This window comes from Pristis pectinata, chromosome 1, assembly GCF_009764475.1.
Source record: "Pristis pectinata isolate sPriPec2 chromosome 1, sPriPec2.1.pri, whole genome shotgun sequence".
Lineage (NCBI taxonomy): Eukaryota > Metazoa > Chordata > Chondrichthyes > Rhinopristiformes > Pristidae > Pristis > Pristis pectinata.
This window is the reverse complement of record NC_067405.1, coordinates 7503763-7647941: the sequence shown is the minus strand read 5'-3', so window position 1 is coordinate 7647941 and position 144179 is coordinate 7503763. Positions and strand designations below refer to the sequence as shown.

Here is a 144179-nt window from a genome sequence, read left to right as displayed (position 1 = left end):
ACCGACAGAACCCAAGGTCAGCACTGAACCCAGACCACTGGCGCTTGGCAGCAGTAATAACAACTGCCGAAAAACACGATGATGCTGGAGGAACTCAGCAGGCCAGGCGGCATCCGTGGAGAAAAGCAGGAGGTCAATCTTTCGGGTCAGGACCTTAACAACTAAGATGAGATAAGATAAGATCTTTATTAGTCACATGTACATCGCAACGCACAGTGAAATACATCTTTCTCGTAGTGACTTTGGGGGGCAGCCCGCAAGTGTCGCCACGCTTCTGGCGCCAACATAGCATGCCCATAACTTCCTAACCTGTACGTCTTTGGAATGTGAGAGGAAACCGGAGCATCCAGAGGAAACCCACACAGACACGGGGAGAACGTACAAACTCCTTACAGACAGTGGCCGGATTTGAACCCGGGTCTCTGGCGCTGTAAAGCATTGTGCTAACCACTATGCTACCGATCACTGTGCTGTCCAAGTGACAGCTGTGGCCCAGTGGATCCCACCTCTGCACTGGTGGTTGTGGGAAGTCTTTTTATTTAAATTAAGGATCCATTAGCTCTGTGGTTAATGTCTGTCACTAACAGAGATACAGGAAGGCAAATAGTAAACCAGTAAAAAGGCTCCTGGATCCATCAGTCGATCACGGAAACCAGTCTGGACCCACTTAACAAATTCTGCCCCATCTAATCCTTTGGCACTATGGCAGTCCCAATCAATATTAGGGAAGTTAAAATCACCTACTATTACAACCCTATTATTCCTACACCTATCTGCGATCTCCCAACATATTCGCTCCTTCAGTTCCTGCTGACTGTTGTGGGCCTATGGTACAATCCCATCAAAGTAATCACCGCTTTCTTATTTCTAAGTTCCACGCATATAGACTCACTGGACATTGCCCCAGGAATATCCCCTCTTAGTACTGACATTTTCCCCATCAGAGAGTCAGATAATTAGGAGGCTAAGATGAATTTTCATTTGCAAATGGAACGAACCAGCCTCCCCTCCATGGACTCTGTCCACACTTCCCGCTGCCTCGGGAAAGCAGCCAGCATAATCAAAGACCCCCACCCACCCCGGACATTCTCTCTTCTCTCCCCTCCCATCAAGCAGAAGATACAAAAGCTTGAAAGCACGTACCACCAGGCTCAAGCACAGCTTCTATCCCGCTGTTATAAGACTATGGAACGGACTTCTTGTACGCTAAAGGTGAATTCTTGACCTCCCAATCTACATTGTCATGGCCTTTGCACCTTATTTTTTACCTGCAGTGTGCTTTCTCTGTAACTGTAACACTATATTCTGCATTCTGTTATTGCTTTTCCCTTGTACTACCTCAAAGTACTTATGCTTTGAAATGATATGTATGGACGGTTTGCAAAACTTAAGTTTTTCACTTTATCTCAGTACATGTAACAATAATAAAGTAGTACCAATATTAGGACCAATACTTTGCCTGCAAGGGAGCTCTGACCAAGGAGCAGTTAATTAATCCCAGCATCAAAGAGTTTGAATAGATTGTCTGCTCTGGTAAACTCACACTATGGGGAATCAACAATCAAGAATGAACATCATGTCCTTTTTAAAGCTTACCTATTAATATTAGCTGCCCAATTCTTGCATAAACTTTGCGACTGAGACCCAATAGGAACTCCACCTTGAGATGACTGACTTTGCACTGGGAGTAGCTCAAAGCAGAGAAAATACATTTTGCAAATGCAATGATGGAAGCTCCCAGTGATCAGAAAGAAATATTTGGCACAGACAAGGCCTGGTATTGGAAAGGTATAAATTTGACATTGATAATTATATATGTCTCCATTTCAGTCAGTTGCAACAGAAAATGACTGAGTTTCACTCTCAGCAAAGTTGTGTTTGAGACCCAAGGTGTCATGAGCTACTGAACAGAAAAGTCAGAGCACATAAGAACATAAGAAATAGGAGAAGGAGGAGGCCATCTGGCCCGTCGAGCCTGCTCGGCCATTTAATCAGATCATGGCTGATCTGGCCGTGGACTCAGCTCCACCTACCTGCTTTTTCCTCACAACCCTTGATTTCCCCACTATGCAAAAATCTATCTAACTGTGTCTTAAAGATATTTAATGAGGTAGCCTCTGCTGCTTCCTTGGGCTGGAAATTCCACAGATTCATGATTCTCTGAGAAAAGCAGTTCCTCCTCATCTCCTCCTAAATCTAATCTCCCGAACCTTGAGGAATGTCCTCTAGTTCTAGTCTCACCTACCAGTGGAAATAACTTTCCTGTCTCTATCTTAACTATCCCTTTCATAATTGTATATGTTTCTATAAAATCCCCTCTCATTCTTCTGAATTCCAACAAATATAGTCCCAGGTGACTCAATCTCTCCTCATAGGTTAACCCCCTCTGGAATCAACTTGGTGAACCTCCTCTGCACCGCCTCCAAGCCAGTATATCTTTCCTCAAGTAAGGAGACCAGAACTGCACGCAGTACTCCAGGTGCAGCCTCACCAGTACCCTGTACAGTTGCAGCATAACCTCCCTGCTCTTAAATTCAATCCCTCCAGCGATGAAGGCCAACAGTCCATTTGCCTTCTCGATAACCTGTTGCACCTGCAAACCAACCTTTTGTGATTCATGCACAAGCACTCCCAAGTCCCTCTGCACAACAGCATGCTGCAACCTTTCATTATTTAATTAATAATTTGATCTCTATTTTTCCTTCCAAAGTGGATGACCTTGCATTTACCAACATTGTACTCCATCTGCCAGACCCTTGCCCACTCGCCTAACCTATCTATATCTCTCTGCAGACTCTCCGCATCCTCTGCACAATTTGCTTTTCCACTCAGTTAAGTGTCAACAGCAAACTTAGATACACCAGACTCTGTCCAATCTTCCAAATTGTTAATGAGGGAAATTGGTCCCTGAAAGTAACGTCACAGGTAGACAGGGTAGTGAAGAAGGCATTTGGCACACTGGCCTTCGTCAGTCAGGGCATTGAGTACAAAAGTTGGGACGTTATGTTGCAGTTGTACAAGAAGTTGGTGAGGCCACATTTGGAATATTTTATTCAGTTTAGGAAAGACGGAAAGAGTGCAGAAAATATTTAGGAGGATGTTGCCAGGACTTGAGGGACTGAGTTACAGGGAGAGGTTGACCAGGCGAGTTCTTTATTCATTGGAGTGTAGGGGAATGAAGGGTGATCTTATAGAGGTGCATAAAGTCATGAGGGGCATAGATAAGGTGAATGCATATAGCCTTTTTCCAAGGGTTGGGAAATCAAGAACTAGAGGGCATAGGTTGAAGGTGAGATTTAATTCAAATCTGATGGGCAACTTTTTCACCCAGAGCGTGGTCAGTATATGGAATAAGCATGCCAGAGGAAGCAGTTGAGGCAGGTACATTAACAACATTTAAAAGACATTTGGACAGGTACATGGATAGGAAAGGTTTAGAGGGATATGGGCCAAACATAGGCAAGTGGGACCAGCTTGGATGAGAATCTAGGTTGGCATGGATGAGTTGGGTTGAAGTTTCCATGTTATATTATTCTATGACTCTATGACAGAGCTGGGGGAAGGAGACTCAGGGGGAAAGATCCAAGAATGTGCTCAAAGCCTCCTTGAAAAAATGCAACATCCTCACCAGCTCCTGGGAATCCCTGGCCCATGACCACTCAAAGTACAGAAGAAGCATTCGAGATGATGCTGAGTACATCAAGTCCCTGTATTGGGAGCACACAAGTCCTGTGTAGGCAGCTGCTATGTCCCACCAGGTACCTCCTGCCCCATCTGTGGAAGAGTCTGGGGTTCCTAAATTGGCTTCCTCATGTTCCTCAGAACCCACAGAACTGGAGTGGAAGCAAATCACCTTGGAGTGCAAGGGACTACCAAAGATATATGGTTACTGGGAGCTCCATGGTGGAGCTTGAGTGATAGTCAGTCGGGGTTTGAACTAAGAATTCAGGGAAGGAGATTGACTGGGGTGGTGTCCATGAATTTGGTGGTGGGTGCTGTGTTCTAAGGTTGTAGGAAAACTCAATGAGAGGCGTTTCGTTGTTGCATTTCAGTGCGGCAGTTGATCTGGGAAGTTAATTGGTTGGTGTATTATTGTCAAATGTACTTTGAAAAACTTTGCATGCCATCCATACAGGTCATTTCATCACATCAGTGCATCAAGGTAGTACAAGCGAAAACAATAACAGAATGCTGAATAAAGTGTTACAGTTACAGAGAAAGTGCAGTGCAGGCAGAGAATAATGCAAAAGGCCATGACAAGGTTGATTTTGAGGTCAAGAATCCATCTTATTGTACTTGGGGACCATTTAATAGTCTTATAACAGCGGGATAGAAGCTGTCCTTGAGCCTGGTAGTACGTGCTTTCAGGATTTTGTATCTTCTGCCCAATGGAAGGGGGGAGAAGAGACATTGTCTGGGATTGGTGAGGTCTTTGATTATGTTGGCTTTAGGAGATAGCAGTTAGGGGCAGGAGGTCAATAGGGCATTCACACATTGAAGTCAGTAGAGGCAAGGGGGTTCAAGTTTGGTCTGGGAGTTTGGTGAATGTGTTGTCTCAACAGTTAAGATAAGATAAGATCTCTTTATTAGTCACGTGCACATCGAAACACACAGTGAAATGCTTCCTTTTGCATTACTGAGAATGTGCTGGGGGCAGCCCGCAAGTGTCGCCACTCTTCCGGCGCCAACATAGCATGCCCACAACTTCCTAACCCATATGTCCTTGGAATGTGGGAGGAAACCGGAGCACCCAGAGGAAACCCACGCAGACACAGGGAGAACACACAAACTCCTTACAGACAGTGGCCAGAATTGAACCTGGGTCACTGGTGCTGTAATAGCGTTACGCTAACCACTGATCAGAGTAGCCATGGTGTTGCTAAACTGAAGTGATGATTAGGGTTTGCTGTCCTTGAGCCTGGTGGTGCATTTTTTCAAGACGTATCTTCAGCCCAATAGAAGGGGGGAGGAGAGAGAATGACTAGGGTGGGTGGGGTCTTTGATTATGTCAGCTGCTTTACTGAGGCAGCAGGAAGTGTAGACAGAGTCCATGGAGGGGAGGCTAGTTTTGGTGATAGACTGAGCTGTGTTCACTACTCTCTGCAATTTCTTGTGGTCTTGGGCAGAGCAGTTGCCATACCAAACCGTGATGCATCAGGATAGGAAGCTTTTGATGGTACAGCTATAAAAGTCCACACAGACACAGGGAGAATGTACAAACTCCTTACAGACAGCAGCCGGAATTGAACCCAGGTCGCTGGCGCTGTAATAGCGTTTTGCTAACCGCTGCACTACTGTGCCTGCCAACTGTTGAAGATGAACAGGGGAGGTCAAGGCAAAGGAGGGAGAGGAGGTGGAGATAGTGCGTGGTTTGGGCAACAGAGTGACCCTTGGTATGTTGGGTGGGTTGTCGATTGGTGGGGCAGTGGGGATGAGCTGGGAGTAAGGAGGACTTTGGTGCAGTGATGGGGAGGTGGGGTGGCGGAAGTATTGGAAGCCAAAGCGGAATGTGATGTATATTACTGAAAGGGGATCCATCTGAGGTAGGGAAAGTGTTGGGTGGGGGAGGGCTTCATGGACTGAGATCTGGTGGTCTTCACTTTACATGTCTACAACCCGCCATGCTTTGATGCATCAAATGCACTGGGGACTCGTTAGGGAACTCACCATAAAACTCAGAGTAAGCCCATCATTTTCCCTTCTGCATAATTTTACCATAAAATGGAATCAGGAAGTGCATGAAGGTTATGTTATCACACAGCCCAGTTTCTAGGCAGGTGAGTTTTGGATGAGATGTTAAACGTTAAACCTTTCCGGTAAACGATTGTAAGGAACTGATTTGAAAAAAAAGTTGCTGTCCTGGTTAATATATTTTTCTCAGTCAACACGTAAAATTAGATTATTTGTGCACCAATAATTGCAAATCCTTGTTCCTTTTCATAATTTAAACTATTTTGAAATGAGTCCTCTTGCACCTGGCAGAGGTGGATGGTTCAGTTTGATTACTTGATTACATGCAGGAGGAACGAGTGCCTGTGTTTATACTGATCCCTTTGTATGACAGGCACTCTCAGAATCATCTACTGTCAGTTCAAGCCTAACCTTCGTTTTGGGGAAATGTCAATTTTCTCACAACTCTTTCTACAGCATCTGTAGAAAAGAAACAGAAATAACATTTCAGGTCATTGGCCTTCCATCAGAATTGGAAAAGGTTAGAGATAAAACTGGTTTTAGATTCATAGAGATGTACAGGGCGCCTAGTCCTCATCTTCCCCCCACCAGCCTCCGCATTCAACTGATCATCCTTCATAATGTTCGAGGCCTTCAAAGTGATGCTCTTTCAGTATTCCAAAGGGATTCTTCTCTCTGTGCTGTCCTGGTCCATTCATCCATCTCCACCCTCCCTCTCCTGGCACCTCTCCTTGCAACTACAGGAGATTCAAGGTCCCATTCACCTGATCCCTTCCCACCATCCAGGGACTCCAAGCCTCATTCTTGGTGGAGAACATAGAACTCTTCATGTGGTGATTGGAATGCGGTCTCTGTACTAGGGAGACCAAGCAAAGACTAGGGTGACTACATTGCAGAACACCCCATTCAGACATTAAGGGTGACTTGAGCTTCCAGTTGTCTGGCACTTTAATTCTTCTTTCCATTCTCTTTCCCTCTCCTAACTTTAGCCTCCCCACACCTTTCCACATTTTCTTGGCACGTTACAGCCTTCAAGATCCAACATTGAATTCAACATTTTCAGATAATCAGCCCCTCCTGTCTCATTTTGCACTTTTTCAGCATTCGGGATGTCTCAGGAAGGCCTCATCCATCATCAGAGACCCCCACCATCTGGTCCATGCCCTCTTCCCGATGCTGCCACCAGGCAGGAGGTACAGGAACCCGAAGACCCACACCTCAAGGTTCAACAACAGCTTCTTCCTCACTGCCATCAGCGGTTAGCTTAACGCTATTCAGCTCGAGCGAATCAGGTTCAATTCCGGCCGCTGTCTGTAAGGAGTTTGTACATTCTCCCCGTGTCTATGTGGGTTTCCTCCGGGTGCTCCGGTTTCCTCCCACATTCTGAAAGACGTACGGGTTAGGAAGTTGTGGGCATGCTATGTTGGCGTCGGAAGCGTGGCGACACTTGCGGGCTGCCCCCAGAACACTCTACGCAAAAGATGCATTTCACTGTGTGTTTCGATGTACATGTGACCAATAAAGATATCTTATCTTATCTTGAACTGACCTGAAAAACCCTAATTCTTCCTTGGACTATATTTCCCTCAACTTGCACTCACGTCATTATATTTATTTTTATTTACTTTGTCACCTAAGTTATGTATAATTTATGTTAATTGAAGTTTATGTTAATTCATGTTTGTCACGTTTGTAATGTACTGAGCTGTTGCTGCAAAGAGCTAATTTTCATGGCATTTGCATCCTGGATACTTATACCCATGACAATAAACTTGAATTTGTTTTCTCTCCCCTCTTCTGATAATTCTTACTTTGTCTCCTCATATTTACCCCTCTCGATGCACCCCTCCTCTGGAGGCAGCACCGCCATGTGTCACCCACTTTCTCTACATCTCCACATATTGTGAGCAGTTTTGGGCCCCATATTGATGGAAGGATGTGGTGGCATTGGAGAGGGTCCAGAGGAGGTTTACGAGATTGAGCCCAGAGATGAAAGGGTTAATGTAAGAGGAGCCTTTGATGGCTCTGGGCCTGTACTCGCTGGAGTTTAGAAAGATGAGGGGGGATCTCATTGAAACCTACCGAATATTGAAAGGCCTGGATAGAGTGGACGTAGACAGAATGTTTCCAGTAGTGGGAGAGTCTAGGACCAGAGGGTACAGATTCAGAATAGAAGGACGTCCATTTAGAACAGAGATGAGAAGGAATTTCTTCAGCCAGAGGGTGGTGAATCTGTGGAATTCATTGCCACAGAGGGCTGTGGAGGCCAAGTCACTGGGTGTATTTAAAACGGAGGTTGATAGTTTCTTGATTAGTGAGGGTGTCAAAGGTTACAGGGAGAAGGCAGGAGAATGGGGTTGAGAGGGAAAAGTAAATCAGCTATGACCGAATGGTGGAGCAGACTCGAAGGGCTGAATGGCCTAAGTTTGCTGCTATGTCTTATGGTCTTATCTCCATTCAATCTCTCCAAACTCTTGCCCACGTTGCTACAGTTTAAAACCTTCAGTTTCAACTTTTCCAAGTTCTGCTGAAAGGTCATCGTTCTGAAGCATTAGCTCTCTTCTTCTCTCCATAGTTGCTATCTGACTTGCTAATAATGGACTCAGTGTAATACATCACGGGCGCATCCCTCCCCACCATCAGTGGTATCCACAGGAGGTGCTGCCTCAGGAAGGCAATATCCGTCATCAAAGATCCCCACCATCTTGGTCATGCCATCTTCTCGCAGCTACCATCAGGCAGGACGTACAGAAGCCTGAAGTCCCACACCACCAGGTTCAGGAACAGCTACTTCTCTTCAACCATTCGGTTCTTGAACCAGCTGGCAAAACCCCACTCACTACGGTTTAGCAACACTACGACCACTTTGATCACTCTGCAATAGAATGGACTTTGTGTTCTTTTTGTTCTTTTGTGTTCTTTCTTGTAAAAATTGTGCGTAATTTATATTTAATTTCTGTTTTTCTTGTGAATGTTGTGTATCTGATGCTCTGTGCCTGTGATGCTGCTGCAGGTAAACTTTTCATTGCACCTGTGCACACATGTACTTGTGCATATGACAATAAACTCAACTTTGTCTTTGACTAAGTATGCTAACATTTTCAGTTTTTATTTAAACTTGTGGTTAACAGTGGTTAAACGTGTTTGGGATGGCCATCGCCCGGCACAAGTATTGCCTGGATGTTGTCCAGCTCTTGCTGCAGGTAGGCATGGGCTGCTTCATTCCCTGCTGAGTTGCAAATGAAATTTATCATCATGCCACCATCAGCAACCATCCCTGCTACTAATGGAAGGAAGGACATTGATGAACTAATTGGTTTATTATTGTCACATGTACCGAGGAACAGGGAAAAGCTTTGCTGTGCATGCCTTCCATACAGATCATTTCATCACATCGGTGCATTGAAGTAGGACAAGGGAAAAGCAATAACAGAATGCAGAATAAAGTATTACAGTTACAGAGAAAGTGCAGTGCAGGCAGACAATAAGGTGCAAGGACATGATGAAGTAGAATGTACAGTTAAGTGTCCATTTATTCGTACAAAGGAACTGTTCAATAGCCTTATAACAGCGGGATAGAAGCTTTCCTTGAGCCTGGTGGTATGTGCTTTCAGGCTTTTGTATCTTTGGCCCGATTGGAGAGGCAAGAAAAGAGAATGTCTGGGGTGGGTGGGGTCTTTGATTATGTTGGCTGCTTTACCGAGGCAGCGAGAAGTGTAGACAGAGTCCATGGAGGGGAGGCTGGTTTCCGTGATGTGCTGAGCTGTGTCCACAACGCTCTGCAGTTGTGCTCTCGGGCAGAGCAGTTGCTGTACCAAGCCGTGATGAATCCGGATAGGATGCTTTCTATGGTGCATCTGTAAAAATTGGTGAAGGTCAAAGGGGACATTTCTTTAGCCTCCTGAGGAAGTAGAGGCGCTGGTGAGCTTTATTGGTCATGGTGTCTATGTAGTTGGACCAGGATAGGCTATTGGTGATGTTCAAATTGGTCATTGGTAATTGAAATCACTGAGAAGTGCCTTGAGGAGCTCTTGCAGTGATGTTTGGGGGACTGGGATAATTGACCTTCAACAACCACAACCATCTTCTTTTGTTCAAGGCGTGACTTCAGCACTGAACTGTTCTCCCTTTGATGCCCATTGAGTTGATTTTTCTCAGAGTGCCATGGTGCCACACTTGGTCAAATGCTGTCTTCATATCAAGGACAGTCACTCTCACCCCCTCTGTGGACTATCTTTATTTTTTCTTTTCTCTGTAACCTTGCATTAATGTTATGTTTATTTTATTTATTTTGTAGTGTTAGCATAATGCTATTACAGCACCAGTGACTTGGGTTCAATTCCGGCCTCTCTCTGTACGGAGTTTGTACATTCTGCCCGTGTCTGCGTGGGCTTCCTCCGGGTGCTCCAGTTTCCTCCCACATTCCAAAGACGTATGGGTTAGGAAGTTGTGGGCATGTTATGTTGGTGCCGGAAGCGTGGCGACACTTGCGGGCTGCCCCCAGAACACTCTATGCAAAAGATGCATTTCACTGTGTGTTTCAATGTATATGTGACTAATAAAGATATCTTATCTTATCTTATCTTATCTTATCTTATCTTATCTTATCTTATCTTAATTTAAATTTATGTTAACTTATGTCTGCCATGTTTGTAATGTGCTGTGCTGCTGCTGCAAAATCTAATCTTCATGGCATTTATAAAAGTCAAAGTTGAAGTTGAGTTCATTGTCATATACACAAGTACATATGTGAACAGGTGCAGTGAAAAGCTTACTTGCAGCAGCATCACAGGCACACAGCATCAGATAAGCAACATTCACAACAAAAAGCATAAATGAAACATAAATGAAACATGTCTATTACAAGAAAGAACACATATGGAACAAAAAAACACAATGTCCATTGTGCAAAGTGGGTTAAAGTGGTCACAGTGTTGCTGTACCAAGGCAGTCATTAGGGTTGTGCAGGTTGGTTCAAGAAGTGAATGGTTGAAGAGAAGGAGCCCAATGACAATAAATTTGAAATTGAACTTGAACTTGGAATTCAGCTGGAGGTACAAGAGACTGAAAGTACTGAAATCTGGAGCACGTTTCGGGTCCTGTTGCGACGTTTTGGCCCGATATGTTGACAATTCCTTTCCTCCCACAGATGCTGCTCCACTCGCTGAGTTCCTCCAGCAGATCGTTTGTTGCTTGGAATTCAGCTCTCTGGCCCATATTTGGGCCAAGGCTGTAATAAGGGCTGGAGCTGAGATGTCCTGGTGAAACCCAAACTGGGCATCAGTGAGTAAGTTATTGGCGATTAAGTGCCACAATAGCACCCTGCTGAGTTTGTTCGGCATTTTCCATTTCATTACAAGAGTGCTTGAATAATGAAAAGTGATAACATGTTCTCTTGGGTTGAGTTAGGGAAGTCCAGGACCAATTATATCTCATGGTTCATCCCTGTCAATTGTGCAGTAAAATTCCACTGGACTGATGGAGCATTTACTTCAAGAGCATCTCCACGACAATCTGCCTCTCAAACTTACTAGAGGCTTTTCCTGCAAGCTGTCAAGGAATCCCAAGGTTTTCATTTCCTATGGAGTCACTGCAGGAGAAACCATGAAGGAATTTGACCCAATGTGTTCCTTCAAAAACAAACAGACCTCAACTTAAATGCTGGTGTTATTTTAACGCGTTGTTATCCCACATTGAGTAAATAAGGCCTAATGGAATTGGAATCAAGTCAATGCCTTGTAATTGAGTAGAATGGGTCTTAAAGAAAATGACATAAATGTTCACTAGATTTCATGAATCAGACCGACATTAGGGCAGGAATTGGCTGCTTGACTCCTTGAACCTGTTCCGTCACCTAATAAGATTGCAACCTCATCTCTGCATTCCTATATATCCATGGCAACCCTTCATCCACTTGCTTATCAAGAATTTCTCTCTGTCTGGTTGCCTGGATTGGAGAGCATGTCTTATGAGGATAGGTTGAGCGAGCTGGGGCTTTTCTCTTTGGAGAGAAGGAGGATGAGAGGAGACATGATAGAGGTGTACAAGATGATTGAGTGGACAGTCAGAGACTTTTTCCCAGAGCGACAATGGCTAACACGAGGGGACGTCATTTTAGGGTGATTGGAGGAAGGTATAAGGGGGATGTCAGGGGTAAGTTTTTACAGAGAGAGTGGTGGGTGTGTGGAATGCACTGCCGGCAGAGGTTGTGGGGGCAGATATACTAGGGACATTTAAGAGGCTCCTAGATAGCCACATGAATGATAGAAAAATAGGGGGCTATATGGGAGGGAAGGGTTAGATAGATCTTAGAGCAGGATAAAATGTTGGCACAACATTGTGGGCTGAAGGGCCTGTACTGTGCTGTAGTGTTCTATGTTTCTATGTAAAACTGCTCAAAACACTGTTCCCACCATCTATTGAGGAAGAGAGTTCCAAACCAGTTCATTCTGAGAGAAAAAAAATTCACCTTTGTGGGTGACCTTTTATTTTTAAGTTATGACCCTTAATTCTAGATTTTCCTACAAGGGTAAACATCCTCTCCACATCTACCAGTCAGGACCTTTAATTAAGTCCCCTCTCATTCTTCTAAGCTCCAGTGGGTACAAGCCTGGCATCTCCAACATTTCCTCATAAGAAACACAAGAGGCTGAAATCTGGAGCAACAAATGATCTGCAGGAGGGGCTCAGTGGGTCAGGCAGCATCTGTGGAGGAAAAGAATTGTCGACACGTCTTCAGAAGTCATTCTTTTCTGCCAATTTTTGCCAGTCACCTGATTGGGTGTTAACACCATGCATTTCACAGCGAGAGTCAAGCACATTGTAATGGATCTGGGTCATACTGAGGCCAGAAGGGGTGAGTTCAGTAGATTTCCTTCATGAAACGCCATTAGTGAGCCAGATGTTCTTATACCACAAGCTGGCCTGACTGCCAATATTGATGTTAGACTTTTAATTAACTGAACTTAAAATCCCCAGTTTCCATGGTAGGACTTGAATAGGTATCTCTGGTTCAATTCCGGCCACTGTCTGTATGGAGTTTGTACCTTCTCCCCACATCACCACGCTTCCGGCGCCAACACAGCACGCCCACAACATCCTAACCCATATGTCTTTGGAATGTGGGAGGAAACCGGAGCACCCGGAGGAAACCCACGCAGTCATGGGGAGAACATACAAACTCCTTACAGACAGCGGCCGGAATTGAACCTGGGTCGCTGGTGCTGTAATAGCGTTATGCTAACCGCTACACTTCTGTGCCTGCCCATGAAGGGATATGAGGGTAAGGTGGGGCATGGACCAGCTACAATCGCTTTGAAAGTTGGAAAAGGCTTGAGTGGATAAATGGCTTTATTCTGATCCTGTATCCTTACATTCAGTGCAACACCACAGATAAACCATACTCACATGAGCTGGAAACAATGGAAACAAAAACGTTGGGCAAATACTTCCCAAACAGAACACAAGCAATTCCATTGGTCTATCAATGTCCAAAATCCTTAAATAGAATGGAATTTAAACATAGAACATAGAACAGCGTAGCACCGAAACAGGCCCTTCGGCCCGCAATGTCTGTGCTGACCATGATGCCAATTTACGTTGCACATCTGGAGACAAAAGTGATGCCGGAAATCAGGAACAACACACACAGAAAATGCTGGAGGAACTCAAAGGGTTAGGCAGCATCTATGGAGGGAAATGGACAGTCGGTGTTTCAGACCGAGACCCTTCATCAGGACTGTCCATTTCCCTCCGTAGGTGCTGCCTGACCCGCTGAGTTCCTCCAGCATTTTGTCTGTAAACTGCACATCTGCCTGCACGTGGTCCTCATCGCTCCATCCCCTGCCTGTTCATGCGCCCATCCAAATTCCTCTTAATCGTTGCTATCCTATCTACTTCCACCCCTTCCCCCGGCAGTGTGTTCCAGGCACTCACCACTCTCTGTGTAAAAAACTTTGTGTAAATCTCCTTTGAACTTCCCCCTCTCACCTTAAACCTTTGTGCATTTGACGTTTCCACCCCAGGGAAAAGACTCTGACCATCTACCCTATTGTTTCATCTCATAATCTTATACTTCTCTGACCAATATTTCCTGAGTGACAGGCAAAATGTGAAATTGGTCCCCTCTCAAAGTTTCCCGTTGAGAAGATGGAGGGTTAGTGCCCTATTCATGTCCTGGTCAGTTTTTTTATCATTCCATCAGCATCAGTGACAAAGTATGACCTCATCGGTACCATTCACAGGAGCTTGGTACTGGTATTGGTATTGGTTTATTATTGTCACTTTTACCGAGGTACAGTGAAAAGCTTGTCTTGCGTACCAATCGTACAGGTCAATTCATTACACAGTGTAGTTACATTGAGTTAGTACAGAGTGCATTGATGTAGTACAGGTAAAAACAATAACAGTACAAAGTGTCACAGCTACAGAGAAAGTGCAGTGCAATAAGGTGCAAGGTCACAACAAGGTAGATCGTGAGGTCAGAGTCCATCTCATCGTATAAGGGAACCGTTCAATAGTCTTATCACAGTGGGGTAGAAGCTGTCCTTAAGTCTGGTGGTACGTGCCCTCAGGCTCCTGTATCTTCTACCTGATGGAAGAGAAGAGAAGAGAGAATGACCCAGGTGGGTGGGGTCTTTGATTACGCTGGCTGCTTCGCCAAGGCAGCGAGAGGTATAGACAGAGTCCATGGAGGGGAGGCTGGTGTCTGTAACGTGCTGGGCTGTGTCCACAACTCTCTGCAGTTTCTTGCGATTGATGCTCAAGAGACTAGAAATGGAGGAGCAGTAATCTCTGAGTCTTGAAGATCCAGATGAGATGAGAGTGATACAGAGCCCCATGCATTGATTTGAACATGGGCTCATGGATTCAACGAATTATACAGCATGGAAAAAGGCCCTTTGGCCCAACACGTCCATGCCAACCAAGATGCCTGTCTATGCTAATCCCACTTCCTTGCGTTTGGCCCATACCTCACTAAGCGATGTACCTGTCTAAATGTATTTTAAATATTAAATGTTGCAGATAATACTACCATAGTGGGTGGAATCTTAATTAATGATGAGTCGGAGTACAGGAAGAAGATTGTGCAGGAGATTGTGACATTGTGAAATGACAACAAACTTTCCCTCAATGTCAGCAAAACAAAAGAGCTGGTCGTTGAATTCAGGAAGGGGAGGTCAGTGAACACGCTTCTGTTTATATCAGCAGTGCTGAGGTCGAGAGGGTTGAGAGCTTCAAGTTTCAATAGCTTCTCTTGGTCCAACCATGTAGATGCCATGGCCAAGAAAGCTCACCGGCGCTTCTACTTCCTCAGGAGGCTAAAGAAATTTAACATGTCCCCTTTGACCCTCACCAATTTTTATCGATGCGCCATAGAAAGCATCCTATCTGGATGCATCACGGCTTGGTACGGCAACTGCTCTGCCCAGGACTGCAAAAAAACCCCAGAGAGTTGTGGACACAGCTCAGCACATCGCGGAAACCAGGATTCTATCTACACTCCTCGCTGCTTCAGTAAAGCAGCCAGCATAATCAAAGACCCCACCCACCCCGGCCATTCTCTCTTCTCCCCCCTCCCATTGGGCAGAAGATACAAAAGCCTGAAAGCATGTACCACCAGGCTTAAGGACAGCTTCTATCCCTCTGTTATAAGACTATTGAATGGTCTCCAAGTACGATAAAACCTCACAATCTGCCTCGTTGTAGCCTTGCTCCTTATTGTCTGCCTGCACTGCACTTTCTCTGTGACCGTGACACTTTATTCTACATTATTGTTTTCCCTTGTACTACCTCAATGCACTGTGGTAATGAATTGATCTGTATGGATGGTATGCAAGACAAGTTTTTCACTGTACCTCAGTACATGTGACAATAATAAACCAATTTACCAATGTATAATAGTACCTGCCTCTACCACCTCCTCTGGCAGCTCATTCTAACCTCCTCTGGCAGCTCGTCCTATATTCTCTCTACCCTTTGTGTGAAAAACTTGCCCAGAGATATGATTTAAAAAGTTGATGATTTACCAGCCCCTAAATGACCGTAGATGGATGAAAGGGACTTGGGGTGAGCGAGGACATGGAGTGGCCAAGATCTGGATGACCTCCAGCTCAGCGATGGTGAAAGATGCCCAGCCAGAGTAAGGTAGTGAAAACTGATTCAATTTCCTGTCTGAGATGAGTTAAAGCCAATCCAAAAAACCTCTGTCATGGTTTTCTCAAAAGCATGTGCAGTTTAGCAGAAACCCATGCACTCCCATTTCACGGCATCTTAGCAACGGGTAATGATTATGTCTCGGTTGCCATGGGAATCTCCTCTATGGAGGCGAGGATTGGCTCCAGGTAGTGCAATACAGCTAATGATGTTTGATAAATATTTATCCGGAACTGTGACATATTAACTCCCGGTGAACAGGGAAAGGTCAATACCTTGGAAAAAAAAGGGACATCTGTTACTTTTACCACAGTTGCTTCAGAGACATAATTGAGTAAACATGCCAGATAACTCATTTAACCAGTTAAGTGGAACAGAGGACAAATTGACATCACAAATATTGGAGGTGGTCCGGTTGCAGAGGGGGTGCTGATGGCGATGGAAATGAGGGGTTATTAGCGGTGGCGGAGGGGGAGATATTTACCCTGCATATGATGGTGAAAGGCCAATGATTTCAGAAGGTGTGGTTGCCATTGGAAATCTTCCTCCTGTGCATAGAATCACCATGTCATATTTTCTTCACACATAAATGGCACTTGCTGTTAATTAAAAGAACAAGGTTGAAATGGGCAGTCTTGCCATGGGATGAAATTGGAACAGGAGGGGAGACATCTCATCACTGTTTTTGGCTGCAGAGACTGAAGTCTGCTGTCATTTTAATTCCCTGCCACAGTGATAAACAGGCAGTGGCATTAGGGGAGACAACAACTACAATTTGCATTTACATGGCAGCTTAACACGATGTACAAAGTGATGAGAGGGCTGGAAAAGGGTGAACAAGAAGGAGGGATTTACATTAACTGCTTAAAAGGACTTGAAATGATTTTACTCAATGAGTGCTGGGTTTTTGGAACTCACTGTATGAAAGGGCGGTGCAGGTGTATCTTTCGCATGGCTGGGCAATTGAGCAGGAACCTCCAGGACCATGGACCGAGAGCTGGGAAGTGGGATTTACCTTAAACCCATTTTTAACCAGCATAGACTCAATGGGCCGAATGGCCTTCTTTTGTCCTGTGTATTTTCTATGACGCTATGACTTACTGGAGCCCAAGGCATCGCTGGAGCATTGTAAAATACTTGGCATCAAGCCACATCAAGAAAAATTAGTGCTCACAAACAAAACTCTGGTCGCTGTGTTACAGGAAGGATGTGGAGGCTTTGGAGAGGGTGCAGAAGAGGTTCACCAGGATGCTGCCTGGATTAGAGAGTATTAACTTTAAGGAGAGGTTGGACACACTTGGATTGTTTTCTCTGGAGCATCAGAGGCTGAGGGGTGACCAGTACCCCATCTAGCTGCCAGCGGAGGCTGCTTATGTTTTAGGTCTCCATGGACAAGACAGGAAGGGTAATATGACAAAACTGTTGCACACCTCAGGGATCTTGGGATCCAAGTCCATACCTCCCTGAAAGCGGCAAAGCAAGTAGATAGAATGGTATGGAAGGTGTACGGCATGCTTGCCTTCATCACTATGGGCATAGAGTATCAGAGCCAGGAAGACATGATGCAGTTTGGTGAGGCTGCACTTGGAGTACTGTGTGCAGTTCTGGTCGCCCCATTACAGGAAGGATGTGGAAGGTTTGGAAAGGGTACAGAAGAGAGCTATCAGGATGTTGCCTGGATTAAAGAGCACTAGCTATAAGGAGAGGTTGGACAAACTTGGATTGTTTTCCCTAGTGTGTCAGAGGTTGAGGCTGAGGTTATGGAGGTTTATAAAATTATGAGAGGCATAGGTAGAGTAGATAGTCAGAGTCTATTTCCCAAGGTGGAACTGTCAAATACTAGAAGGCATAGCTTTAAAGTGAGAGGGGGAAAGTTTAAGGGAGATTTACAAGGCAGGTTTTTTACACAGAGCAGTGGGTGCCTGGAACGCGCTGCCAGGGGAGGTGGTGGAGGCAGATCCGACAGCAACAGTCAAGAGACATTTGGACAGACACATGGGCAGGAAGGGATAAGATAAGATAAGATAAGATAAGATATCTTTATTAGTCACGTGTACATCGAAACACACAGTGAAATGCATCCTTTGCCTAGAGTGTTCTGGGGGCAGCCCACAAGTGTCGCCACGCTTCCGGCGCCAACATAGCATGCCCACAACTTCCTAACCCGTACATCTTTGGAATGTGGGAGGAAACCGGAGCACCCAGAGGAAACCCACGGGGAGAACGTACAAACTCCTTACAGACAGCAGCCGGAACTGAACTCAGGTCGCTGGCGCTGTAATAGCGTCATGCTAACCACTACACGACCGTGCCTTCCAGATGTAGACCATATGCAGGCAGATAGGTTTAGTTTAATTTGGCATTATGGTTGGCACAGACACTGAAAGGCCTGTTAGTATGCTGTACTGTTCTACATTCTATATTAAAGCTGAGTTAAAGAGGCAAAGAGACAAGAAGGGATTGGGGAGAGAGTTCCTTAGTTTCAAGGGTCACGTTACAGTCAGTACTTCGCTTCTCTTTTTCCAATGTTATCTATCTTAGTTCTATTGCACTTGGGACCTCAACTTCAACTTCACGGGGTGTGACACTCTATCGGTAATACTGCAAGTACCAAGACCCTTTACCTATTGAAACTGTCTCACTGGGTAGTTCTCTCACCTTTGAGTCTGAAGATTTTGGAAGACAAAAAGTCCAGGTTGACACTCCAGTGCAGTGCTGAGGGAGTGCTTGGTTGAAGGTCTCAACTTTCAGGTGAGACCTTCAACCAAGACTCTGTCTGCTCTATTGGGTTGGCATAAATAACGTCATAGAAGTATCTGGAAGAATATCGGGGAGTTTCCTCATTGTCCTGCCCATGATTTATCCCTCAACAATATTACTAAATCTGTTTGCATTGACCATTCTAATTTATCACAGATGCATCGCGGCTTGGTATGACAACTGTTCTGCCCAGAACTTCAAGAAACTGCGGAGAGTTGTAGACACAACTCAGCACATCATGGAAACCAGCCCCCCCTCCATGGACTCTGTCTTTACCTCTCACTGCCTCGGTAAAGCAGCCAACATAATCAAAGACTCCACCCACCCCAGATATAGAGAATATCACCCATCCCATCAGACAGAAGATACAAAAGCTTGAAAGCACGTAACAACAGGCTCAAGGACAGCTTCTATCCCGCTGTTTTAAGACTATTGAACGGTTCCCTAGTATGATAAGATGGACTCTTTTAACTTCACAATCTACCTCGTTATGACCTTGCACCCTATTGTCTCCCTGCACTGCACTTTCTCTGTGGCTGTGACACTTTATTCTGCTGAATTGATTTACCTTGTACTATCTCAATGCACTGTGTAATGAATTGATCTGTATGAACAGTATGCAAGACAAGTTTTTCACTGTACCTTGATACAAGTGACAATAATAAACCAATACCAATTCCAATAGGAGCTTGTTTCTACACAATTACAGTAATGACATCAAGTTCAAGAGTCAGGAAGTTATGTTGCAGCTTTATAAAACTTGGTAGGCCACATCTGGAGTATTGCATTTAATTCTGGTTGTCCCATTATAGGAAGGATGTGGAGACTTTGGAGAGGGTGCAGAAGAGGTTTACCAGGATGCTGCCTAGATTAGAGGGCATGTCCTATGAGAAAGTTTGGACAAACTTGTGTTGTTCTCTCTGGAGTGGTGGAGGCTGAGGGGAGACCTGATAGAAGTTTATAAGATTATGAGAGGCATAGATAGAGTAAGCAGCCGGTATCTTTTTCTCAGGGTCTAAATGCCCAATACTAGTGGGCATGCATTTAAGATGAGATGGGGTAAGTTCAAGGGAGATGTGTGAGGCAAGTTTTTTTACACAGGGAATGGTGGGTGCCTGGAATGTGCTGCCAGAGGTGGTGGTGGAGGCAGATATGATAGAGATGTTCAAGAGGGTCTTAAATAGGTACGTGTATTTGCAGAGAATGGAGGGATAGGGGCATTATGTAGGCAGAAGGGACTAGTTTAGTTAGGCATTTAATTACTAGTTTAATTAGATTGGCACAACATCATGGGTCTGTTCCATGTTTAGTTTGAGAAGTATTTTATTAATATTCAAATTCAGAATCAGATTCAGATTCGGATTAGTTTATTGTCACATACACCAGGGTGCAATGAAGTTCCTTGCTCGTGTGAAGCTCACAGAGTAAACAGTGTACACAGTAATAGTAAATACAACAATGAATGCAACGACAAGTGCAAAACAGCAGAATGGTGCAAAGTTTGTAGTGCAAACTGAGGTAATGCAAAAAGAAATGTTAAGGTGATGATAATGGAAGAATGGAGAAAAGTAGAATTAAGAGTCTGAGAACTAATTGACAGCATCATAGGAATGATGGGAATCTTGGTTGGCATGGTTCAGTCGGGACGAAGGGCCTGTTTCTATGCTGTATGACTCTATGACTCTGACCACCAGAGAGGGTGTGTGAAAGAGATGATTAGTTAGTCGTAAAACATCTCAAGAACATTGAATGGATATGAATGGTGCAATGTAAATTCAAGACCAATTTTTCCTTCCTTCTGCTCTTCCCATGCTTTTAAGATAGATATCTTTATTAGTCACATGTACATCAAAACACACAGAGAAATGCATCTTTTGCGTAGAGTGTTCTGGGGGCAGCCCGCAAGTGTCGCCACGCTTCCGGCGCCAACATAGCATGCCCACAACTCCCTAACCCGTACATTAGGGAGCACCCGGAGGAAACCCATGCAGACACGGGGAGAACGTACAAACTCCTTCCCTCCAAGGGTTTCCAACTGAGTTGGCAGCTTGTGCTGCATGAGCGTTGCTCCAGTTCAGCTCATTCTTTTCCATTCTTGTGCTCCTACACATCATTGGCACAGCATTTGTTTTGGAGAGAAGGAGGATGAGAGGTGACTTGATAGAGGTGTACAAGATGATAAGAGGCATAGATTGAGTGGACAGTCAGAGACATGTTCCCTGGGTGACAATGGCTAACACAAGGGGACATAATTTTAAGTTGATTGGAAGAAGGTATAAGGGGGATATCAAGGGTAAGAACACACTGCCGGCAGAGGTTGTGAGGCAGATACATTAGGGATGTTTAAGGGACTCTTAGGTAGACACATGAATGATAGAGAAATGGGGAGCTATGTGGGAGGGAAGGGTTAGATAGATCTTAGAGCAGGATAAAATGTTGGCACAACATTGTGGGCCGAAGGGCCTGTACTGTGCTGTAGTGCTCTATGTTCTATGTTCTATGTAACATTACTCTTTGGATGGTCTAAGCTGAAGGGCAATAGAGCAGAGGTAGTCAAGGACCCAATTTGTACCCATCTATGTTTCAACCTGAATGCCAGTAGGTGACAATGGAGAGAGGTCCCTCATGCTCTTAAGTAGCAGCAGAAGAAGAAGGAGGAGCTTCCCATTTGACCCCTTGTGTCTGCTCATTAAGATCAAGGCTGATCTTTCAACCCAGTGTCACCCCCTATCTCTTGATTCCCAAAAATCGATCAGTTTCTGTCTTGAACAGACTCTGAGTCTCCATAGAGAATTCCAAATAATCACAATTTTTGTATGAAATGCCTCCTTATCTCTGTGTTAAGTGGCTCACCCCTTATTTTGAGACTATGATCCCTGGTGATAGAAACTTCAACCAGGAAACACTTAGCCGACACGTATCGTCCCATCAAACCCTGTAAGAATTTGATGTTTCACTCAAGACAGTTTAGTTTGCCTAATTTCTTCTCCGATATATAGCCTCGCTTAGGTGAGACCAGATATTGCAGATGGACTTTTACTGCAGCTTTAAGACATCTTTACTTCTGTACTCAAATCCTCTTGCAATAAAAACCAACATGCAGTTTGCTTTCTAAGTTGCTTGCTGAACCTGTATATTGGTGACTCAGGGACAGGCAAGTCCCTCTGAACACCAACACCTTCCAATCCCTGACCATTTAAAAATATTCTGCCTTTCTTTTTTTTCGAACAAAGTGGATGATTTCATCTTTTTTCACATTATGTTCCAAATGTCCTTGTCCATGTCTGTGTGTACAGCCCAATGCCTGTTTGTGACCCAAAACACAGTGTATATTTCTATATATGATGAGGGGTCCCTGTCATTTAACACCTCAGAAGTGAACAACTTGACCTGGCCACTTCAAAGCGCTGTTAAGAGTGAACCATATTGCTATGGGTCAGGGGACATAGACAAATTGGTAAATTGGTTTATTATTGCCACATGTACCGAGGTACAGTGAAAAACTTTGTTTTGCATGCCATCCATACCAATCATTTCCAAAGTCTCGACATCCTTCCTATAATGGGGAGAATAGAACGGAATGCAATACTCCAGATGTGGCCTACCAAGTTTTATAAAGCTGCAACATAACCTCCTGACTCTTGAATTTGATGTCATTATTGTAGCTGTGTAGAAACAAGCTCCTATTGGTATTGGTATTGGTTTATTATTGTCACTTGTACCAAGGTACCATGAAAAACTTGTCTTGCAAACAGTTCATACAGATCAATTCATTACACAGTGCATTGAGGTAGTCGATACAGCAGAATAAAGTGTCACAGCTGCAGAGAAAGTGCAATGCTGGTAGACAATAAGGTGCAAGGTAGATTGTGAAGTCAAGAGTCCGTCTTATTGTGCTGGCGGACCGTTCAATAGTCTTATAACGGCAGGATAGAAGCTGTCCTTGAGCCTGGTGGTATGTGCTTTCAAGCTTTTGTATCTCCTGTCCGATGGGAGGGGGGAGAAGACAGAATGTCCTGGGTAGAGTCAGACCAGTTTGGGCATTAATGAACTGATGGGCCTGTATAACAGGAGCCCATCATCACTGATGCTAACTGTTGAAATCCAGATTGATTTAATGAAGTGAATACCAATTCCTCACCAAGGTGTACTCATGGCCACAACTGTTAAGTTACTCAGAGACATGGGCTAACAGACTTGATTTCAAATCCCGCCATGGCAGCTGTGGAATTTAATACGGTCAATAAAAAGGAAATCGGGGGTAAAAAAAAGACCCACTGTTGTGGCACTATGGAGAGAGTACCCTTGGAAGTCTTCAGCTTTGAATCCAGAGCCATGAAGTGGTGTCAAGTTACAACTGTACAGGTCGTTGGTGAGATCACACTTGGAGTACTGTGCGCAGTTCTGGTCACTCAGCTCTAGGAAAGATGTCATTAAGATGGAAAGGATGCGGAAGAGATTTACGAGAATGTTACCAGGATTGGAGGGCTTCAGTTATAAGGAGAGGCCGGATGGGGTGCAATTTTTTTCTCTTGAGCAAAGGAGGAAGAGGGGTGACATGATAGAGGTGTATAAAATCATGAGGGGCATAGATACAGCGGAAGGTCACTGCCTTTTCCCCAGGGTAGGGGAGTCTAAAACTAGAGGGCATCTGTTTAAGGTGAGAGGGGAAAGATTTAAAAGGGAACTGAGGCGCAACTTTTTCACTCAGAGGGCGGTGGGTATATGGAATGAGCTGCCAGAGGAAGTGGTTGAGGCAGGTATATTTGGACAGGTATTGGTATTGATTTATTATTGTCACTCGTACCGAGGTACAGTGAAAAACTTGTCTTGCGTACCGATCGTACAGGTCAATTCATTACACAGTGTAGTTACATTGAGTTAGTTCAGAGTGCATTGATGTAGTACAGGTAAAAACAATAACAGTACAGAGAAAAGTGTCACAGCTACAGAAAAAGTGCAGTGCAATAAGGTGCAAGGTCTCAACAAGGTAGATCGTGAGATCATAGTCCATCTCATCGTACAAGGGAACCGTTCAATAGTCTTATCACAGTGGGGTAGAAGCTGTCCTTAAGTCTGGTGGTACGTGCCCTCAGGCTCAGGTACATGGATAGGAAAGGTATAGAGGGTTATGGGCCAAAGGCAGGCAAATGGGACTAGCTCAGGTGGACAACCTGGTCGGCATGGATGAGTTGGGTCGAAGGGCCTGTTTCTGTCCTGTACAACTCTTTATGATTCTGTCTCATGGTTTCATGCCAAACATGAGCAAGATAACCCCCTTCTGATTCTCGTCTATTACCCTCCTCAGCTGATTAACCAGTGTACCTCGATGTTGAACAACAGTTGGAAGAAGCACTTAAATACTTTGCGTTGGGTACCATTGCTCATCACCAAGAGCAATTGGTAGCACTAGCACAAGCCAAGTGATGAAGGATTTAACTGCAAGATTGGGTCTGTGGCAGGTGGCAACTAAAGCACACAGGGAATAACCCTGAAGACAAAAGAGACCGCAAATGCTGGAATCTAGAACAAAAACAGAACTCTGGAATTGGAATTGGTTTATTATTGTCACATGTACTGAGGTTCAGTGAAAAACTTGCCTTGCATACCGTTCATACAGATCAATTCATTACACAGTACATTCAGGTAGTACAGGCTAAAACAATGATAGAATGCAGAAGAAAGTGTAACAGTGCAGTGCAGGTAGACAATAAGGTGCAAGGTCATAATGAGGTAGATTGTGAGGTCAAGAGTTCATCTTATTGTACAAGAGGACTGTTCAATAGTCTTATAACAGTGGGTTAGAAGCTGTCCTTGAGCGTGGTGGTACGTGCTTTCAGGCTTGTATCTTCTGCCTGATTTGAGGGAGAAGAGAGAATGTCCGGGGTGGGTGGGGTCTTTGATTATGTTGGCTGCTTTACCGAGGCAGCGAGAAATGTAGACAAGAGTCCATGGAGGGGAGGCTGGTTTCCATGATGTGCTGGGCTGTGTCCACGACTCTCTGCAGTTTCTTGCGGTCATGGGCAGAGCAGTTGCTGTACCAAGCCGTGATGCATCCAGATAGGATGCTTTCTATGGTGCATCGAGAACTCAATGGGTCAAGCAGCATCTGTGGAGGTAAAAGGTGTAAGTCAGCATTTCAGGTTGAGACCCTGAATCAGGAGTAAGAGGGAAGAGGAACGATTGCTGCTGTATAGCAGTATATCAGGAAGTGGGACAGATGGTGGTCGGTGATAGGTGGAGCCAGATGGGGAGAGGATGGGAGGGATAAACAAGAGAGAAGAAAGCTCGGTGGACAGAAGAGTGTGTGGGAGAACACCAGGGGTGTGTGTTACCTGAAACTGAAAAATTCGAGATTCATACCATTGGGCTGTTAGCTAACCAAGTGGAATATGAGATGTTGTTCTTCCAATTTGTGTTGGCCTCACTGTGGCAATGGAGAAAGCTGAGGACAGGTGTGGGAAATGAAGGAAAATTAAAATGGCATGTAACCCGAAACTCAAGGTGGGTGCTGTGGACAGAGTACAGGTGCTCCGTAAAACAGGCGCCTCGTCTCTTGTCTTGATTGTAGTCAACAACTGAGCTCTCTTGGGCAGAGAATTCTGAAGGTCCTTCTGAAGTTTCTTCTCATCTCAGTCCTGAATGGTCACCCTTTAACCCTGGGGCTGTGGCCGTTGGCTTTTGGTGCTCTAGCCAAGGGAAACATCTCACTTGCATCTATCTTGTTTTTGGGAATCTTGAATGTTTCAAAAAGATCAGGCTTCTGAGTGACTGCAGTCCTAAACAATATCGTTGCCTCTTATCTGGCCTTGAAGAATATTACATTATAACACAACAAAAAAAAATCATATGCACTGCACAGATTCAAGACTGCAGCCCCATAAGAATTTTTGTACATTTCCAATAAGATTGCCCCTCAGCCTCCGAAACTCAGTGTGCATGGGCTTTCTGCTTATTCTGTTTTCATCGGACAAACCTGCCACCTTAGCCATCAGTCTGGTCGTTTGCCACTGCATTTTGTCCATTGCGAGTATATCCTTCCTCAGTTAAGGAGTCCAGACCTGCAGGTAATATTCCTAGTCCAGTCTCAACAGGGACCTATATTGTTGCAGTAAAGTGTCTTGTACTCAAACCCCCTTACAATGTAGTCCAACGTACCATTTGCATTCCAAATTACTTGCTGTATCTGGAGGTTAAACTTCCCTGATTTGTGTTGAAGTCTCTCGGAACATTTTTCAGTCTACAACCAATTTACAAATATTCTGCTTTTCTGTTCTTTCTACCAAAGTGGATTACTTCACATTTTTCAGCATTATATTCCATCTTCCATGTCTTGAAATGCTCTACATCCTGTTAAACTTTCCATATTATTCTCACAATTCACACCACCATTAACAAACTTGGACATATTACACTCAGTCCCCTCATCCAAATCATTGGTATGGATTGTAAGTAGCTGAGAACCCAGCACTGACCCTCACTAGCCGCAGCTTTCCAACCGATAAATGACACACTTATTCCTGCTCTCTGTTTTCTGTAGAAGCTTTTCATAAATTAGCAGTAGAACATAGAAGAGTACAGCACAGGAACAGGCCCTTTGGCCCATGATGTCTGTGCTGACCATGATGCCAAATTAAGCTAATCCCATCTGTCTGGTATGATCCATATCCCTCCATTCCCTGCATGTTCACATGCCTGTCTAAATGCCTCTTAAATGCCACTATTGTGTCTGCTTCCAGCACTACCCCTGGCAGCCCGTTCCAGTCACCTAGCACTCTCTGTGTAAAAGACTTGCCCTGCACATCTCCTTTAAACTTTCCCCCTCTCACCTTAAAGCTATGTCCTCTGGTATTTGACATTTCTACCATGGGAAAATGACTAACCTATCTATGCCTCTCATAATTTTATAAACCTTTATAAGGTCACCTCTCAGCCTCCAGCGCTCCAAAGAAACAATCCAAGTTTGTCCAACCTCTCCTGAAAGCTAATATTCTCTAATCCAGGCAGCATCCTGATAAACCTTTTCTGTACCCTCTCCAAAGACTCCACATCCTTCCAATGATGGGGTGACCAGAAGTGAACACAATACTCTAACGGTGGCCTAATCAAAGATTTATACAGCTGCAACATGACTTACTGACTCTTATACCCAAAGTTAGGAAACATGTCTACAAACAGATGGTGGTGGGAATTTGGAACTCTCTTTTGCAAACAGTGATTACTGCTGAGTTGATTGCTAATTTTAAGTGTGTGGTCAATTTTTGTTAACCATAGGAATGAAGGGATATGGGGCAAAAATTATTCAGTGAATGTGAGAGATGATCTAAAGTGGTGAATGTCTGAATCTGGCTTCTCTACCTTATTTTCCTCCCATTAGCTTGTAGCAAAATCTGGACTAGGTTCAATCTCTGGCTGATAAGTGGTAGCTAATATCTGTGTCATATCAGTGACAGACACTTGGGAAGTCAAGGCTTTGATGTATATAGGACCTTGGATTGAAGAACTGGCAGTGTGACATGTCTCTGTTATGCCTGAGAATTTTCACTGTTTATTCAACTTGACCATATTATTTAACCCTTTAAGACCTACAGGCAGTCCCCAGGTTATGACAGGATCTGTTCCTGAGAACTGCTCATAACCTGAACTCTTTGGAAGTTGGAACAGTGTGGGAGAGGGAGAGCGAGCAGGTAAGATAAGATAAGACAAGATGAGATTTCTTTATTAGTCACATGTACATCAAAACACACAGTGAAATGCACCTTTTGCGTAGAGTGTTCTGGGGGCAGCCCGCAAGTGTTGCCACGCTTCCGGTGCCAACATAGCATGCCCACAACTTCCTAACCCGTACGTCTTTGGAATGTGGGAGGAAACCGGAGCACCCGGAGGAAACCCACGCAGACACGGGGAGAACATACAAACTCCTTACAGACAGCAGCTGGAATTGAACCCGGGTCTCTGGTGCTGTAAAGCATTACGCTAACCGCTACACTACCATGCAGGAACAGCAGCTGCCAGCCAGCCTCACTGACTCAGTGAGTGAACGAGCAAGTCTGCTCAGCGCTCCCTGCACTGCTCGGCTCCACCCAGCCCTCAATTGTTGTGACTCTGGGAGGGAGGTGGGTAGGGGGAGAGAAGGCACATGGAAATGCACTGCCCCACCCAGCAGAAGATGCCTGCAGCCCTGCAGAACCATCAGACCCATCCCAATCCCCATCCATCCCACCAGTCTCCCAAACACACGATTGTACGTACAGGGTGTCCATAAGTTGGGTGGTTGTAACTGGGGAGGTCCTCTGGTGATTTTAAGCAGTGTCCCTTCTAGGTTTCTGGGATTTCATAACCAAAGCCCTTTCTGTTACAATTTGTACCAGCAAAATAACTTGTAGTGAGTTGTCCACATGGACACCGCAGTTGATTTGTTACTCTTTAACTTCTGGTCCATCACTATGAAGAAAATATTCAAGTTTATCTCTCTCGCATCCAGAATCAAAGAACTCACATTGACCTGCCCAGTGGCCCAGTGGCACAGTTGTTAAAGCTGCTGCCTTTGCAGCTCCAGAAACCCAGGTTCAATCCTGAAGTCCAGGGTTGTCTGTGGAGTTTGCACCTTCTCCCTGTAACTGCGTGGGACTGTTCTGGGTGCTTCAGTTTCCTTCCACGTGCCAAAAGTATGTGGGGTGGCAGGTTAATTCACCACTGTAAATCACCCCTGATGTAGAAGTTGAAGGGAGGTTGATGCAGGAAGAATAAAAATGAGATCAGTGTAGGATTAGTCTGGGCCAAGGCATAAAAGTCTACCAATCAAGTGCTGGTAAATGAGATTAGTGTAGATTATCACAGATGGATACTTGATGGTCGACATTGACATGGTAGACCAAAGGGTCTGTTTCTGTGCTGTATCACTCCATGTCTCCATTTCCCATTATCTTGTTCAGTCATTTAATGTCTGCATGATTTCCTTTTCATGGAATCTGTATATGAAAATCTCCACTCGGATGGCTTGTATCTAATATACGACATGCAAAATATCCAAACTGATTAGATTTCAGCCTGCAAATCACTCACAGTTGACCATTATTGTCGTTATAAATATCGATAGTGTTGTTAAGAAGGCGTATGGTATGTTGGCCTTCATTAGTCAGGGTATTGAGTTCAAGAGCTGTGAGGTAATGTTGCAGCTTTATAAAACTGGTTAGACCACACTTGCAGTATTGTGTTCAGTTCTGGTTGCCTCATTATATGAAGGAAGTGGAAGTTTTAGAGAGGGTGCAGAGGAGATTTACCAGGATGTTGCCTGGATTGGAGAGAATGTCTTATGAGGATAGGTTGAGTGAGCTAGGGCTTTTCTCTTTGGAGAGAAGGAGGATGATAAGTGACTTGATAGAGGTGTACAAGATGATAAGAGGCATAGATCAAGTGGACAATTAGAGACTATTTCCCAGGGCAAAAATGGCTAACATGAAAGGGCATAATTTTGTGATTGGAAGAAGGTATAAGGGGGACGTCAGAGGTAAGTTTTTTACACAGAGTGTGGTGGGTGCGAGGAACGCACTGCCGGCAGAGGTGGTGGAGGCAGATACATTAGGAACATTTAAGAGACTCTTAGATAGACACATGAATGATAGAGAAATGGAGGGCTATGTGGGAGGAAAGGGTTAGATAGATCTTAGAGCAGGATAAAATGTTGGCACAACATTGTGGGCTGCAGGGCCTGTACTGTGCTGTAATCTTCTATGTTCTATGTTCTATGTGAACCCTTGATTAGATTCCAGTCCTGGGTGTCAATTATTTCTTTACTAAATTATGTAAGCGAATAGTAAGATTTACTATTCTTGTTACCCTTCTATAGGAAGGATATCATTAAACTGCAAAGGGTGCAAACTGGAAGATGTTACTGGGACTGGAAGGTTTGAGTTATCAGGAGAGGCTTGATAGGCTGAGACTTTTTTTCCCTGGAGTGTAGGAGGCTGAGGGGTGACCATATAGAGGTTTATAAAATACTGAGGGGCATAGACAAAGTGAATAGCCACTGTCTTTTTCCCAGGGTAGGGGAGTCCAAAACTAGAGGGCACGGGTTTAAAGTGAGAGGGGAAAAATTTAAAAGGGACCTGAGGGGCAACTTTTTCACTCAGGGGGTGGTGGGTATATGCAACGAGCTGCAGAGGAATTGGTAGAGGCGGGTACAACATCACCATTAGCTTGCCCTGGTCCAACCACATAGATGCCACGGCCAAGAAAGCTCACCAGCGCCTCTACTTCCTCAGGAGGCTAAAGAAATTTGGCATGTCCTTTTTGACACTCACCAACTTTTATCGATGCACCATAGAAATCATCCTATCCGGATGTAAGACAGCTTGGTATGGCAACTGCTCTGCCCATGACCGCAAGAAACTGCAGAAAGTTGTAGTCACAGCGCACCGCATCAAGGAAACCAGCCTCCCCTCCATGGACTCTGCCTATACTTCTCACTCCCTCGGTGAAGCAGCCAGCATAATCAAAGACCCCACCCACCTGGGTCATCCTCTCTTCTCTCCCATCAGGCAGAAGATACAAGAGCCTGAGGGCACATGCCACCAGGCTCAAGGACAGCTTCTATCCCACTGTGATAAGATTATTGAATGCTTCCCTTACACAATGAGATGGACTCTGATCTCACAATCTACCTTGTTTGACCTTGCACCAAATTGTCTACCTGCAATGCACTTCCTTGTAGCTGTGACACTTTACTCTGTATTCTGTTATTGTTTTTACCCTGTACTATCTCAGTGCACTCTGTACTACTTCAATGCACTGTGTAATGAATTGGTCTGTACAAACGGTATGCAAGACATGTTTTTTACTGTACCTCGGTACAAGTCACAATAATAAACCAGTACCAATACCAATACCAATTACGACACTTAAAAGACATTTGGACACATCCATGGATAGGAAAGGTTTAGAGGGATATGGGCCAAACACGGGCAAATGGGACAAGCTCGGCTGGGCAACTTGGTCGGCATGGATCAGTTGGGCCAAAGGGCCTGTTTCCCTGCTGTATAACTTTATGACTCTGTGATTTGTGATGAGGTTAGGTGCTGGCTGAGAGCAGGTTACCAAGAAGCATAAATACCAACAGTTAGGCACTGGGCTGAATGGCCTGTTTCTGTGCTGTGTATCTTGTGATAATGTGTAAACCACTGGAATTTCCGTGTTACCAGAGACCATCAGTTTCTTGAACCGACCTGCACAACGCTAACCCTACCTCAGCAACGGAACACTACGGACTACCTCTTGCGCTACCGTGGACTTGTCTCTGATTTTGTGGGCAATTTTTTGCACTAAGGTCTTCGCGGTTAGCGTAATGCTATCACAGCTCCAGTGACCCGGGTTCAATTCCCACCACTGTCTGTAGGGAGTTTGTATGTTCTCCCCGCATCTGCGTGGGCTTCCTCCGGGTGCTCCGGTTTCCTCCCACATTCCAAAGACGTACGGGTTAGGAAGTTGTGGGCATGCTATGTTGGCGCCGGAAGTGTGGTGACACTTGCAGGCTGCTCCTAGCACATGCTCAGTAATGCAAAAGACGCATTTCACTGTGTGTTTTGATGTACATGTGACTAATAGGTAAGTATCATATATCATTTATGTAGTCTTTTTTTCTCTCTACGGTATAATTTTATGTATAATTTATGTGTAATTTATATTCTGTGTGTTATCTGTACCTACATGCCTGTGACGCTGCTGCAGGCAGGGTTTTCACTGTGCCTGCACCTCACCGTACTTGGGCACGTAACACAACTTGACTTGAGCTTCCTGACTTTGACTGCTGACACTGACAGGGGAACAATGGGTTCCCATGAGGAGCAGAAAGGAGGCGTTGCCTTCTGTGGAATCCAACCAATGGCGGTGTCGAAATACCTGGGAAGGGAAAGAAAACTGAAGCAAAAGAAAAGAAACCAAAACTCCGTTTTTAATGAGGGCGGCTTAACTTGTGGAAAAGTCTGTGCCAAGTCGAGGGAGTGTCTACAAAGAACATTTTATCTTGTGATGTGACAGTGGAACAGACTCAAGTATTACTCCAATTCCATCGTTTCCCAATGGGCGAGGTCCAGGGAATGTGTGGTGACGCTCTTTTTGGAAAGGCGGTGCTCCCTGATGCCTGGTTTGTTATTTTGACCAGCAACACTCATAGAATGTTGAACATAGAACAGTACAGCGCAGGAACAGGCCATTCAGCCCATAATGTCTGTGCCATCCATGATACCAAATGAACCTAATCCCATCTGCCTGTACGTAATCTATATCCCTCCAGTCTCTGTGAGGAAGTGAAGGGTTAAGAATTGCAACCATACCTATAACTGGCAAACAAAATATATATATGCATTTATATTTCTTTAGCAAGGACTAGCAAGCTGCTGACCCACTAGTTAGGTTGGAATGTTAAGTATGTTAACTGCCTTTGTTTCGGGTAACAAACCATTCTGATATGTCAGACGGTGGCGTACATCGAGGTGAAGACTTGGTCTGAACAATGAAGGGTGATATCTGCCTTTGAAAGCCTTGATTATAACTCAATTATACTAAGACAAAAGGTGTGGTAGCTGTCTTGGGATCTCTATAGCTTGACCGAAACTCGCAGCGCCGTTTGCATGGGATGTGCGTGACAATTCCTATATAAATGTCTGTCTGCCCTTTGTTCGGGGAGAACTCGGGAAGCGACTCTTAGCGAGTGCTGAAGAGAATTCTCCTAGTGGTGCACTGCTAATAAAGGTATTTGTTCGAATCGACCTCATGGCTCTGTGTTATTTACAGCGGACGGAAAGGGAAATTGATTTCGGGACGACAATTTGGCAAGCCAGCCAGGAGCCCAAGACGAGGTTTCGGAAGCGGCATGAGCGACCGACGGGGATAACGGCCACCTGAGATGGATGGGCCCACAAGGTACGATTCACCTTGATCCCTTTCAGGCAGTCGGACACCTGATCAATCCCTTCGCTTACCGACAATCCTCTGACGGACTCCTCGCGAACCTGTCTGAGTGCCACAGGTAAGGAGGGGTTCGAGTCCCCAGTTAAGTTAATTTCTGTTCGGGGTTCGAGTCCCCAGTTAAGTTAAGTTCTGTTCGGGGTTTGAGTCCCCAGTTTTGGGTTTGGGATTTTAAGTTGTGAATTTCAAGGTTTTGAGCTCTAAGTTCTGAGATCGGTTCTCCGGTACTACCACCCTGCCTTAGACCGGTTCTTAAGAGGGGAAATCCCCCACGGGAAGGTCAGGAACCTGAAGTGGGTGAAGGAAAGAGACCGATCTTATAGGTAATCATGGCGATTCGTACAGTCCGATCGGGTAGAATACAAAAATGGGACAAACTCTCGATAAGTCTGGGTCCAATGCCCCACTATCTAAGTTACGTAAAGACGATCCGAAGAACGAGAGTAACTTCCGTAAATTATCAGCATGCCTCAATAAGAAATTGGGAAACGAAATATGGCCATTGGGGGGAACTTGGGACGTAGATAAATGCCTAAAGGCAGAAAAGGCAATTTGGGAGCGGAATACAGGGGAAAAATGGAAATTATTAATGTCCACTTGGAGAAAAACGGCCGAAGACCTAACAAATAAATCTAAGCAGGCTAGCTGGGAACATAATGCGCACAGAAGGGGAATTAGTTTGTGTGATGAACAGGGAAATCCTAAGAGTTGGGAAGTCCTGAAGTCTCAGTGCGGAGACCACGACGCTGAAAAGAGCAGAAGGGAGAGAGGAGAGGTAAATGAGGTGTATAAGGAGAAGAGCAGAAATAAAAATAAAAGTAGTAAGGATAAAGTGAAGGTACCTCCTGACATGTCTGGCGTGCCCCTGTTGTTCCAAAGTAATGATACGGACAAAGAGGAGGAGGATTGGATGGTCCAACCCACAGCCCCTACCTACCCCCCGGTTTCATTGCCGCCCCTCATATAATGAGGCTAGCCCGCCAGCCGTCCCGCCCCTACCACCAGCGACTGCTAGCCAAGTCCCGCCCACAGGACAAGTCCATGGCCCTATTGTGTCCCGAACCAGGATGCGGCTTAGTCGAAGGGAAAGCCCACAGACAGGTGGCTCTAAGGCCACAGACAAACGACGAAGCTTTTTGGCAAGGGACGGTCTTTCAATAGATTCTCAGACGGACACCGACTCTGATTCTACCACTGATTATGGCGACCCTACAGTTCCCAGCCTACCAACCATGTTGAACGGGGTTAAGGGAGCCAAGGTTAAGAAACAATTCCCCAACAGGAGTGTTCCCAATCCTGATCCAGCCCAAACCAGCGCTAATCCTACAATCCAAATTTACACCCCTTGGAAGCCTCAGGAGATGTGCTTAATCATGAGTCAGGCGCCCAACCGTAAAACCAACCTGAAGGATTTCATAGATTATGTGATTGGAACAATTCAGATGTATCAGGCCGCCCCCCAAGACCTTTTCAGTCTTTGTTGCATGACCCTTATAACTAATGAAGTGGCACAGTGGAAAGAACACCTGGGGAACTATGCTGACTGGACAGCCTTTCAGGCGGCCGTCCGGCCTCAGGACCAGGTGGCCACTATTAGAACTGCCCTTCGTAAAACCCTCCAACAGCCTATTGACATAACTAAAGTTTTAGAATGCCGACCGAAACAAGGTGAGGACGGCCCAGACTTTTGGGACCGTTTCTGTTCACTTTACGGTACCTATGCGGGGGACGATGCCAACAACAGAGGCAATGCCTCCCCCCAGTTTAACACCCTCCTATTACAATGCATCCCTGCGGGAGTGGCTTCAGCTATCCGCACTAATAACATGAACTGGCCTGACCACACACGACAAGCCATGAGGAGGGCGCTAGTCCACTTCTGGAGTAACAGGCGTGAGTCGAAAGCCACAAAGGCAAAACAGGAAATGGTGCAGAGACCCCCTGGGCCCCAACCTTCCTACTCCGACAATACGGGCTATCAAATGGAGTGGCAATATTGCGTTCCAGAAGGGGTTGACTGGTCCGGTAAAGGATACCCACTGCACCCCAATGACTTAAGAGCCCCAGTGTATGGGCCCCCTTGTGGGCCACCACCACCACCCTCTCATAATTACCTAGGACCCAGGGGACCCCAACAACTCACACCGGCGAGCGCCAGGCCGACGGGATGCTACCTTTGTGGGGCACCTGACCATTGGCGGAGGGACTGCCCCCACTACTGTCATCGGCAGACCAGACCACTTGGTAGACGACAACCTTTTTCAACCAACAACCAGTTTTCTGCCTGACTAGACGTGGAGAGTAGCCTCTCCATGTACCCTTCCCTCACTGATAACCCGGACGATGAACCCACCGACAATTTCTTAGTTGAAGGAAAGCCGATTCCCTTTGTGATAGACACGGGAGCAAATACTTCGACCCTTGAAGCCCCTTGTATTACTCAGCATGATTTTAAACTGTCCACTGCTTCAGTTCCATTGAGCGGACTGGAGGGACAGGAAAGATCCTACCCCTTAACTGAACCCTTACAAGTTAAATTTGAAGATCGGGAATGCCTGATCCAGTTTGCAGTAACCACAAGCCTGGGGGTTAACCTAGCCGGGAGGGACCTGCTCTGCTCCTTCCAACTCAAAATACAATGCCTGGATGATGGTATTACCATTACTGGTCCTAAAGACCATAGGATCCTCTGGATTCACCAGCCTCCTCAGTGGTGGACGGTGAACCTCACGAGCAGCGATTTTGACCCACCCTTGGAAACCACTGACCCGCATATGACACTAGCTTACGACCCCACTGGGGCCTCAAGGGAACTAGGAGGGTTGTATGCTCCTCTCCTGGGTAGCATGGTGACCGTCACTATTTTAGGGGAAGTAGTGGGAAAGGAGGGGGCAGCACTTCTAGTCCAAGTGCCTAATGAATTGTGGAGTCAGTCAGGCTTGATGTCCCCTCACATTACCCTGTCAGTTAACGAGGGACATAGACTAAAGGAACTGGGATTCCTAGCCCACCGGCTTGAGGTACAGGCAGACAAAGGCCTTTTCGGGGTTCCTCAGGCTCTGCCAGGGGGGACCCTGACATTACCTCGTCCCTTTCTCGGTGACGGGCTGTTTACACCATCACCGGCCCCATCGACTCCCTTCGGATGAACCCACCCCCGATTTATGGGCCGCATCGAAGTCCGAGGTAGGATACACCCCAGTGACCCCAGTCCAGATCCGTGTAAGACCGGGAGCACAACTGCCTTCCGTCCCACAGTATCCCCTTCGGAGAGAGGCAGTCGATGGAATAACTCAGTTAATAGATTCGTTCTGCAAACAGGGCATCCTGGTTCGTTGCCAATCACCTTGTAACACCCCCATTTTACCCGTCCCCAAACCCGGACGAACAGAGTGGCACCTTGTACAAGACCTACGTAAGGTCAACGAGGTGGTGGAGCCACTACATCCTGTGGTCCCGAATCCAGCTACCATTCTCAGCAGTATCCCTGCCGACTCTTGCATTTTTACCATTGTGGATTTGCAGCATGCATTTTTCGCAATTCCTCTCTCTCCCGACTCGCAGTACCTGTTTGCTTTCACCTTCCAAGGTCAGCAATACACTTGGACGTGCCTCCCGCAAGGTTTTATACACTCCCCGACTATTTTTTACCAAGTTTTACATAATCAACTCCAAGGGTTGCACCTTTCTGATAAATCCACCATTGTCCAGTATGTAGATAACCTTTTACTAGCAAGCCCCTCGGAGCCCGCCAATATCGCGGACACGAATAGACTACTTAACGCGCTCCACTCTTGGGGATATGTAATACCTCCACAGAAAGTAAAACGAACCCAGCACCAGGTAAGATTTCTGGGCACCCTCTTAAGTGCTACCGAGCGGCGGCTCACTCCCGAACGTATTACGCCCATCGTTGCCACCTCACCGCCCACTACCCCAAAGGGTATGCGTGCCTTCTTAGGGTTAGTAAATTTCTGCAGACAGTGGCTACCTAACGTGGCGCTCCTTACTAAGCACCTCACACCCTTGGCCTCAAGCCAGTCCGTGGGACCCTTTGAACTTACCAAGGAACAAAGGGAGGCCTTTGATAGCCTCAAACAGGCCCTTGCCAGCGCCCCAGCCCTGGGACGCCCTTTGTACGATCGCCCATTTCAGCTCTTTGTGAATGTCCTGGAGGACTGCGCGACAGCCGTCCTTACTCAAACCCATGGGGATAGGAAAAGACCGGTGGCATACTACTCCACTCGGCTGGACCCAGTTGCAAGGGGACTTCCACCATGCTCACAAATGCTTCCAGCCATTTATTCCCTAGTAACAGCAGCCTCCAATATAACCCTGCAACAGGCAGTGATGGTTTATTCCTCCTATACCGTAACGGCACTCTTAACTTCTCACCAGATGCAACACCTTACCCAGGTCCGCTTAAACAGATACGAGGTAGCACTCCTGAATACCCCACTCCTCACTTTTGCCTACTGTACGACCATTAATTCTGCCACCTTCCTAGAGGCCCCACCTGAGGATCTTGTGGACCCACCTCATGACTGTCTAATGCGTAACCACTTTTTAACTACACCCCGCCCGGACCTTTCAGATAAAGCCATCCAGTCAGCCGACTTAAACCTGTACGTCGACTGTAGTTCCTACATTTCTGAACAGGGCATCCGCCTTAGCGGCTATGCCGTGGTTAACGACTCCCAGAGTGTGGAATCTGCATCTCTGCAGTCCCCAGTCTCTGCCCAAAAAGCAGAACTCTTTGCCCTGACCCGAGCTTGCATTTTAGCCAAGGACAAAGTAGCTAATGTCTTCACTGACTCCCGCTATGCTTTTGGAGTTGCCCATGATTTTGGCCAACTCTGGGCACACAGGGGATTTCTGACCTCTACAGGTAGCCCCATACAGAATGCGGTTTATGTAAAGAACCTCCTCCAAGCCATCCTCCTCCCAAACAAATTGGCCATCATTAAATGCTCCGCTCATCTTTCAGATGCCTCCCTAATAACCCAGGGCAATAACAGGGCAGATACAGAAGCGAAATTGGCAGCACGCCAGGGGTCTAAAACCGTTTCCACTATGGAAAAACAAGCAGTTGTTTGCAAGCCAAAGATAGCAACGCCGGGCACCCCAGACATGGTCACTGTGCAGCAATTACGGGGAGACTCCCCTGACTCAGAAAAACAAATGTGGAAGGCGCACGGGTATACGCACTCTGCGCTACACAGCCTCTGGGTTACTCCAGTCGGTCAAGTATGTATACCTGATTCTTTGTTACCAATGCTTATTGACTGCCTACATTCTGACACCCACCTTGGCAAGGAGGGAATGAGTAACATTTTACTACGTACCTGGTGGCACCCCAGATTGGAGGAAGCAGCACAAGGCAAAATACGGTCGTGCTTAATATGCCAACAAACCAATGCTGGGAAAGGAGTGAAGTGCACCCCAGGCAAAACCCCCTTGCCAGGTGGTCCTTTTGAATGCATACAACTCGACTTTATTGAATTACCGCGTGTACATTGTTACAAGTACTGTCTTATTATTGTTGATGTATTTAGTAGATGGATTGAAGCTTTTCCAACCACCAACAATAAGGCCTCAACAGTGGTAAAGTTATTGCTCACAGAGGTTATACCAAGGTTTGGGGTACCCCGACGGATAAGTTCTGACAATGGCCCCCACTTCATAGGGAAAATAAATAAGGAATTATGCGAGGCACTGCATATCGAACAGCAGTTCCACTGCACCTACCACCCTCAGTCAGCAGGTGTAGTAGAGAGAGCTAACAGCACCCTTAAGAACAAACTAACCAAATTAGTGTCAGAACAGGTCTAAACTGGTTGAAGGTTCTCCCCTTAGCATTACACCATATGAGAATCACCCCCACTCTGCCAGCCTGGTTTGCAATAGGAATGATTGGGCCGGTCACAGTCCCCTGCCCCCAGAAGGCTCATGTCCGACGAAGACTTGTGGTGCGGTCAGTTAGTGAGGAGTTCTGTGAGGATTGGAAGGATCCTATGTCATTGGGATCTCCCTTAGCATCGTTAGGCTATGGATTCCTGAGTACTCTCTCTCTGGGGGGTTCGGCAGGAACTATAGCTGCAAAAAACCGGAACTACCTTATTTGTGGACTGGCTGCACTGGGAAACAGTACTATGGAGGGCCTGAAGGCAGTGAACCGGGAACTGGCCGAGCTTCGACTTTATGCCCAGCAGACCCGGTATGCTGTGGACTACCAGTTGGCTCAGCAAGGAGGAGTATGTGCTATAGTTGGGGACAAATGTATCACCAACATGAGAGACGAGTCCTACAACATCTCCCATGCCATTCAGGACATTCAGACGCAAGTAGATAGCTTTAGACAGGGATTCACAGGAGGGACAAGTTGGTTGGGGTGGCTGCTAGAAAGGTCGTGGGCATCATACCTGCTGCATGGAGCTGTGGGACTAATCGTGATTATAATAGTATGCTGTGTGGTGCTGGCCTGTCTAAATACCTGTTGCAAGGTCCTTATTAATAAGCTCTCAGCCCCGTTCTCAGCGCCGCTCTAGTTTATCATGAAATGATAAAAAGGAGGGAATGAGGAAGTGAAGGGGTTAAGAATTGCAACCATACCTATAACTGGCAAACAAAATATATATATATGCATTTGTATTTCTTTAGCAAGGACTAGCAAGCTGCTGACCCACTAGTTAGGTTGGAATGTTAAGTATGTTAACTGCCTTTGTTTCGGGTAACAAACCATTCCGATACGTCAGACGGTGGCGATACTGAGTGTAATTAACATCGAGGTGAAGACTTGGTCTGAACAATGAAGGGTGATACCTGCCTTTGAAAGCCTTGATTATAACTCAATTATACGAAGACGAAAGGTGTGATAGCTATCTCGGGATCTCTATAGCTGGACCGAAACTCGCGGCGCAGTTTGCATGGGATGTGCGTGACAATTCCTGTATAAATGTCTGTCTGCCCTTTGTTCGGGGAGAACTCGGGAAGCGACTCTTAGCGAGTGCTGAAGAGAATTCTCCTAGCGGTGCACTGCTAATAAAGGTATTTGTTTGAAATGACCTCATGGCACTGTGTTATTTACAGCGGACAGAAAAGGAAGTTGATTTCGGGACGACACCTGCATGTTGATGTGCCTGTCTAAATGCCTCAAACACCATTACTCTTAAACACCACTATTGTGGGCAGCACTGTAGTGTAGCGGTTTCCTCCCGCATTCCAAAGACGTACGGGTTAGGAAGTTGTGGGCATGCTATGTTGGCGCTGGAAGAGTGGTGACACTTGTGGGCTGCCCCAGAACACTCTAAACAAAAGGTGCATTTCACTGTGTTTCGATGTACATGTGACTAATAAATAAATATCTTAAATGTCTATTGTATCTGCCTCCACCACCACCCCTGGCAGCCTGTTCCAGGCACCCACCACTCTCTACGTAAAAATCTTACCTCGCACATCTTCCTTAAACTTTCCTTCTCTCACCTCAAAGCTATGCCCTCTAGTATTTGGCATTTCTACCCTGGGATAGAGAATCTGACTGTCTACCCTATCTATCATAATCAAAGACCCCACCCACCTGGGTCATTCTCTCTTCTCTCCTCTTCCATCGGGTAGAAGATACAGGTGCCTGAGGGCACGTACCACCAGACTTATCACTACCCCACTGTGATAAGACTATTGAACGGGTCCCTTATACGATGAGATGGACTCTGACCTCACAATCTACCTTGTTGTGACCTTGCACCTTATTGCACTGCACTTTCTCTGTAGTTGTGACACTTTGTACTGTTATTGTTTTTACCTGTACTACATCAATGCACTCTGTACTAACTCAATGTAACTGCACTGTGTAATGAATTGAGCTGTACGATCGGTATGCAAGACAAGTTTTTCACTGTACCTTGGTACAAGTGACAATAATAAACCAATTCCAATACCATGCCTCTCACAATTTTATAAACTTCTGTCTGGTCACCCCTCAGCCTCTTATGCTCCAGAGAAAACAATCCAAGTGTGTCCAACCTCTCCTTAAAGCTAATACTCTCTAATCCAGGCAGCATTCTGCTAAGCCTCTTCTGCACCCTCTCCAAAGCCTCCACATCCTTCCTGTAATGGGGCGACCAGATTCAATGTGGAACTGGTGTGCTACTTTTCCAAGGCTCTTGGAAAGTTCGTCTCAGGTAAAGGAACATATCTGGGATGCCAGAAAGTGGAAGTATCAAGCAACTTCATCAAAGGCTCTACCCTAATCATGGAAAATAACCATGGTCTTCCCTCTAGGTCAAAGAAGTAGACTGATGCTTTGACACTGTGTCCCTCTCCCTCTAGCCTGATGAATCATTCACAAGGGCAGCACAGTGGCACAACTGGCAGAGCTGCTGCCTCACAGTGCCAGAGGCACAGGTTCTACCTGACCCCTGGTGCTGTCTGTGTGGAGTTTGCAAGTTCTCCCTGTGACCATCTCAGGTTCCCTCCAGGTGCTGCTGTTGCCTCCCACATGCCAAAGACGTACGGGTCGGTAGGTAATTAGCCACTGTAAATTGCCCCTTGTGTAAATGAGTGGTAGAATCTGGGAGTTGATGGGAATGTGGGAAGAATAAAGTAAGATATAAGATAAGATATTTATTTATTAGTCACATGTACATTGAAACACACAGTGAAATACATCTTTTTGCATTACTGAGAATGTGCTAGGGGCAGACCGCAAGTGTTGCCACGCTTCCGGCGCCAACATAGCATGCCCGCAGCTCCTAACCTGTTCGTCTTTGGAATGTGGGAGGAAACCGAAGCACCCGGAGGAAACCCACGCAGACACGGGGAGAACATACAAACTCCTTACAGACAGCAGCGGGAATTGAACCCAGGTTGCTGGCACTGTAATAGCGTTATGCTAACCGCTATGCTACTATGCCACCCTATTAGATTGGATTAGTGTAGGTGAGAGCTTGATCAACAATATAGACTCGATGGGCTGAAGGTCCTGTTTCTGTGCTGCACCTCTCTGACTCTATGACTCACCCTCCAGTACCATGCCCAAGTACCTCTTCTTTGCATAATATGTAAAACTGAGGCCCTGTTTGCTCTGTTAAGTGGGTGTAAAAGATCCAACAATGGGAGTCTGAAGGAGTTCTCTATTGTCCTGAGGACATTATTTTTAGCCATCAATTGATGATATTAGAAACAAATTAAATGGTCTTCATTCATTTGTGTAGTTAATTGCACACAGTTGTGTTTGCTTAAGAGTCTTCAGTAGTACTTCAACAACTTTGTAAAGTTTTGAAAAGCCCGTAGAAATACAGGTCTATAGAATGGGTTGGGTTGGACTAAGTTTGTTTAAGAAGTTTCGTCTAGCTGATGTGTGTCATATAACTTATTGGGATGTCTGTTGGTGGTTCTCAGAAGGTTATGGATTCCACTCTGTAGATATAAAAAATTCCAGTTGGATTCTCCATTTTAGGAATTGTCTTTTACCTGTCTTATCACACTGATCCTGATGAAGGGTCTCGACCTGAAACGTCGACTGTTCATTTTCCTCCATAGATGCTGCCTGACCTGCAGAGTTCCTCCAGCATTTTGTGTGTGTTGCTCCAGATTCCAACATCTGCAGAATCTCTTGTGTCTCTGTGAGGGCCCATCTGTGCTTTCAGGTGCATGTATAAAAGCAGGGGCTATTATTTCAAGGAAAACAGAAATTAAGATAAGGTAAGATATCTTTATTAGACACATGCACATTGAAACACACAGTGAAAGGCATCTTTTGTGTAGAGTGTTCTGGGGCAGCCCACAAGTGTCGCCACGCCAACATAGCATGCCCACAACTTCCTAACCCATACATCTTTGGAATGTGGGAGGAAACCGGAGCACCCGGAGGAAACTCACGCAGATGAAGTTCAATCCGGAGAAGTGTGAGGTGGTACACTTTGGAAGGACAAACTCCAAGGCAGAGTACAAAGTTAATAGCAGGATTCCGGATAGTGTGAAAGAGCAGAGGGATCTGGGGGTTCATGTCCACAGATTCCTGAAAGTTGCCTCACAGGTGGATAGGGTAGTTAAGAAAGCGTATGGGATGTTAGCTTTCATAAATCGTGGGATTGAGTTTAGGAGCCGCGAGGTAATGATGCAGCTCTACAAAACTCTGGTTAGACCACACTTGGAGTACTGTGTCCAGTTCTGGTCACTTCATTATAAGAAACATGTGGAAGCATTGGAAAGGGTGCAGAGGAGATTTACCAGGATGCTGCCTGGTTTGGAGAGTATGGATTATGAGGAGAGACTAAGGGAGCTAGGGCTTTACTCTTTGGAGAGAAGGAGGATGAGGGGAGACATGATAGAGTTGTACGAAATATTAAGAGAAATAGATAGAGTGGACAGCCAACGCCTCTTTCCTAGAGCACCAATGCTCAATACATGAGGGCATGGCTTTAAAGTAATGGGTGGGAAGTTCAAGGGAGATATCAGAGGAAGGCTTTTTACCCAGAGAGTGGTTGGGGCATGGAATGCTAGATAAGCATATGGAGGAATTTAAAATAGAGGGATATGGGGGAGGTAGAGGTCAGATAGTATTTGGCGAGGTTTGAAGGTCGACACAACATTGTGGGCCAAAGGGCCTGTATTGTGCTGTACTGTTCCATGGTCTATGATACGGGGAGAATGTACAAACTCCTTACAGACAGCGGCCGGAATTGAACCCGGGTCGCCGGCGCTGTAAAGCGTTACGCTAACCACTACTCTACCGTGCCTGCCCAGTCCTAAACAATGTTGAACCCTCATTAAATATGGCTAAAACAAGTTATTTGGTCATTTTTGTTCATATGAACTTATTCTGCAAATAAATGTCAGTCATTTATCCCTGATGACTATGTTTCAAAATAGCTGTAAAGTATATTGGGATATCATGAGCAAAAGCTGAAAGGTGCTATAGAAGAGCAAAACACCTTTCAGGTAACACCGTCCTTACCTATCAGATTCTGGACTCTGGAGTCCTCTGTTGTCTCCATCAATCTCCTTCCAGCTTCTGACTATCTCCACCCTCCCCTTCTCCTTCCTGGCTCATCATTCCCTCCTCACGTGATTCCACCTATCCCCTGCCTCACCCCTTCCTCTCACCTCTTTAGGCCGGCTTTCTCCCCTCTACTCTCTCAGTCCTGATGCAGTGTCTCAATCCAAAATATAGACTATCCTTCTGAATCCACAGATGCTGCCTGACACACTGAGTACCCCCAGCAGTTTGTTTTTTGCTCTGACTTCCTCTCAGTCTGCTGATGGCTCCTTTGATTGGGGATATCTATGCACAGCTCTGGGACAAGGCACCATCTTAATGCACACAGCATATGACATAAAACAAAGCGACTGAGGACACAAATAGAGTCATATAGCTCCCCTGGCAGAGTGCTCCAGGCATCTACCACCTCCTGTGTAAAAGAAAACCTCACCTCGTAAACCTTCTTTAATCTTTACCCCTCACGTCTTAGAACTGTGCCCTCTAAGCATTTGACATTTCCACCCCGGGAAAAAGATTCTGACTACCTACTCCTTGCCACTCATGATTTTCTATCCTTCTATTAGGTCACCCCTCAGATGGCTTTATGTCTTAATACCTTTGCACTGTACTGCTGCCGCAAAATAACAAACTTCACGTCATATAAAACAGTGACAATAAACCTGATTCTGATTCTCTCAGCCTCCAATAATCCGAGTTTGTCTAACCTCTCTTTATAGCTTATACTCGCTAATCCAAACAGGATTCTGGCTTCTGCCCTCTTCCTTTCCAGTCCTAGTGAAGCATCTCAACCCGAAACATCGACTGCTTATTTCCTTCCACAGATGCTGCCTGACCTGCTGAGTTCCTCCAGCATTTTGTGTGCATTGCATGGTGAAGCTCTTCTGCACCCTCTCCAAAGCCTCCACATCCTTCCTGTAACGGGGTGACCAGAACTACACACCATACTCCAAATATGGCTTAACCAAAGTTTTAGGCAGCTGTGACGTGACTTTCCAACTTTTATACTCAACACCCCGACAGATGCAGGCAAACAATCTGTACGCCACCTTTACCACCCCATCTACCTGTGTTGTTGCTGCTTTGGACCTGCACCCCAAGATCCCTCTGTACATCAATGCTCCTGAGTCCTTCCTTTTACTGTATACTTTCCTCTTACATTTGACCTCCCGAAATGCAACACCTCGACTTGTCCCGGTTAAATTCCATCTGCCATTTCTCCACCCATATTTCCAGCTACATCCCACTGTCTATATCTATATCTGATCCTTTGACAACCTTCTCACTTTCCACAACTCCAGTACTTACTGTGTCGTCTGCAAACTTACTAATAAGTCCACCTACATTTCCATCCTCTGCTTTCTGGTTTTATCGGGAAAAGTTTCTCACTGACCACCCTATCTATGCCCCTATTAATTTTGTATACCTCAGTGAGATGCCACTTCAGTCTCCTCTGTGACCAAGGCAAACAAACTGAGCTGATCCAGTCTTAACCGAAATGGACCATCTCAGGCAACACTTGGTGAATCTTTTCTGCACCCTCTCCGGTGCAATCACATCCTTCCTATGGTGCACCCACCAGAAATGGAGGAGTAGGCCGAGTGGTCTTCTGAACGTGCTCTGCCATTCTTCAAGGTCATGGCTGACCTTCTACCTCAGTGACTTTTGCCATCCCTCCTCCCACATCCCCTGATTCCCCAATACCCAGATATCTATTAATATTTTGCTTTGAGTGAATTCAATGACTGAGGATCCACAGCTTTCTCGGGTAGAGAGTTCCAATGGTTCACCACACTTTGTGAAGGAATTTCTCCTTAACTCAGTCATCAATGGCCTGCTCCTCATTTACTGATTAGAGTCATAAGAGTCATACAGCATGGAAACAGGCCCTTCGGCCCAGCTCGTCCATGCTGACCATGGTGTCCACCAAGTTAGTCCCATTTGCCCGTGTTTGGCCCATATCCCTCCAAACCTCTCCTAACCAGTAATCCAAATGTCTTTTAAATGTTGTTATTGTACCTGCCTCAACCACTTCGTCTGGCAGCTTGTTCCATATACTGAGCCCCTCTTTGTGAAGAAGTTGCCCCTCAGGTCCGTTCTCACCTTAAACCTCTGCCCTCTAGTTTTTAGTTCCCCTCCCTGGGAAAAAAGACTTTGCCATTCAATGTGATCATAGCTGATCATCCAAATTCATGCCATGTTCCTGCTTTCCCCCCTTCTCCTGTGATGCCATTGGCTAGCAGAACAAAATAAAACTTAGAACATAGAACATAGAACAGGACAACACAGTATGGGTCCTTTGGCCCACAATGTTGTGCCAACCTATATAAACCTTATTCCCATTCAATCTATCCCCCTCTCTACTTCACCTCCTAAGAGGGTTATAGGAGGTGAAGTAGAGAGGGGGATAGATTTTTCTTCTTGATGTATTTAATGATCTGGTCTCAGCTGCTTTCTAGTAAATTGGTACATTGGTAAATTGGTTTATTATTGTCACATGTACCGAGGTAGAGTGAAAAACGTTGCTTTGCATGCCATCCATACAGATCATTTCATCACATCAGTGCATTGAGGTAGTACAAGGGAAAACAATAACAGAATGCAGAATAAAGTGTTCCAGAGAAAGTGCAGTGCAGGCAGACATAAGGTGCAAGTCCATAACGAGGTAGATTGTGAGGTCAAGAGTCCATCTTATTTTACAAGAGGTCATTCAATAGTCACAACAGTGGGATAGAAGCTGTCCTTGAGCCTGATGCGATGTGCTTTCAGGCTTTTGTATCTTCTGTACCACTCTTTGGGTAATGTAAGTCTCTTCATGTAAGTCCTAAATGGCCTACCCCAAATCCTTAGGTTGTGACCTCTGGCTCTGGACTTCCTCATCATAGGGAACATCCTGCCAGGATTCCTGTCAGGAATTCATTAGCTTCAATGAGGACCCCTTTCATTTTACTGTACTTTAGTGAATATAAGCTCAAACATCCCAATCATGTATAACCTTGACCTCAACGTCAGCAAAACCAAGGAACTGATTGTCAACTTTAGAAAGAAGTCAGGTGAACACACACCAGTTCTCATTGAAGGGACTTTGGAGGAAAGGGCATGCAGCTTCTAGTTCCTGGGTGTCAACATCTCAGAGAATCTATCCTGGGCCCAGCACACAGATGCAACCATGAAGAAGGCGTGCCAGGGTCTCTACCTTCTTAGAAGTTTAAGGAGATTTTGCCTGTCATCGAAGACTCTGACGAACTTCTACAGATGTACAGTGGAAAGCATTCTGACTACTTGCATCATGGCCTGGTATGGAGGCTCCAATGTGCAGGATTGAGAGTGGCTGCAGAGGGTTGTAGACTCAGCCAGCTCCATCACGGGCACAACCCTCCCCACCATCGAGGACATCTACAAGAGGCGATGTCTCAGGAAGGCAACATCCATTATTAGGGACCCCCACCATTCGGGCCATGCCCTCTTCTCGATGCTGCCATCAGGCAGAAGGTACAGGAGCTGGAAGACCCACACCTCAAGGCTCAACGGCAGCTTCTTCCCCACTGCCGTCAGGTTCTTGAACCAAACTGAAGAATCCAATTCTACCTCGGACTATCTTTCCCTCAACATGCACTGATGTTGTTATGTTTATGTTGTATTTTGTCGTGTAAGTTATATATAATTTATGTTAATTTATGTTAAATTTGTAATGTACTCCTGCAAAAAGCTAATTTTCATGGCATTTGATAAGATAAGATTTCGTTATTAGCCACATGTACATCGAAACACACAGTGAAATGCATCTTTTGTGTAGAGTGTTCTGGGGGCAGCCCCCAAGTGTCACCACGCTTCCGGCTCCAACATAGTATGCCCACAACTTCCTAACCCGTACGTCTTTGGAATGTGGGAGGAAACCGGAGCACCCGGAGGAAACCCACGCAGACACGGGGAGAAGGTACAAACTCCTTACAGAGAGTGGCCGGAATTGAACCTGGGTCGCTGGCGCTGTAATAGCGTTACGCTACCTGCTTGTGGACTGCCCATGACAATAAACTTGAACTTACTTTTACACTTCCTGGTTGTATCACAGGGGAATCAAGAGTTGTTGGGAACTGGTAAAAAAATGGATTTGAGGCTGAAGATCAGAGCAGCCACGATCTTATTGAAAGGGGAAGCAGAGTCATGTGAGGCAGGCTTCTACTTGTTTTGTGGGGCAAAGGGGAAAGAGTGGAGATGTCACACTGTTTGGATTTCTCTCAGAGCTGGCACAGGTAAGATGTGATGAAGCAGAATCAGAATCAGGTTTCAGGTTTGTGGTTACTGAAAGATGACGTGAAATTTGTTTTGCGGCAGCAGTGCAGTGCAAGACAAAATTACTATAAGTTACAAAAAGAAATAAATAGTGCAAGAGAGGAATAATGAGGTAGTGTTCATGGGTTCATTGACCGTTCAGAAATCTGATGGCAGAGGTGAAGAAGCTGTTCCTGAATCATTGAGTGTGGGTCTTCAGGCTCCTGTACCTCCTCCCTGATGGTAGTAATGAGAAGGGGGCATGTCCCAGATGGTGAGGGTCCTTAATGATGGATACCACCTTCTTGAGGCACCGCCTCTTGAAGATGTCCTCAATGGTGGGGAGGGTTGTGCCCGTGATGGAGCTGACTGAGTCTACAACCCTCTGCAGCCTCTTTCGATCCTGTGCATTGGTGCCTCTATTGGTATTGGTATTAGTTTATTATTGTCACTTGTACCGAGGTACAGTGAAAAGCTTGTCTTGCAAACCGATCGTACAGGTCAATTCATTACACAGTGCAGTTACGTTGAGTTAGTACAGAGTGCATTGAGGTAGTACAGGTAAAAACAATAACAGTACAGAGTAAAGTGTCACAGCTACAGAGAAAGTGAAGTGCAATAAGGTGCAAGGTCACAACAAGGTAGATCATGAGGACAGACTCCATCTCATTGTATAAGGCAACCGTTCAATAGTCTTATCACAGTGGGGTAGAAGCTGTCCTTAAGTCTGGTGGTACATCTGTAGAAATCTGCAAGATTCTTTGTTGACATACTGAATCTCCTTAAACTCCTAATGAAGCAGAGCTGTTGTCATGCCTTCCTTGTGATGCATTACTGTGTGGGCCCAGCATAAATCCTCTGAGATGTTGACACTCAGGAACTTGAAGCTGCTCACCCTTTCCACCGCTGACCCCTCAATGAGGTCTCCTTTAGAGCTTTGGGCTTCTATTTAAGCACAAACATCGCAGGAGCGTCAGTACAGGCAGAACATTGGTGCAGCTAGTTCACAGCTCCAGTGATCCTGGTTCAATCCCAATCTCTAGTGGCTGTCTGTGTAGAGTTTGCACATTCTCCCTACGACCACTTGGTTTCCCTTGGGTGCTGTGTCTTCATCCCAGATCCCAAAGATGAGCAGGTTGGTTGGTTAATTGCCCACTGTAAATTATTCCTAGTTTGTAGATGAATGGTAGAATCTGGGGTGGGGGGGTGGTGGGGTGGTAGGAGGATACGTCAGGAGAATAACATGGAATTCGTGTAAATGGGTGGTTGATAGTCAGCGTGGACTAAATGGGCGGAAGGGCCTGTATTCCGTGCTCTGTGACTCGAAAGGTTGTGGAAGTAGGGTCACAACTTTGGTGTCAAATGGATTTGCCTGAGATTTACATGTGTTGCGAAAAGTTTGGAACATTTCCTTAACTGGGTTAATATTTACATATTCATGAGAAGCTCAGACAGAGCCCCAACCTCAACTATTAAGTTGTTAACCCTTGCATGACACTGAGGTTGACAAGTGGGAGAGCACAGAGGAAGTTCAGGGGAGATGGCAATCAAAAAGTTGAAGTGCTTTGATGGAATAATTAAAAAGGAAACAAGAGGCTTGGTAACTGGATTTAAGTGAACTGTCAATAATTTGTGGATTGAAAGAAGGAATTTTTTCTATTCTGATTTCAGACTATTTGGAATGTTTTGCCTGAAAGGGCTGAAGTCTTACTTGCAAGGAGACAGGAGGCCATTCAGACCAACAGGGGCCAGCAGAGCAATCCCATCAGTCCCATTCCCCCCCTCCTCATTTCTCTGTCCACCTGCTTGAGAACGCGTATTACCAGGCTCAAGGACAGCTTCTATCCTGTTGTTATAAGACTCCTGAATGGACCTCTTGTACAATAAAGATGAAGTCTTGATCTCACAGTCTACCTCGTCATGGCCCTTGCACCTTATTGCCTGTTTGCACTGCGTTTTTTCTGCAACACCAACACTATTTGGTATTGGTATTGGTTTATTATTGTCACTTGTACCGAGGTACAGTGAAAAACTTGTCTTGCATATTGATCGTACAGGTCAATTCATTACACGGTGCAGTTACATTGAGTTAGTACAGAGTGCATTGAGGCAGTACAGGTAAAAACAATAACAGTACAGATTAAAGTGTCACAGCTACAGAGGAAGTGCAGTGTAGGTAGACAATAAGGTGCAAGGTCACAACAAGGTAGATTGTGAGGTCAGAGTCCATCTCATTGTATAAGGGAACCATTTAATAGTCTTATCACAGTGGGGTAGAAGCTGTCCTTAAGCCTGGTGGTACGTGCCCTCAGGCTCCTGAATCTTCTGCTTGATGGGAAAGAAGAGAGAAGGTCCCAGGTGGGTGGGGTCTTTGATTATGCTGGCTGCTTCGCCAAGGCAGCGAGAGGTAAAGAGAGTCCAAGGAGGGGAGGCTAGTGTCCGTCATGCGCTGGGCTGTGTCCACAACTCTCTGCAGTTTCTTGTGGTCCTGGGCAGAGCAGTTGCTGTACCAAGCCGTTATGCATCCAGATAGGATGCTTTCTATGGCAGTCTATTATTTTTTTTCCCATATATCCCACCTCGATGTACTTATGTGTGGAATGATCTGTCTGGATGGCACGCAAACAAAAGCTTTTACTGTATCTTGGCACACGTGACAATGATAAACCAATTACCAATTACCAACATTTTCCCTCATATTCTCATCAACTCCCTTTTGATTCTCCTGCAGTCCAGGACAATTTAATGGCCAATTAACCTTCCAGCCCGCACATCTTTGGGATGTGGGAGGAAACCAGAGCGCCCGAAGGAAATCCACACGGTCACAGGGAGAATGTGCAAACTCCGCACAGACAGCACCCGAGGTCGGGATCGAACCTGGATCCCTGGAGATGTGAGGCAGCAATGCTACCTGCTACGTTAATGTGCTGCCCTTACGCCATCACCAGGCAGTGGTAAGAAAACACACAAGAATACAAGGAAATAGGAGCAGGAGTAGACCATTTGGAACCCCAAGCCTGCCCCACCACTCAATATGACCATGGCTGATCTATGCTGGCCTCAACTCCTCTTCTGTACCATGGAGACACAAGAGACTGCAGATGCCGGAATCTGGAGCAACAAACAATCTGCTGGAGGAGCTCATTGGGTTGAGCAGCATCTGTGGTGGGGAAGGAGACTTGATGCAAGGTTTTGACCTGAAACGTCGACATTTTCTTTCTCCCCACAGATGCTGCTCAACCCGCTGAGTTCCTCCAGCAGACGGTTTGTTGCTCCTCTTTTGTGCAAGTTCCCCATAACTTCAATTCTCCGATCTTTCAAATATTTATCCATCATCACCGTAAATATATCCAATGATATGATCTCACAGACTCAGCACATCACAGAAACCAGCCTCCCCTCTATGGACTCTGTCCATACTTCTTGCTACCTCAGTAAAGCAGCCAACATAATCAAAGACCCCACCCACCCCGGGCATTCTCTCTTCTTCCCTCTCCCATTGGGCAGAAGATACAAAAGCCTGAAAGCACGTACCACCAGGCTCAAGGACAGCTTCTATCCCACTGTTATAAGACTGTCCCCCGAGTATGATAATATGGACTCTTGCCCTCACAATCTACCTCATTATGACCTTGCAACTTATTGTCTACCTGCACTGCACCATCTCTGTAGCTGTGACACTTTGCATTCTGTATTGTTTTACTTCATACTACCTCAATGCAATGTGTAAAGAATTGATCTGTACGAATGGCATGCAAGACAAGTTTTTCACTGTACCTCGGTACAAATGACAATAATAAACCAATACCAATTCCACCACACTCAGGGGCAGAGAATTCCAGAGATGCAAGAACCACTGAGAGAAGAAATTTCCACGCACCTCAGTTTTAAATGACTGGCCCCTTATTTTGTAGATATCGCCCCTTGTTTGTGACTCTCCCGCCAGTGAAAACATCTCAATATCTACCCCGTTAAGCCCTCTTTGGATCTTATATGTTTGAATAGGTCACCCCTCATTCTTCTAAACTCCAAGGAATACAGGCCCCAAACTCCCTAGCCCCTCTTGATAGGACAACCCTCTTTGGGTTGGTGACCAACATGCAGTGTGGGGTTCGGTAGGTTAACTGTTTGTAGTAAGTGGTAGAATCTGGGGAGAGTTGACGAGAATGTGGGGAGAATACAAAATGGAATTAATGTAGCATTAGTGTAAATGGGAGGTTGATAGCGCAGACTCAGTGGGCCGAAGGGCCTATTTCCATGCTGTATGACCCTATGACTATGTTCAGCCTTACTTTATGGTTATAGACTCCAGCTATCAACAGGCATTTGCATTCATATGCTGCTAATGTGGTAAGAGCTGTTGAAACTTTGAAGGAACATTATCAAATGAACCACAGAAAGCATTGATATCCACAAGGCTGATAAAGGATGTAAAATAATGAAAATGTGTTAAAGAAGAGAAAGGTGGGGGTGGAGAGGTTTTGGGAGAGAACTCCTGAACTCAGAGACTATCCAGTTGAATGCTGCCAGTGCTGAGGTAAAGAATTATAGAAACGACCCAGCATGGAAGGAGGCCATTTGGGCAATTGAGGCCACGTCAGTGTATGAAAGAGCAACCTTTCTAGTCACACCCCTTAAGCTTGCAATTGTTTCCTTTCAAGTCCTTAGAATATTTTGAATATTTTGAACACCACAATTGAATCTGTCTCCACTACCTGCCCTGGCAAACCCAAATCTTTCATTGTGTAAAAAGTTGTTCTTCATAGCAGTTTTGCTTCTTTTGCCAATTATTGTCATTTTATTGTCCCTGATATTAGGCTTACTGCCAACAGAACAGCTTCTCTCTCACTACTTGGTCTATATCCTTCATGGTTTTAAATTGCTCTATCAGATCATAGAGTCATAGAGTTATACAGCACGGAAACAGGCCCTTCGGCCCACCTGTCCATGCTGACCAAGTTGCCTACCTGAGCTCTTTCCATTTGCCTGCATTTGGCCCATACCTTGCTAAATCTTCCTATCCATGCACCAGGTCTAATGCCTTCTAAGTTGCCTCCCTTATCTCATCCCGTATGTCCACGTTTGGCCCATATCCCTCGAAACCTTTCCTATCCATGTAGCTGTCCAATGTCTTTTAAAAGTTGTATTTGTACCCACCTCTACAGCTTCCTCTGGCAGCTTGTTTCATATACCCACCACCCTCTGTGTGAAGGAGTTGTCCCTTGGGTCCCTTTTAATTCTTTCCCCTCTCTCCATAAATGTATGCCCTCTAGTCTTAGACTCCCTTACCCCGGGAAAAAGACAGTGACCATTCACCTTATCTATGCCCATCTATACCTTTTTATTTTATATTTTAGATCCCCTCACAACCTCTTCTATTCCATGGAGAACCATCCCAATTTCTCCAGTCTCTCCACATAACTAAAGTTCTGAAATCATTTTAGCAAATCTCTTCTGCACCCTCGCGTTATTGCTTTTCCCTCGATGTACTTATGTATGGAATGATCTGTCTGGATGGCACGCAAACAAAAGCTTTTCATTGTATCTCAGTACATGTGACAATAATGAACTAATTGCCAATAACCAATTAATTTCATTCATCTGCCTAAATGGGAAGACAACTTCTCAATCAAAAAGAGAGCATCCATCCAATAATATTTTAACTTAGATTTTGCACAGACCTAGGCCGATAGTCCAGTGTCATTCAAAGGGAGTGCTGCACTGTCAGAGGCTCTGGGATGAGGGTTCATCTGCCCTCTCTGGTGCATGGAAAGATTCCAAACTGTGGATGTGCAGGACAATTTCCCCCAGTGTTCCTGCCCTATGAACATCCCTCAACCCAGCACAAGTAAAAGAGATTATCCAGCCATTAGTCATCTTTATGGGAGCTTGCTGTGCAATAGATTGGCTGCCACATATTATAGGTTTGACCACACTTTCTATAACAGCTCACTGGTTGTAGAGCATCTGACATGCTGTTGTAATGGTCCCCGCTTCTACAACTTGCTCTGGCAGCTCATTCCAGATACCCATTGTGTGTAAAACTTGCCCCTCAGGTCCCTTCTAAATCTTTCCCCTCTCACCTTAAACCCATGCCCTCTAGGTTTAGACTCTCCTACCCTGAGAAAAAGACTGATTATTCACCTTATCTGTAAGGTCATCCTCAGCTTCTACGCTCCAGGAGAAAGAGTCCCAGTCTATCCAATCTCTCCTGATAACTCAAACTATCCTGTCCCAGTAACATCCTTGTGATTGTTTATTGCACCTTCTTCATCTTCATGACACCCTTCCTATAACTAGAAGACCAGAACTGCACATGATACTCCAAGTGTGGTCTCATCAACATCTCGTACAGCTGAATTATGACATCCCAACTCTTGTACTCAATGCCCTGAGCGATGAAGGCAAGTGTGCCAACTGCCTTTGCCACCCTACCTACCTGTGTCACTACTTTTAAGGAACTACGTACTTGTACGCCAAGATCTCCCTGTTCCCTGACACTCTCCAGGGTTCTGTCATTCACTGTGAAAGTCCTGCCTTGATTTAACTTTAAGTGCAACATTTCTCATTCGTCTGAATGAACTTCCACCTGCCATTTGGAGAAACAAGAGACTGCAGATGCTGGAATCTGGAACAACACACAGGATGCTGGAGGCTCAGTGGGTCGGGCAGCATCTGTGGAGGGAAATGGACAGTTGATGTTTCCGGTCGAGACCCTTCATCTGGACTAAATCAGTGTTTAGTGTTACTAAAACAGCCAATTTTGATTATTATCATTCAGTTGGTTCTGGGAGCTTGCTGTGTTGAATCACTGTGTGGTTCCTACATTACAGCACACTTCCAAAATCACAGCAGGTAGAGTCACTGCCTCACAGCGCCAGAGACCTGGGTTCAACCCCGACCTCCAGTGCTGTCTGTATGGAGTTCGCACGTTCTCCCTGTGACCATGTGGGTTTGGGTGCTCTGGTTTCCTCCGACATCACAAAGGTGTGTGGGTTGGTAAGTTAATTAGCCTGTAAATTGTCACTTGTGTGCAGGTGAGTGGTAAAATCAAGGGGTAGTTGTTGGGAATGAGGTGAGAAGAAAATGGGATTAATGTAGCATTAGTGTAAATGGGTGTTTGATGGTCAGCACAGACTTGGTGGGCCGAACGGCCTGTTTCCACATAGCATCTCTCTATGATTCTGTGACTTCATGGCCTCTAAAGCGACTGGGGCATCTTTGGCATGACAGCGGCTCTACTTTGTCAGGATTTCGAGGAGATTCTCTGGCAAATTTCTACAGATGTACGGTGGAGAGCGTTCTGACTGGCTGCATCAACGCCTGGTATGGAGGCTCCAAGGCACAGGATCGCAAGAGGCTGCAGAGGGTTGTCAACTCAGCCAGCTCCATCATGGGCACAACTCTCCCCACCATCAAGGACATCTTCAAGAGGCGGCGCCTCAAGAAGGCGGCATCCTCACCTCCCGGGTGAAGAACCCTCGCCTCCTGGGATGTGTCCTCTTCTCGTTACTACCTTTGGGGAGGAGGTACAGGAGCCTGAAGACCCACACTCAATGATTTAAGAACAGCTTCTTCCCCTGCACCATCAGATTTCTGAACAGTTCATGAACCCATGAACACTACCTTGTCATTTTTTTTGCCCAATTTACTTTGTAATTTATAGTAATTTTTTATGTTTTTGCACTGTACTGCTGCCGCAAAATAACAAATTTCACGTCATATAGGTCAGTGATAATAAACCTGATTCTGATTCTATAGAAATACAAGTCTTTCTCAACCTGGCTGATGTGATTTTTCTCAGCACATCCATTTTGCTCTATTTCCCTAAATCATGCAGCCAAGGAAAAGAGCCTCTGCTTATGGTAGTATCAGGGATTTGGGATTTAACTGGAGCTTCACCAGGGTCCCTTCACTCTAAACAGTCAAACCCCTCCCCAACTCTCTGAAGAATAAAGCCCAGCACTGGATGTTGAGCACATTAGCAGAACTATTGCAGGTCACTACCTCTCAACAATGTAATCTGATCGAAGTTGTCAGCTATCCAGAGGGAACAGGATATGGAGGGTTAAGGCAGTGTGGGATTTCTGGATTTGGTTTTTGGACTGAAGTCATGCAGGAAACTCAAGTAAGTAGCCTCAGCATACACTAAACGGCACTTCTCAATCAGTGGACTGCAGGTTAACTTGCAGGTTGAGTCGGTGGTAAGTAAGGCAAATGCAATGTTAGCATTCATTTTGAGAGGACTAGAACACAAAGCAAGGATGTACTGCTGAGGCTTTATAAGGCATTGGTCAGACTGCATTTCGAGTATTGTGAGCAATTTTGGGCCCCGTATCTAAGGAAGGCTGTGCTGGCGTCGGAGAGGGTCCAGAGGAGATTCACGATCCCAGGAATGAAAGGTTTAACCTATAAGGAGTGTTTGATGCCTCTGGGCCTGCACTCGATGGAGTTCAGAAGGATGAGGGGGAAATTTCATTGAAACCTACTAGAACGGCCTGGATTGAAAGGATGTTTCCATTGGTAGGAGAGTCTAGGATCTGAGGGCACAGCCTCAGAATAAAGAGATGTCCCTTTAAAACTGTGATGAGGATGAATTTCTTCAGCCAGAGGGTGGCGAATCTGTGGAACTCGTTGCCACGGAGGACTGTGGAGGCCGTCATTCGGTGTACTTAAGGCAGAGATTGATAGGTTTATGATTGGTAAGGGGGTTAAGGGTTACAGGTAGAAGGCGGGATAATGGGGGTTGAAAAAAAATCAGTCATGATTGAATGGTGGACCAGACTCGATGGACCGAATGGCCTAATTCTGATCCTATATCTCATGGCCTTATGGACTAAAATGGATGCCTGGAGTTCTCAGCATCATTACAGATGTGTGTTCCATTCCATAGAGAAACCAGGAGCACTCCCTTTGGTTTTAGTATATTTTCAGTGTGCAATTACCACAGTTCCCACCCTCCCAATACAAACTAGTCTATTAGGTGAGTGACAGCTGGTTAGGGAGTTTAAAACATTGCCCTCCTTTTCTACCAGGGATCTGTATGGATGAAAATCACATGGGAGCTTATATTTAGTCCTAGGTCTAACGAAGATCGATACAGGCTACAGCAAGCACTCTGTCTCGTGGACCCTTCTTGTTATCTTTCAAAAATCAAGTCTTAAACCGTAATGAATCTGGAGTGGTGTGTACACAAGGAAAGTGCATCTGCGTCTTTACTTTCTGAGAAGGTTAAGGAGGTTCGGCTTGTACCCGAACACTCTAACAAACTTCTGCAGATGCACTGTTGAAAGTATCCTGACTGGTTGCATCACAGTCTGGTACGGCATGAACGCACAGGAACGTGAGAAGCTGCGGAGACCAGTGGACTCTGCTCAATACATTACAGGCACATCCCTCCCCACCATTCGTAGTATTTACAGAAGGTGCTGCTCAAGAAGGCAACGTCTATCATCAAAGATCCCCACTATCCGGGCCATGCCGTCTTCTCACAGCCACCATCAGGCAGGAGGTACAGAAGCCTGAAGTCCCACACCACCAGGTTCAAGAACAGCTACTTCCCTTCAAACACTCAGCTCTTCAAGCAACTTTCAAAACCCTGATCAATACAGTTTAGCAACACTATGACCACTTTGATCACTTTGCACTAAAATGGACTTGCTAGTTCTTCTAACTGTATTCATTCTTGTAAAAATTGTGTATAGTTTATGTTTAATTTATATTTTACTTGTGAATGCTGCTTATCTGATGCTATGTGCCTGTGATGCTGCTGCAAGTAAGTTGTTAATTGCACCTGTGCACACATGTGCATCTGACAATAAATGGCTTTGACTTTGACATTGTTGGCCTTTTTATTTAAGAAAGGTTATTTATCTGTTGGAAGCAGTTCAGAGAAGGCAATGCAAGACTAGGCACAGTGGTGCAGCTGTAGATCTGCTGTCTCACATCCCCAGAGACATGGGTTCAATCCTGACCTCCGGCGCTGTCTGTGTGGAGTTTGCACGATCTCCCTGTGACCGCGTGGGTTTCCTCCCAGTGCTTCGGTTTCTTCCCACATCTCAAAGACGTGTGGGTTGGTTGTTTGATTGATCACTGTAAATTGCCCCTGGTGTGTAGGCAAGTGGTAGATTGTGGGGGAGTTGATGGGAATGTGGGGAGGATAAAAAATGGAATTGATGTGGAATACTGTAAATGGAAGGTTGATGGTTAGTGTGGACTCAATGAGCCAAAGGACCTCTTTCAATGCTGTATCTCTCTTTGACTCTTTTGAGAGGGGCTTGGATGGGCACATGAATGAGAGGAAAATGTAGGGATATGGGCATTCTGTAGGTAGGAGGGAATAGCTATGTCGGCACAACATTGTGGGCCGAAGGGCCTGTTCTGTGCTGCACTGTTCTATATTCTATGACTCAAATTTTGGTAATTGGTTTATTATTGTCACGTGTACTGAGGTACAGTGAAAAGAACTTTATTTTGTATGCCACCCATACAGATCATTTCACCACATCAGTACATTGAGGTAGTACAACGGAAAAGCAATATAGTGTTACAATTGCAGAGAGAGTGCAGTGCAGTTAGTCAATAAGGCCATTATGAGGTAGGTTGTGAGGTCAAGAGGCATCTATTTTCCCTGAAACAAGGAGGCTGAGAGGTGACTTGATAGAGGTGTATAAAATTATGAGAAACATAGATGCCCGGTGTCTTTTTCCCAGGATAGAAATGTCAAATACTAGAAGACATAGCTTTAAGATGAGAGGGGGAAGGTTCAAAGGAGATGTGCAGAATAAGATTTTTACAGAGAGTGGTAGGTGCCTGGATTGCACTGCCAGGGGTGGTGGTGGAGGCAGACACAATAGTGGCATTTAAGAGGCATTCAGACAGGCACATGAAGATGCAGGGAATGGAGGGATATGGATTATGTGCAGGCAGAAGAGATTTAATTGATTCTTTATGGTCAGCTCAGATATTGTGGACCAAAGGGCCTGTTCTTGTGCTGTACTGTTCTATGTTCCATGTTCCCAGGTTTAAGGTGAGGCGGAGGGGGTTTAAAGGAGATATAAGGGGTAAGTTTTACAAAAAGTTGTTGGTGTCTGGAATGAGCTACCAGAGGAGGTGGTGGAGGCAGGAACAGTAACAACACTTCAGAGGCATCTAGACAGGTACTTGATGAGCAGAGCATAGAAAGATATGGAATTAATGCAGGCAGGTGGGATTGGTATAGCCAGGCATGATGGTCAACATGGGCATCGTGGGAAGAAATGCCTGTTTCTATGCTGTACAACTCTATAGCTCAATGACTCTAAGATTGTCGAGGCCTTGATGCAAAGGATGAATGATCTGGGAGAAAGGACTGGACATTCTGAGGAAACTGGGATCATTTTCCTTCGAGCAGAGAACATCAAGGGGGAATTTAACGGAGGATTTCAATCAATATGGAAAACTGTTTTTATGGTAGATGAGTTACAAGAGGGTACATTAACTGGGAAAATAAGGGGAGATAATTAGCATGTTTTATATTTAATGCAATGAGTTGTTTTGATCAAGGGTGTTGGAAGCAGATTCAGGAGGAACTTTCAGAGGTGAATTAGCTATAGAACTGAAAAGAGAAAAGAATCTGGGGAATGGGCAAAGGGCTGAAGTTAATCACACGGCTTTTACAGAGAGTTGACACAGGCTCATGAGACCGGATGACAGGGTTCCACATTTCCATCACTGAGTCAGCCCCTTTTCAGAAGGACTCAAGCAAGAGAAATGATGTTTATTCCAAATATCCCAAAGCACCCACAGAAGAAGGGTCTAGATGAACAGCTGAAAGTCTGATATACAAATACAACTTTAAAAATAATGTTTTAATTGCTGGTGGTTGGGACGTTGCCAGTGTACTGATTAAGGTCATTGTTGTAGAAACTGCTTGGTGAAGGAAATCCAGACAAGCCATTTCATCTGTTTACCTCACCTGCCTGTTTGTTGCTGCTGTTAGATTATCTTTGGCTGCATCTCCTCTCAGCTGGAAATTAAAGGGTAGGGTCTAAAACCAGGCTGTATGTTTGCCTTCCACAGACTCCACCGTAATAAATGTGCTCTCTCCTTCATATGTTTTAATGGTTCATTTACTTTACACTTTCATCTGAGGTGGGTTAACCCTTGGCATGCCAGCTAATTTAGCTATTCTTAAAACCTTTAAGTTAAGAAATTAAGATATTTATTTATTAGTCACACGTACATCGAAACGCACAGTGAAATGCGTCTTTTTACATTACTGAGAATGTGCTGGGGGCAGCCTGCAAGTGTTGCCGCTCTTCCAGTGCCAACATAGCATGCCCACAGTGCCTCACAAAGGCGGCATCAATCATTAAGGACCCTCACCATCCAGGACATGCCCTCTTCTCATTACTACCAACGGGGAGGAGGTACAGGAGCCTGAAGACCCACACACACTAACGTTTCAGGAACAGCTTCTTCCCCTCCGCCATCAGATTTCTGAAAGGTCCGCGAACCCACGGGCACTACCTCGTTATTCCTCTTTTGCACTATTTATTTGTTTTTGTAACTTACAGTAATTTTTACGTCTTCATGTCCTGCACTGTGCTGCTGCCGCAAAACAACACATTTCATGACATACGTCAGTGATAATAAACCTGATTCTGATTCCGAACAGGGAAGGTGGACCGATGAGTGGCAGACGGAGCAACACACAAGATGCTGGAGGAACTCAGAGGGTCAGGCAGCATCTGTGGAGGGAAATAAACAGTTGACATTTTGGGTGGCAACCTTCATCTAGACTTGAAATGTCGACTGTCCACTTCCCTCCACAGATGCTGCCTGACCCATTGAGATCCTGCACCATCTTGTGTGTTGCTCCAGGTTCCAGCATTTGCGGTTTCTTGTGTCTCCAAATGGCAGATGGAATTTAATTTGGATAAGTGTGAAGTGTTGCATTTGGGAATTTAAAACAGGGCAGGACTTGCACAGTAAATGGCAGGGCCTGAAGAGTGTTGTAGAACAGAGAGACCTTGGGGTACAAGTACATAGTTCCCTAAAAAGTAGTAACACAGATAGACAGAGTGGTGAAGAAGGCGTCTGGCATGCTTGCCTTCACTGCTCAGGGCACTGAGTTCAACAGTTGGGACCTCATATTACAGCTATACAAAATGTTGGTGAGACCACACTTGGAGTATTGTGTGCAGTTCTGGTCTCCTAGTTATAGGAAGGATGTCATGAAGCTGGAAAGGGTGAAGAAAAGATTCACAAGGATGTTGCCAGGACTGGACAGCTTGAGTTATAAGGAGAGACTGGATAGAGTGAAGCAACACACAAAGCACTGGAGGAACACAGCGGGTCAGACGGCATCTGTGGAGGGAAACGGACAGTCGACGTTTTGGGTCGAGACCCTTCATCAGGACTGGAAAGACAGAGGGGAGATGGCCAGTATAAAAGCTGGGAGGAAGGGGTGGAGCAAGAGCTGGTGGGCGATGGGTGAATCCAGGTGGGGGGGGGGGTGATAGGCAGGTGAGGCGGGGGGGGAGGAGAGTGGGAATGATGTAAGAAGCTGGGAGGTGATAGGTGGAAGTGACAAAAGGCTGAAGAAGATGGAATCTGATAGGAGAGGACAGTGGGACATGGATAGACTGGGACCGTTTTCCCTGGAGCAAAGGAGGCTGAAGTGACCTTATAGAGTTCTATAAAATCATGAGCACGTAGATGAGGTGAGTGGTCTTTTTCCCAGGGTAGGATAGTCTAAAACTAGAAGCCATGGGTTTAAAATGAGGAAGGAAAGATTTAAAGGGGACCTGAGGGACAAGTTTTTCACACATTGGGTATAAGGAGCAAGCTATTCAGGGGAGGTCAGAGGGGCAGGTCCAATTACATCGTAATTGCAGTCAGATGCTCTACAACCAGTGAGTTGTTTTAGGAAGTGTGGTCAAACCTATAATACGTGGCAACCAATCTATTGCATATCAAGCTCCTGTAAAGATGACTAATGGCTGTATAATCTCTTTTAATTGTGCTGGGTTGAGGGATGTTCATAGAGTCGTAACATTGGGGGTAATTGGCCTGCGCATCCACAGTTTGGAATCTTTCCATGCACCAGAGAGGGCAGATCGATCCTTGACAACATCTCATCCCAGAGCCTCTGACACTCCCTTTGAATGGCACTGGACTATCGGCCTAGATCTGTGCGACATCTAAGTTAAAACATTATTGGATGGATGCTCTCTTTTTGATTGAGAAGTTGTCTTCCCATTTAGGTAGACGAATGAAATTAATTGGTAATTGGTTTATTATTGTCACCTGTACTGTGATACAGAGAACAGCTTTTGTTTGCACGCCATCCAGACAGATCGTTCCATACATCAGTACATTGAGGTAGTTTCAGGATTGAGCCCAGGTGTCTGGTGACGTGACACAGTGGATCTACTGCTGTATCACTGTGCCTGTCTGTCTAATTCCGCTCTGAATATGTTCAAGGAATCAGCATCCACAACTTTCTGGGGCACAGAATTCCAAAGTCACACAACCTTTTGAGACAAGACATTCTTCCTCATCTCAGGCCCCTCCTCCCCGCTCCTCTCTCTGAGCCTTGAGATTTTCCTGTACATTGATTCCCTTAATCTGGGGAAATATTCTCCCAATGTTTCCATTCTCAAGCCCCCTAAGCATCTTATACATTTCAATAAAACCACCTCCCATTCTTCTGAGCTGCTATGAGTACAGACCCAGCCTGTCAACCTTTGTTGATTGCAGAACTCCTAATGAGCCCGGCACATTGGAAACAGAGTCTGTGAACATTTCTAAGGCAGAGGTAGATGGATAAGCAAGGGCGTGAAAGGTTGTGGCAAGTAGGTAGGAACGTGGAGTTGAGATCACAATCAGATCAGTCATGACCTTATGAAATTGTGGAGCAAGTTTGAGAGGCTGAGTGATCTACTCCTGCTGATATTGTGTTTTCCAGTCCTCCCCCAGGTTATGGCAGTTCCTGAGAACCCGGACAGTTCGCAAGATGGCTGCAAACCAAGTCCTCAGACTGCAGAAGATTCCTGCAGCCCCGCGGTAGCCGGTAGATCCATTTCACTGGTCTCCCAAATGCTCATATGTTCGGGCTATTCATAAGCTGGGAAGAACCTTCAAATATAAAGAAAAAATTAGAAATAAGAGCAGGAGTAGGCCATCCTTCCCTTGAACCTGTCCCAACGTTCACCAAAATCATGACTGATGTACAATACCTTGCACCATTTTCCTGGACCATCTGAATATATATTGATCTACTTAACATCCAGAAGAGGACCTCTGTTGTGAATGAACAATGAAGGAGCCTTTCCAGCCCTCTGGGCCAGAGAATTCCAAAAATTCACCATCCTCTATGTGAAGAAGCTTCTCCTCATTGCTGCCCTGAATGGATGACCCTTCCTTCTGGGACTGTGACCCTTGCTCTAGACTTGTCAGCCAGGGAAGCATCCTCAGCATCCAGCCTGTAGGAGCTTTGTAAATCTCAATGAGATCTCTAATTCCTCTAGACACTAGAAATTACAGGCCCAGTCTGCCTAATTTCTCCTCACACGACAAACCCAATATCCCTGGAACCCTTCATCTGGACTGGGGTCTTGTCCCAAAATGTCGACTGTCCACTGCCCTCCATAGACGCTGCCTAACCTGCTGAGTTCCTCCAGTGCTTGTTCTGTTGCTCCAGATTCCAGCATCTGCAGTCTCTTGTGTCTCCAAGTAGCAGGTGAATGTTGTGGTATTGGGTTGACCTGGTGATAAGCTGTAAACAAGCTTATCTGGTCAATGAGGGTATGGGAACTCTCTAACTGCTGCCTTGGTTACAGGTTATCCCCATGGTCACGCCAGTTTTATCCAGCCACAGGTTGCCCCCTCTCTTAGCTTAAGAGGCTTCTTTTGCCTCCTTCCCAGTTCAGCTGAAGGGTCTCCGACCTGAAATGTTAACTCTGTTTCTCTTCCTTCAGATGCAGCCTGACCGGCTGAGTGTTTCTGTCTTTACCATTGGTAGTTCCTACTGCTGCTGAGTGTTAAGTTTTGCTTGTCAAGGTGAAACATCCTCCCAGTCATCAGATCAATACCCTAGAATCCTGAATACTACTCTATAGTATCTCTTTTAAGGTGGATAAGTCCCCGGAGCCCGATGGGATATACCCCAGGTTACTGAGGGAGGTTTGAAAGGAAATTGCTGGGGCCTTGACCAGTATCTTTGTGTCCTCTTTGACCACGGCTGAGGTCCTGGGGGACTGGAGAGAGGCTAATGTTTCTTTATTTAAGAAAGGAATAAGGGAAAATCCAGGGAACTATAGACCGGTGAGTCTCACGTCAGTTGCAGGGAAATTCCTCGAGGAAATTCTTCGAGATAGGATATACGAGCATTGTGAATCCAATGGCTTGATTAAGGAAAGCCAGCATGGCTTTGTGCAGGGCAAGTCGTGTCTTACTAACCTGGTTGAGTTCTTTGACAAGGTGACGAGAGAGGTTGATGAAGGTAGAGCTGTGGATGTTATCTATATAGACTTAGGTAATGCATTTGACAAGGTCCCAAATAGGTAAATCAAGAAAGTTCGGATGCATGGGGTCAGTGGAGAATTGGCTGTGTGGATCCAGAACTGACTTGCCCATAGAAGACAGAGAACGGTAGTTGAAGGGACTTATTTGGGCTGGAGGCCTGTGAGTAGTGGTGTTCTGCAGGGATCTGTACTGGGACCTCTGCTGTTTGTGATATCCATAAATGACCTGGATGAGTATGTTGATGGATGGGTTAGTAAGTTTGCAGATGATACCAAGATTGGTGGAGTTGGGAATAGTATAGAAGACTGGCGACGGATACGGCGTGATATATATCAGCTGCAGATGTGGGCAGAGAAATGGCAGATGGAGTTTAACCCGGATAAATATGAAGTGTTACATCTTGGTAGGACTAATGTCAAGAGGCAGTATACCCTTAAGGACAAGACCCTTAACACTATTGAAGAGCAGAGAGACCATGGGGTGCAAGTCCATGGCTCGTTGAAAGTGGCTACACAGGTAGACAGGGTGGTTAAGAAGGCTTATGGAATGCTTGCTTTCATTAATCGAGGTATTGAGTACAGGAGTTAAGAAGTTGTGATGCATCTCCATAGAACTCTGGTTAGGCTGTATTGCGTGCAATTCTGGTCACCTCACTATAGGAGGAATATCAAGGATTTAGTAAGGGTGCAGAGGAGGTTTACCAGGATGCAGCCTGGATTAGAGGGCATGTGCTATCAGGAGTGGCTGAACAAACTTGGGTTCTTTTCTCTGGAGCGGCGGAGGCTGAGGGGTGATCTGTTGGAAGTGTATAAAATTATGAGGGTCATAGATAGGGTGGACAAGCAATATCTTTTTCCCATTATTGAGTGATCCAGTACCAGAGGGCATGCATTTAAAGTGAGAGGAGGTAGGTTCAGGACATGAGGGATACGTTTTTTACTGAGAGAGTGGTGGATGCCTGGAATGCGTTGCCTGATAGGGTGCTGGAGGCAAATTCATTGCGGGCTTTTAAGAGGGTCTTGGATGGGCACATGAATGACAGGAAAATGCATTCTGTAGGTAGGAGGGATTAGCCATGTTGGCACAACATTGTGGGCTGAAGGGCCTGTTCCGGTTTTCTATGTTCTATGTTCTATGTTCTATTTCCATACCTTCTTTCTTTCCCTGTCTTTGTTTTACTTTCTGCTTTCTTATGTTTCTTGGCCTGGATTCTATGCAGCTTAATTCCTTAATCCAACTGCGGAGGTACTGTGGATTTTTTTGGAATAAGCAAAAGCCCACGGAAAGTCTGAGCAAGATCTTCCGTTAAAATGTTCAGGGAGAGTGGACTGAACCATATCTGTGGCTGGATGTGTTGCAAATCTTAAAACTTTAGGCTGCAGGAAGATACAGATGGTTCGGACAGTTGGGCAGAAAATTGTCAAATGGAATTTAGTTTGAAGAACTATGAGGTATAACTTGGTGATAAAGAGGAGGATATTGAGAAGTGTGAGTGAACAGTGGGGTTTTGGAGCAGTATGTCCCCAGGTTGTTAAGGGTAGCAGAACAGGCCAATAAGGCAAATGGGACATGTTCCTCTGGAATTCAGAATCAGAATCAGGTTTATTATCACTGACATTGGTTTGGTGGCAGCAGTACAGTGCAAGACATAAAATTACTATAAGTTACAAAAATAAATAAATGGTACAAAAGAGGAATAACAAGGTAGTGTTCATGGGTTCATGGACTGTTCAGAAATCTGATGGCGGAGGGGAAGAAGCTGTTCCTATAACGTTGAGTGTGGGTCTTCAGGCTCCTGGACCTCCCCTCCAATGGTGGTAACACGAAGAGAGCTTGTCCCGGATAGTTAGGGACTTTATGGATGGATGCTGCCTTCTTGAGGATGTCCTCAATGGTGGGGAGTATTGTGCCCATGATGGAGCTGGCTGATGAGATAAAATATTTATTTCTTTCTTTTTCAATCTTTTTATTAGTTTTCAAATCAATACAGAAAAATATTTAGTTATTAGTTACATGTACATTGAAACACGGAGAAATGCGTCTTTTTGTGTTACTGAGAATGTGCTGGGTGCAGCCCGCAAGTGTCGTCACAATGAAAAACTTGTTTGCAGCAGTATCACAGGCATGTGGGTACATATAACATACAGAATATGTTATACATAAATTATACATACATTATACAAGACAGTAAAGAGTGAGAGAGAAAAAGACTACAATAACAAAACATTAGTGAAAAAAGACAAGATTGGAGACAAGTCTACAATAGTGCAAGTGGTGGTCCGTAGTGTTCCATTGCTGAGGTAGGGTTAGGGTTGTGTAGATTGGCTCAAGAATCTAATGGTTGTAGGAAAGTAGATGTTCCTGAACTGGGTGGTGTGGGTCTTCAGGCTTCTGTACCCCCTTGCCTGACTGCAGCAGTGAGAAGATGGCATGACCCAGATGGTAAGGATCCTTGATGATAGATGTCACCTTGTTGAGGCAGCTCCTCCTGTAGATATTGTCAGTGGTGGAGACAGCTCTGCCCATGATGGACTGGGCTGTGTCCGCTGTAGACTCTTGCATTAGTATTGAGGTTATGCTAAAATTGTGTACAACGTGAGTTAGACCACAGTTTGAATACTATGTTCCAAGCCACCACTTTGCAAGAATGATATGATTGCAGTTGAGTGGGTGAAGAAGAGGTTTGTAAAAATATTGCCAAGAATGGAAAATTTTAGCTGTGAGGGAAAACTTGGCATGTTATGGTTATTTTCTTTGGAACTGAAAAATATGAGGAGAGACTAAATTGAGGTGTATAAAAAAAAGGACCTAGATAGACAAGAGAGTTGTGGACACATCTCAGTCCATCACGGAAACCAGCCTCCCCTCCATGGACTCTTGTCTATACTTCTTGCTGCCTCGGTAAAGCAGCCAACATAGTCAAAGACCCCATCCACCTGGGTCATTCTCTCTTCTCCCCTCTCCCATCAGGCAGAAGATACAAAAGCCTGAAAGCACGTACCACCACGCTCAAGGACAGCTTCTATCCTGCTGTGATAAGACTATTGAAGGGACATTTTGTATGATAAAGATGAACTCTTAATCTCTCAGTCCACCTAATCATGGGCCTTTATTTGTCTACCTGCACTGCACTTTCTCTGTAACTGTTACTGCAACACTATATTCTGCATTCTGTTATTGCTTTACCCTAGGTACTACCTCGATGTACTTATGCTTTGAAATGATCTGTATGGATGGCATGCAAAACACAGTTTCTCACTGTATCTTGGTACATGTGACAATAATAAACCAATTACCAAAAGTAGGAGGATTAACTTCCCTTAGCAGAGAGATATGGGTTTAAAGCAATTGGTTGGGAAATAAGAAAAAGGTTTTTCACCAAAACTGGCAGTGGTTTGAAAGGGTGGCAGAGGCAGAAACTCTGATCACATATAATAAGTATTTGGATTTGCATGTCACCTGCAGGGTCACTGACCCATTGCTGGAAGGTGGGGGCTCTTTTTTCAACTGGCACAGCCTCCTTCCTTGACTCTACAGCAAAGGAATTCAAGGTCAAACCTGTAGCAATTACCTGAAAGGTGAAAAGCCACAGGTAAGGGTTTGGTGTCAGGGTGGGTAGGTTTTGGGCAGGGACTTTGACTGTTTATGATTTGCATCAGTGACTGGATTACACATCCCAATGCAAATTTGTGCATGTCATCGAAAGACAGAGAGGGAAATGGGGGAGATTGGAGGGTAACAACCAAATATAATGGAGCCAAGGGCTTGCAGAGATAAACTACGTGCATTGAGGAAGTGGGGACATCACAGGGCAGATTCCACGGAACTGTCTGCAGAAGGTCAGGGGAGATATCGTGTCAGCATTTATGCCTCAAATGGTATTAGCGATGAGTGTTAACTGCTTATTATAGGATCTTCTATTGTGTAAATTGCCCTGCATCTCACTGCTTTGCAAAACTGGTTTTGAGGGTGTCCTGATCTTGTGAAGAGAGTGTTATCAACATTCCTTTCACACGCTCATGGAGTCCTGATGCAGGCTTTCGACCCAAAACGTCAACAGTTCCCCCCCCCACCCCCACCCCAACAGATGCTGCTCGACCCGCTGAGTTCTGCCAGCAGATTGTTTTTTGCTCCAGATTCCAGCATCTGCAGTGTCTTGTGTCTCTGTCGGCAACACACGTTCTACTCATGGAACATAGAACAGTACAGCACAGGAACAGGCCCTTCAGCCCACCATGTTGTGCCGAACTAACTAAACTGACACCTTATCCCTTGTGCCTGCACAATGTCCATATCCCTCCATTCTCTGCATATTCATGTGCCTATCTAAGAGCCTCTTAAGCACCTTTATCGTATATCTGCCTCCACCACCACCCCTGGCAGCACATTCCAGGCACCCACCACTCTCTGTGTAAAAAAACCTGCCCCTCACATCGTCTTTGAACTTTGTCCCTTTTACCTTAAATCCACACCCTCTAGTATTAGACATTTTGACCCTGGGATAAAGGTACTGTCTACTCTAGCCATGCCTCTCATAATCTTCTATCAGGTCTCCCCTCAGCCTCTGCTGCTCCAGAGAAAACAACCCAGGTTTTTACTCTTTACTTCTTGATCAAGAGATAAAAGTTGGCCGAAAGAAAACCCTCACCTTCTTTGACAAGTGCTGTAGAGTCTTTTGTTTTACTTCAAAAATAAATTTTATTCATAAAGGATATATTAAAAAATAAAATAAAGCATATGCTGTGCAGTTTGAGCCGGCTAATGGGCCCTTGATGTAATGGGTTATCAAGAAGATCCACAGCTCTGGCCTTGATGCTCTCCTTCATTGCTCCACCACGGACTAGGGCTGGATTATAACTTGGGACCGGTGACTGAACAAACATTGAACCAAAACCTCCACATGTTGAACACTCAGGCTGCCAAGAGTAAGGAGCTAGATCAGAGGTCCACCAGCCAGGGAAGAAGTCACTGAGCTCTGTGGATTGACTCCAGAACGAACAAGTCACAATAAACTAGGTAACCAGCTGATGGCCAGGAGATAAAATGGAAAAAACAGATGTGACGTGATACCCTGGTGTGGTCTGAGGAAGGAAAGAATTACGTTGTTCCAGCGGTGTAGCACCAGCAGATTATGGCCATACCAGGTGTGTAACAGGAGAGCACTACGGTCACTTCAGATGTGTGATCTAAGGGTATTGTGATGTCCAGCCTCCTAGCACATCCAGCTGTGCATCCTTGGATATTGTGAGTGACTTACATGTGATGTCCAGTAGATGGGCACAGTAACCACTCCAGATGTGCAATCCTAGGGTATTATGTTGTCCAGTACCAGGGTACAGTGGCCATTCCAGATGTGTAATCGTAGGAAGGTGTGACATCTAACATCATAGCAATGTGGCCACTCCTGGCGTATAATCCAAGGATATTGTGATGATCAGTACATGGGCAAAATGGCGGTTAGGAAGTTGTGGGCCTGCTATGTTGGCGCCGGTAGCATGGTGACACTTGCGGGCTGCCCCCAGAACACTCTACGCAAAAAAAAGATGCATCACTGTGTGTTTCGATGTGCATGTGACTAATAAAGATATCTTATCTTATCTTTTGTCGCTTCCGTCCATGTAATGCTGGGGTGTTGTGCTGTTCAACTCTACAGCATGGTAACCCTTGCAGATGTATAACACCACATACTGCATTTGTCTAAACATGGATGGGAGAGACATTCATCTTTAGCGTTAAAAGCATGGGTGAAAATCAGCTGCCAGCTGTTTGATTCCAAGAGCAGAGCTTACATCTGGTGGTTAATAGTAATAAACATTTGACACCAAGATGAGGCTGCATTTGGAATATTGTGTTCAGTTTTGGATACCCTGCTGTAGGAAAGATGCCATTATGCTGTAAAGAGTGTAGAGGAGATTTATAAGGATGAATGATAGAAAAGTGGAGGGCTATGTGGGAGGGAAGGGTTAGATAGATATTAGAGCAGGATACAATGTCAGCACAACATCACGGGCCAAAGGGCCTGTACTGTGCTGTTGTGTTCTATGTTTATGTTTCTGGGACTTGAGAGACTGAGTTATGGAGAGAGACTGAGCAGGTTGGGACTTTATTCATTGGAGCGTAGGAGAATGAGGGGTGATCTTATAGAGGTGTATAAAATCATGAGGAGCATAAATAGGGTGAATGCACACAGTCTTTTTCCCAGGTTTGGGGAATCAAGAATTAGAGGGCACAGGTTTATAGTGAGGGGAGAGATTTAATAGGAAGCTATGGGGCAACCTTTTCACCCAGAAGGTGGTCAGTATATGGAATGAGCTGCCAGAGAAGCGGCTGAGGCAGGTACAATAACATTTAAAAGGCACTTGGACAGGTACATGGATGGGAAAGCTTTAAAGGGCCTAATGTGGGCAAATGGGACTAGCTTAGATGGCAATCTTGGTCAGCATGGACCAGTTGGGCCGAAAGGCCCGTTCCCATGCTGTCTGACTCTATGACTCTAACTGAAATTTAATTTCTTTCGTAAGTGTCAAGGCCTTGTGTTGGCAGTGGTATGAGCAAAGTCATTTCAAGTGTTGGAAGCTGCCTAATAAATTGGGAAATTGGCTTGGAGTTTGTGGCCTGACAATGGACTGAATCAAGTTCAGGTGAATCTGGAGACTCGAGACTGCAGATGCTGGAAATCTGGACCAACACACAAAAAGCTGGAGGAGCTCAGTGGGTCCAGCAGCATCTATGGAGGGAAATGGGCAGTCGATGTTTCGAGTCGAGACCCTACATCTGGACTGGATTGAAAGAGGGGAGATAGAACACAGAACATAGAACAGTACAGCACAGAACAGGTCCTTCGGCCCACAATGTTGTGCCAACATAGCTAATCCCTCCTACCTACAGAATGTCCATATCCCTCCATTCTCCTCTCATTCATGTGCCCATCCAAGCCCCTCTTAAAAGCCCCCAATGAGTTTGCCTCCACCACCCTATCAGGCAACGCATTCCAGGCATCCACCACTCTCTCAGTAAAAAACTTAATCCTCATGTCTGTTCTGAATCTAGCCCCTCTCACTTTAAATGCATGCTCAATAATGGGAAAAAGATATTGCTTGTCCACCCTATCTATGCCCCTCATAATTTTATACACTTCCAACAGATCACCCCTCAGCCTCCGCTGCACCAGAGAAAAGAGCCCAAGTTTGTCCAGCTTCTCATGATAACACATGCCCTCTAATCCAGGCAGCATCCTAATAAACCTCCCCTGCACCCTTTCTAAAGCCTCGATATCCTTCCTATAGTGAGGTGACCAGAATTGCACGCAATACTCTAAATGCAGCCTAACCAGAGTTCTATAGAGATGCATCACAACTTCTTGACTCCTATTCTCAATACCTCGATTAATGAAAGCAAGCATTCCATAAGCCTTCTTAACCATCCTATCTACCTGTGTAGCCACTTTCAATGAGCCATGGACTTGCACCCCAAGGTCTCTCTGCTTTTCAATCGTGTTAAGGGTCTCTCCCTTAAGAATATACTGCCTCTCGACATTAGTCCTACCAAGGTACAACACCTCACATTTATCCGGGTTAAACTCCATCTGCCATTTCTCTGCCCACATCTGCAACTGATCTATAGGCAGCCAGTATAAAAAGGTGGGGGGAAGGGATGGAGCAAGAGCTGGCGGGTAATAGGTGGATCCATTTGAGGAGGGTGATAGGTAGGTGAGGGAGAGTGGGAATTGTGTAAGAAGCTGGGAGGTGATAGGTGGAAGTGACAAAGGGCTGAAGAAGATGGAATCTGATAGGGGAGGACAATTGACCATGGAATAAAGGGAAGGAGGTAGGGAGGGGAACTAGTGGGCCCTAAGAGAAGATTGCATCGTGATGTTGTGCAGGTTGAAATACTCTGCAGTAACCACGGACTCACTGAGGTCTGCTCAATGCAGCGTATCAGATTGGGGCAGGCGAGACAGTAACCAGGCATGGCAGAACCGTGAGCACTGGAGACAGTCCAAAGAGGAAAAATCCAACGTGATGACTTTGTGGGGAAGTAGGAAAGAGAAAAGGTCTGGTGTTCACATAGGACCAGAGTGAAAGTCATGGTGTTGGACAGTGTGAAAGCAGAGGCTCAAAGAAAGGGACATTAAAGAGGAACCAAGCGAGAAAGTGAGGTGTTACCTTCATGTGATTCATTATACGCCCAAAACAATGTATAATTGCAACTACTTCAGCAGTTAAGTGTAATAACCCTGGGTTACGTTTAGTGTTAACAGCTGATAATTAGAAAAGATACAATACATGCATTTATGGATATTATTGCATTAAGAGAACAACTGCAGTCCAGGATGTGAGACTGACCGGGAATGTTCACTCTGTTTTTCCATTGAATTAAGTTAAAATCATTGTGCAGAATTTGAAATTGAGGCAGCTAAGAAACAGAATGAAATTTACTCCACACACACACACACACACACACACACACACACACACACACACACACACACACACACACACAAACGTCTCTGCAAGTAGTTAGTTACTTAGTAGTGATTTATAGAACATGGAACACTACAGCACAATACCAGGCCCTTCGGCCCATGATGCTGTGCTGACATTTTATTCTGCTCTAAGATCTATCTAACCCTTCCCTCCCACATAGCCCTCCATTTCTCTGTCATTCATGTGGCTATCTAAGAGTCTCTTAAGTATCCCTAATGCATCTGCCCCCACAACCTCTGCTGGCAGTGCGTTCCACGCACCCACCACTCTCTGTGTAAAAAATTTACTCCTGACCTTCCTTATACATTCCTCCAATCACCTTAAAATTACGTCCCCTTGTGTTAGCCATTGTCACACTGGAAAAAAGTCTCTGACCGTCCACTTGATCTATGCCTCTTATCATCTTGTACACTTCTATCAAGTCACCTCTCGTCCTCCTTCTCTCCAAAGAGAAAATCCCTAGCTCAATCAACCTATTCTCATAAGACATGCTCTCCAATCCAGGCAACATCCTGGTAAATCTCCTCTGCACCCTCTCTAAAGCTTCCACATCCTTCCTATAATGAGGCGACCAGAACTGAATACAATACTCCAAGTGTGGTCTAACCAGAGTTCTACAGAGCTGCAACATTACCTCGCGGCTCTTGAACTCAATACCCCGACTATTGAAGACCAACACACCATACACCTTCTTAACAACCTTAGTGACCTGCACGGCAACCTTGAGGGATCTATGGACGTGGACCCCAAGATCCCTCTGTTCCTCCACATTGTTAAGAGTAAATTTGTATAATCATACATACGTTATAAGAGTAAATTTGTATAGTCATGCATGCATTTGTCGCTAACATGGTATATTTTGATATGGGAGGATAGTTCACGGTTTGCATGACTTTATTGCTTCTTTAAAGGGGAAATTATGTGGTGTATATAAGAATGGGAGTACTGTTAACAAGTGTGGTGTGACTTGATGAATTGTTTTACCAACCATTGCTATCAATTGAGAATCCACTGCCTTGAATGAAGCTTGTTTTTTAGGTAGCTCAGTCATTATTTGCCTTGGTAACGATCAACACCAAGGAGCCTGAAGGTATTACAATCCCTCTCCTTCAACCACCACTAACATCATTTCCCACCCTGCCTCCCCTCTTTTGTCCACCTATCACTGCTCTGCTTTTCCCTCCTATATATTGGGCTTCCCCTTTTCCTATCTTCAGTCCTGAAGAAGGGTCCTGACCCGAAACATTGACCGCCTGTTTTTCTCCACAGATGCTGCCTGGCCTGCTGAGTTCCTCCTGCATCATCGTGTTTTTCATCATTTCAAGTTCCTCCCAATTCCCACCCGCTCATGGTCTTTCCCTTTTATTCCCTGCACTCCTCTCCCTTTCCCCACAACTTGTTTCATTTCTAACTTTTCCCAGCTCTGATGAAAGTTCAAAAAGATAGCTGGAAATCTGAAATATGGAAAAAACTGAAAACACTCAGTAGGTCAGGCAGCATCTATGGAGACAAAGTAGCATTAATATTTCAGATTGCAGTACAAGATGACATCAGTTATGAACAAAGTCATTCTGGAGAAGTGAATCTTTGGAATTATCTGCCCCGGGAGTTTGGGTGTTAAGATTAATTCACTGTGTGGAGTTGCAACTGAGAGAGTGATGAAACCAGGAGGTCAGAACTGACAAAGGATTTTAACATGAAATTTTAACTCTTTTCCTCTCTCCACAGATGTTGCCTGACCTTCTGAGTGTTTCCAGCACTTTTTGATTTTACTTCTGAGGAATGGCGTTTGACCTGAAACATTTACTCTGTTTCTCACGCTGCCAGACTGGCTGAATTCTTCCAGAATTTTCTGTTCTAATGCTCCAGTTCTGTTCTAACGCTCTAGCATCCATGAATGTTTGAGAAATGGGGGGCTATGTGGGAGGGAAGGGTTAGATAGATCTTAGAGCAGGATAAAATGTTGGCACAACATTGTGGGACGAAGGGCCTGTACGGTGCTGTAATGTTCTATGTTCTATGTTCTATGTTCTATGTCCAGTCTGTGACCTGTTTTACTGAAATAAGCCTGTCTTCACATATACCAAGGTGAAGGAATTCCGAAAGGATTAATCTGTTTAAATGGAAGTGGTTAACACAGAAGGAAAGAGTACAGTTTATAACCTTGTCCTGAAGCACTTAATCTATCAAATAACAATGAAAAGTAATCATAGTCTTAATGCAGAAAAATGACTGCCGGTCCACACCCAACCCAAGTGACTGTGTGAGAATGATCAGATTTTTTTTCTCTATAAATATACTTTATTCATTGTATGGCTGGACAAGACGTTGGTGAGACCGCACTTGGATATTCTTTATTCATTGTATGGCTGGACAAGACATTAGTGAGACCGCACTTCGAGTATTGTGCGCAGCTCTGCTCGACTAGCGATAGGAAGGATATCACTAAGCTGAAAAGGGTGCAGAAAACACTTCAAGGATGTTGTCAGGACTGGAGGGCTTAATTTATAAGGAGAGACTGGATAGCCTGGGATGGTTTTCCCTGGAATGAAGTTGTATAAGATCATGAGGGGCATAGATGAGGTGAATGGTCTTTTTCCAGAGTAGGAGAGGGAATACCAGACTCAGAATCAGAATCATGTTTATTATCACTGACCTATGACGTGAAATGTGTTGTGTTGTGGCAGCAGTACAGTGCAAAGACATAAAAATGACTATAAATTACAAAAATAAATAACAGTTACCAGCAGAGATCACAGCGGTGATGTCTTTATCACCAGTGTTCATGGGAACATAAGAAACAGGCCATTCAGTCCCTCAGGTCTGCTCTGCTAGTCAATGAGATCACAGCTCATCTTTAACCTCAACGCCATCTTCCTGGACTGAACCCCGGCCTGTGTTTATGGGTGGCATAATGGAACAGTTACAGCTCCAATGACCTAGGTTCAATCCTGACCTTTGGTGCCGTGTGTGTGTCGTGGGTTGGTTGATTAATTGGTCGCTGTAGAATGTTCTTGGTGTGTAGGTGAGTGGTAGAATCTGGCGGCAGTTGATGGGAACATTTTAAGGGGATCCAAGTGGTAAATTTTTCACACGAAGAGTAGTTGATATCTGGAATGAAGCTGCCAGCGGAGGTAGTGGAGGCAGGTACTATAGCAATATTGAAGAGGCATCTGGACAGGTACTTGAATGAACAGGGCACGGAGGGGTATGGAATGATAAGATAAGATAAGATAAGATCTTTTATTAGTCACACGTATATTGAAACACACAGTGAAATACATCTTTTGCACAAAGTGTTCTGGCGGCAGCCTGTCGCCACGCTTCCGGCGTCAACATAGTATGCCCACAACTTCCTAACCCATAGGTCTTTGGAATGTGGGAGGAAACCGGAGCACCCGGAGGAAACCCACACAGACACGGGGAGAACGTACAAGCTCCTTACAGACAATGGCCGGAATTGAATCCGGGTCCCTGGTGCTATGATAGTGTTACGCTAACCGCTACACTACCATGTGTGGGATTAGTATGGATAGACATGATAGCATAGACATGATGGGCTGAAGAGCCTGTTTCAAAGCTGTGTAACTTCATAATTCATGCTTATTAACAGGAGTTAAGTTCCAAAATTGACACGGTGGTGTTGAAGTCACGTTTTTGGCCTGCTTCATTAGTCCCCGGATTATAGTCCGTGTCACCATTGCATCAATCCACAGTTCCAACAAGAGTTACCAATCTTGGAAAGATATTTCTTTAGCTGCAGAATGGTACACTATAAGGTAGTGTGTAAATGAAAGTCGTTATTTTTGTAGAATGCTCTGTATTTTGTGTGAATGATCCTGTTGCAGTGATAGTGTTCACACAGGTTCATGTAGGTTTAAGGTGAGAGGGGAAAGATTTAAAAGGGACCTGAGGGGAAATTTCTTCACACAGAGGGTGGTCTGTATATGGAACGAGCTGCCAGGGGTGGTGGTTGAGGCAGGTACAATAACAACATTTAAGACATTTGGACAGGTACATGGATAGGAAAGGTTTGGAGGGATGTGGGCCAAACGTCAGCAAATGGGACTAGCTTAGACGGACATCTTGGTCGACATGGACAAGTTGGGCCGAAGGGCCTGTTTCCATGCCGTGTTACTCTGAGTCTAAATAGTGCAAATGAGGAATAAAGAGGTAATGTGTTCATGGACCGTTCAGAAATCCGACGGCGGAGGGGAAGAAGCTGTTCCTGAAACGTTGACTGTGGGTCTTCAGGCTCCTGTACCTCTTCCCTGTTGGCAGTAACGAGAAGAGGGCATGTCCCGGGTGGTGAGGGTCCTTAATGATGGGTGCTACATTCTTGAGGCACCACCTCTTGAAGATGTCCTCGCTGGTGGGGAGGTTGTACCTGTGATGGAGCTGGCTGAGTCTACAACCCTCTGCAGCCTCTGGTGATCCTGCACATTGGAGCCTCCATATCAGGCAGTGATGCAACCAGTCAGAATGCTCTCCACCGTACATCTGTAGAAATTTGCAAGAGTCTTTGGTGACGTACCGAATCTCCTCAAACTACTAACATAGTAGAGCCGCTGGCATGCCTATTTATATTTATTTTATATTATATTATATTTACAATTTATATTAAAAACCGGGAGCTGGGGATCGAAGGTGATGCTGATACAAAAATAGGTGAGATGGGCTGTTGCCATGAGGATACTTGGATCCTGCAACAGGATATAGAGTGAGTGGGTGAAAACCTGGCAAATGGAGTTGAATGTTGGGAAGTGTCAGGCCACGCACTTCGGTGATAGCAATCAAAAGGCAGACTGTTATCTAAATGGAAAGCGATTGCAAATGAGAGTAGAATAGAGGTGTTCTTGTGCATGAATCACAAAAAAATTAGCAGGCAGGTGCTGCAAGCAATTACAAAGGCAAATGACATATTGGCCTTTATTGCAAGGAGGTTGGAGTTTAGAAATTGAGATGTATCGTAACAATTGTACAGGGTGTTGGTGAGGTTGCACTTGGAGTATTGTGTACTGTTTTGGACCCCTTATTTCAGGAAGAACACACTAGCATTTGACGCATCCACTAGCCTAATTTGTAGATGACCCTGAGATATGGTGGCCCAGTAGTGTAGCGGTTAGTGTAACACTATCACATTGCCAGAGACCTGGGTTCAATTCCCGCCGCTGTCTGTAAGGAGCTTGTACGTTCTCCCCGTGTCTGTGTGGGTTTCCTCCGGGTGCTCCGGTTTCCTCCCACATTCCAAAGATGTACGGGTTAGGAAGTTGTGGACATGCTATGTTGGCGCCGGAAGACTGGTGACATTTGCAGGCTGCCCCCAGCACGTTCTCAGTAACGCAAAAAGACGTATTTCACTGTGTGTTTTGATGTACATGTGACTCATAAATAAATATCTTATCTTGTCTTATAATTTCTATCTTGGTGGACTTTTTTTTTGTTCCAATTGTGTTGTGATGCTGCTGCAAGTAAGTTTTTCATTGCACCTGTGCATGCATGTACATGCATATGACAATAAACTCAACTTCAAAACTTTCTCAAAAAGGTTCTTCAGTGCCCAGAAGAACGAGGGGCGATCTTATTGAAAAACGTAAGATCTCAAGGGGGCACAACAAGGTGGATATTGATCAACAAACCATAGAACCATAGAACCATACAGCACAAAACAGGCCCTTCAGCCCACCATGTTGTGCCGTCCATCAAACCACCTTCACACTATCTAACCCTTTCCTCCCGCATATCCCTCTATCTCACATTCCTCCATATGCCTATCCAACAAATTCTTGAACCTGTCCAATGTATCTGCCTCCACCACCACCCCAGGCAGTGCATTCCATGCACCAACCACTCTCTGGGTGAAAAACCTCCCCCTGACATCTCCCCTGAACCTCCCACCCATTACCTTAAAGCCATGCCCTCTTGTCTTGAGCATTGGTGCCCTGGGAAGGAGGCGCTGACTGTCTACTTTATCTATTCCTCTCAATATTTTATATACCTCTATCATGTCTCCTCTCATCCTCCTCCTTTCCAGTGAATAAAGCCCTAGCACCTTAAGCCTCTCCTCATATTCGATACACTCTAATCCAGGCAGCAACAATCTGCTGGAAGAACTCAGTGGGTCGTGCAGCATCAATGGCGTTTTGACCTGAAACGTCGACAATTCCTTTCCCCTCACAGATGCTGCTCGACCCACTGAGTTCCTCCAGCAGATTGCTTGTTGCTCCAGATTCCAGCCTCTGCAGTCTCTTGTGTCTCCAGGGTAGATATTGTGATGTTTCCACTGGTGTGAGAGTGTAATAAAGGGGCAGTCATTTAAATTCCTCCCCTCAGAGGGTGGTGCATTTCCAGAATTTTCTGCCCGCAGGTGGGTTGCAGGAACTAACTCACTGAAGATAGTTATAGAGGAGTCAGGTTTTGAACGATCAGGGAATTGAGGGTTATAGGGAACTGGCACAGCAGAGGAGTTGAAGCCTGGGGCAGATCAGCCGTGGTCATGGGAGGATTGGCTTGAGGGGCCTAGTGGCCTACTCCTGCTCCTAATACCTTGTTTCTTGTGCATGTGCGAGTGAGAGAGAGTGGGAATGTGTCTGAGTAAGATGCAGGAGTGTCCTAGAGCCATACAGCATGGAAACAGGCCCTTCAGCTCAACTGATCCATACTGTGACCACGATGCCCACCCAAGCTAGTCCCATTTGTCTGTGTTTGGCCCATACCCTTCTGAACTTTTCCAATCCACGTATGTTACACATTTTATGACATGTTCCCAGTCCTTCCTAAATGTCAAATACCCTGGAATATTTTGTTCCCTCTTTGGTCACTCTGTAGCTAAACTTCTATCATTCAAAATGGCAATTAGATATTATTGGTTTACTTCTAATTTTGCAATTCAATAATTTTCTGAATGATGCAAGCATTCTAAATTGGTAAATTGGTAAATTGGTTTATTATTGTCACATGTACAGTGTACACATGTACACATGTACACATACAGTGAAAAACTTGTCTTGCATACCGTTCATACTGATCAACTCATTACACAGTGCATTGAGGTAGGACAAGGGAAAACAATAACAGAATGCAGAATAAAGTGTTACAGTTACAGAGGAAGCGTAGTGCAGGCAGACAATAAGGTGCAAGGCCATAATGAGGTAGATTGTGAAGTCAAGAGTCCATCTTATTGTACTAATGGACCATTCAATAGTCTTCTAACAGCGGGATAGAAGCTGTCCTTGAGCCTGTTGGTACGTGCTTACAGGGTTTTGTATCTTCTGCCTGATGGGAGGGGGGAGAAGAGAGAATTTCCGGGGTGGGTGGGGTCTTTGATTATGCTGGCTGCTTCACCAAGGCAGCGAGAAGTGTAGAGAGAGTCCACGGAGGGGAGGTTGGTTTCTGTGATGAACTAAGCTGTGTCCACAACTCTCTGCAGTTTCTTGTGGTTACGGGCAGAGCAGTTGCCATACCAAACTGTGATACATCCAGACAGGATGCTTTCTATGATGCATCGATAAAAACTGGTGAGGGTGAAAGGGGACATGCCAAATTTCTTTAACCTCCTGAGGAAGTGGAGGCATTCTACACCTTGTCTCCCTTTGTTGCTTGACTTTCTCTTTACTGTTCATTATTTCACTTACTACTTTTCTAATTTCCACTTCCTGATTTGCTCCTGCCTATCCTAAATTCTATTTGAGGTTCCCATTGGTATTGGTATTGGTTTATTACTGTTACTTGTACTGAGGTACAGTGAAAAATTTGTCTTACAAACCGATCGCACAGGTCAATTCATTACACAGTGCAGTTACATTGAGTTAGTACAGAGTGCATTGAGGTAGTACAGGTAAAAACAATAACAGTACAGAGTTAAGTGTCACAACTACAGAGAGAGTGCAGTGCAATAAGGTGCAAGGTCACAACAAGGTAGATCGTGAGGTCAGAGTCCACTTCATTGTATAAGGGAACCGTTCAATAGTCTTATCACAGTGGGGTAGAAGGTGTCCTTAAGTCTGGTGGTACATGCCTTCAGGCACCTGTATCTTCTACCTGATGGAAGGGGAGAGAAGAGAGGATGTCCTGGGTGGTTGGGGTCTTTGATTATGCTGGCTGCTACACCAAGACAGCGAGAGGTAAAGACATAGTCCAAGGAGGGGAGGCTGATGTCCATGATGTGCTGGGCTGTGTCCACAGCTCTCTGCAGTTTCTTGCGGTCCTGGGCAGAGCAGTTGCTGTACTAAGCCGTGATACATCCAGATAGGATGCTAAGGTCACCTGTCCTGGGATAAGAGTGTCACCACTTTCTGAACTCTTACCTCACGATGCCTCTCACAAACTCCTGCTCCTCACACATCATCCCTGCAGGCTTCCCTCATCCCAGCTTAAAGCTGCTTAGATGTAGGGTCAGGTTATTACTGTGCAGTTTGGAGAAGGGGGTCTAACACCAGCGAGCACCCATTCAATTTATTCCCATCTTCCAGCACTTTGGCCTATTTCTCTGTGATTCAAATGCTTGTCTGGACACTTCTTAAATGCTCTCAGTGATTCTGTTTCCAACATTCTCTCAGGCAGTGTGGTCCAGGTACTCACCACTTTCTTGGTGAGAAAGGTCCCTCCCAGATCCCCTCTAAATCCCTTACCGCTTACTCTAAATCTGTGTCCTCTATTGTTCTCTACCTCTGATATAAGATTTCTTTACTAGTCACATGTACATCGAAACGCACAGTGAAATGCATCTTTTTGCGGAGAGTGTTCTGGGGGCAGCCCGCAAGTGTCGCCACCCTTCCTGCGTCAACATAGCACGCCCACAACTCCCTAACCCGTACGTCTTTGGAATGTGGGAGGAAACCGGAGCACCCGGAGGAAACCCACACAGTCACAGGGATAACATACAAACTCCTTCCAGACAGTGGCTGGAATTGAACCCGGGTCGCTGGCGCTGTAATAGCGTTACACTAACCGCTGCACTGTGAATTTGTATCGTTTGTGGAGACAGGATAAGTTGCTATATCCTCCCACCACCCCCATCTTCAGCTCCCACATCCAAGTCCTCACCCCCCTCTTCTCTCCTCGATGCTGCTCCAACCGCAGCTGAATTGGTAGCAGAGGGTGCAAACATCTGTCCCCTCTCTTGTGGGGGTGGGGGGAATGGGGAGAATGCCAGGAAATCTCCAGACAAGTGGACAAAACAGAAAGCCGAGGGTGGAACTGTGCACCTGCCAGAGGAAGTGTACATGGTCAGATTCTGTTTAATCTCCGTAAAGTAAAATTTAATAAAGTCCACCTCCAGGTACTGGTTCCACAGTGCTGGGCAGGAGGATAATCGTTAAAGTGCTGTTTAGGTTAATAATTACCTTTAAACACACGGTAATAGTACAGTCAAATGATCTGCTCCATATGTTATCTGTCACCATAGCAACCAATTCCTGACAAGTCAAACAGAACCGTGCAGTACATTAATGGTGCTACCTAAAATCTAGTTTACATAAAATTAGTGGAGTGGGTGGAAGCTCAAACTGAATTCGGTGCTCCAGTTACACTTTACCTTAAAAAGACTTGCACTTCTGGAACAAATTGGGTCTCTTTTATCTTAAGAAAGCTGTGGGCTGAATTTAAAGCCTTTGAAGCCATGTTGTGACCTTGCACCTTATTGTCTACCTGCACTGCACTTCTCTGTAGCTGTGACACTTTACTCTTATTGTTTTTACCTGTACTACCTCAATGCACTCTGTACTAACTCAATGCACTCTGTACTGACTAGTGTAACTGCACTGTGTAATGAATTGACCTGTCCGATCGGTATGCAAGACAAATTTTTCAGTGTACCTCGGTACAAGTGACAATAATAAACCAATACCATTAAAATCGTGAAGGGTGGATTCAGAGAGAACGTTCTGGCGAAGAGCAGAACCAGAGGCCATCAGCATAAGACAGTCAGAAGGGATTCAGTAGGGAATTCAGAGGAAGCTCCCTTACTCAATGGTGCTCTCTCCTACAGGGAACGATTGAGAACAATGGTACTATGCATTTAGGGGGACGGGGAATGGAGGGCTTTGGTGAGATATTTAGTGGGGTAGGAAAGCCTAGAGGTTAAACACCAGCACAGATGGGTCCGGCCAAATGGTGTGTGTCTGTCCCACATACATGATGTAATCAATGTTGTACCTTTCACAAATTTGTACCTTTATTAGTCACATGTACATCGAAACACAGTGAAATGCATTTTTTGCGTAGAGTGTTCTGGGGGCAGCCGGCAAGTGTCGCCACGCTTCTGGCGCCAACATAGCGTGCCCAGAGCTTCCTAACCCATACGTCTTTGGAATGTGGGAGGAAACCGGAGCACCCGGAGGAAACCCACGCAGACACGGGGAGAACGTACAAACTCCTTACAGGCAGCGGCTGGAATTGAACCCGGGTCGCTGGCACTGTAAAGCATTACGCTAACCGCTACACTACAAGATTACAAAAGTAAAACACCAGACGTTCTGGGAATCTGAAACAAAAATGGAAAATCAGTAAAAATTCTGCTTCTCCCACACATACCTCCTCAAACCCTTCGTTTCTTCACTACTTTCTTCACCTCCTTTCACTCTTCACCTTCATCCCCTTTATTATATAACCTCCTTTCCTCCTCTCCATCATACAGACCTTCTCCGCCCCCCCCCCCCCCTTTCTCTCCAACTTAAAACATGTTTGCCCTCAACACTATGATGCTGGAGGAACTCAGCAGGCCAGGCAGAATCCGGATACTGCCTGGCCTGCTGAGTTCCTCCAGCATCATCGCGTTTTTCATCTAGATTCCAGCATCTGCAGTCCTTTGTTTCTCAGAAACCTCAAACCTGTTCTGCTCTCAACTTTCCCCAGTTCTGATGAAAAGTCATTGACTTGAACCAATCACAATGTTCCTTTCTCCACAGATGCTCCCTGAACTGCTGAGTAATGCCACAGCAATCCCTGTTTAAATTTCAGGATACGACAAAAAAACTCAGCGGGTGAAGAGACAAACAGTTATTGCATCAGGTCGAAGACCCCACCCACCCAAGACATTCTCTCTTCTCTCCTCTTCCATCGGGTAGAAGATACAGGGGCCTGAGGGCACTTACCACCAGACTTAAGGACAGCTTCTACCCCACTGTGATAAGACTATTGAACGGTTCCCTTATACAATGAGATGAACTATGACCTCACAATCTACCTTGCTGTGACCTTGCACCTTATTGCACTGCACTTCCTCTGTAGCTGTGACACTTTACTCTGTACTGTTATTGTTTTTACCTGTACTACATCAATGCACTCTGTACTAACTCAATGTAACTGAACTGTGTAATGAATTGACCTGTACGATCGGTATGCAAGACAAGTTTTTCACTGTACCTCGGTACAAGTGACAATAATAAACCAATACCAATACCAATACCAATAACCTTTCTAACTGCAATGTTTAGTGTGAGATGCATCTGGCAATTTGCACACAGCAAGCTCCCACAAACAGCAACATGAAAACAACAAAATAGAATTTAAAATCCAATAAGCCGGCATCAGAAATACAGATGTTGTGACAGTCGGCTTACTTGTCAGTCTGGAACGTGAGCCGGGAGTCCAGAATACCCAGTCTATAACAGACTCGTCACTTCCTTCAATCCAGTTCATCCTCACGGTGCGTTGCATCAGAAAGGCGAACGGTATTGTCAGGGATGCCTGGCTCCCCGGCCATTCCCTTTTCTGCCTTCTGGGAGAAGATACAGGAGTTTGAAAGCCCAGGCGACCAGACTCAAGAACAGCTTCTCCCCCACTGCTATAGGACTTCTGAACCCATCACCTCTCTCACATCCCCTTCCCGGTGGTGCTCCCATGTTCTTGGACTCTTAGCTCTACCTCTTCTGTTACTGTCACTTTAGCATTCCTTTTTGCACTACCTCACTTTACACTATTATACTTTGAACCATTCTTTGTGCTTGTCATTGTACACATCGTTGTATTTATTACTACCACTTATACTGTTTACTCTGTGAGCACACAAGCAAGGAATTGCATTGCACCCTGGTGTATGTGACAATAAAGTAGTCTGAAGCTGAGTCTGAATGTAAGCGGAGTGAGTGACCAAAGACGGCATTTGGAGTACATCCAGGGCCAGGACCCGGAGCTGGGTTTGTGGTCTGGAACACCAGGGTTCAGGGACGCAGACAGGTTTGAAGCTGGACTCAGCGTCCAGAGTGCTTGTACATTTTCTGCCCCTTTTAGTTTCACCGGGTTCACTGGGAAATTTATTCTACTTATGCACAACAAGTAAAAAAATAAAACAGATGTCTGGTTGGGTGTCAATGGGAGTAACAGCCAATAGTCTGGAGAATCTGCTGATCCATCACCATTGGTACTGGATTATTGGTGTTTTACTATAATCTGATTCTGAACTCTTAAGTGAGTCATGGAGTAATACAGCATGGAAGCAGGCCCAACCCATCCATGCCGACCATGGTGTCCACCAAGCTCGTCTCATTTGTCCACTTTTGGCTAGTGGTTAGCGTAACGCTATTACAGCGCCAGCGACCTGGGTTCAATTCTGGCCGCTGTCTGTAAGGAGTTTGTACGTTCTCCCCGTGTCTGCGTGGGTTTCCTCCGGGTGCTCTGGTTTCCTCCCACATTCCAAAGCCGTACGGGTTAGGAAGTTGTGGGCGTGCTATGTTGTTGCCGGAAGTGTGGCGACACTTGCGGGCTGCCCCAAGAACACTCTATGCAAAAAGATGCATTTTAGTGTGTCTTTCAATGTACATGTGACTAATAAAGAAATCTTATCTTATCCCTTGAAACCCCTCCTATCTATGTACTGGTCCAAATGTCTTTTAAATGTTGTTATTGTACTTGCCTCAACCACTTCCTCGGGCAGCTCGTTCCATATACCCACCATCCTCTGTGTGAAGAAGTTGCCCCTCAGGTCCCTTTTAAATCTTTCACCTCTCACCTTAAACCTATGCCCTCTAGCTTTTAGCTCCCTTTCCTTGGGAAAAGAGACTGTGTGCGTTAACCCTATCTGTACCACTCATGATTTTATATGCCACTATAAAGTCACCACTCAATTTCCTACATCCTAAGGAATAAAGTCCTAGCCTGCCCAACCTCTCCCTATAACTCAGGCCCTCGAGTCCTGCCAGCAACCTTGTAAATCTTCCCTGCATTCCTTCCAGTTTAATGATGTTTTTCCTATAACAGGGCAACCAATCAGGGATGTATTTTGGCCAGGTCTCCAGTGTGAACCCCTTTCCCTTCTTGGAAGTTACACTATCTTTAACATCCACTTGGGAGAGCAGATTTGGTCTTGGTTTAACATCTCATCCAAGAGACAGTTGCCTAGAACTTGATGCACGCACACTAAACATACTGTGCAATAGAAATACATTATACACAGCTTCCAAAATTTGGTTCCAATAACTAAGTGCAGCGCTCTCTCACCTCTGAGGTGATACGTGCCCGTAAAGTATCTTACCATCTCCTGGAGTGGGACTTGAAGTTGACATGCTGACTCATTGACACTATTAATTGAGCCAAAACTGACACTTGCTGACAGTTAAAGTTGAAGTCCCACAACTGCCAACCAATCAGTCTTCATTCAAGGAAAAATGTTTTGGTCAGCGTCATCTGGTCACATGAGGTTGAGTCAGATGGACTTGTTTCAAGGGTTATACCGGTCCAAGTTGACATGCCGGTTAACTTTGAAGAATGTCCATCTCTTGGCAAGCTGCACCATAGAACATAGAACAGTACAGCACAGGAACAGGCACTTCAGCCCACCATGTCTGTGCCAACCAGGATGCCAATCGAAACTAATCCCATCTGTCTGTACATGGTCTATATCCCTCCATTCCCTATCCATTCACGTGCCTGTCTAAATCCCTCATAAACGTTGCTATTGCATCTGCTTCCACCACCTCCCCTGGCAGCCTGTCCAGTCACCCACCACTCTCTGTGTAAAAAAATAGTTTACGTGTAACTTTCCTTTAAACTTTCCCCCTCTCACCTTCATAAGGTAAGGTATCTTTACTAGTCACGTACATCGAAACACACAGTGAAATGCACCTTTTAGATAGACTGTTCTGGGGGCAGCCCACAAGTGTCGCCACGCTTCCCGTGCCAACATATCATGCCCACAACTTCCTAACCCGTATGTCTTTGGAATGTGGGAGGAAACCGGAGCACCAGGAGGAAACCCACGCAGACACGGGGAGAATGTACAAACTCCTTACAGACAGCGGCCGGAATTGAACCCGGGTCGCTGGTGCTGTAAAACGTTACGCTAACTGCTACACTACCGTGCCTGCCCTAAAGATATGCCCTCTAGAATTTGACATTTCCATCCTGGGAAAAAGCCTCTGACTTACCTACGCTGTCTATGCCTCATAATTTTATATACTTCGATCAGTCACCCCCTCAGCATCTCACGTTGCAGAGAATGTTTAACTATGTTAATCTAAGGCCCCAATTGCCTTGTCAGGTGCAAAAATCCCATGGTCCATACTTGCAAAAGATCAGAACATTCCTTTTCTTTACTTATCCTTGAAACAGATGATTTGATCTTTTGGTAGAACACTTCATCAACAGGACTCTCAAACAAGCACCAAGACCTCACTTGGCTGATGGTGAGGAGGGCTCTGCATGTCAGACAAGAGTCTCAATTCCAACCCACACAGCCCTCAAGGTGCATGCATTGTGGTTACTGTGGTCTCCCACCTCCTTGTGGACTGACTGCTTGCCAGGAAGGTCTGGGCAGATCTGCAGTGGTCTTTGTTGAGGTTCATTCCAAGTGGCTGAATAGATTTACGAAGATGATTCCTGGAATGAAATGGCTGACATACGAGGAGCGTTTGTCGGCTCTTGGACTGTATTCGTTGGAGTACAGAAGAATGAGAGGGGACCTCATAGAAATATTTTGAATGTTGAGAGGACTGGACAGAGTGGATGTGGCTAAGCTGTTTCCCTTGGTGGGTGAGTCCAAGACAAGAGGGCACAATCTTAGAATTAGAGGGTACCCACTTAGAACAGATGCGGAGAAATTTCTTTAGCCAGAGGGTCGTAGATTTATGGAATTCTTTGCCATGTACGGCTGTGGAGGCCCGATCATTGGGGGTGTTTAAGGTGGAGATTGATAGGTATCTAATTAGTCAGGGTATCAAGGGATATAGGGAAAAGGCCGGGAATTGGGGTTAGATGAGAGAATAGTTTAGCTCATGGTGAAGTGGCGGAGCAGACTCAATGGGCTGAATGGCCTACTTCTGCTCCTTTGTCTTGTGATCTGGTGAACACAGTGCTCCGTGGGCTACTCCCAAGGACACACACTGAGACAAGCATCAACTGCTGCTGGAAGGTCTGGAACTCAAAGGAAGTCCACAAGCGAATGGCTCATCTCAGGGTACAGGAGTAGGTACTGAGCAATGCACTGAAGCTCAGTAACCAGTGCCACAAGAGCCCTTTGTGGAAGTGCCACAGTTTAGGGTCTTCCCACCACTGTACATTGAGGGGCTGTACACTGATGAAATGTTTAAGGATGAAACCTCAGTGGTGTTGACATATTGTAATGGAACATATTGAATTACTTGGCACGATGAATGTAGATGTGACATGCACATAGATAATGAGAGTTATATAGCAGGTGCTTCAGCCCAACTGCCGACCAAGTTGCCTACATGAGCTAGTCCCATTTGCCTGCATTTGTCCTATTTCCATGGATAGCGTAATGCTATTACAGCGCCAGCGACCCGGGTTCAATTCCGGCCGCTGTCTGCAAGGAGTTTGCACGTTCTCCCTGTGTCTGCGTGGGTTTCTTCCAGGTGCTCTGGTTTCCTCCCACATTCCAAAGACGTACAGGTTAGGAAGTTGTGGGCACGCTATGTTGGCGCCGAAAGCATGGCAACACTTGCAGGCTGCCCCAGAGCATTCTGTGCAAAAGATGCATTTCACTGTGTGTTTTGATGTACATGTGACTAATAAAGAAATCTTATCTTATCACTTATAAACCTTTCCTATCGATATTACTTGTCCAAATGTCTTTTAAATATTGTAATTGTACCCACCTCCACCACCTCCTCTGGCAGCTCATTGTGAAAAAGTTGTCTCTCGGGTCCCTTTAAGTCTTTCCCTCATCTCAACCCTATTCAGCTGCACTCCGAGGTTCCCACCTGCTTCAAAAGGGCCTCAATCATACTGGTGCTCAAGAAGAGCAGGGTGAGCTGCCTCAATGGCTATTGCCCAGTAGCACTCACATCTACTGTGATGAAGTGCTTTGAGAGGTTGGTAATGGCTAGAATTAACTCCTGCCTGAGCAAGGACCTGGACCCGCTGCAATTTGCCTCCCGCCACAACAGGTCTACAGCAGATGCAATCTCACTGGCTCTCCACTCGGCTTTGGAGCACCTAGACAACAGCAAAACATACATCAGGCTGCTGTTTATCGATTACAGCTCGGTGTTCAACACCATCATCCCCTCAGTACTAATCAACAAGCTTCAAAAACTTGGGCCTCTGTACCTCCCTCTGCAACTGAATCCTCGACTCCCTTGTCGATAGACCACAGTCAGTGTGGATCAGGAGTAACATCTTCTCCTCCCTGACAATCAAATTTCATGTCATGTAAATCAGTGGTAATTAACCTGATTCTGATAACGTTTACAGGTTTAAGAGTGAAAGAAGGAGACTAATTAGGAAGTTTTTTTCAAAGACATGGCCAGTTCCTAAAACACCTTTCTCAAACACAGAACTTCCCAGAGTAATTCACCAGTGATAAAATGTGGGCAATGTTGCAATATAGGAAACACAGCAGAGCAGAAGGCTGAGAGCTGGCCTGATGGAGCTGTGTAAAGTTATCACAGGCAAAGATAGCGGAGATAATGGTGGGGATATCAAACACAAGAGGGTATAGGTTTAAGGTGAGAGGAAGGGGTTTTAAAGGGGATTTGAGGGGAAAGGTTTTTGCACAGAATGTGGTTGATAACTGGAATGTACGACCAGAGGAGGGGGTGGAACCAGATACAATCACTATGTTTAAGAGACATTTAGACAGGCACTTGAAGAGGCAAGGTATAGAAGCAGACGGACCTAATGTGGGCAAATGGATTTGTGTACAGAGAACATAGAACAGTATAACACAGGAGAAACAGGCCCTTCGGCCCACAATGTTGTGCCAAACTAATTAAGCCGACACTTGATCCTTTCTGCCTGCATAATATCCATATCCCTCCATTCTCTGTGTACTCATGAGCCTCTTAAACACCTCTATTGTATCTGCCTCCACCACCACCCCTGGCAGCACATTTCAGGCACCCACCACTCTCTGTGTAAAAAACTTGCCCCACACATCTCCTTTGAATTTACCCCTTCTCACCTTAAATGCACACCCTCTAGTATTAGGCAGTTTGACCCTGGGAGAAAGATACTGGCTGTCTACTCTACCAATGCCACTCATAAGTATTTTACACAGAGAGTGGTGGGTGCGTGGAACACACTGCAGGCAGAGGTTGTGGGGGCAGGTACATTAGGGACATTTAAGAGACTCTTAGGTAGACACATGAATGGTAGAGAAATGCGGGGCTATGTGGGAGGGAAGGGTTAGATAGATCTTAGAGCAGGATAAAATGTCGGCACAACATCATGGGCTGAAGGGCCTGTACTGTGCTGTAGTGTTCTATGTTCTATGTTCTATAATTTTATAATCTCCTATCAGGTCAGGTCACTGATAAACTTCTGTCAGTGTAGATGGGTAATACGGACGTGGTAAGCTGAAGAGCCCATTTCCGTGCTGTACAACTGTATGATTGTGGCACAGCAAGATCCAACAAATTGCAGTGGGTTTCAGTGCTATGAAAGTCACTGGAGCTATGGGCAGCAGCATTACTAGTGTCACACTCTCAAAGTACATTACATAACTAGCATAGTGCAGGACTTCCCATGGAATAAGTCCAGCAATGTTTGCTCCCAACTCATTGACAGTAATCATTTGTATACTGTCCCAAGCTGGATTTGAACACAAGTCATTGAGGTGGCAGGGAAGGGTGAAAATCTGTAGCATCACCCAGCTCCCTTGAGGGTAAGTCAACATTCCCTGCTCATTGACGTTCATAATCCCCAATCTTCCTTCAGAGAGAACCTCAGCCGGAAAGTTGGCATTTGGCCTAAAAGTTCCATATCTTCATTTTCAGCCTCAGGATTTCAGATCTTACGATGTTTCTGCTGTGGGTTTCTCCCTGGCCATGAAATCAGTCCATTTGTCCAACAGACTGCAGTGAAAGAGAATCATGACTAATCTCCAACCTCAAAGCCATTTTCCAGAGCTATTTCATTCGTCCCAGATTCCCTTATTGTAGCAGAGTTGATTGAGTGGAGCCTGTGGATGCAGACACCAGAGACAGCAGCTGCTGGAATCTGGAGCAACACATAGTCTGCTGGAGGAACTCAGCGGGTTGAGCAGCATCTGTGGGAGGAAAGGAATTGTCGACATTTCAGGTCGAAATCTGGATTTCCAGAAGGTGTTTGACAAGGTGCCACATAAAAGGCTGATGTACAAGGTAAGAGTTCACGGTATTGGGGGACAGTGTGTCAGCGTGGACAGAAGACTGGTTATCACGGCAGGCATGGTGGTGTAGCGGTTAGTGTAACGCTATTGCAGCGCCAGCGACCCGGGTTCAATTCCGGCTGCTGTCTGTAAGGAGTTTTTACGTTCTCCCTGTGTCTGCATGGGTTTCCTCCTGGTGCTCCGGTTTCCTCCCACATTCCGAAGATGTACGGGTTAGGAAGTTGTGGGCATGCTCTGTTGGGATCAGAAGCATGGCGACACTTGCGGGCTGTTCCCAGAACACTCTACACAAAAAGATGTGTGTTTCGAGGTACATGTGACTAATAAAAATATCATCTTATTATGTAGAAGACAGGGAGTCAAAAGAAATTGGTCTTTATCAGACAGAAAGCATGTAACTAGTGGACTGCCCCAAGGATTAGCTTTTAGAGTCATTGAGTCATACAGCACGGAAACAGGCCCTTCAGCCCAACTCGTCCATGCTGACCACGATGCCCATCTAAGCTAGTCCCATTTGCCCGCGTTTGGCCCATATCCCTCTAAACCTTTTCCATTCATGTACCTGTCCAAGTGTCTTTTAACTGTTGTTATTGTACCTGCCTCAACCTCTGGCAGCTCGTTCCATATACTCATCACCCTCTATGTGAAGAAGTTGCCCCTCAGGTTCCTTTTAAACCTTTACCCTCTCACCTTAAACCTGTACCCTCTAGTTTTTGATTCCCTTTCCCTGGGAAGAGGACTGTGTGCATTGCCCCTATCTATGCCCCTCATGATTTTACACACCTCTATAAGGCCACCCCTCAGTCTCCTACGTTCCACGGAATAGCCTTCCCAACCTCTCCCTATAACTCAGGCCCTCGATTCCTGGCAACATTCTCATAAATCTTCTTTGCACTCTTTCCAGCCTAACGACATCTTACCTATTGCAGGGTAATCGGAACTGTGTACAGGTGCAGCCTCACCAATGCCTTTACAATTACAACTTCTATGGAGGGGAATGGACAGTCAACTGATGAAGGGCCTCGACCCGAAATGTCGACTGTCCATTTCCCCCACAGATGCTGCCTGACCCGCTGAGTTCCTCCAGCTCCTTTGTGTGTTGCTCCAGATTCCAGCATCTGTAGTCTCTTGTGTCCCAATGCTTCTACTCAGTGCCTTGACTGATGAAGGCCAACATGCCAACCATCTTCTTCACCTCGCTGTCCACCTGCAGCACTACTTGCAGGAACCATGCGCTTGTATTTTAAGGTCTCTGTGTTCTACACACTCCCCAGGGCCTTACCATTCACTGTGAAAGTTCTATCCTGGTTTGACTTCTCAAAATGCAACACCTCGCACTTCTATGAATTGAATGCCATTTGCAATTCCTCGGCTCACTTAGCTGATCAAGTTTTGCCTGTAATTTTTAATAATCGAGGACTAATAAATAAATATCTTATCTTTTTTCCCAGAGAGGGGGTACTAAAAACAAGAGGGCATTGGTTTAAGATCAGAGGCGAGAGATTTAAAAGGGACATCAGGGGCAGCTTCTTCACGCAAAGGGTGGTGCGTATTTGGAATGAGCTGCCAGACTTAGTGGTTGAGGCGGGCACATTAGCAACGTTTAACAGCCATCTAGATAAGTACATGGATAAGAGAGGTTTAGAGGGCTATGGGCCAAACGCAGACAGATGGGACTAGCTCGCTGGGCAACACAGTCAGCATGGACGAGTTGGGCTGAAGGTCCTGTTTCCATGCTGTAAGACTCTATGACTATAACTGCTTGCTGCACCTGTCTGCTAATACTTTTGATTCACAGGAACACCTCGCTCCTTCATTCATTTACAACCTCTCTCCATTTAGATAATAGCCCACCTTTTGATTCATTTTACGGATCAGGTAGCTGTCAGTTCTCTTCAGGTTTTGCTCTGTTGCTGATGAAAACTAGTCCAAACCTTTAATCATTAACATCTCTCTGACAGGAATGAGCAGGGGCAAGCAAATAGATCACTACACCTTTGATTTTAGATACTTAACACTCGAAACAAACTGCCCAGTCTGCAGACTAAAAAATAAAACTCTCTCTCTGCATTGCGTGCCACAGACGGTGTTTGTCGTCTAGCTGACTAGGAGACTGTGTGCAGCCAAGACAAGCCTGAAGCTTCAGTGCTGACATCAAGCATCTGTGAATCATGTTTATTGATATTCTGTTAAACCCTGTTCAGCACTGTGTTAGTAGTCACCTGAGCCTGCCTAGCGACACATGGGTCGAATATCATCTGTACCAGGTTCTGATTGAACAGCATTGGTCTGCACCTGAGATGAGTCGTGCAGATCTTGGACTGAAAATTTCTAATGCAAATGTGTACCAATCAGCTATTCAACAGGGCTCACCAACCTGTACAGACTGTCCTGCTTACACTGCAGAATTTTGCTTACGGGGCTTGTGATTGGGTCTAGCTGATGCCGCTGCTAGTAGCCCAGTCACACAGCAGCATGTCACTGTGGCCATTCCCCCCCTACTCCTCCCATCTCTGCAACTGAGAGAGTCATACAGTCATAGACCAATAGGTACAGGCCCTTCGGCCCAACCAGTCCATGCTGACCACGGTGCCCACCCAGCTAGTCCCAATTTCCTGCGTTCAGCCCATATCCCCCCAAGCCCCGCCCCCCCATGTACCTATCCAAGTGCTTCTTAAATGATACTGTTGTACCTGCCTCAACCACTTCCTCTGGTAGCTCGTTCCATACACTGACCACCCTCTGTGTGAAAAAGTTGCCCCTCAGGTCCCTTTTAAATCTTTCCCCTCTCACCCCAAACCTATGCCCCCTAGTTTTGGACTCCCCTACCCTGGCGAAAAAACTGTTACTGTCCACCTTATCTATGCCTCTCATAATTTTAAACACTTCTATAAGGTCTCCCTCATTCTCCTATGTTCCAAGAAATAAAGACCTAGCCTGGCCAACCTCTCCCTAGAACTCAGGCCTTCTTGTCACAAGATCACAAGACAAAGGAGCAGAAGTAGGCCATTCGGCCCATTGAGTCTGCTCCGCCACTTCACCATGTGCTAAACTATTCTCCCATCCAGCCCCAATTCCCAGCCTTTTCCCCATATCCCTTGATATCCTGACTAATTAGATACCTATCAATCTCCTCCTTAAACACCTCCAATGATCAGGCCTCCACAGCTGTATGTGGCAACGAATTCCATAATTCCATGACCCTCTGGCTAAAGAAATTTCTCCCCATCTCTGTTCTGAATAGGTACCCTCTAATTCTGTGCCCTCTAGTCCTGGACTCACCCGCCAAGGGAAACAACTTAGCCACATCTACTCTGTCCAGTCCTTTCAACATTCGAAATGTTTCTATGAGGTTCCCTCTCATTCTTCTGTACTCCAGAGAGTACAGTCCAATAGCCGACAATCGCCCATCGTACGTAAGCCCTTTCATTCTGGGAATCAGCCTCGTAAATCTTCTCCGAACCCTCTCCAACATCCTCATAAATCTCTTCCTCTCTGCTTTCTTCTACAGCAGCACACAAAATGCTGGAGGAACTCAGCGGGTCAGGCAGTAAGTCTTTCTTGTGTCTCTATTTTGCTGGTTTCTTCCACCTCAGGTCTCCCATTCATTCACCATCTCTGCTGCCCTGCAACAGTCTGAGTCCTTTAAGAAAGGCAAATGTAGATTGTGCCTTTTATAGAATCAAAGAAACTTATGGCTTGTTCGCACCAGACATAAAAATGGTCCTGTGCAGTATGCTCTACACTCAGTTCCGTGAGTTATACAGGCTGGAAACAGACCCTTCGGCCCAACTCATCCATGCTGACCAAGTTGCCTTCCTCAGCTAGTCCCATTTGCCCGCATTTGGCCCAGATCCCTCCAGACGTTTCCTATCCATGTACCTGCCCAACTGTCTTTTACACGTTATAATTGTACCCACATCTACCCCTTCCTCTCGTTCCATATACCCACCACCCTCTGTGCGAAAAAGTTGCCCCTCAGATCCCTTATAACTGTTTCCCCTCTCCTCTTAAACCTGCGCCCTCCAGTTCTAGCCTCCCTTATGATGGGGAAAAAGGCTGTGACAATCCATCTTATCTTTGCCCCTCGTGATTTTATAAACCTCCATCAAGTTACCCCTCAGCCTCCTTCGCTCCAGGGAAAACTGCCCCAGCCTCTCGCAGCGTGTATATCTTCCAACAGCTGGTTTGTATTCGACATCACTGGGAATCGTTTGATTTGCAGAATCAGAATCAGAATCAGGTTTATTATCAATGACTTAGATGAAGTGAAATTTGTTGTTTTAAGAACATAGAACACTACAGCACAGTACAGGCCCTTCAGCCCACAATGTTGTGCCGTCATTTTATCCTGCCCTAAGATCTATCTAACCCTTCCCTCCCACATAGCCCCCATTTCTCTATCATTCATGTGTCTATCTAAGAATCTCTTAGATGTCCCTAATGTATCTGACCCCACAACCTCTGCCGGCAGTGCGTTCCACGCACCCACCACTCTCTGTGTAAAAAACTTACCTCTGACATCCCCCTTATACCTTCCTCCAATCGCCTTAAAATTATGTCCCCTTGTGTTAGCCATTGTTGCCCTGGGAAAAAGTCTCTGGCTGTCCACTTGATCTATGCCTCTTATCATCTTGTACACCTTTATCAAGGTTTTGTGGCAGCAGTATATATATATATAAATATGCTGTATATAAGATATTTATTTATTGGCCATATGTACATCGAAACACACAGTGAAATGCTTATGTTTGTGTTTCTGAGAACGTTCTGGGGGCAGTCCGCAAGTGTCGCCACTCTTCCGGCGCCAACATAGCATGCCCACAGCTCCTAACCCATATGTCCTTGGAATGTGGGAGGAAACCGGAGCACCCGGAGGAAACCCATGCAGATACGGGGAGAACATACAAACTCCTTACACACAGCAGGCAGAATTGAACCCAGGTCGCTGGCGCTGTAATAGCGTTATGCTAACGGTTACACCACCGTGCTGCCCTCTTGAGGCATCGCCTCTTGAAGATGTCCTTGATGGTGGGGAGTGTTGCGCCCGTGATGGAGCTATATCTCAACTTACTGTATCTCAAGACCATGGGCGTTTTGGAATAGGAGATCCCATTTAACCCTTCGCAATCAGGAAGGACTGAAAGAAGGATTCAGCAGGTCTGTTTTATATCAATATATTAAGTACTATGGAGACTTATACTTATTACAACATAGAACTAGGCAATTTGGCCCATGACACCCAAGCTGACTCCTAAGGGAACAATCTTTTTCCCCCACACTTTATTTCTCTGCAGCTTATTTGCTCTCACACGTACTCATCAACTCCTATTTGAATCATTTTGCCATTAAATTAGCAAATTTGTAAATCGGTAAATTAGTTTATTATTGTCACATGAACCGAAGTACAGTGAAAAACTTTGTTTTGCATGTCATCCACATAGATCATTTCATCATATCAGTGCATTGAGGTAGTACATGGTTAAAGCAATAACAGAATGCAGAATAAAGTGTTACAGTTACAGAGGAAGTGCAGTGCAGGCAGATAATAAGCTGCAAGGCCATGACGAGGTAGATTGTGAGCTCAAGAGTCCATCTTATTGTACTAGGGAACCATTCAATAGTCTTGTAACAGCGGGATAGAAGCTGTCCTTGAGCTTGGTGGTACGTGCTTTCAGGCTTTTGTTTCTTCTGCCTGATGGGAGGGGAGAGAAGAGAGAATGTCTGGGGTGGGTGGGGGTCTTTGATTATACTGGCTGCTTTACCGAGGCAGCGAGAAGTGTAGACAGTCCATGGAGAGGAGGCTGGTTTCCATGATGTGCTGGGCTGCGTCCACAACTCTCTGCAGTTGTGCTGCAGTAACCTACACCGAGTGGCAATTTACACCAGTCAATTAACCTCCCGGTCTTTGGTATTGGTATTGGTATTGGTATTGGTTTATTACTGTCACTTGTACCGAGGTACAGTGAAAAACTTGTCTTACATACCGATCGTACAGGTCAATTCATTACACAGTGCAGTTACATTGAGTTAGTACAGAGTGCATTGAGGTAGTACAGGTAAAGACAATAACAGTACAGAGTGAAGTGTCGCAGCTACAGAGGAAGTGCAGTGCAATAAGGTGCAAGGTTCACAACAAGGTAGATCGTGAGGTCATAGTCCATCTCATTGTATAAGTGAACTGTTCAATAGTCTTATCACAGTGGGGTAGAAGCTGTCCTTAAGGATCTGGGAGGATGCTGCAAGAGCCACAAAGCTACAAAGAGATCGTGCAGATTCCACACAGATGGGACTGAACCCCACTCACTCGAGTTGTGAGGCTTTTGTGCTGAGTTTCATCATTTAGAAAGTTTATTTATTTTGTCCAAGCCTGCTGAGAGCATATCTGCAAACACAGACCTCACAGAATTCAAACAACACAGCATCTGTCAAAGATTAAACCAGCAGCACAAAATAAACCAACACAAGTGTCCTATTATCAGAGAAAATGGTTTGTGCTCCCTCTATCCACTAAACCCTTTTAGTCAGATTGGCACCTCGGTAAAATCACTCCTTCATCCTCTAGATTCAAGGCATGCACGCCTCACCTTTGCAAACCAACGTCACAATTTAGCCTTGGTGAGAACACTCCCTCCTGATGAAGGGTCTTTACCTAAAATGTCGACTATCCTTCTGCCTCCACAAATGCTGCTTGACCCACTGAGTCCCTCAAGCAAAAAGCAAACTGCTGGAGAAACTCAGTGGGTCAGGCAGCATCTGTGGAGGAAAATAGTCAACGTTTGGGGGTAAGACCAGCAGTTTGTCTTTTGCTCACAATTTAGTCTTGTCAGCTATATAAAACTTCGGTTAGGCCGCACTTGGAGTATTGTGTGCAGTTCTGGTCGCCCCATTACAGGAAGGATGTGGAGAGCAAGGAAGAGGTGAGACCATGGAGGATTAGGAAATTAGCATGTGAATCACAAAATGGTGGCTTTGCTTAATTGGGTAAAAAGTGGGTCTGTGGGTTAACAGTGAAGGGAACTTGGTGCGAGTTAGGACATAACAGCATTTGGAATATTGTCAGCAATTTTGGGCCCCGTATCTAAGGAAAGATGAGCTGGCCCTGAAGAGGGTCCAGAGGTGGTTTACAAGAATGATCCTGAGAATGAAAGGCTTAATATATGAGGAGCGTTTGATGTCTCTGGGCCTGTACTCGATGAAGTTCAGATGGATGAGGGGGGGATGTCATTGAAAACTACTGAATACTGAAAGGCCTGGATAGAGTGGATGTGGAGAGGATGTTTCCATCAGTAGGAGAGTCCAGGATCCAAAGGCCCAGCCTCAGAATAAAGGGACGCCACTTTAGATGTCTGTGCCGACATGATGCCAAATTAAACTAATCTGTTCTGCCTGCTGATGATCTATACCACTCCATTCCCTGCATATTCGTGTGTCCATTCAAAAACCTCTTGAACACCACAATCGTTTCTGCTTCCTACTATTACGACTAGCATCGTGTTCCAGGCACCTTCCACGCTGTGTAAAAAAAACTTGACCAGCACATCTCCTTTAAACTTTCTCCCTCTCACCATAAATCTATGCCTGCTAGCACTTGACATTTTACCCTGGGACAAAGATTTTGGCTGGCCACCCTATCTATGTCTTTCATAATTTTATAAACTTCTATCCAATTTCCCCTCAGACTCCTATGCTCTGGAGAAAACAACCCAAGTTTGTCCGACCTGTCCTTTTCACTCATACCCTGCTTATACTTCTCGCTGCCTTGGTAAAGCAGCCAACATAATCAAAGACCCCACCCATCCTGAACATTCTCTCTTCTCCCCTCTCCCATCGGGAAGAAGATACAAAAGCCTGAAAGCACGCACCACCAGGCTCAAGGACAACTTCTATCCCGCTGTTATAAGATTATTGAACAGTTCCCAGTACGATAAGATGGACTCTTGACCTCACAGTCTACCTTGTTATGGCCTTGCACCTTATTGTCTGCCTGCACTGCACTTTCTCTGTAACTGTAACACTTTATTCTGAATTCTGTTATTGCTTTTCCCTTGGTATTGGTATTACTATTGGTTTATTATTGTCACTTGTACTGAGGTACAGTGAAGAACTTGTCTTGCAATCTGTTCATACAGGTCAATTCATTACATAGTACATTGAGGTAATACAGGGTAAAAACAATATCAGAATAGAGAGTAAACTGTCACAGCTACAGGGAAGTGCATTGCAGGTAGACAATAAGGTGCAAGGTCAAACAAGGTAGATTGTGAGGTCAAGAGTCCATCTTATCATTCTAGGGGACTGTTCAACAGTCTTGTAACAGCAGGATAGAAGCTGTCCTTGAGCCTGGTGGTGCGTGCTTTCAGGCTTCTGTATCTTCTGGGAAGGGGAAGAAGGGAGAATGATCTGGGTGGGTGGGGTCTTTGATCATGCTGGCTGCTTCACCAAGGCAGCGAGAGGTATATGGAATCCATGGAGGGGAGGCTGGTTTCCGTGATGTGCTGTGCTGTGTCCATAACTCAATGCACTGATGTGATGAAATGATCTGTATGGAAGGCATGCAAGCCAAAGTTTTTCACTCTACCTCAGTACATCTGACAATAATAAACCAATTTATCCTCTAATCCAGGCAGCATCCTGTAAACCTCTTTTGCACCCTCTCCAAAGCCTCCACTTCTTTCCTGCAATGGGGCAACCAGAACGGCAGTCAATTGCAGTTAACCAAAGTTTTATACAACTGTAACACTTGCACACCTATGACTCTCTAAATGACAAAATCTCACTCTAAGATGGTCTGATGCAAAAGGTAAAAAAATGGCACATGGCGATCTTCCTCCAGAAGCAAGAATATTGAAAATAACAAGGTCACAGAGATCACGACAGCTGAAGAGAGACATAATTTGCCTGCCTTTGTTCTGAGAACACTGGTTCCATTTGTTGTACTGGGTCACATTAAGCATACATGCAAATCAGGAGCAACTGATCATTTCCATGTGAGTTGCAAGCACTGACGAGAGTGAAGGGAGGTAGGGGAACACAGCACCAATGTGTCATTTGTAAGAGACTGTCATGCACATAGTTCAAATAGGGTTGACAATGCTGGTTGGCGCTTTCTTCACATAACCAGTCCAATTGCCACACCCCTACCCAACCTCTCTACCACTGATTGCTCATCATATCCATTTTCATATGGCTACAATTTCCTATGACCAATTAAAAAGCAATCCTTGGCTGCCTCCTGGTATTTGTTATATGATTGGCTGTCTCCTAGTCTTTGTTATGTGATGGGCTAATTCCTATCTGTTTATCTTTTCAAAGCTGAAAAAAGTGAAATAAAACACACACAAACTCTTCAATGCCTCTCCCAGTTTTCTCTGAGGATTTACTCACAATGAACTGATATTCATTTCTTCGATTTTCCAATGCAGTCCTTGCAAATTTGTTAGCCCTGAGTTTTTTAAAATTGAAGAATAGGAGCAGTTTAAGTACAAAAGATAGTTCCAGGTTTGCATATTAAATAATATATGACTGGGAACGAATTATGGGTTGGAATCCAGCCAAAGGGTTGAGGTGATTTGTTTAGAGAAGAACCAATACCCTGAAGTGAGTTACAAACTGGAAACTGATTGAGGGTTTAGTTTGTTTTGTACAAGAATAATAAACATCCAGAGTGAGTGACAAGGTAGAATATTATTGTTACTTAATAGGAGTAATAAATACCCAGGAGTGAGTTAGGGATGGAATGTAATTGAAAGAGTAGAGTGGTTTAAGCAGAGAATAATGGATAATTTATTAACAACATTTAAAAGGTACTCGGACAGGTACATGGATAGGAAAGGTTTAGAGGGATATGGATCAAACACAGGCAAATGGGAATAGCTTAGATGGGAATCTTGGTCGGCATGGACCAGTTGTTTCCGTGCTGTCTGACTCAATGACTCGATACTCGGGAGTGAGTTATAGGCTGGAATCTGAACAGGGGGTCAGGGTAGTTTATATGTAAAGTATTGGTCTGGGAGAGGACCCTGATTTGGGTTCAGTTATTGTGCCAGTGGCTTTTGAGGGATTTTGCAGAGGTGACATTTTGTGGTGCCTCTGTAGGGAGTCCATGTCTCTGAAGCATTCAGGGAGGCAGGGATCTCTGCTGCTCAGGAGACCATGCATTGTTGCTGGGCTGAAAGCCTTGATTGTCAACTCTTATCCTCAGAGGGCCAAGGGTTATGCTGGTGCACTGGGGGCACTGATGAATTCATCCCAAACATTGAGGGTCCATTTACCTAGTCGACTCTGATGGGCAGATCACATTGTTGACAGGTTCCAAAATGACTCTCAAATTATACAATCTACTCCTGAGTTCCATCATAGTAAGTGAAAACCAGCAGATCAAAGGAAATAATCCACAAATATTCTCAAAGTACACTTGAAAATAATGTAACATCTTCACCAACTCAGGTAGACAGGGTGGTGAAGGAGTTTGGCATGCTTGCTTTCATCAGTCAGGCAATGACTACTGAACAACAAACGATCTGCTGGAGGAACTCAGTGGGTCGAGCAGCATCCGTGGGAGGAAAGGAACTGTCGACGTTTCGGGTCGAAACACTGTCCCGATGCAGGGCTTTGACCCGAAACGTCAACAATTTCTTTCGCCCCCACAGACGCTGCTCGACCCGCTGAGCTCCTCCAGCAGGTCGTTTGTTGCTCCAGATTCCAGCATCTGCAGTCTCTTGTGTCTCCACTGAGTACAGAAGTTGGGATGTAATGTTCCACTTGTACAAGATATTTGGTGAGGCTGCACCTGGAATATTGTGCAGAGTTTTGGTTACCCTGCTATAGCAAAGATGTCATTAAGCTGGAAAAGGTGCAAAGAAGATTTACGAGAATGTTGCCAGGACTTCAGTGCTGTTAAAGGGAGAGGTTGTGCAGGCTAGGACCTTATTCCTTGGAGCATAGAAGACTAAGAGGTGACCTTATAGACATGTATAAAATCATGAGGGGCGTAAATAGGGTGAATGCACACAGTCTTTTTCCCAGGGAAAGGGAATCAAAGGGCAGAGGTTTAAGCTGAAAGGGGAAAGATTCAAAAGGGACCAGAGGGTGGTGAGTATATGGAATGAGCTGCCAGAGGCAGGTACAATAACAACACTCAAAAGACATTTGGGTTAGAGGGATATGGGCCAAATGTGGGTAGATGGGGTTAGTGCAAGCAAGTAGCATGGAAGTAAGCTTCAACAACACTCGAGAAGCTCAATACTAAACCAAACGGGACATAGCAGCCTGCTCAATAGGCACTCCATCTACAACCATACATTTTAGATCGGCAGTCAAGAATCAGCCAATCAGATAACGAAGAATGTAGCTTATTTATCATTCATCAAAAGCCCAACTTTTCCTCAGAAGACAACCTGCCCATTCCAGGTATCAGTCTCAGCTTTCAATGAGGGAAAGGTAGTCCAGTAGAGGTGTTTAAAATTATAAAAAGGTTCAACCTAAAGATGTGGCAATATTTTAGGAGACACAAAACGTAAAGAGTATAAATAGACTGTCATTAATAAATCCAGTAGGAGATTCTGAGAGAGAAGAGACGATGGTGAATCATTCCCACAGGGAATGGTCGAGGCAAATAACAGGTACAACTAAAGGGAAGTTGTTTAAACTCATGAGTAAAATGATACAGAGGGAGAGGCGCTGCCTCAAGGAGGCAGCATCCATCATCAAAGATCCCCACCATCCAGGCCATACCATCTTCTCGCAGCTACTATTGGGCAGGAGGTACAGAAGCCTGAAGTCCCACACCACCAGGTTCAGGAACAGCTACTTCCCTTCAACCATTCGGTTCTTGAACCAACCTGCACAACCTTAATCACTGGAGTTCAGCAACACTGTGACCACTTTGATCACCTTGCACCAAAATGGACTTTTTATTGTAAAAATTGTGTTTATGTTTTTCTTGTGAATGCTGCTTATCTGAAGTTATGTGCCTGTGTTGCTGCTGCAAGTAAGTTTTTCATTGCACCTGTGCACACATGGACTTGTGCATAGGACAATAAACTTGACTTTGACTTTGCTAGTGTTAAGGTAGAAGATCAGTCATAGAGTCATACAGCCCTCACTGCCCAGAACCAGGCCCTCTGGTCCAACTGGTCCACACCGACCAATCATGACCTTGATAAACGGTGGAGCAGTCTGGAATGGTCAGATGGCCTGTCTTTGCTGATGCACCCATGTATGGAACGATCTGTCTGGATGGCATGCAAACAAAAGCTTTTCACTGTGTCTTGGTACATGTGACCAATACCATTTCCAAATATATTCATATCTCCAGCGTCTGACATATTTTGATTTTGGAGTCTGGAGTTTGGCATCTTTTGAAAGCTTTGGATTTCCAAAGGACTTGGGACACGGGCTGTCTCTGTACTGCGAGGTGAAAGTTGAGTGTCCCCTTTAAGAATATGAGCCCTGCCGAGAAACACCTGCTTTCCAATGAGGCCTAAAGCCTGAGGCTGCACAGCACAGGGACAAAACCTGTCTCAATATTTAATTATAGCTCAGAGTAAATGCACAATCTTAAGTGGGACACAGGCACAACAGAGCACCCATTATATCAAAACAAGAGTCCTCCAGGCAATAACTCCCTGATCTAATCTGAATAGAGAGCTGCTGTGTTGGAAAAGTTGTCGCTGTGAATAGCAGGCTCCATTGCTTCTGAGGCCTGTGCATCTGATCGTCACAGAGCTCTCCATAACACAGACCAGCTCCCGACTTCCTGCCCAACCGATAATAATATTATGTTCGTGACCCGTTGCCCCTTTGTGTTCAACCTGTTCCAGTTATGTCCTCTTGAACATCCTTAAGTTTAATCATCCTTCCATTTCTGATTATGGCTTTGACCCTGTCTCTCCCTAATCATTGTTTCCTCTCTCCCTCTTTTGTCCTTTCACCCTACAACTGCTGGACTTGTGACCCAAGGTTTGTCTGTGGATGTTAGTTCAAATCCTGCCATGGTAGATGGTAAATTTAAATTTATCTCACTAAATGACATCAGGGATTTAAGAGGCTGATGTTTGATGGTGATCGTGAATAGGTTGTTCTACAAAGTCCCAGCAAATTAATTAATGTCCTTTAGAGCCTTCTTTCCTGTGGGTAACTCCAGACCCCATTAATTCTTATCTGCCCTCTAAAAATATTGCCAGGCTGTTAGGGGACAGGCAATAAATGCTGATCAGTGATAGCAGCATCCAAACACGGGCAACTTCAAAAAAGTTCTTAAAACCTACCTGTGCGATCAAGTTATTGTTCACCTGTCTGATTATCCCAGGTGCTAAACTTTGAAGAGTTCTGGTGACATACCTTGTGACATTATTGGTAATTGGTTTATTATTTTCACATGGTATTGGTATTGGTTTATTATTGTCACTTGTACCGAGGTACAGTGAAAAACTTGCCTTGCATACTGATCGTACAGATCAATTCATTACACAGTGCAGTTACATTGAGTTAGTACAGAGTGCATTGAGGTAGTACAGGTAAAAACAATAACAGTACAGAGTAAGGTGTCACAGCTACAGAGAAAGTGCAGTGCAATAAGGTGCAAGGTCACAACAAGGTAGATTGTGAGGTCAAGAGTCCATCTCATTGTATAAGGGAACCGTTCAATAGTCTTATCACAGTGGGATAGAAGCTGTCCTTAAGCCTGGTGGTACGTGCCCTCAGGCTCCTGTATCTTCTACCTGATGGGAGAGAAGAGAGAATGACCCGGGTGGGTGGGGTCTTTGATTATGCTGGCTGCTTCACCAAGGCAGTGAGAGGTAAAGACAGAGTCCAAGGAGGGGAGGCTGGTTTCTGTGATGCGCTGGGCTGTGTCCACAACTCTCTTCAGTTTCTTGCTGTCCTGGGCAGAGCTGTACAGTGAGGAACTTTGTTTTGCATGCCATCCATACAGATCATTTTGTCACATCAGTATGTCGAGGTAGTACAAGGGAAAACAATAACAGAATGCAGAATAAAGTGTTACAGTTACAGAGAAAGTGCAATGCAAGTAGACAATAACATGCAAGGCCACGACGAGGCAGATTGTGAGGTCAAGAGTCCATTCTATTGTACAAGAGTCTTCTGTAGATAGAGGATGCTCTTTTCTGATCAGACCAGGTATAAGTACAGCTGCCTGTAAATATACGGCAAGAGTGCCCACGCTAAGAGAATCAGACTCTATGGCTTGTTTTCAGAGACACACACCAAGACAAACTGGAAGATCATCAACTCAGTGAACCATAGAACCATAGAACAATACAGCACAATACAGGCCCTTCGGCCCACCATGTCATGTCGACCTTTAAACCATGCCTAAGACTATCTAACCCCTTCCTCCCACATATCCTCCTATTTTAAATTCCTCCATACGCTTATCTAATAATCTCTTGAACTTGACCAACGTATCAGCCTCCACCACCACCCCAGGCAGTGCATTCCATGCCCCAACCACTCTCTGGGTAAAAAAACTCCCTCTGATATCTCCCTTAAACTTCCCACCCATTACCTTAAAGCCATGCCCTCTTGTATTGAGCATTGGTGCCCTGGGAAAGAGGCGCTGGCTGTCCACTCTATCTACTCCTCTTAATATTTTGTATACTCCTATTATGCTTCCCCTGATCCTCCTTCTCTCTAATGAGTAAAGCCCTAGCTCCCTTAGTCTCTCCTGATAATCCATACTCTCCAATCCAGGCAACATCCTGGTAAATCTCCTCTGCACCCTTTCCAACGCTTCCATGTCCTTCCTATAATGAGGCGACCAGAACTGGACACAGAACTAGAGTACTACGTGTGGCCTAACCAGAGTTTTGTAGAGCTGCATCATTACCTCGCAGCTCTTAAACTCGATCCCATGACTTATGAAAGCCAACATCCCATAAGCTTTCTTAACTACCCTATCCACCTGTGAGGCAACTTTCAGTGATCTGTGGATATGAACCCCCAGATCCCTCTGTTCCTCCACACTCCCCAGAATCCTGCCATTAACCTTGTACTCTGCCTTGGAGTTTGTCCTTCCAAAGTGTACCACCTCACACTTCTCTGGATTGAACTCCATCTGCCACTTCTCAGCCCAGCTCTGCATCCTATCAATATCCCTCTGCAAACTTCGACAGCCCTCCACACTATCCACAACACCACCGATCTTTGTGTCATCTGCAAACTTACTAACCCACCCTTCCACCCCCTCATCCAAGTCATTAATAAATGTCACGAAAAGTAGAGGTCCCAGAACCAATCCCTGTGGGACACCACTAGTCACAGCCCTCCAATCTGAATGCACTCCCTCCACTACAACCCTCTGCTTTCTACAGGCAAGCCAATTCCTAATCCACATGGCCAAGCTTCCCTGGATCGCTTGCCCTCTGACCTTCTGAAGAAGCCTACCATGTGGAACCTTGTCAGATGCCTTACTAAAATCCTTGTAGACCACATCTACTGCACTACCCTCATCAATCTTCCTGGTCATCTCCTCAAAGAACCTTATCAGGCTTGTGAGGCAAGATCTTCCCTTCACAAAGCCATGCTGGCTGTCCCTAATCAGTCCATGATTCTCTTAATGCTTATAGATCTCTTTAGAATCCTTTCCAACAGCTTGCCCACCACAGACGTAATTCCCTGGACTATCCCTACTACCTTTTTTGAATAAGGGGACAACATTTGCCACCCTGCAATCCTCCGGTACCATTCCCGTGGACAACGAGGACTCAAAGATCCTAGCAAACGGTTTAGCAATCTCCTCTCTCACCTCACGGAGCAGCCTGGGGAATATTCCATCAGGAACCAGGGACTTATCTGTCCTAATATTTTCTAACAGCTCCAACACATCCTCTCTCTTGATATCTACATGCCCTAGAACATTAACCTTACCAACACTGTCCTCAGTGTCATCAAGGCCCCTCTCCTTGGTGAATACTGAAGAGAAACACCCTTTGGTCTGCTTGAAACCCATTGGTCTCTGGTACAATGAGATGTCCATAAGGGAAAGCTGCCGACTGGAACAGTTCAGGCTGCAGGAGTACGTGCTGAGGGACGCACTGAAGCTCGGTGAAGCCAATGTAAAGGCTCTGTGGGGAAATGTTTTCTACCATTAGACACTCAGGGTTAAGCCTTGTGTAAAGACCTTTTGCTAACCCTATTAAGGTATGGACCTGATAGCACTATGAATGTAAAGAAAGCCATATACTGTTTTTGATACTGGTATTGGTATTGGTTTATTGTCAAAGTCGAGTTTATTGTCATATGCACAAGTACATGTGTGCACAGGTGCAATGAAAAACTTACTTACAGCAGAATCACGGGCACATAGCATCAGATAAACAGCATTCACGAGAAAAACATAAGTTTAACACAATTTTTTTACAAGAAAGAACACAATTAGAACAAAAAAAAGCAAAGTCTTAGAGCAAAGTGATCAAGTAGTCAGAGTGTTGCTAAACCATAGTGGTTATTATTGTCACAAATACCAAGATACAGTGAAAAGCTTTTCTGTACAGACAGACAGATCTCGCCATACATAATTACAGCAAGGTAGTAAAAAGAAAAACAGAATGCAGAATATAGTGTTGTAGCTACAGAGAAAGTGCAGTGCAGGCAGACAATAAGGTGCAAGGTCATAACTAGGTAGATTGTCAGGTTAAGAGTCCATCTTATAGTACTAGGGAACTGTTCAATAGTTTTATAACAGTGGGATAGAAGCTGTCCTTGAGCCTGGTGTGTGCTTTCAGCCTTTTGTATCTTCTGCCCGATGGGAGGGAGGAGAAGAGAGGATGGGAGGGAGGAGAAGAGAGAATGTCCGGGGTGGGTGGGGTCTTTGATTATGTTGGCTGCTTTACCGAGGCAGTGAGAAGTGTAGACAAAGTCCATGGAGGGGAGGCTGGTTTCCGTGATGTGCTGAGCTGTGTCCACTGCTCTCTGCAGGTTCTTGCGGTCCTGGGCAGAACAGTTGCTGTACCAAGCCGTGGTGCATCCAGAAAGGATGCTTTGTATGGTGCATCAATGCAAATTCGTGAGTGTTAAAGGGGACATGCCAAATTTCTTTAACCTCCTGAGGAAGTAGAGGCATTGGTGAGCTTTCTTGGCTGTGGCATCCATGTGGCTATATTTTTATGAATAAATGTTTATTTTTGGAATTTAATAAAAATGAAAGAATGGGGCAGAACGACATGGATGAGGAGGGAAGGTGGCGGTTGCATCTTTCTGGAACTTCCCCCGCAGTCTAGACTCAATGCCCGTGCTCTCCTGCTTGCCTGCTCTTGCCTTTTCCTGATGAGGAGAACAGTATGAGCTCACTGTCCACACTCGAGAGCCCTCGAGTGAAGCAGAGAGGTCTTCACAGCCCTATCACCCAGGGATGGTACCGGTTGCCAGAACCGTTTGCATGGTTTTAAAATGTCTCTGATGGTCAGGGACATGAAAGCTAAATAATTTTAAAGAGTTAATTGCTGTGTTAATTGATTTAAAAAGGTTAATTGCCATAAAATTATATGAAAGTAGTATTAAAATAGAAAAATAATTCAAACACCCACCTTTTCCACAGGGTTGGGAAACCCTTTACCAGCCCAGCTGGGTATAATGCCGAGATCTTGTTAAGGATAGACCCCTCATTGAGGAGTCCCTGCCCCACGATTGAGCTCATTGAGAGTCCAGTGACAAGTGTGGGCTGTGTCAGCCTTTGGTTTCCTGTTCCCCACAGTGCCTTTCATTGTTTGTAACCTCATAGAACCTGGAACTGTACAGCACAGGAACAGGTCCTTCAGCCCACTATGTCTGCACTGACCATTATGCTATCCCAAACTATTGGTATTGGTATTGGTTTATTATTTTCACTTGTACTGAGGTAAAGTGAAAAACTTGTCTTGCATACTGATCGTACAGGTCAATTCATTACACAGTGCAGTCACATTGAGTTAGTACAGAGTGCATTGATGTAGTACAGGTAAAAACAATAACAGTACAGAGTAAAGTGTCACAGCTACAGGGAAAGTTCAGTGCAATAAGGTGCAAGGTCACAACAAGGTAGATGGTGAGGTCATAGTCCATCTCATCGTTCAATAGTCTTATCACAGTGGGATAGAAGCTGTCCTTGAGCTTGGTGGTATGTGTCCTCAGGCTCCTGTATCTTCTGCCTGCTGGGAGAGGAGAGAAGAGAGAATGACCCGGGTGGCTGGGGTCTTTGATTATGCTGGCTGCTTCACCAAGGCAGCGAGAGGTAAAGACAGAGTCCATGGAGGGGAGGCTGGTTTCTGTGACGCTGAGCTGTGTCCACAACTCTCTGCAGTTTCTTGCGGTCCTGGGCAGAGCAGTTGCCGTACCAAGCCATGATGCATCCAGATAGGATGCTTTCTATGGTGCATCAATAAAAGTTGGTGAGTGTCAGAGGGGACATACCAAATTTCTTCAGCCTTCTGAGGAAGTAGAGGAACTGATGAGCTTTCTTGGCTGTGGCACCTATGTGATTTGACCAGGACAGGCTATTGGTGATGGCTAATCCCACCCGCCTGCACATGGTCCATATCCCTCCATTTCCTGCCTGTTCATGCGTCTGTCTAAATGCATCTCAAACATTGCTGTCATATCTGCTTCCACCACCACCCCTGGCAGTCCGTTCCAGGCACCCACCACTCTCTGTGTAAAAAACTTGCCCTGCACACCTCCTTTAAACTTTCCCCCCTTGCCTTAAATTAAGAGTTAGAGGACATTTAAGAGTTAAAGGTCCATCTTAAAGAGATACCTCCTCTATTTGGCATTTCTACCCTGGAAAACAGACTCTGACTATCTTAAGGTTGGGTATAACGTTGGGATCTTGTTAGGAATGGACTCCTCGTTAAAGGGTCTCTGCCCCATTACTGAGCATATAGAGAGTCCACTGCCAGAGTTGGATGCATCAGCCTTTGGCCTGCCATTCCCAAAAAAGTTGTTGGTTGTCCGTAACCTCAGTTTGGTCATTGTTTCTCACCTTCTGCCACATAAACCCAGACACCAATTCTATTTCATCAGGGTCACGGCAAAGAGACAGAGCAACATTGGGAACAGGAGTGGTCAATGCTTCAGTCTGTGTTATAGAGCCATAGAGTCTCGCAGGGAAATAGGCCCTTCAGCCCATTGAGTCCATGCCAACCATCAACCACCCATTACACTAAACGTTCACTAGGATAGCGGTTAGCGTAACGCTATTACAGCACCACTGACCCGGGTTCAATTCCGGCCGCTGTCTGTAAGGAGTTTGTGTGTTCTTCCCGTGTCTGTGTGGGTTTCCTTCCCACATTCCAAAGACATACGAGTTAGGAAGTTGTGAGCATGCTATGTTGGCACCAGAAACGTGGCGACACTTGCGAGCTGTCTGCAGAATACTCTATGCAAAAGATGCATTTCACTGTGTGTTTCGACTGATAAAGATATCTTATCTTGTTCTCACCCTGTTCCCAACAACTCCCCCCAGATTCTACCACTCACTGACACACTAGGAATAATTTGCAGTGGCCAATTAACCTGCCAACCCGCATGCCTTTGGGATGTGGGAGGAAACTGGAGAATCCGGAGTAGGCCCATGCAGTCACGGAGCAGGTAAACTCCATGCAGACGGTACCTGAGGTCAGGATTGAACCTGAGTCTCTGGTGCTCTGAGGATGCGGCTCTACGAACTGTCCCACTGTGTCATCCATTTATAGATTGGCTCCTTTTATTCTCCTTCATTCCATAATTCTGGCCTAACAAAATTCAGTCGTGGGAAGAGAAACAGTGTTCACATTTCGGGTTGGAGACTCTTCACCAGAACAGTCTGACCAGAAACATCAGCTCGGTTTCTCTCTCCACAGATGCTGAGTGTTTCCAGCTTTTTTCTGTTTTTATGTCAGATTTCTTTAGCAACACACAAAATGTTGGAGGAACTCAGCGGGTCAGGCAGCATCTAAGGAGGGAAATGAACAGTGGATGTTTTGGGTCGAGACCCTTCATCAGGACTGGAAAGAAAGAGGGGAGGTAGCCAGTGTAAAAAGGTGGGGGGGGAAGGGGTGGAGCAAGAGCTGGCAGGTGATAGGTGGATCCAGGTGAGGGGGGAATGATAGGCAGCTGAGGGAGGGGGGAGAGTGGGAATGATTTAAGAAACCGAGAGGTGATAGATGAAAGTCGAATTGGAATTGGAATTGGTTTATTATCGTCACTTGTACTGAGGTACAGTGAAAAACTTGTCTTGCAAACCGTTCATACAGATCAATTCAGTACACAGTGCATTAAGGTAGAACAGGGTAAAACAATAACAGAATGCAGAATAAAGTGTTACAGTTACAGAGAAAGTTCAGTGCAGGCAGACAATAAGGTGCAAGGTCATAACGAGGTAGATTGTGAGATCAAGAGTCCATCTTATTGTACCAGGGAACCGTTCAATAGTCTTATAAAAGTGGGATAGAATCTCTCCTTGAGCTTGGTAGTACGTGCTTTCAGGTTTTTGTATCTTCTGCCTGATGGGAGAGGGGAGAAGAGAGAATGTCCAGGGTGGCCGGAGTCTTTGATTATGCTGGCTGCTTTACCAAGGCAGCGAGAAGTGTAGACAACTCTGCAGTTTTTTGTAGTCCTGGACAGAGCAGTTGCCATACCAAGCCATGATGCATCCAGATAGGATGCTTTCTATGGTGCATTGATAAAAGTTGGTGAGTGTCAAAGGGGACAAACCAAATTTCCTTAACCTCCTGAGGAAGTAGAGGCGCTGGTGAGCTTTCTTGGCGAAGATGGACTCTGATCGGAGAGGACAGTGGATCATGGAATAAAGGAAAGAAGACGGGATAAATGTGTGGGTGGTGGGCAGATTGAAAGGGCAGGAGAGGGGAAACGGTGATGGGGGCCGGTGGGATAAGGGAAAAAAAGGGGGACAGAGCAGAGGGGTTACTGCAAGTTAGAGAAATCAATGTTGATGCCATCAGGTTGGAGACCACCAAGGCGGAATATGAGGTGCTGTTCCTCTAATCTGCGTCTGGCCTCAACTTGGCAGGACAGGAGGCTGTGTCAGTGTGAGAATGGGAAATGGAATTAAAAAGGCTGGAAACCGGAAGATCCTGGCTAGTACAGCGGATGGAGCGGGACGAAGAATTGATCCTCCTAAGATTTATCGATCGTGAAATCTCCATTGCTGCTCACCATTCAGTCCTTTGGGGTGGAAATTCCTACTATCCATATCTGACTTTACTTCTGAATACCCCATCTCCAATGTTAAGAGGATGTTCACTTGACAGGTCCCTTACGCAGGGAATGAATTAGAAGTATTTCCTTGCTGGTTCTGAACCTTCCTGTGACTGGGACAAGGTGATTAATGGAACACTGGCGCCCTCTGCAGCTCAACCCTTCTCCAAGCAAGAGTTGAAATCCAGCAGCGCCAAGTCTCTCTCAAAGTCAAAATCGAGTTTATTGTCATCTGCACAAGTCCATGTGTGCACAGGTACAATGGAAAACTTACTTGCAGCAGCATCACAGGCACATGGCATCAGATAAGCAGCATTCGCCAGAACAACATAAATTAAACATAAATTATACATAAATTTTTACAGGTAGGAAAACCATTACAACAAAACAAAGTCCATTTTAGTGCAAAGTGATCAAAGTGGTCATAGTGTTGCTAAACTGTAGTGATTTGCCAGTTGGTTCAAGAACCGAATGGTTGAAGGGAAGTAGCTGTTCTTGAACCTGGTGGTGTGGAACTTCAGGCTTATAGAACCATAGAACAATACAGCACAATACAGGCCCTTCTGTCCACCACGTTGTGCCGCCCTTCAAACCACACCTAAGACTATCTAACCCCTTCCTCCCACATATCCCTCTATCTTAAATTCCTCCATATGCTTATCTAACAATCTCTTGAACTTGACCAACGTATCAGCCTCCACCACCACCCCAGGCAGCGCATTCCATGCACCAACCACTCTCTAGGTGAAAATGTCAGCGAGAGGTAAAGAGTCCAAGGAGGGGAGGCTGGTGTCTGAACTGGAAGCTCTCGACCCTCTCGACCTCAGCACCATTGATGTAGACAGGTGCATGTACACCACCCCCTTTCCTGACCAGCTCTTTTGTTTTGTTGACATTGAGGGAAAGGTTGTTGTCATGACACCATTCCACTAAGCTCTCTGTCTCCTTCCTGTACTCCAACTCATTGCTGTTTGAGATATGGCCTCCAACGGTCTCAGGTGGAGTTAAGTTGTATTTATTGGTTTATTTTTGTCACATGTGCCGAGGTCCAATGAAAAACTTTGCATGCCATCCAGGCAGATCATTCTATACATACATCAAGGTAATAAAAAGAGAACAGAATATAGTGTTACAGTTACAGTGCAGGTAGACAAATAAAGTGCAAGGACCACAACAAGGAACATTGACAGATCAAGAGTTCGTCTTTAGCGTACGAGATCCAATGGCACTGTTTCAAAGAGAAGGAGAGCAGTTCTCCTGGTTCCCTGGGCCATTATTCGACCTTCAACCAACAGCACTGACCAGAGATCATCTGGTTAATTTGCTGCTCCTGGGGTCTTTCTGCGCACAGATTAGCTGCTGCACTTCCTACACAGTTAACTCCACCTCAAATTACTTTCCACAGGTGCTCAGTAATTCCACACATGTTCATTCATTTTCAGTTATTTGGCCTTCCCTTTGAATTCTTTCAGCTTTGGATCATTGTCACAGAGTTATACTTGTCCTAACACGTCCATGCCGACCAAGTTGCCTCCCTTACCTCTTCCCATGTGCCCACATTTGGCCCATATCCCTCGAAACCTTTCCTATCCATGTAGCTATCCAATGTCTTTTAAACGTTGTATTTGTACCCACCTCTAGCACTTCCTCTGGCAGCTTGTTCCAAACACCTACTACCCTCTGTGTGAAAACTTGCCCCTCAGGTCCCCTTTAAATCTTTCCTATTTAAGCCTATTCCCTCTAGCTTTAGACTCCCCTATCCTGGGGAAAAGACAGAAAAGACTGTGATTGTTCACTTATTCTATGCCGGTCAGGATTTTATAAGCCTCTATAAGGTCATCACTCATCCTCCTTGAGAGAAAATGGCCCCAGCCTATCCAGTCTCTCCTGATTACCCAAGCTCTCGTCCTGGTAACATCCTTGTGAATCTTTTTTTGCACCCTCTGCAACTTAATTATGTCTTTCCCATACTGCTATTGTGTACCATGATACTTAAGTTGTTTCATAATTCAGAGACTGACCGTTTTCCTCCTTTGGTTTCAGGCCCAGTGCAAGCCCTTGATTATTTGGACCAGCTAATTAAAAGTTTGCAGTTGGGATCTTTCATGGAAGTAACTCCTGAGCAAGAGAGATGTAGGAGAGGGAGAGAGAGAAATGTCCCACATCTAATCTCTCTAAACCACTGTTGTATCTCTAAAGCATTGTATTTGCAAACTGGTGTGTGACGAATTACATTGGCTGTCAAGCTAGAGTGTTATGTCAGTCTCATTTTCTGGTGCCCTGGCTGAAGGTTAGAGACAGGACCAGCATTTTCCATTGTTGCAATGTCTAGGGAGGGGGGGAAAGCTGATCCTTTCAACAATGACCTCTGCGAATCTGCATGGAAAGCTCTTTGACTCACGTGGGTGTTTGCAAGGCCGCGGGTTGCTGAGCCGGCAGGGTTTGTGCCCATTCTGCACACGCTGGGGATGGGAGCGGGAATATAAAAGAGGGCCCGCCTGCCTCGACCAGCACCACAGCAACCTCTCTGGATCCAGCCATCACAGATTCAGGTAAGACCCATGACCGTTTCTCATGCACAGTGTGGAGTTCAGACTAATGCCGGAAAAAACAGTGCTGTCATGTTGTCACTGGTTGACAAATGATACCAGAGGGTGGGTGCCTGGAATGCACTGCCAGGAGTGGTGGTGGACACCGGTACAACAGAGGTGTTTAAGAGGATCTTAGATTTGCACATGAATATGTAGAGAATGGAGGGATATGGACCAAGTGCAGGCAGAAGGGATTAAGTGTCATTTGCTTAATTAGTTCAGCACATCATGGGCCAAAGGGCCTTTTCCTGTGCTGTACTGTTCCATGTTCTATTCTATACTATTGTCCTTGAGAATCTTAGTCTGGAAATTTAAAGCAGAGAAATGTAAAGTGATAAATTCTGATAGAAAGAATGAAGTAAGGCACATTTTAATAGGAAACCTTGAGGTACATGTGGATAAATCATTGAAGATAGGACAGGTTGAGTAAATGGTTTGCAAAGCATATGGGATTCTGGATTTCTGCAAAGCATTGGGGGGGGGGGGGCTAAGTGTGAGGAAGTTCTGTTGAATTTTTATAAAACCCTGGTGAGGCTAAAGCTGGAATATTGCCCCCCATTTCTGGTCACCACGCCTACTGAGGGTACAGAAATAATTTATGCCAGTGGTTCTAGTGATGACAGACATGTTACAGTGACAGGGATGATCCAGAAAAGGTGTGGTTCTTCCTCTTAGAGGAGAGGGTTTTGAGAGGAGATGCCAGAGAAGGAGCAACAACTAGTCGAGACACAGGAGATGGAGGGAAACCATTTCCATTAGAGGAAGTGTTGAGGCGATGCGCTCTCAAGCGCCTGTTTTCTTTAATCTTCTCAGTCTTGGAGGTCACAGGCTGGGAAGCAAACCTAGTATGACTTGGTCCCACTTGAGAACAGTCAGGGAAGAGGTAGAGAGCCTGGAGACAGTGCAGATGTAGGTAAGATGAACTGGACAGTGCACTGAATCCACTGAAGTGTCTCCTTGACTTTCGATTTGAATGGCCATTGACCTTCTTTATTGATGTTATAGTCGATACAGTCAAATTCAAGATGACAACCCAACCAATGGATGTCATGGGACAGTGGAAGATCACTGTCTGGGAAGAACAAAACTTCCAGGGAAAACACTGTGAGTTTATGCTGGAATGCCCCAACATCATGGAACGGGGATTCAACAAGATCCGATCCATCAAGGTGGAATGTGGTCCGTAAGTACCCAAGTTTTATGCCCCATCTCCACCACACTGCCTTTTCAAATGCCACCTGCCCTCTACGGTCAGGAAGAGAATACGACCAAATGCAAGAATTTGATTTTTGCTGGAGCCACTGGGACATTTATGTCTTAATTCCCTGTATCTTCACATGTTCCCTGCTGCCTTCCCACTTGCATAATCTCGAGTTCATCCAAGGTTCTGCTGCTGTACCTCAACCAGTACCAACTCCCGTCCATCCGTCACCTTGCCCACATCCACACACGTTGGTCCTCTGTCTAGTCGCACATCGGCTTTAAAATTCTCACTCTTGTTTCCACCCTCCATGGCTTTGCCTGTCCCACTCTCTGAAATCTCCTCCAGCCCCACAGCTCGCTGAGATCTCAGTGTTCCTCCCAAGTCTGCCTGCTTGTGTGTCCTGATTTTCAACACTCACCACTATCAGCCGTATGTTCAATCACCCAGGCCTTAACCTCCAGACTCCCACAGTGAATCTCTAAACTCCTCTTCTACAGAAACATCTCTATACCAAACTATCCTAATATCCCCTTGTTTAGTCAGAAGCCGCATTTTGAGATTGTGCAGTTGCAGATACCTCATCCAGCGCAAATATCCTCCCCAAACATACCCTATACATTTCAATGCTTTCATTTCTCTAGAGAATAGAGACCTCACTTTCTTGGTCTCTCCCTATATGACCAACACACCATCCCAAGATCCAATCTGGTGAACCTTCATGGCACTCCTGCAATACTCTATAGCAAGTACCTTTCAGTAAGGAGACCAAAATTGTACACATTCCTCCGGGTGCAACCTCACCAAAGCTCTGTATAATGTAGTACACATCTTTACACTTGTATTCAAATCATCTCACAGTAAAGGTCAATGTACCATTTGCCTTTCTAACTGCCTGTTGCACTTTCATGTTGATTCTTGGTGAGATGTTTGCAAGGATACCCAATCTTTTACCATTTAAGAAAATACAATTCTGTTTTCTCACCTGAAGTGGATAGCCTTGCATTATTTCTAGATCATACCTCATTTGCTATTTTGCTACACACAGGTTCTTGGTATTGGTAGTGGTTTATTATTGTCACATGTACGGAGATCCAGTGAAAAGCTTTTGCTTGCGTGCCGTCCAGACAGATCGTTCCATCCATTCCACAGGTGGTAAAAAGAAAGCAGAATGCAGAATACAGTGTTGCAACCACGGCGCAAGTGCAGTGCAGGTGGACAAATAGAGCGCAACTGATTCTGACAGTCTTAGAATTGAGATTTAAAAGAGTAGAACGATTAGATTAAATGTAATGCGAGGATCTGCTGGGGACAGCTCGCAAAGAGTCACCATGTTTCACCGCCATCTTGGGTGTATACCTTTATAATCTCATCACTGCTCACATTCTAACTTAAGTTTGTGTCATCAGCCAACTTGGAAATGTTATGTTCGCAATTAGCTCCAAATGAATTGTTGTTATCGCCTGTTGAATAACTGGGGCCCAAGTGGTGCCGCATTGGTTGGGACCTGCGAGGGACCCGTTCATTCCCAGTGTTTGTTTTACAGATGTTTACCAGCCCTCAATCCTCATGAGTACATTGCCCCCCACCCAGTCCACCACACTTTCCTCCTCGCCTGAGATACTGCCCCCTGCCCATCGGCCAGTAACCCGGGCAAGGAGGAAGCGCATTGTGGACCTGAGGGTGAAATGTGTGCCATCAGAAGCTCTGGTATCTGAGACAAAGCCATTGTCCAATTCCTGTTCCATAGCAACCACCTCCATCTCTCTCCCTGACAACCGAGTGAACCTGAGCCAACCTTTCTTGCCAAAATTTGACCCCAAGATGGCCTTTGGACTTTGTCACCGAACTCACCCATTTTCATCAGTCTGTCTCTGCCTCAGCTCTTCTGATGGTGAAAACCTCAGTCACAGCCTTGTTACCCCCGGAGATGACTGCCCCAACACTCAGCCAACTTTCCTTGTCTGACTCTCCATAAACCTGAGCACACCCGAACTGTGCTGGTGTTGATCCCTCACCAAATCCTGTTCACCGATCCCCCTTGGCACTCACTGGCCTTCACCAGCTCCTGGTTAATACCTTGATATTAAACTCCTTCCTTTCAAGCCGCTCTTTGGTCTCACTGCTCCCGGCCTTCATGATATCCTTCAGCTCTATAATCACCTTGTCCCAAGATCTCCAATTCAGGCCTCCAGATCTTCCTCAGATCAAATCCTCCACCACCAGTGACCACACCTCCAAATGCCAAGGACCTAAGCTCTGAATATCCCTCCTAAGCCTCTTTTAGATGCTCCTTAAAGCCTGTCCTGATATCCTCATATTAAGCATCAAATTGATTATCTTCTGAATTTCTTTAATACATCTTGTGACGTTAAAACTGCTACCTCGATGTAAGTTGTTGTTATGTTCAGTTTCTGAGATACCATTTAGTGGGAAGACCATCTGACATCCTTTCTCTTTCTCTGACATGTAGCTGGGCAGGTTATGAATACCCAGAGTTCCAGGGACAGCAGTTCATTCTGGAGAAGGGAGACTATCCTCGCTGGGATGCCTGGAGCGGGAACAGTGGCTACAGGACCGAGCATCTTCTCTCCTTCCGCCCAATTAAGAGTGCTGTAAGTCCTTTGATATCTTGTTCTCCTTCTCTCAGCCTCTGTAGTTCCAAGCCTGTATCAAAGTGGAGTGACGTTGAGGGATAATCTCCTCTGTGTAGAAGGCAATTGAATTCTAGTTTACAAAATAAAAGGTTACTGGTTTCGCTTAGCGTACTGTGAAGACCTTTCCCCACTCCCTAGTGCATAGAAACAAAACACAAAGGCTAAGGACATCTCAGGGTCAGCAGTTTTACACACCAGGTATCAATGGACTAGAATGCGTTAAGTACAGGAAAATGCATGGCTGGAATATGTTATGTGCAGGATAATGCACAGCTGGTATATATTACATGCAAGATAATGCATGAATATGTTATGTGCAAGATAATGCATACTGGATGTATGTTAATGCATGATATTGGTATTAGTATTGGTATTGGTTTATTATTGTCACTTGTACCGAGGTACAGTGAAAAACTTGTCTTGCATACCAATCGTACAGGTCAATTCATTACACAGTGTAGTTACATTGAGTTAGTACAGAGTGCATTGAGGTAGTACAGGTAAAAACAATAGCAGTACAGAGTAAAGTGTCACAGCTACAGAGAAAGTGCAGTGCAATAAGGCACAAGGTCACAACAAGGTAGATGGTGAGGTCATAGTCCATCTCATCGTATAAGGGAACCGTTCAATAGTCTTATCACAGTGGGGTAGAAGCTGTCCTTAAGTCTGGTGGTACATGCCCTCAAACTCCTGTATCTTCTACCCGATGGAAGAGGAGAGAAGAGAGAATGTCCCGGGTGGGTGGGGTCTCTGATTATACTGGCTGCTTCACCAAGACAACAAGAGGTAAAGACAGAGTCCATGGAGGGGAGGCTGGTTTCCGTGATGCGCTGAGCTGTGTCCACAACTCTCTGCAGTTTCTTGTGGTCCTGGGCAGAGCATTTCATGTATGTTACATGCAGGATACAATTATTATATTTTACACACCAAATAATACATGGCTGTTATATGTTACATGTAAGATAATTCACAGACTGGAGAATGTTATATATGTGATTATACACAGCAGGATATAGCACCATGGTTATGTTACATTCATGGCTGGAATATATAGACAACAATATTTTACTCTCAGAATAATAACAGAACACACAAGAGTAATACAGTCATACTGCACGGAAACAGGCCTTTCAGCCCATTGAGCCCACACTGACAAGCAACCACCCTTTATTATTCTCCCCACATGCTCATCAATTCCTCCCAGATTGTACATATCACCTACACACAAGGGACAATTTACAGTGGCCAATTAACCTTCCAACCTGCAGGTCTTTGGGATGTGGGAGGAAACCCACACGGTCACAGGAAGAACGTACAAACTCCTCACAAACAGCACCGAAGGACAGGATTGAACCTTGGATCTTTGGCACTGTGGCACAGTAGTTTTATTTGCTTCACCACTGTGCTGTAAGGATTGTAAGATACCTGCATTGGGTGATACACACTAGATTGAAATGTATCACGCATGAGATTGTCTGGTGTACATTACGATCAGAATTCAATTGGGAAAATGAACTAGCTCCATGGTTAGAGATCTGAGATTAGCCCCATAACAACTGTGGTCCTTTACAGACTTTGTCACGTTGTCGACCTGAGATTTACAATGCAATCAATCTTTCTCTGTGTCCCTCTGCCCTCAGAGCCACAGTGACAGTAAGATCTCCCTGTACGAAAACGAGAACTTCCAGGGCCGCAAGTTTGAGCTATGTGACGACTACCCATCCCTGCAGGCCATGGGTTGGTGCAGCAAGGAGGTTGCTTCCATCAAGGTCCACTCTGGAGCGTAAGTAACAAGCAGTTGTGGGAGCGATGGTGTCTGTTACCCCTCACTGCCTTCAGAGAGCACAGTAACCTGGCTAGGACATTGGTAAATTGGTTTATTATTGTCACTTGTGCTGAGGTACAATGAAAAACTTGTCTTGCATACAGTACATTAATTCATTACAACAGTGCATCGAGGTAGTACAAGGTAAAACAGTACACAATGCAGAATAAATTGTTATAGTTACAGGGGAAGTGCAGTGCAGGTAGACAATAAAGTGCAAGGCCACAATGTAGATTGTGAGGTCAAGAGTCCATCTTATCGTACTAGGGGACCATTCAATAGTCTTATAACAGTGGGATAGAAGCTGTCCTTGAGCCTGGTGGTACGTGCTTTCAGGCTTTTGTATCTTATGCCCGATGGGAGAGGGGAGAAGAAAGAATGTTCGGGGTGGGTGGGGTCTTTGATTATGCTGGCTGCTTCACCGAGGCAGCGAGTGATGGTGACATTCATGGTGCATTGCACACTGGGTGAACTGAATGGAGTGCAGAGGAAGCAACTATGGGTTTCCCACTTCAACAGGGCCAACTTCCAGTGTTGGTCCTCAGTAAGGAACCACACTTCGTTCAACTAAATGATTCTATGAGGTTCAGGTTGCAAATTTATTCCTCAGTCATTGACAGCACAATAACTATGCTGCTTATACAACAGGTTCATGCAATCCCAGCAGTAACAATTCCATTTAGGTACCTTCTATAGAAACAGGACCTGATCACCCTGTGAGATCCCATCACAAGCCATTGCATTCTGTTCTTATATATTCCTCCTTTCCCATCTATCACATGTTCAAATACCTCAGCATCCTTAAAGGAAATATTAGTTTTATCAAAAATACCCATAGTGGGCACCGGGATATAGTCCCATGGTGATCAAGGTAGAGTCATTGAGTCATCCAGCACCGAAACAGGCCCTTTGGCCCAACTGGTCCATGCCAACCAAGATGCCCATCTAAGCTAGTCCCATTTGCCCGCATTTGGCCCATATCCCTCTAAACCTTTCCTGTCCATGTACCTATCCAAATGTCTTTTAAATATTGTTATTGTCCCTGCCTCAACCACTTCCTCTGGCAGCTCGTTCCATATAAGCACCACCCTCTGCATGAAGAAGTCGCCCTTCATGTCCCTTCTAAATCTTTCCCCGAAGCTCTCCAGTTCTTATTTCCCTAACTCTGGGTGCATTCACCCTAATAATGCCCCTTGTAATTTTATACACCTCTATATCACCCCTCGGTCTCCTACACTCCAAGGAATAAAGGCTTAGCCTAAAGTTACTAAAAATTATCCAAGGAGTATGTGGATTCAAATCTTACCAAGGTAGGTGGGGAATTTAATTTCAGTTAATGAACTAAATTGAGAATTAAAAAGCTAGTTTCACTGTTGCATCCACAAAACTACTACATTGTCATAAATGACGCATCTAGTTCACTAATGTTCATCAGGGAATGAAACCTACAGTTCTCAACCAGTCTAGCCTATACGTGACTCCATTCCCAACAAAGTTGGAGGGCAGTTGGGGATGGACAATAAATGCTGGCCTTGGAAGTGTCAACGACCTCTCACAAATGAACTTAGGAAGTTACAAGTGAACAGGAACAACAAACAATCTGCTGGAGGAAATCAGCAGTCGAGCAGCATCCGTGGGGGCAGAGGAATTGTCAATGTTTCTGAGGTTCCCTTTGCCCTACAGATTCTGCTTGACTTGCTGAGTTCCTTCAGCAGGTTCAGATCCCGGCATCTGAAGTCTCTTGTGGTTACAGGTGAACGGGATCTTCAGGTGACCGTCGGCAGGCAAAGTCATTTGCCCCTCTGATGAACAGACTCTTTACTCTTGAGAAAAGAAGGTTGAGGGGTGATTGAACAAAGGTCTTTAAAATTATGAAGGGTTTTGGTAGAGAGAATAATCAGATATTATTTCCATGACTGGAAAAATGTAACCAGAGGCCATCAGCAGGAGAAAGTCACCATTGGGGAATTTAGAGGAAACTCCTTTACTGAAGATGGTGAAACACTGGAGCTCACTTCCACCAGGAGAGGTTGAGGCAAATAATATAGATGCATTTAATTGGTAATTGGTGTATTATTGTCACACGTACTGAGATGCAGTGAAAAACCTCTGGTTTGCATGCCATCCATACAGATCATTTCATCTATAAGTGCATTGAGGTAGTAAAAAGAAAACGGAACGCAGAGTATAGTGTTGCAGTTACAGAGAAAGTGCAGTGCAGACAAGTAAAGTGCATGGCCACGATGAGGTAGATTGGGAGATCAAGAGTTCATCTTTTAGCATAGGAGAGGTCTGTTCAAGGGCCTTATAACAGCGGGATAGAAGCTGTCCTTGAGCCTGGTGGTACATGTTTTCAAGCTTTTGTATCTTCTGCCTGATGGGAGAGGGGAGAAGAGAGAATGACTAGGGTGGGTGGGGCCCTTGATTACGTTTGCTGCTTTCTCAAGGCAGCAGGAAGTGTAGATACAGTCAATGGAAGGGAGGCTGGTTTGCATGAAGTATTGGGCTGCAGTCACAACTCTCTGCAAGTTCTTGCAGTCTTAGGCAGAGCAGTTGCCACACTAAGCCGTGATGCATCTGGATTTGGATAATTTCCATGGTGCATCTGTAAAAATTACTGAGGGTCATTGGGAACATGCTGGATTTCTTTAGCCTTCTGAGGAAGTAGAGGCATTGGTGTGTCTTCTTGGCCTTAGTGTCAATGTGGCTGGACCAGGACAAGTTGTTGGTGATATTTACACCCAGGAACTTGAAGCTCCCAACCATCTCCGCCTCAGCGACATTGATACAGCCCATTGTACTCTGCTGTGCTTCCTGAAGTCAATGACCAACTCCTATGCTTTGTTAACATTGAGGGTTTGTGCTCATCATTACCAGTGATGGTTCCGACTTCCAGATCAGTAACTGAATTTAAATTCCACATGTGGCTGTGGTGAGATTTGAACTTGGGTCTTTGAATTATTAGTCAGTAATCCAACCACTGCATCGCCACAACCATGCCCTGTCTTTGGGAATGCTTTACTACATTAATGGTGTTGTTGCCTTTACAGCTGGGTTGGATACCAGTACCCAGGATACAGAGGCTACCAGTACATCTTTGAGAGGGACCGACACAATGGTGAATTCAAGAACTACAATGAGTACAGCACCCAGGCACACACCAACCAGCTGCAGTCCATCCGCAGAGTCCAGCACTAGACTGTGAGCAGGTCACCTACCTTTCGGGAGGATTGCAGAGAGGGGCAGGAAGGAGCGGGGGAAGGGAAATGACACCAACCTGCCTGTAAAAAGAAGGAACTGTACTAAAAAAAATAAAATAAGCACATCTTGCAAGATATCTGAAGTTTGTTAATGCATTAATCCTTCAAATAATTTGACAAGAAATGTGTGCCTTTTGCGATGGTGGTAAATGGGGGTGAACACGCAGTCAGTAAATATGCTTCCTGTAAGAGTGAACATATTGGAGCCAAGGTTGGAATGTGGTATTAATGGAACAACAGTGAATGATGCCGGCAGGTCACACAGACAGAGTCAGAGAGCTATACAGCATGGAAACAGGCCCTTCGGCCCAACCTGCCCATGCCGACCAAGTTGCCCACCTGAACGAGTCCCATTTCCCTGCTTTTGGCCTATATCCCTCTAAACCTTTCCTATCCATGTACCTGTCCAAATGCCTTTTAAATGTCATAACTGTATCCACCTCACCCACTTCCACTGGCTGCTCGTTCCATATGCCCACAATAGTGTATGAAAACATTGCCTCTCAGATCCCTTTTGAATCCTGCCCCTCTCAATTTAAACCTAGTTTTGGACTCCCCTGCCCTGGGGGAAGACTTTGGCTATTCACCTTATCATTGTCCCTCATGATTAGGTGTCCATTTCCATGCTAACCATGCATCCCAGCGCAGAGGCAGAAGGGTTTGTGTTTCGAAGAAACCTTTCAGGACCTTGTTGTCAAAGCATTTTGAGCTGGTGAGGCACATCGGAAGTGTAGTCACGATCGGAAGAAGTGAATTTACACACAATAAGCTCCTCAAACAGTCATAACCAGACTGATAGATAAATATTAGTCAGGACACTGGGATAAAACACTTGCTCTTCAAATTATTGCTTGAGACTGTAGTTGGATCGCTTTTAAATGTTGGTATTGCACCTGCCTCTACCACTTCCTCTGGCAGCTCGTTCCATATACTCACCACCCTCTGAGTGAGAAAGTTGCCTCTCAGGTCCCTTTTAAATGTTTTCCCTCTCACTTTAAACTTATGCCCTCTAGTTTTGGACGGGGAAAAATGTCTCATTTGAAAGAAGGCACTGCAGACAGTTCTGCCCTCTCCCCGTACTGCAGTGTTGTCGTTTCTGTGGCAACGTTTCATCAGGGGGTGGAGTTGCCTCCATTGATAATCCACCTGTCACTGTCTCCCAACTCCACCCTGGTCCCTTCCCCTACCTGGTACAACCTGCCCGTTACCTTACACCCCTCCTCAGTCCACCAATCACCTCAGGCTCCTGTTCCTCCACTCCCTCTTCTCCTCTTTATACCGGCCGTCTCTCCTCTCCACTCTCAGTCCTGATGGAGGGTCTCGACCATTGCTTTCCCCTCACAGCCGCTGCTCGACCTGCTGAGTTTCTCCAGCAGGTTGTTTGTCATTGCCGTACTCCAAATGTGGCCTTACCGACGTCTTGAACAACTGTAACATGGCGTCCCAACTGCTGTCCTCAGTATCCTGACCCGTGAAGGCAAGCAGGCCAAATGTTTTCTTCCCCACCCTGTCTACCTGTGACACCACTTTTAGGGAACTATGTACTTGTACCCCTATGTGCCTCTGCTCTACAACACTCTCCAGGGCCCCGCCACTTACTGTGTGAGCCCTGCCCTGGTTTAACTTCCCTAGATTCAATACTTAGAACATAGAACATCAATCAAAGAACAGTACAGCACTGGATGCTGTGCTGATCTTGATGCCAATTCATACCAAATATCCTCCTCGTATATCATCCACATCCCTCCATTCCCTTCATAATCACGCGTCTATCTAAAAGCCTCTTAAACTCCACCAAACTGCCTGCTTCCACTGCTACCCCTGGTAACCCATCCCAGGCACCTAACACTCTCTGCATAAAAAACTGGCCCCTCACGTAGCCTTTAAACTTGCACCCCCCTTCTAACCTTAAAAGCATGTCCTCTAGTGCTTGACATTTCTACCCTGGGGAAAAGAGTCTGACTGCCTACCCTATCTATGCCTCTCATCATTTTAAAATCTATCAGGTCTCCCCTCAGCCTCCAACGCTCTAGGGAGAACAACCCAAGTTTGTCCAACCTTTCCTTCTAGCTCATACCCTATAATCCAGGCAGCATCCTGGTGAACCTCTTCTGCACCCTCTCCACAGTCTCCACATCCTTCCTATAATGTGGCGACCAGAACGGCACACAATACTCCAAGTGCGGTCTGACTAAAGTTTTATACAGCTGCAGCATGACTTCCTTACTCTTGTACTCAACACTCCTCCCAATGAAGACAAGCATTCCATACGCCTTCTTTACCACCTTATCCACTTGCATAGCTACTTTCAGTGAAGTATGGACCTGGACCCCAAGGTCCCTCTGTACCTCAATGCCTACCATTAAGTGTATACTTTCTCCTTTCATTTGACCTCTCAAAGTGCAACATCTCACACTTGCCTGGATTAAACTCCACCTGCCACACCTCTGCCCATATCTGTAACTGATCTATATCCCTCTCTATTCTTTGATAGTCCTTTACACTGCCCACAACCCCACCAATCTTGGTGACATCCCCAAACTTGCTAATCCACCCACCTACTTTTTCATCCCAATCATTGGTGTGTGCCACAAACAACAGAGGTCCCAGCACCGATCCTTAGGAAAACCCTATCTATGCCCCTCATGATTTTATACACCTCTATAAGATCACCCCTCATTCTCCTATGGTCTAAGGAGAAATGTCCTAGACTGTCCAACCTCTCCTTACACCTCAGTCCCTTGAATCCTGGCAACATCCTTGTAGATCTTTTCTACACTCTTTCTAGTTTACTAACATCTTTCCTATAGCAGGGTGAACAAAACTGAAAACAGTACTTCAGGTGCGGCCTCACCAACATCTTATACAACTGCAACATAACATCCCAACTCCTATACTCAGTGCCCTGACTGACGAAGACCAGCGTGCCAAATGCCTTCTTCACTACCCTGTCTACCTGTAACACCACTTTCTTGTACCTGAACTCCAAGGTTCCCTTGTTCTATAAAACTCCCCAGGGCTTTCCACCATGAGCTAAACCTTACAACTTTAAATAACTTTACTACTAACATAGAACATAGAACACTACAGGCCCTTTGGCCCATGATGTTGTGCCGACATTTTATCCTGCTCTAAGATCTATCTAACCTTTCACTCCAACATAGCCCTCCATTTCTCTATCATTCATGTGTCTATCCAAGAGTCTGTTAAATGTATCTGCCCCCACAACCCCTGCAGGCAGTGCGTTCCACACACCCACCACTCTCTGTGTAAAAATCTTACCTCTGACATCCCCCTTATACCTTCCTCTAATCACCTTAAAATTATGCCCCCTCGTGTTAGCCATTGTCGCCCTGGGAAAAAGTCTCTGACTGTCTACTTGATCTATGCCTCCTACCATCTTGTACACCTCTATCAAGTCACCTCTCATCCTCCTTCTCTCCAAAGAGTGATATACACGAACATATTTATGGTGATATGATTACAAATTTAACCTATTACACTTTATTGTAACTTTGTTCCACATTTTCTAGATCAAAAAGAATTGAATGTTTTCCCTTGTTGCCACTTTCTGGGCTTGTACACACCCACAGAAGTTTGTACATGTCCTAGACAAGCAGAATCTTTCTATTTATTTAGTGCTAACCAAATACAGATAAAATTGCAATTTGTTTTAAACTCAGGATCCAGTCCCATGAAAATGCAACTGGACTTTCAGCTTCTGTGGATTGCTCTGAGATAAATATTCCAGTGGCCCTCTGTGCATAAAACTTCTATTGTGGTTCGAGGCACGACATGGGAACTGAGCACGTGGACACCCTGCATCAGACTCCAGCCCACGCTCCTCGACGCGTCTAAAGACAGACAGAAAACATTTACCAGAGTCAGTCAAATCCTGAACGTAGAACTACAACGCAGGAACAGGCCCTTCAGCCCACCATGTCTGTTCCGATCATGATGCCAATCCAAACTAAGAGACTCTTAACATTTAGGAGACTCTTAGATAGACACATGAATGATAGAAAAATAGGGGGCTATGTGGGAGGGAAGGGTTAGATAGATCTTAGAGCAGGATAAAATGTCAGCACAACATTGTGGGCTGAAGGGCCTGTACTGTGCTGTAGTGTTCTATGTTCTATGTTCTAATTCATCTGCCTGCATATGATCCATATCCCTGTTCATGTGCCTGTCTAAACACCTCTCAAACGTTGCTATTGTATCTGCTTCCACCACTTCCCCCTGGCAGTGCATTCCAGTCACCCACCACTCTCTGCGTAAAAAAAAACTTGCCCCGCACATCTCCTTTAAATTTTCCCCCTCTCACCTTAAAGCTATGTCCTCTACTAATTGATATTTCCATCTGCGAAAAAAGAATCTGACTACCTACCCTATCTATGCCTCTCATAATCTTATGTACTTTCTCCTTGTCATCTAGCCCAGATAAAGAAAACAAGATAAATTTATCCATTACTGTATTTTTAAGGCAACCAGTAAAAGATCAAAGGTAATTAAATCTTGATGTTCAGAAAAAAAATGAATGCAGCATACCTAAAAACAAAAGAGTTTAACAAGGATCGCAGGATGAAAAACCAGTAACTGGCATCTAAGTATTCCATGATAGATACCACACCAAAAATAGAACTTACTTCAGTTTAGACACCACACTGAAAAAAACCTTTATCCAATTCATAAACCGGGATTGAAGTTGGGGTAGGTGAAGAATAAGGTGAGCAGAAGAGAGGAAAGAGGTTGCAATAAGAATTCCAAAGATGGCAAGGTTCAGGGTAGCACAGTAGGACAGCTGGTGGAGACGTTGCCTCACTGCGCAAGAGACTTGGGTTCAATCCTGACCTCGGGCGCTGTCTGCATGGAGTTTGCATGTTCTCCCTGGGTTTCCCCTGGGTGCTCTGGTTTTCCATAAGACAAAGGAGCAGAAGGCGGCCATTCGGCCCATCGTCTGCTCTGCCATTCTGTTATGAGCTGATCCATTCTCCCATTTAGCCCCACTCCCCCGCCTTCTCACCATAACCTTTGATGCCCTGGCTACTCAGATACCTATCAATCTCTGCCTTAAATACACCCAATGACTTTGCCTCCACAGCCACCCATGGCAACAAATTCCACAGATTCACCACTCTCTGGCTAAAGTAATTTCTTCGTATCTCTGTTCTGAATGGGCGCCCTTTAATCCTGAAGTCGTGCCCTCTTGTACTAGACTCCCCTACCATGGGAAACAACTTTGCCACATCTACTCTGTCCAGGCCTTTTAACATTTGAAATGTTCCTATGAAGTCCCCCCTCATTCTTCTGAACTCCAAGAAGTACAGCCCAAGAGCCGTCAAACGTTCCTCATATGTTAACCGTCTCATTCCTGGAATCATTCTAGTGAATCTTCTCTGAACCCTCTCCAACGTCAGCACATCCTTTTTTAAATAAGAAGCCCAAAACTGCACACAGTACTCCAAGTGAGGTCTTACCAATGCCTTATAGAGCCTCCCACATCCCAAAGAGGTGCTGGTTGGTAGGTTCATTGGCGACTGTGAATAGTGTGTAGGTGAGTGGTAGCATCTAAGGCGTTGATAGGAATATGGGGAGAATTATAAAATGGGATGAATGTGTGATGGGTGCAAATGGGTGGTCGATGGTTGGTACAGACTCGTGGGCTGAAGGTCTTGTGTCCATGTTGCATCTGTCTGTGATTCTATGACAGTTGAAACCTGGTAATTGGTTTATTATCGTCGTGTACCGAGATACAGTGAAAAATTTTGTTTAGTGTGCCATCCATACAGATCATTTCAAAATGTAAGTACATCGAGACACAAAAATTCTGCAGATGCTGGAATCTGGAGCAATACACAAAAAGTGTTGCAGGAACTCAGCAGGTCAGGCAGCATCTGTGGAGGGAAATAAACAGTCGACATTTTGGGCTGAGACCCTTCATCAGGACTGGAAAGGAAGAGGGCAGAAGCCAGAATAAGAAGGTGGGGGGAGGGGGAGGAGCACACGCAGGCAGGGGATAGGTGAGTTCAGGTGAGAGGTGAGTCCAGGTGAGAGGGGGAAGGTAGGTGGGTGGGGGAGGGGGAGAAGATGTAATAAGCTGAGAGGTAATAGGTAGAAGAGGCCGAGGGCTGAAGAAGAAGAAATCCGATAGGAGAGGGCAGTGGACCGTGGAATAAAGGATGGGGGAGGGGAGGAGAGGAGGTGGGCAGGTCATCAAGGCAGGGGAAGGGAGCCATGGGAATAAGGGAAGACAAGGGAGTTGGGGGGGGGGAAGAAAAAGAGGGGGTGGGGTTACTGGAAGTTAGAGAAATCGATGTTGAGGCCGTCAGGTTGGAGACTCCCAAGGCGGAACATGAGATGTTGTTCCTCCAACCTGCGTCTGGCCTCAACGTGGCAGTAGAGGAGACCGTGGATAGACATGTCGGTATGGAGGGTGGGATGTGGAATTGAAGTGGGTGGCCACCGGGAGGTCCTGGCTGTTGCGGCGGACGGAACGAAGGTGCTCGACAAAGTGGTCACTCAATCAGCGTTGGGTCTCACTGATGTACAGAAGGCCGCACTGGGAGCACCCGATGCCTACATTGAGGTAGTACGAAGGGTAAGGCAATAACAGAATGCAGAATAAAGTGTTACAGTTACAGATAAAGTGCAGTGCAGGTGGGCAATAAGGTGTAAGAGCCAAAACAAGGTAGATTGTGAGGTCAAGAGTTCATCTTTATCGTACAAGTGGTCCATTCAATAGTCTTATAACAGTGGGATAGAAGCTGTCCTTGAGCCTGGTGGTGCATGTTTTCAAGCTTTTCTATCTTCCACCTGATGGGGGGGGGGGGGGGGAAGAGAGAATGACCGGGGTGGGAGGGGTCTTTGATTATGTTGGCTGCTTTACCGAGGCAGTGAGAAGTATAGACAGAGTCCATGGATGGGAGGCTGGTTTCTGTGATGTGCTGAGCTGTGTCCAGAACTTTCTGCAATTTCTTGCGGCCTTGGGCAGAGCAGTTGCCACGCCGAGCCATGATACATCCAGATCGGATACTTTCTGTGGTGCATCTATAAAAATAAATATAAAAAATCTATAAAAGCCTGCAGAGTTGTGATGATTAGATGGTCTTCTACAAGCACAGCATCATAGAAATTTATGACACAGAATGAGCTCTTGGTCTGTGCTGGTAGAAGAACAAGCACCCGAACTAATCCTACCTTCCAGCTCTGCAGGTCACAGCTCCTCAGACACACGTCCCAGTAAATGGAGTACATTAAACAGTCAGAGCTGTATCAGGGCAGTAGGTGCAGTGGACGTGTGAAGTGGGAGAGAGAAAATTGGAAAAGCAGGTCTGAATGGAATTAATATCAATAACAGATAAAGAGCCAAAGAGGGTTTGGAAGATCGAGAGAGAGGTGACAAGCTATAACTTAGGAGGGATAGACAACCAGGCGGTTGTGGGTAATGTGGGTGACGAGTCACCACCATTGGTCGAACTGGGAGAAGTCAGCCAGTATTGGGGGAAGCAAAAGTAGTGGAGCTCCTCAAGGTGTGCCTGGTTCAGGAGGAGATCGTGAGGGAGTGTGTGGATCTGGAGGAGCTATGTGAGGAATTCCCAGCTCCGGAATAGATCCCTGAGGAAGGTCCTGGATCTCAAGACGATCCCTGAGGAAATGCCTGGATCTGGAGAAGATCCCTGAGGAACTGCCTGGATCTGGAGGAGATCCCTGAGGAAATACCTGAGTCTACAGGAGATCCCCGAAGATGGCCTGAAATTGCTTCTCCCTTCCCTCACTCTTTGACAGTTTCTTGGGATGGGATCAGTAAGCATTCTGGCTGGATACTGCAGTGGCCTGGAAGAAAATCTTGCAGTGGGTGTGCGGTGCAAGTCCATAGCTCCCTGAAAGTGGCAAGACAAGTGTGGTAAAGGAAATACAGGGTATGCTTGCCTTCACCAGTTGGGTCATTGAATATAAAAGTAGGGAAGTCACTTTGCAGCTGTATAAAACTTTAGTCAGGCCACATGTGGAGAATTGTGTGCAGTTCTGGTCACCACATTACAGGAAGGAAGTGGAGGCTTTGGGGAGGATGTAGTTTACCAGGATGCTGCCTGGATTAGAGAGTATTAGATATAAGGCGAGACTGGATAAACTTGGATTGTTCTCTCTGGAGTGTCAGAGGCTGAGGGGTGACCTGATAGGAGTAAGTAAAGTTATAAGAGGCATAGGCATCATAGGCATTTACACAGACACATAAACAGGCAGGGAATGGATGTAATATGCCATCAATGTATCTGCTTCCACCACCACTCCTGGCAGTGTGTTCCAGGAACTTACCACTCTCTGTGTAATAAACCTACCCTACACACCTCCTTTAAATTTTCCCTCTCTCACCTTAAAACTATGCCTTCTAGTGTTTGACATTTCTACTGTGGGACAAAAACTCTGACTATCTACCCTATCTACGGTAGTGTAGCAGTTAGTGTAACGCTATTACAGTACCAGCAACCCGGGTTCAATTCCCGCTGCTGTCTGTAAGGAGTTGGTACATTCTCCCCGTGTCTGCGTGGGTTTCCTCCGGGTGCTCCGGTTTCCTCCCACATTCCAAAAAGGACATACGGGTTAAGAAGTTGTGGGCGTGCTATGTTGGCGTCGGAAGTGTGGTGACACATGCGGGCTGCCCCCAGAACACTTGACGCAAAAGATGCATTTCACTGTGTGTTTCGGTGTACATATGACCAATAAAGAAATCTTACCTTATCTATGTATCTCATAATCTTATAAACCTCTACCAGGTCTCCCCTCAGCCTCCAGAGAAAACAATCAAAGTCTGTCCAACCTCTCCTAATAGATAATACACTCTAATCCAGGCAGCATCCTGGTGAACCTCTTTTGCACCCTTCCCAAAGCCTCCGCATCCTTCCCGTCATGAGGCGACCAGAACTGCACACAATACTCCAAGTGCGGCCGACCCAAAGTTTTATACAGCTGTAATGTGACTATTCAATAAGATCATGACTGATGTTTTGCCTCAGCACATTTTCCTGCATTCACTCCCTATCACTTGGAGACACAAGAGGCTGCAGATGCTGGAATCTAGAACATGAAAAAACAAACTGCTGGAGGAACTCGGTGGGTCAGGCAGCATCTGTGGAGGGAAATGGACAGTTGACATTTCCCAAAAAGTCGACATCCCTCTGCCTCCACAGATGCTGCCTGACCCACTGAGTTCCTCCAGCAGCTCATTTTTCTTTTGCTCCATATCTCCTGATTTCCCCTAATATCCAATATTCTGTGGGAATGCAAGTCTTCACAGCTTACAGAACAAAGAAGGGCCATTTGGCCCATTGGGTCCGTCCCAACTTCATGCGTGGCACACTGGCCTTCATCAGTCAGGGCAATGAGTACAAGAGTTGGGACATTATGTTGCATGAAGTTGTACATGAAGCTGATGAGGCCGCATCTGGAGTATTGTGTTCAGTTTTGATTATAGGAAAAATGTCATTAAGCTGGAAAGAGTGCAGAGAAGATTTATGAGGATGCTGCCAGGACTGGAGGGCCTGAGTTATAGGGAGAGGTTGGGCAGGCTTGGACTTTATTCTTTGGAACATAGGAGACTGAGGGGTGCCCATACAGAGGTGTATAAGATCATGAGGGGTATAGATAGAGTGAACACAAACAGTCTTTTTCCCAGGGAAAGGGAACCAAAAACCAGAGGGCGTAGGTTTAAGGTGAGAGGGGAAAGATTTAAAATGGACCTGAGGGGCAACTTCTTGGAGGGTCGTGTGTCTATGGAACGAGCTGCCAGAGGAGGTGGTTGAAGCAGGTACAATAACCACATTTAAAAGAAATTTGGATAGATACATGGATAGGAGGGGTTTAGAGGGATACTGGCCAAATGTGGGCAAAGTGGGGTAGGCACGGTGGTATAATGGTTAGCGTAACGCTATTACAGCACCAGTGACCCAGGTTCAATTCCCGCCGCTGTCTGTAAGGAGTTTGTACGTTCTCCCCGTGTCCGCATGGGTTTCCTCCAGGTGCTCTGTTTCCTCCCACATTCCAAAGATGTACGGGTTAGGAAGTTGTGGACATGCTATGTTGGCCCCGGAAGCGTGGCGACACTTGTGGGCTGCCCCCAGAACACTCTACGCAAAAGGTGCATTTCACCGTGTGTTTCGATGTACATGTGACTAATAAAGATATCTTATCTTAAATGGGACTAGTTCAAATGGGCACCTTGGTCAGCATGGATGAGTTGGGCCAAAGGGCCTATTTCTGTGCTGTATAACTCTGTGACTCTAAATGAAATTCGACTGGTTCCCCTTCTTCTGCCTTCTCTTGGTTCCCTGGAAACACCTTTTCACATTTAGTACTTGCCTGGTTCCTCAACTGATTCTGCCTCCTCTGTCACCGTTTCCACTGAGTTTAAGAGTTGGGGAGTTATGTTGCAGCTTTATAAAACTCTAGTTAGGCTGCATCTGGAGTATTGCATTCAATTTTGATTACCCCATTATAGGACGGACATGAAGGCTTTGGAGAGGGTGCAGAAGAGGTTTACCTGGACGCTGCCTGGATTGGAGGGCATGTGATATCAGAAGAGGTTGGATAAACTTGAGTTGTTTTCTCTAGAGTGGCAGTGGCTGAGGGGAGACCTGATAGAGGTTTATAACATTATGAGAGGCAGAGATAGAGTAGACAGAAGGTATTTTATTCCCAGGGTCAAAATGTCTAATACAGGATCAAAATGTAGAAGGTTGCTGTAGATTATAACAGGATATTGATAGAATGCAGAGCTGGGCTGAGAAGTGGCAGATGGAGTTCAACCCAGAAAAGTGTGAAATGATACACTTCGGGAGATCGAATTTGAAGGCAGAATACAAGGTTAATGGCAGGACTCTTTGCAGTGTGGAGGAACAGAGGGATCTTGGGGTCCACGTCCATAGATCCCTCAAGGTTGCCGCACAGGTCGATAGAGTTGTTAAGAAGGTGTATGGCGTTTTGGCCTTCATTAGTCGGGGTATTGAGTTCAAGAGCCGTGAGGTGATGTTGCAGTTCCATAGAACTCTGGTCAGACCACACTTGGAGTATTGTGTTCAGTTCTGGTCACCTCATTATGGGAAGAATGTGGAAGCTTTAGAGAGGGTGCAGAGGAGATTTACCAGGATGCTGCTTGAATTGGAGAGCATGTCTGAAGAAGATAGGTTGAGTCAGCTCGGGCTTTCCTCTTTGGAGAGAAGGAGAAAGAGAGGTGACTTGATAGAGATGTACAAGATAATAAGAGGCATAGATCGAGTGGACAGTCAGAGACTTTTTCCCAGGGCAACAATGGCTAACATGAGGGGACATAATTTTAAGGTGATGTATAAGAGGTATAAGAGGGATGTCAGGGGTAAGTTTTTTACACAGAGAGTGGTGGATGCGTGGAACACACTGCCAGCAGAGGTTGTGGGGGCAGACACATTAGGGACATTTAAGAGACTCTTAGATAGCTATATGAATGATAGAGAAATGGAGGGCTATGTGGGAGGGAAGGGTTAGATAGATCTTAGAGCAGGATAAAATGTCAGCACAATATTGTGGGCCGAAGGGCCTGTACTGTGCTGTTATGTTCTATATTCTACTGGAGGGCATGGTGAGAGGGGGTAAGTTCAAAGGAGATGTGCGGAACAAGTGTTTTACGCAGAACACGGTGGGTGCCTGGAATGTGCTGCCAGGGGTGGTGGTGGAGGCAGATACGATAGGGGAGTTCAAGAGGATCTTAGATAGGCACATGAGTGTGCAGAGAATGGAGGGATGTGGACATTGTGTGGGCAGAAGGGATTAGCTTAGTTCAGCACTTAATTACCAGTTTAATTAGTTCAGCACAACAAGGTGTTGTACCGTTCTATTGCCTGGATTCATCTTCCTTCAGTCTCACTCTCTCGCCCCCAATCCCACCCTCTACTCCTCGGGATGTGCATTCTGGATATAAGCACTCGCTGCGTCAAATAGGGGTTTAACTCGCACCTGTTACTTTTGGTTCTTCTGCCAAATCACCTTCATTCTACGTGCCCTGATTCTTGACCCCGTCCGGCAATGGGAACAGTTTGCCTGCCCACATTATTCCTTCTTTACCTTCGCATTAATAACCTGCTTCCGGAGTAGGTGCTGTCTCCTCGCCCCGGCTCTGGGCTGTGACCTCTCTGACCTGGGCAGGGAGTTCCATGCACTCATATCCTGCTGGGAATCCGGGTTTAGTCCTCTCACCTGTCAGTCTCCGCCTGCCTGGAGTGAGAAAGGATCAGCAGACCCCAGACGTCAATGGCAATCACTTTCCAACCCATGCCGTGAGCCAACCGTCCCGGCAGTGGGAGCTACACCCTGCAGACCTCGGTGTCCCGACTGCTTCCAGCCGCAGGGCAGTGATTTGAAGTGAGTAGACTTTTCTGACAGACTTTCCTTCAAAGTTTGACACAAGGTCCCGGCCGCTGCTCGGAAATAAATGCTTTAGGGCGGCCTGTCTCCCTCCCCTCAGCTCCCTCCTCTGTCTTCTTGCCCTCCCCTCCTTCTCTCTCACCCCCTCCACCCCTCCCCAACTCACCCCCGTTTCATGATGCCTGACCTGCTGAGTTCTTCCAGCAGTCTTTGTTGCTCCAGATTCCAACATCTGTTGTCGTTTGTGTCTCCTATTCATTCTCTCACTCGCCCTTCCTCTCTCTCGCTGATCCTCCGGGGGTTCCCCTCTAACCCCTCCCCTCCCATTCTCTTCCCCCCCCCGGCCTCTCTCCACCCCCTCCACCTCCTGCACTCTCAGACCCCTTCCTCTGCCACGTGATCTCTTGCCTCCCCTTTCTCCTGCTCCACCCAAGCCCCCCATTTCCCCTCTCCCTCCCCCCTCACTTTTCATTCTGTCTTCCCCCAAAGCCTCTTCATTTCTTTTCTTTGTTCCCTGCCACCTTTCATCCCCAGCTTTCTCTTTCTCCAGAAATTGGATTGTGTAACATTCTGGCTCTGAGCAGAAATAACTCAGGATATTCAGGAAGTTCTCTGCTTTGGCATTGTCCCTGTATATGCTCTCTCTCTCTCTCTCTCTCTCTCTCTCTCTCTCTCTCTCTCGCTCTTGCTCTCACTCTCTCTCTCTCACTCTCACTCTCTCTCTCTCTCTCCCTCACTCTCACTCTCACTCTCTCACTCTCACTCGCTCTCTCTCTCTCACTCTCTCACTCTCACTCTTTTTCTCTCTCTCTTTCTCTCTCTCCCGCTCTCTCTCTCGCTCCCTCTCTCACTCTCACTCTCTCTCTCTCTCACTCTCTCTCTCTCTCTCTCTCTCTCGCTCTCACTCTCTCTCTCTCGCTCTCACTCTCTCACTCTGTCTCTCTCCCGCTCTCTCTCTCTCTCGCTCTCACTCTCTCTCTCTCACTCTCTCACTCTGTCTCTCTCTCTCACTCTCTCTCTCTCTCGCTCTCACTCTCTCACTCTCTCTCTCACTCTCACTCTCTCTCGCTCGCTCTCTCTCTCTCTCTCTCTCGCTCTCTCTCTCGCTCTCACACTCTCTCTCCCTCTGTCCCTGTACACAGTCTCTCTTGGTGGTAATGGTAATTCTCTGCATATCCTCCCCTTCTTTGCTGCCCCTCTCATGGCCTCGTCTTCCTCTATATTCCCACTCACTGTGTTCACATGCACCAGGCTGTCACCCTCTCTCGTTTTCTCTCATATCCCATCTCTCTCACCATTTAATGTGTTCTCTCCCTCAAATCTCTCCCTCATTCCCACACCCTGTCATTCCCACCCACTCTCCCTCATTCCCACTCTCCCTCATTCCCACACACCCTCCCTCATTCCCACCTACTCTCCCTCATTCCCACTCTCCCTCATTCCCACACACCCTCCCTCATTCCCACCCACTCTCCCTCATTCCCACTCTCCCTCATTCCCACCCTCCCTCATTCCCTCCTTCATTCCCACACTCCCTCCTTCATTCCCACTCTCCCTCATTCCCACTCTCCCTCATTCCCACACTCCTTCCTTCATTCCCACACTCCCTCCCTCATTCCCACTCTCCCTCCCTCATTCCCACTCTCCCTCATTCCCACACTCCCTCATTCCCACACTCCCTCATTCCCACCCACTCTCCCTCATTCCCACTCTCCCTCATTCCCACACTCCCTCCCTCATTCCCACTCCCTCATTCCCACACTCCCTCCCTCATTCCCACACCCTCATTCCCACACTCCCTCCCTCATTCCCACTCTCCCTCATTCCCACTCTCCCTCATTCCCACACTCCTTCCTTCATTCCCACACTCCCTCCCTCATTCCCACTCTCCCTCCCTCATTCCCACTCTCCCTCATTCCCACACTCCCTCATTCCCACACTCCCTCATTCCCACCCACTCTCCCTCATTCCCACTCTCCCTCATTCCCACACTCCCTCCCTCATTCCCACTCCCTCATTCCCACACTCCCTCCCTCATTCCCACACCCTCATTCCCACACTCCCTCCCTCATTCCCACACTCCCTCATTCCCACACCCTGTCATTCCCACCCACTCTCCCTCATTCCCACCCACTCTCCCTCATTCCCACTCTCCCTCATTCCCACTCTCCCTCATTCCCACACTCCCTCATTCCCACCCACTCTCCCTCATCCCCACTCACTTTGCCTCACTCACACTCTCTCCCTCACTCCAACTCTCTCTCACATCCCCACTTAGTCCCTCTCTCTCCGCCTCATTTCCACCCATTCCCCTATTCCCACTTTCTCTCCTCCACTCCCACTGTCTCCCTCATGGTGTTGTTCTCTCTCTCACTCCCTCCTCTGATCCCACTCTTTCTAACCCGTCTCTTCCTCTCTCCCTTTTCTCCAGTATCTTCTCCTCCTCCACATTTCCTCTCTTTCACTCACCGAGGTGAGGCTCCCACTCTGGGATGCTTGTGACGTGATGTAATATTTGTTGAAGAACCTTTCTGTTGAGGGGGTGCAGTCAGTCGGTCAGGTCTCAGCAAATGTTCTGCCCATGGTAACACCCAGAGAGCAAGGTCACCTCTGAATGTTCCCAATGTGTTGGCATTTCTTCCCAGTGTTGCCCAACCACTCTGGAGGCTGTCAACTGGGAAATGGCTCAGATTCTGTCATCTGGATTTTGCCCACAGTTTTCTTAATGTTGCAATGAATCGCACAATCATTATGGGAAAATAGGAGGCCATTCTTCACATTGTGTCTGTTCCAGCTCTCTGCAGAGCAATCTATTTAGTTCCCCTGCTCTTTATTCAAAGCCCTGTAAATTATTTTCCCTTCATGTGTTGCACTTTGGGAGATCAAATGTGAAAGGAAAGTACACTGTTAAAGGCAAGACCCTTAACAGTGTTGATGAGCAGAGGGATCTTGGGGTCCAAGTCCATAGCTCCCTGAAAGTGGCTGCACAGGTTGACAGGGTGGTAAAGAAGGTGTATGACATGCTTGCCTTTATTAGTCGAAGCACTGAGTTCAAGAGTTGGGAGGTTATGTTGCAGCTTAATGACTCTGGTTAGGCCGCATCTGGAGTATCGCATTTAGTTCTGGTCACCCCATTACAGGAAGGATGTGGAGGCTTTGGAAAGGGTGCAGGAGAGGTTCACCAAGATGCTGCCTGGATTAGAGGGCATGTGCTATAAGGAGAGGTTGGACAAACTAGGATTGTTTTCTCTGGAGCGGTGGAGGCTGAGGGGAGATCTGATAGAAGTTCATAAGATTATGAGAGGCATAGATAGGATAGGACTTCTTTATTAGTCACATATACATCGAAACACACAATGAAATACATCTTTCGCGTAGTGTTCTGGGGGCAGCCCATAAGTGTCACCACGATTCCGGCGTCAACATAACATGCCCACAACTTCCTAACCCATACATCTTTGGAATGTGGGAGGAAACCAGAGCAGCCGGAGGAAACTCATGCAGACACGGGGAGAACATATAAACTCCTTACAGACAGCAGCCAGAATTGAGCCTGTGTCGCTGGCGCTGTAATAGCGTTACACTAACCGCTACACTACTGTGCCTGCCCAGTATAGAGTAGACAAGCTGGTATCTTTTTCCCAGGGTTGAAATGGTTTCAGCTTGCTCTTTTGTATCTGCCTCCACCACCACCCCTGGCAGTGCGTTCAAGACACCCACCACTCTGTGTGTAACATCTTTCCCAAAATTCACTCAAATCCTTCTACCAATTACTCCTCTGCCAAGGGAATTAGGTTCTTCCTATTTACTCTATCTTGATCCCTCATAGTTTGATATACCTCATTTAAATACTTCCTGAGCCTCCTTTCAAAGAAAACAACCACTGCTAATCAGATCTTTCCTCAAAATTGCAATTTTCCAATCCTGGCAACATCCTCGTAAATCTCTGTACCCTTTCCAGTGCTCTTTTTCTCCCTGGTAGAGGTGGCGGGGTTGGAAGGTGTTGTCCAAGGAGTCTTGGTGAGTTGCTGCAGTGCATCCTGTAGATGATACACACTGCTGCTACTGTGCGTCGGTGGTGGGGTGAGCGAATGATTGTGGATGGGCTGCCTATCTAGGGCTACAATGTCCTGATGGTGTCAAGCTTCTTGAGTGTTGTTGAAGCCTCACTTGTCCAGATAGTGAATGATTTCATTCACCCTCCTGACTCGAGCCTTGTAGGTAGCGGGAAGGCTTTGGGGATTCCTGAGATGAGTTACTCACTGTTGAATTCCTAGCATCCGACCTGCTCCTTGTGGCCACGTTGTGTATATGAGTAAATGTCAAGATCTTCCTCTCCTGGGAGAATCTTTAATACAGGGTCAGGGTTGTAAGATTAAGGGGTGGTCACTTAAAACTGAGAGGTGGAGGAACTTCTTCTCACAGAGGGTAGTGAGTCTCTGAAATTCTCTACCCCAGAGGGTTGTGGAGGCTGGATCACTGGGGGTATTTAACAAGGATGTAGATGATTTAAAAGATTGGAGAATTGGGGGCTATAGGGAACAAGAGTTGAGGTTTGAGGCAGATCAGCCTGATCATATTGAATGGTGGGGCAGAATTGAGAAGCTGAATGTTAATTTGGTTTATTATTGTCACATGTACCGAGATACAGTGAAAAACTTTATGCATGTCAACCATGCAGGTCGTTTTATTACAACAGGCATTGAGGTAGTACAAGGGAAAACAATAACAGAATGCAGAATAAAGTGTTACAGTTACAGAGAAGGTGCAATGCAGGCAGACAATAAGGTACAAGGTCATGACAAGGTAGATTGTGAGATCAAGAGTACATCTTATCGTAGTAGGGAACCATTCAATAGTCTTATAACAGCGGGATAGAAGCTGTCCTTGAGCCTGGTGGTACGAGCTTTCAGGCTTTTGTATCTTCTTCCCGATGGGAAGGGGAAGAAGAGAGAATTTCCGAGGTGGGTGGGGTCTTTGATTATATTGGCTGCTTTACCGAGGCAGCGAGAAGTGTAGACAGAGTCCATGGAGGGGAGGCTGGTTTCCGTGATGTCCTGAGCTGTGTCCACAGCTCTCTGCAGTCTCTGCAGTGTCTACTCCTGCTCCTGTTTTCTTATGTTATTATGGACACACATCTGAGATGAACACTTGAAACTTCTGTAAACTGGTGATAACAGAGATGGACCTGCAGAATAGTACTGGAGGCTTAGAGAGATCACAGCAGTGAGTGGATCCTCCAGTTTCCAAATGGCGCTGTTGAGGTTCGAGGGGGAAGGCGCACCTTCAAGCTGCTGTGGAAGAAGGCTGCAGAGCAAATGAACACCGACAAATGCTGTAAATTCCAGTGAAAGAAAGAGCTTAATGACCTCAGGTCAGTGATACAACTCACCTTCCTTCCACACACTGGCCTCGTACAGTGGCCTCGGCAACATTTCTCAATTACTATCAAAAGTCTGTGTCTGGCAAGACTTGGTGACAATGCAAGAGACTGCAGATGCTGGGATCTGGAGCAACAAACAATCTGCTGGAGGAACTCAGAGGGTCGAGCAGCACCTGTGGGGGGAGAGGAATTGTCAATGTTTCGGGTTGAAACCCGATCGACCTGCAATGTTGACAATTCCTTCCCCCTCCACCCGACAGATAAGATAAGAGGGCAGCCCGCAAGTGTCGCCATGCTTCCGGCGCCAACATAGCATGCCCACAACTTCCTAACCCGTACGTCTTTGGAACGTGGGAGGAAACCGGAGCACCCGGAGGAAACCCACGCAGACACGGGGAGAACGTACAAACTCCTTACAGACAGCGGCCGGAATTGAACCCAGGTCGCTGACGCTGTAATAGCGTTACACCGTAATAGCTGAATTTCTCCAGCTGATTGTTTGTTGGTGACAACACTAATGTTCTACCACACCCTATACACCTTGTCGGACACTCAAGCCCATTGCGTGCACCGCCAGCTATTTAGCTATGGTAGGCATGACAACCAAAGATGCTCATTAACCTATTTCCTTCTTTCTTATGCAATAGAATTGCGAACAGCAGGAACAGACCCGTGTGGGGAAAGTCTCTGCTCATCATTCACTACCCTGAGGGAGGGACGGATTTAATATTATTGAAGTGGCTGCCAAGGATTTCAAGGCCAGTGGCATGTAAATTATTGGTCCATAAGACACAGGAGCAGAACTAGGCCAGTTGGCCCATCGAGTCTGCTCTGCCATTCAATCATGGCTGATTTATTTTTCCCTCCCAACCCCATTCTCCCTCCTTCTCCCCATAACCTTTGATGCCCTCACTAATCAAGAACCTATCAACCATCGCTTTAAATATACCCAATGACTTGGCCTCCACAGCCGTCTGTGGCAATGAATTCCACAGATTCACCACCCTCTGGCTAAAGAAATTCCTCCTTGTCTGTTCTAAAGGGACGACTTTCTATTCTGAGGCTGTGCCCCCTAGCCCTGGACTCTCCCACTACTGGAAACATCCTCTCCACATCCACTCTATTCAGGCCTTTCAATTGAAGATGATTTTGTTGCATGACCAGGTTTCTTTTCATTCTGTTCCCCAACACTGCATGATCCTTCGTAGCTTAAATGACTGGGATCATAAAACCATAAGACAAAGGAGCAGAAGTCGGCCATTCAGCCCATCGAGTCTGCTCCGCCATTCTATCATGAGCTGATCCATTCTCCCATTTAGCCCCACTCCCCCGCCTTCTCACCATAACCTTTGATGCCCTGGCTACTCAGATCCTTATCAATCTCTGCCTTAAATACACCCAATGACTTTGCCTCCACAGCCGCCCATGGCAACAAATTCCACAGATACACCACTCTCTGGCTAAAGGAATTTCTCCGCATCTCTGTTCTGAATGGGCGCCTTTCAATCTTGAAGTCGTGCCCTCTTGTACTAGACTCGTCTACCATGGGAAACAACTTTGCCACATCTACTCTGTCCAGGCCTTTTAACATTCAAAATGTTTCTATGAGGTCCCCCCTCATTCTTCTGAACTCCAAGGAGTACAGCCCAAGAGCAGTCAAACGTTCCTCATATGTCAACCCTCTTATTCCCGGAATCATTCTAGTGAATCTTCTCTGAACCCTCTCCGATGTCAGCACATCCCTTCTTAAATAAGGAGCCCGAAACTGCACACGGTACTCCAAGTGAGGTCTTACCAATGCCTTACAGAGCGTCAATATCATATCCCTGCTCTTATATTCTATTCCTCCAGAAATGAATGCCACTAAGATCATAAGTCTTAATGAGTGACAAATGATTGTGCTTCCCCTCCCCAAACTAGCAGGGTCTGTAGGTCGTAAACTCCATCAAGTCTAGCCCCTATAATGACGGTTAGTTACACAGACTCACTTCTGTGCACGGGGCAAACAATAGCTGCTTCCTCTATTGCCACTGTTACGGACTCAGTGAAAGTCCCTTTAAGATAGAGAGTGTGTGTGTATGTGTGTGTGGGGCGTGCTTACGTCAATAGAAGATAAAGGACGTAATGATGTTGTTGAAGAAGTCAGAAGAAGAAGAAGGAGAGAGAGAGAGAGAAGGGAGAGAGACACCAGCCTGCTTGTTTTCTCTATCGATGGATGAGAAACAATAACTGTGTTTGCCACTGAAATCCATGTATGGAAGTTGGAAGTAATCCGGTGGAGTTCACT

The 144179-nt window shown here is 45.7% G+C and overlaps 1 protein-coding gene across 1 annotated transcript; it reads left to right on the top strand.

Moving 5' to 3' along the window:
* The first annotated feature begins 31184 nt into the window (after positions 1 to 31184).
* On the top strand, positions 31185 to 124054 carry LOC127572591 (beta-crystallin A2-like). The gene is made up of 6 exons (XM_052020018.1): positions 31185 to 31209; positions 32398 to 32632; positions 116179 to 116356; positions 118848 to 118989; positions 120672 to 120814; positions 123907 to 124054. Exons 3-6 carry the CDS (start codon positions 116199 to 116201, stop codon positions 124052 to 124054), a joined length of 591 nt encoding a protein of 196 aa, XP_051875978.1. The 5' UTR covers positions 31185 to 31209; positions 32398 to 32632; positions 116179 to 116198.
* Positions 124055 to 144179: the final 20125 nt, after the last annotated feature.

Coding starts and splice junctions, on each gene's coding strand:
- LOC127572591 (XM_052020018.1), top strand. CDS start 116,199: ATGACAACCCAACCAATGGATGTCATGGGACAGTGGAAGATCACTGTC. Junction 116,357..118,847: donor ATCAAGGTGGAATGTGGTCC/GTAAGTACCCAA, acceptor TCTGACATGTAG/CTGGGCAGGTTATGAATACC. Junction 120,815..123,906: donor ATCAAGGTCCACTCTGGAGC/GTAAGTAACAAG, acceptor TTGCCTTTACAG/CTGGGTTGGATACCAGTACC.